This window comes from Myxocyprinus asiaticus, chromosome 21, assembly GCF_019703515.2.
Source record: "Myxocyprinus asiaticus isolate MX2 ecotype Aquarium Trade chromosome 21, UBuf_Myxa_2, whole genome shotgun sequence".
NCBI classification, from domain to species: Eukaryota; Metazoa; Chordata; class Actinopteri; order Cypriniformes; family Catostomidae; genus Myxocyprinus; species Myxocyprinus asiaticus.
Genome location: NC_059364.1, coordinates 18701739 through 18828732, shown reverse-complemented (window position 1 = coordinate 18828732; position 126994 = coordinate 18701739). Strand labels below are relative to the sequence as shown.

The 126994-nt window shown below is 36.9% G+C and overlaps 8 protein-coding genes across 13 annotated transcripts; 3 read left to right on the top strand and 5 right to left on the bottom strand.

Moving 5' to 3' along the window:
* Positions 1-1895: 1895 nt before the first annotated feature.
* Positions 1896-9172, bottom strand: LOC127412135 (protein Wnt-8b-like). The gene is made up of 6 exons (XM_051648260.1): positions 8091-9172; positions 7434-7467; positions 6581-6719; positions 5417-5542; positions 4230-4372; positions 1896-3083 (listed from the first exon to the last, which is right to left on the bottom strand). The coding sequence occupies exons 1-6, from the start codon at positions 8159-8161 to the stop codon at positions 2529-2531; spliced, it is 1068 nt and encodes a 355-aa protein (XP_051504220.1). The 5' UTR covers positions 8162-9172; the 3' UTR covers positions 1896-2528.
* A 23-nt stretch (positions 9173-9195) lies between these two features.
* LOC127412134 (tRNA (uracil-5-)-methyltransferase homolog B-like) lies at positions 9196-22079 on the bottom strand. Of its 3 annotated transcripts, XM_051648259.1 has the most exons (4): positions 20050-22079; positions 16560-16765; positions 15985-16007; positions 9196-12041 (listed from the first exon to the last, which is right to left on the bottom strand). In XM_051648259.1, exon 1 carries the CDS (start codon positions 21867-21869, stop codon positions 20439-20441), a length of 1431 nt encoding a protein of 476 aa, XP_051504219.1. In that variant the 5' UTR covers positions 21870-22079; the 3' UTR covers positions 9196-12041; positions 15985-16007; positions 16560-16765; positions 20050-20438. The 3 variants fall into 3 exon arrangements, with proteins under 3 accessions (XP_051504219.1, XP_051504216.1, XP_051504217.1); XM_051648256.1 differs by lacking the exon at positions 15985-16007; XM_051648257.1 differs by lacking the exon at positions 9196-12041 and having other exon boundaries at positions 14973-16007.
* A 497-nt stretch (positions 22080-22576) lies between these two features.
* Positions 22577-29215, top strand: LOC127412287 (dnaJ homolog subfamily B member 12-like). Its single transcript, XM_051648523.1, has 9 exons — positions 22577-22741; positions 24754-24931; positions 25064-25209; positions 25321-25494; positions 25631-25710; positions 25953-26062; positions 26359-26531; positions 28010-28145; positions 28309-29215. The coding sequence occupies exons 1-8, from the start codon at positions 22609-22611 to the stop codon at positions 28132-28134; spliced, it is 1119 nt and encodes a 372-aa protein (XP_051504483.1). The 5' UTR covers positions 22577-22608; the 3' UTR covers positions 28135-28145; positions 28309-29215.
* Positions 29216-39341: 10126 nt separating this feature from the next.
* Positions 39342-79114, top strand: LOC127412233 (testican-2-like). The gene is made up of 10 exons (XM_051648446.1): positions 39342-39620; positions 57606-57651; positions 62339-62453; positions 63112-63220; positions 67536-67650; positions 68805-68924; positions 70705-70923; positions 74400-74462; positions 76274-76411; positions 76878-79114. The coding sequence occupies exons 1-10, from the start codon at positions 39432-39434 to the stop codon at positions 77021-77023; spliced, it is 1260 nt and encodes a 419-aa protein (XP_051504406.1). The 5' UTR covers positions 39342-39431; the 3' UTR covers positions 77024-79114.
* Positions 79115-79322: 208 nt separating this feature from the next.
* tysnd1 (trypsin like peroxisomal matrix peptidase 1) lies at positions 79323-82703 on the bottom strand. The gene is made up of 4 exons (XM_051648445.1): positions 81362-82703; positions 81023-81153; positions 80715-80900; positions 79323-80162 (listed from the first exon to the last, which is right to left on the bottom strand). Exons 1-4 carry the CDS (start codon positions 82414-82416, stop codon positions 79960-79962), a joined length of 1575 nt encoding a protein of 524 aa, XP_051504405.1. The 5' UTR covers positions 82417-82703; the 3' UTR covers positions 79323-79959.
* Positions 82704-88613: 5910 nt separating this feature from the next.
* On the bottom strand, positions 88614-93081 carry LOC127412268 (GTP-binding protein SAR1b-like). Of its 4 annotated transcripts, none has more exons than XM_051648498.1 (7): positions 92941-93081; positions 92039-92187; positions 91798-91917; positions 91562-91627; positions 90381-90484; positions 90024-90155; positions 88614-89772 (listed from the first exon to the last, which is right to left on the bottom strand). In XM_051648498.1, the coding sequence occupies exons 2-7, from the start codon at positions 92094-92096 to the stop codon at positions 89656-89658; spliced, it is 597 nt and encodes a 198-aa protein (XP_051504458.1). In that variant the 5' UTR covers positions 92097-92187; positions 92941-93081; the 3' UTR covers positions 88614-89655. The 4 variants fall into 4 exon arrangements, with proteins under 4 accessions (XP_051504458.1, XP_051504459.1, XP_051504456.1 ...); XM_051648499.1 differs by having other exon boundaries at positions 92039-92190; positions 92941-93061; XM_051648496.1 differs by having other exon boundaries at positions 92039-92112; positions 92941-93008.
* Positions 93082-93375: 294 nt separating this feature from the next.
* Positions 93376-100056, bottom strand: LOC127412267 (inorganic pyrophosphatase-like). The gene is made up of 11 exons (XM_051648495.1): positions 99890-100056; positions 99154-99218; positions 98183-98236; positions 96808-96927; positions 96236-96322; positions 95998-96124; positions 95783-95910; positions 95593-95678; positions 95127-95202; positions 94874-94913; positions 93376-94690 (listed from the first exon to the last, which is right to left on the bottom strand). The coding sequence occupies exons 1-11, from the start codon at positions 99948-99950 to the stop codon at positions 94659-94661; spliced, it is 876 nt and encodes a 291-aa protein (XP_051504455.1). The 5' UTR covers positions 99951-100056; the 3' UTR covers positions 93376-94658.
* Positions 100057-102443: 2387 nt separating this feature from the next.
* LOC127412236 (eukaryotic translation initiation factor 4E-binding protein 2-like) lies at positions 102444-106613 on the top strand. Its single transcript, XM_051648453.1, has 3 exons — positions 102444-102742; positions 103769-103945; positions 104186-106613. The coding sequence occupies exons 1-3, from the start codon at positions 102610-102612 to the stop codon at positions 104215-104217; spliced, it is 342 nt and encodes a 113-aa protein (XP_051504413.1). The 5' UTR covers positions 102444-102609; the 3' UTR covers positions 104218-106613.
* Positions 106614-126994: the final 20381 nt, after the last annotated feature.

The following is a 126994-nucleotide window of genomic DNA, read 5'->3' as shown; positions in this document are numbered from 1 at the left end:
AGAAGGAAGCTGAGATGGGGAAATGCCAGACATGACAAAGTTTCATCTTGTTCTCTTCCGGTGTGTGAACTCACTCTCAGCCACCTCAAAATCATGCCCCCCTGCAAATCACTCATGGGAAGGCAAACCTTCCAGTCGTGACCCTGATTTCAGTTAAACACATGAAAAACAGAAGTTTAGCGTATAGGGTTTAGGGTTGATTTAACTGGGGCATGTGTTTTTAACTCATGAAAGATTCAACACTGCAGATTTATTACCTCTTGACAAAGCACAAAGATGGGTTTGCAGTATTTATACTTGATATCATGGCTCAGCAACATAAACAGTTGAATGATATGTATGCTATTTTGCTTATATATTTTGGAAGGAGGCAGATCTGGGCAAAGAGTTTAAAATGCAGCAGATATTTGTTTTACCACATAATAGAACAAAACGTGTATTTATAAGGACATTCAACAGTAACATTTGGTCCTGGTTAATTATATGCTGACTTTGCCTTATTAATCTGATTTGATAAAGTACAGTTAATATTGTAATATTGTAATACACAATATTCATTTAATATAGAATCTAATAGTCTCATTTTAATACTGTCTGAGAAAGCCAAGGCAGATTATGAGTTGCCTTCACCAGCTAACTTGACAGAATTCACTTAAACTCCACATGATTAGCAAGGTGTCAAGGGGAGTTTTTATTTTGATCTTGATTTCGTTAATAAGATATCAATGAGGTGCTTCATTAAAACCTAAGCAAAGAGGACTGCATCAGTACAAACTATCCCCAATAGATAGAGTTTTAATTCGTTTTTTTAGTAAACTTTTAAAGGGCCACGTTTTTGTCACTGTGTTATACTGTAGGGTTGGCACTTTCACAGATGGGATGGTAGCTGGCAAGTATTTGTTTATAAACCCTACTTGTTTGGGTACAATACTTGAACTAACTTCTATTCAGCAAACAGTGTGAATCCATGCAAAGCCTTTTCCCAAAGTCCTTTTTAAGGCGACAGGCCATTGAAGGTGGAGGAGAGGGGGATTAGCGCCTTCAGCAGCAGTGCATTTCCGAGGGAGCTGATTAGCTCGCCATTCATTGTTAAATCGAGCAAAGGAAGGCCCTAGAGGCCTGAAAAGAGGCAAATAGGTGGGCCTGGAATAAAACATCCACAGGACGCCCAATACAGGCTACATGAAGTTTTCCCAACATTTTTTTTTTCTCCCGAGATGGCGGCATGAAAAAGGAGATTAGCATACAAAATTAGACGCTTGATGATTTGTGGGGCAACTTGGTTCATGTTTTCCCTCTGTCTCAACAAAGTTAATTAAACTAGTCTTAAACAGTAAAGAAACATCCAAGCGCAAAAGCACTGGGAGTGCTTTGAGGATTACTAAAACAGAAAAGGAGGCATTAGTGAAGAAGAAATTGAGAGAGGCGTGAAGAAGGAGGACTATAATTAAATGCTTTCTCTCATTGTCTCTCTGCCCCAGGGTTATGTGACATCAAGCTGAAGAATACAAAAAGAAAAAGCCTCTATATGCTGAAGACAAAGAAATAATTAGATCTGACCAACGGTCGATAGTAAATAATTTGATTTTAGAACTGTTGTACTCGGGTTATAATACGAATTCAATGAAATTCAGTATTAGGTCTTTCATTCTTGATGAGTTTAAAATTAGTTAATGACATAAGCAAAAAGAATAGTACATTTAAAATCCATGTTCAAGGATCTAAAATTACTTGTTTTTGGATTTTGTCGTTATTGTCAAGCACATATAATAAATTGGCATGGAAAATAGAGAGGACGTTTCACTAAATAAACAGTACCTGGCTCAGATTAATTCCGATACTTTCAGCTAACCTAAAATAATGAAAGCATTAATAAGACAATACAGATAACATATGTTTAATTATGAAAGTAATGTGAAAAAAGGCAACATAGAAAGTAACTATCATAGAAAAAGAGCACTATAGTGTCTGTGCAATAAATTAACAATATACAAAGTGCTTCCTCTTATTTACAGTTCATATACAGTCTCTGATAAGACAAAACTATTATCAGAATGCTAAAACAGGCAGAAACAGACAAGAAAACATTTAGCAAGAAATTAATCCAAATGTGGCCCGATGATAAATAAAAAAAAAAAAACCTTTGTGTACGAAAATTCCAATAAATTATCTAGTGAATTACATCCCTGTTGGTGAAATCTCAAAAATGGGTTATTTACAGTCTATTGTGCTATATAATAGTTAGATGTGGTGTTCAGTGCTTAAAGTAGAAAGATGTATAGGAGTGATTTTGAAATGCTTGAGGCAAGTGTTTATAATATCAGCTCTGGAGATCTAGACTTCCATTAAAGCATTCTTTTTTTATTTTTTTTTTTATTTATTTTTTTTTATTTGCTCCAGTAATGTTCAGTTGTACCTTTAGAGTTCACAAGTTCTTTCATTCACAAGCTAAAGATGTTTTCTGAGACAAACGCATCTGCAAGCACAACTATCTGCTAGGCCACCACTGCAAACAGTTCAGGACATCTCTAGTGCTTCTTCTTTAACCGATAGCTTTTCCTGCGGCTGGCACTATCATTCTTGGTCCCCTTAACACAGTAGTACTTGGTGACAGTTTTACGGCACTGCTCACATTTGACAGCACAACACCAGTGGAACTTGCAGTTGCAGCTGGACACAGTCTCAGCCCTGCGCTCCTCTACAGCCAGGCCGCAGTCTCCGCATAGCCGCTTGCAGCTCCGCTTCTCCCATTTGCTTAGATTCTTGCCCTTCCTCAAGCACTCACGGCCCTCTGTGCCTGGCAAACCCAGAGTGCGGTTCTCCAAGCAGTAGTCAGGGGAATCCTCCAAGTGCACCAGTTCTTTACGTGAGATAGAGCTGAATGTCTCGGCAATCGCTCCACGGCTGGCAGCACTGTTACCTGCGCCACGCAGCAGGTCCACCTTCAGAGCCCTGTGATATTTCTCCTTTAGGTAGTTGCCCACCTCTCGAAACTCTGGCAACTGGAGCCAGCAGGTCTGCGTGGTGCAGCTTCCAGACACTCCATGGCACTTGCACGTCCTCTGCATGGTTCCTTTTACTGCCTGATTGAAGAGAGGATCTCACGTTAAAGAATTACCGATGCGCTTCTGTGGAGAACACATTTCATTCAATGGTTCATTCAGAATTAAGGGCTTCCATTTGTCATTCATTCATGCATTCTAGAGGCAAATGTTCATGTTTAAAAACATTCTAATTAGGATTGAACTCATCAGTCTAAACATACAATGCGCTCTTTTCTAGACAGGCTATACATCCAAAAACCTCCACTTAAAAAAAGCAGAAGGAAACTCTGAGTTAAGAGGAACCGGTTCAAGGTTCAAGTCTGGGTTTTTCTCCTTTTAGGTGCCCATACAATAATTCCTGACTTCAGCTGAAGCAAACAGCTGTCCTTTAAAAAAGAACGCCTCTTTTCTCAGGGAGGCATTTGCTCCGGATAAGATGCAGAATCAGGGTTTCACATTGAGCCAGATTGTTCAACAGGAAAGGGGTGTATTTATTTTGCATAGCCATTGTCAACATGTTTTCTGTCATGGGCAGACCCAGTGGCAAGTCCATTGAAGAGGAAGTGAAAAAGAATTCTTTCACATTTTTTATTCAGTTACAATGATGCTCCAGGTGCCAATGAATTGACAAAACCTGCAGACGGGGCACAGACTGGATAAACAAAGAGCACTTGAGCCACATGGCTGTGATCCCCGTGGCTTTCTCAAGTACAACAAAGCCCAACATAAATGTAAGATCCTTATTGCAAGAATAAAACTAAACACTTATTTGGGAAGCAACAGAATACAGAACCTTTGCAATGTGTGGACCCCTAGGTCGTCTAATTAAGCTTGCACCACTGATCCCAAGAATCTCAAGTTAAGGCCTTGTCATAAAGGACATTCACAGGCTGTAAATAGGCCCTTCTGGTACAGCGCACACTCTATTGGGAGAACGAGTGGCACCTTGCTTATAAGGCTGTGAATGAAACTCTTGGGTGGTAAGCTATCATTAGAAGCACTGAAAAATTATTCAAAAGGCACTCTATAATCTGTTGGTGGCCAACAGAGAGGCTTGAATTTTAGGCCCCATCTCATGGCGCAGTTAGGCCAACTCAATCCACTGTACTCTTGAAGGCAAAGGCTAAGAAAGAAACTCCTAAGCACTGGAGGATTTTTCCAAAGTGCAAACATTTCTTCATGTACCTTGCGTCCTACTTCATTGTTGTGCAGGTTCATGGCAGCTCGTGCATCCTGTCCGGTTTCCAGCGCATCCACAAACTGCTTGGAGATTGCCTCTCCAAATCCTACGTTATCACTGCAGCCTCCCCATAGCCATCCCTGGCCTCCTGAGACAAAACAGCATGATACAGAATAAAGTATATGACATACAGATACAATACAGTATTGCATTATATGTACAGTATAGTTTTTTCTGTGCAAGGATTTATGTTTAATGTTGTAACACCTCAAATCCTATCCTATCTTACAATCAAAAAATGATTTTTGCAGCTTGTTCAATTTACTTAATTTAACTAAAGCAACACAATTCTAGAACATTTTGCCATAAGTTGATTTCATTGTGTTCTATCTATTTAAATTTGTAAAATGAAAGTTTACTTAATCATTTGAGTTGGGACTTCATGGATACTTTTTATGGTGTTAATGAAACTGCATCCATTTCCCATCATACTTTAACTCATGGGATTCAATAGGGAGAGTAAATGTTAAAATTAAATGTTATTTAATGTGTTTTTGTGCAATATGAATATAAAAGGGTATACTTAATAATTAAGTTTAATGTTTTGTTATGAGATTTAGAAGATGTTGGAGTTTTGGGGGTCACCATTATGATGAAGAGTAGAGCTTGAGCTAACGATGAGGACAGGTGGATGATGTATATGAAATTTATTGCTCGCTTTGTTGAGCACATGCTGTGCTAACCATAGTATAGTTTCTAAACTACACTCTGTAGTGCTTCCAATCAGTATGTACAGTATTTAATGTGCTAACCTTCACTTTCACTAGTTAGTACATAAAGAAATAAAAGAGATTTATTTGAGTTACTTTGACACTAGGTTCTACCTACACAAAGTGTTTGTGTTGAGATAACATAGTAATTTTAAGTTAAGAAAACTAATTTCAAGCATGTGGAACCACTGTCCATTATTGAATCAAGTTCAGCCAAAGAGCTATTTTTTGAGTGTATGATGATTTTTGCTACACTAAATTCAGTCCAGTATAAATTTCTACTTAAATGTAGCATATACTTTTCTAGACCTATGTATAATATGTACAGTTGTACAATCTTTACATACGAATAATGTTAACTGACTTTCCATCAACTGTAATAATAAAAAAAAAAAATTCACTGTTGAGTTTCAGTTTATCACCTCGTTGGCCGTTCCTGGTGTCATCACAACCGCAGCTGTCAAAGTCACCGAGGCTGCAATTCCTGGTGAGGGTGTACATGACTCCAGCAGAGCTTATAGCATGGAAAAATGCTGTCTCTCTGTTTGCTGTGAATAGAAACAACAAAAAAATGACGTTATGACGTTTTATGATCTTGCCAAATTCTTTTGTTTTATACATGTTGTAGAGCGTGATGTCTTAAAGGGATAGTTAAAATTCTGTCATCAGAGATGTTAATGCCGATGTGCCTATTAACACCATTCACTTACATTGTATAGGAAAAAAACAGATGTAATGAAAGTAAATGGTGACTGAGACTTACATACTGCCTAACATCTTTTGTATTCCACGGAAGAAATAGTCATACAGGTTTGGAACAGCATGATGGTGAGTAAATGATAGTATAGGAGAGTCATTTACTGAAGTAGAGTAATTTAGAGTAAGTAGAGTTAATTTACTAGTAGAGTTCCATTAACTAGCATTGATGCTTCAGTCAGTTATGTATAAAATTTTTTCTCATTAGATGATTTACTCAAATCTGTCAAATACTTAATTTGCTTTTTTAATATTAGCCTTTATATATATTATTATATTTTAACTAAAATGTTTTTTATTTTTTATTTTATATTTTATAGATATTACCATCCATCTAGGGATGGCTTTTGACACTTTGCATCAAACATAGAGTAGCACTGTTGGTCTACTCTCACAGATAGTCAGTTTGGGGTCGACACTGGACTGCGACAGGTCCCCTCTTGGCACTTGAGGAATGCTTAATGAAAAGAGTCTGAGGCAAACCTTTGACCCGCACCCTTTGACTTGAGAGGGCGTCCATTTCACTCACTCACTCTTGTGCACAATATCCCCTTGGTGGCTTTTCTATTTGCCTATTAACAGACCAGGTTTAATTGACTCAAGAATGCAGTGTTTTCAGCCACATCAACATTGGGACTTAACTTTGGTTTAAACAGGATCATTGTGTTTTAGCTGCTGTTTCTGTGATTGTTACAGCTGGGCTTTGAGTCAGTATATGCACATAATAACATAACAAAGAACATAATATGAGATATGAAATCTATGCAAAACGATTTCACAGATATAGATTTAACAACTATATACTGTACATATCGGTCCATAGTTCTTACCACTTCTGAGTCCACTGTGGGTGGAGAGCTGAAGAGCCCTCTCTGGGCAGTTCCAGCGGTCCCACGCAAACTGATACTTGCACTCTTCAATACCACTCTGTGCTCCTGCGGCCACACTGCTGGAGTAGATCAAGTAGGCCTGAAACAATGCAAACCAGAACAAATAATTCTGGATGAAATATGCACTTTTAGTGAAGGGGTTACAAAAGAAAAAAATCCATGGTAAAAAATTTTTTTATCATACGTCAATTTTCAGCATGCACAATTCATATAAAAAATTTATGTTTGCTGTATGCTCATTAATGATGCAATTAAATGATAAAAAAACAAAAAAAACCTACGGTGAGAGGTTTCCCTATGGTTCCACACTGCTAAAAACTCAGACTCTGATCAGTAATTCACACAAAACATAAACAACAGGGTCTATATAGCGTGCTGAAACTGTGATTTACACAATCTAATATGTCTCAAGTGGTTTCGAAGAGACAGCACCACAAGTGCTCTCATGGGCGGCTGGGTTGCTAATGATGACCACCCACCAAAGGCCCCTTCCCTGGCCACTCAGTAAAAAGTCCTCACAACTTCACATTGTGAATGAGCTCAAGTGTGTGAAACCTATATTGTCCAGTCCACCCCAAGAAGCAAGCAATACCTAATCCACAGAAGACACATGTTTAAGAAATACAGCACCTGCATGTTGTGTGCGAATCCTTTAATTTGCCACTTGCTTGCATTAAGGTCACAGGGTCTACATTAAACATTAACTACATTAAATCCATAAATGACTTAGACTTTTTGAAGTTTCTCTCTCCTGATAAGGATCAGCAAAGCAGATCAAAAGCTGTTGGCTTACCTTTGGGCCAGTCATCAGGAAATTATTCACTGACCTGGAAGACAGAGCAACCTATTAAGTCAGTGTAAGAGTGTTAGCTCTGATCCATCACATAGAGAGACTGAACTTTTATGTTCCTTTTGAGATTACAAATAAAACACTATAATCTTATTACATTGAAAACATTGATAGCATCTCTAACATCTGAAAAAGTTAGAGCCAATTATCATTTTGTAATTACAACTGCAGATGTTAAAAGTAGATTTTCAAGTGAAAACTAGCCTACATTTAATGTCTCAAAATGAAAGTGTTGAGAAACAAAATATAAAAATATTTTAATCATTAAAAATGCACTTGTAACAAGTTTAATTCACTTTTTAATAAATAAATCAATTACAAAAAGCTTTCAAAAATTAGATCATAGCTTTTCCGCATGGTACCCAGTGAAACAAGGGTCAAAACATCTTTATCACAGAACATTAGGGAAGATTTTTAAACTCTGTCTTTTTTATTCCAGAGAAAAACACTCAATGCAAATGGTAGAAAAATTTAATATTGTTTAAACAAAGCCGAGATAAATGTATTGGCTAAACCAATCCAAGAGAAGCTACTAGATGGAGCACCACGATGTTAGCACCAAAATCGTCTGCTTAAGTGACAATAAAAAGTTGGACTTACCAACTGCAGCAAGACTTCATGTGAGCCATCAGGATGAAAGTGTAATAATAAACTTCCAAATCCATGAACATCCTGAGAGAGGACCGGCAGACTTTTCTTCACCTTGGAAAGCAGTGGGGTCTGCAAGAGCGCTATATAACCTACATCCAGAATTTAGAGGCTGGGGGTCTCATGTGTGAGCCAAGGGTTTCTGAAATGGAGCTCCTCTCATCCCAACAAGAGATTATCTGCTTAATTAAAGATTTTCCCTTTTCTTACTTGTTCAGCCAATCAGCACTATTGTACCAGAGAGAGACTGAAATGATCAAAAGGGCACCCTGGGCTCCTCCAGGACAAATAGCTGGGAAGAGCTCCCTGCGTGCTAACAGTTGGAGTGAATTAATATGAAATCAGGATGGCATCTCTAAGGTTGTGCCTTAAATTTCGATTTCAAGAGCAACATGAAAGTGCTTGATACAGTAGTGGCTGATAACACGAAGGGATTAATGGCATTATCTGGTGGATCAAACGACAAATGTTATTTCTAGTGTTAAGTTAGTGTTAAGTTATAGATTCATACATCTAATTAACCAGGATCCACAGAAAACATGCAGAACAAAAAGGCAGAAAAATGTCAATACAATTGTATGTGCATGATCAGGTACATTTTTAATTAAAGATTTTTGTTGCTATTGTATAGCCGTCTGGTATTTTAATAAAAAATGTTACAATATTTCAAAACTTCAGAACCCATCAATCACAGACCTTCGAATCCATGGGGCGAGAGACTAGGAAAGTTAGGAAAGCTGAGAGGATTAGGAAAGTTATTTGGGAGATTCCACGGGGATGTTTTTGGTTTACGGTCTGAGAGGCTTCCATGAGACCGAAGTAAAACAAATTTTACCACTAAAAAGAAAACCCTATTTTTTAATTTCTAAAGGTTATTATTACTATACTATTATTCTAAGGTAATAGTTTTACATTAGCGAATCGCTAAAGAAATCTAATAGAAATGCCCTAAATGTTAAACCTGCATCAATACTTTTAATTTAATTTTAAAAGTTTTTCTAATTTAACCAACTTTCAAAACTCAACCCCCCCATGCCCCCCCCCCCCCCCCCCCCAACTCACAGACATCGGATGACTCACATTGAGTTAAGCTGTGTGTCTTCAATTTTCTTTACATTTTTACATGCCCATGTATGGACTGTGGTCATAGCGAGGAAAAACGATTTGGTGAGATACACTTTCAGATGTGCACACACTGTATTAAATTAAGAAAAGATTAATATTGAGTTTATTTCATGGTACATATGTAAAACAACATTCCTTAAAAAGGCTCCCAGACAAAGGTCAACACAATATAAATAACTTATCTGGAAAATAGAGTACATTTTTGTTTACTTTTAAAAATTAGTGTATTTTAAATATATAAAGCTTTTTTTTAATTTGGAGAAATCACTATCCTAAAAAAAAAATAAGTGAAGGAATATTTTGAGAATGCTGCATGTGGTCATTCATTTGTCAAAAAAGAGCCAAGAAAAGAGCCCTCCTCTATTGATACATTTTATGATATGTTTGGTTTAAAACTTCTTAAGTGACCACAAGTTGAAATGTGCTTTGAGGTGTGATTTGTATTACATTACAATAACTGCAAAATATTGAATCTTTGAGTTAGTGAGATAATATGCACAGCTTTTGACGATTTACCTACACCTGGTTTACTTTCATGGTCACTTGAACTTTTTGATCCGGATGTGCACATTTTAGTGGTGTTTTGTGCTGAGATGAAATTATTAGGGATTATGAGGGCTCTGTGTCCACCTTTGTGTTTAGACTTCAACCACATCTTTTGGTTACAATTGTGCTAACCATAGGATTTATAAAGTATCAATGAAGTTCAGAAAAGTTCAACTCTTTTAAGGTAGAAAATAATGGTTCCTACCAATGGCACTGAGCAACAAACTTGTTCTCTCTGGGGTTGATGTTGTGGTCATAGGGCCTCATTCCCCACATGTGGGCTGCACTGTTGACCAGCCAGGTTGCATTAAGGGTCAGTGTGTATCTCAACAGACCAGGGATAAAGTAACCTGACCAAAGAGTCTCTTTCCAAAAGACCCAAGGAACAAACGTGGGGATGAAAAAGCACATCACCACCACCGACATCTTGTAATGCCAAGAGAAAGAGAAATTAAACATGTTCAAAACAAACATTCCAAGTCACCTTACCATACCATCTTGTGCACTTGTTTGCCATGTGTTTTTACATGGAACACAAAAGCAGATGTAAGGCAGAATGTTAGCCTCAGTCACCATTCACTTTCACTGCATCTTTTATCCATACATTGAAAGACAATGGTGACTGAGGCTCAATTCTGCCTAACATTCTACAGGGTTTTTAATTTTTTATTTTTGAGTGAACTATCCCTTTATTATTAGCAGTAAAGGCACAACTGGACAGAACACACAGTTTGAAATGTTGACTAACCAGCTGCCCTACTATCTGATTTGGCAATTTTATGAAACTGTCAGGATCCTGCTTTCTGTATAGTTTTTTGTTTCTTCTTTATTAGCAGGATCCTGGCACTTATGTTCTGTTGTTTCCTCTCTGTAATAATGTCTGTTATGTTGTCTCTCCATGTGTTTCTCTGCCCCGCTTGTTTCTGTCTTGTTCCCTGCCCCCTCGTTTCTCTTATCTTCTGTTAATTTGCTCCACCTGCCCTTCTCGTTTGCCTGCCTGATTTCTCCCTCTATATATTCTCCTTGTGTCTCCCGCAGAGTGAGTGCTCGATCCGGTGGCGCTGGAACACTGCATCAACCAGCAACTGAAAGGGATGGCTGAGGGGTCCAGTGCCATCGCCCGGCGTCGCATAATGTCAGATTTGCCAAGAAGGAGGAGATTAAATTGCGTCATAGGCCATTTACCACCATCATCAACACATCTTTTAACATGCCTCCAGTTGAAGAGTCTTATCCACTGATAATTTATACAGTTGTGCTCAAAAGTTTGCATACCCTTGGAGAATTGGTAATATATACCATTTTTACAGAAAACATGAGTGAGCAAGCAAAACACATTTATTTTTCTTATGGGATTCATATGCAACTGTAGGTTATAACAGAATGGCACAATCATAAAACAAAACATGGCAACAAAGAAAAATCTTCCATGCCTCGATGGGTCAGAGCAGTTTTGGCTGCACGAGGGGAACCTACACGATATTAGGCAGGTGGTTTTAATGTTGTGGCTGTTCGGTGTATATGAAGCCATTTATTATCACCACATACATGTGTTGGAAGTACTAGCAGAGAAGAAAAACCATGCTGCTGTGAGAGCAAGAGCCTGCCATTTTACAAAGCCACCACTCAGGTCCGATAAAGACATGTCATGAAAGGAGCGAGGATACTATGATGAAGTTGTGAACCGTGATGGGAGGGTGGTGCTGGTCAAATGGTTCGAAAATAGATCAGTCCTTATGGCTTCGAACTTTGTCGGTGCAGGCCATACGGATGAGGTGCAACGCTGGGACAAAAAGCAGAGCACGTATGTGAATGTCACTCGGCCAGAGGTGGTAAGGCTCTACAATAAAGCAATGGGGGGTGTCAACCTACTGGATCAACTCCAGAAATTCGTTCCAAAAAGTTGACCCTGAGAATGATAACACATGCCTTTGACCTCGCTGTAGTCAGTAGCTGGTCTGAGTACAGGATGGATGCTGAGAGGGCGAAGATCCCAAGAAAAGATGTCTTGGATCTCCTCCATTTCAAACTGAATGTGGCCCAATGTCTGGTGAGAGTGCAAAAGCCAGTGGCAGCAAAACGCGGAAGATCCAGCATGTCTCCTGAACCAGTCCATGGGTACAGACAACAAGTTCAGAAAGCAAGGCCCCTATCTGAAGTGCAGTTTGACATGGTGGACCACATGCCGAACTATGATGAAAAGAAAGAGGCCACCAGGTGCAAGAGGCTACACTGCACAGGAAAAACACACATCGTCTGTAACAAGTGCAACATTCATCTATGCTTTGAACCACACTGAAATTGCTTCAAGGAAACTCATCGAAAATGAAAATGAAAAACATATACTGTACAATACACAGTGATAATTTGAAGCTCCAACAAAAATCAACCAGCAAGTACACACAAGCACACTTGCACATGTGCACACACACACAGCACACAGACATATACAGTATACTCACAAGTGTGCAGAGACATATACACTAAGTCATACGCACAGACATAAATATGTACACACATACAGAGACATTTTTAAAAATTACAAAGTCTCAAAAACCGTTAAAGATTATTTCATCATATAACAAGTTTTATGAACTTTTGTGCATTCTATAATTACTGTTCATCACTATGTCCTCTTCAAAAACTTTAAGATGAATTCACATTTATGTGTACTGCAATAAAAGCATAAGGATTCCTCCTGAAGACTTCTTGACATTTTACATTTGTTTAGTCGTGGCATCCATTGTAATGGACATTAAAAAATCTAATAAAAACATGAGCTGACAAAGTTTTTTTTCAGACTAATTTCTGGAGAAGAGTAAATATCAGCTGGGTAAAAAAATTTTTACTCAGTAGAAAAAAAACAGGGCTGAAGGGGTTAACCTGTCTAATCACTTCCTTCCAATAAGTTGTCAATTTAGAGCACTGTAATGAGCCTTTTTCTCCAACAATCCCCTTTTACCATGCTATTGTATTTACTTTGAATAATGTGTTGTAAAAAAATCTCATCTGTATCTTCCAAGTGTATTCCCTCCAAACACTGGATTGAGTAGTATGGAATGTATTATATGATATTTCTTCCTAGTTATACTGACTCATTTTTATTTTTAATTCATCCTCCCACCTAATATGATTTTATTCAGAGTGTTCTGTATATCTCTTTCAAGTGCACTTTAAAATTCCTAACATTCTTATTGGATTAGTTGTATTGTATGTATCAATTTTATAGTTTATTAATGGATGCATTTCTTTTACTTCTGTTAATAAATATCATCTTACCTGTAAATAATTAAATTGTGAATTTGTAAGCTCATAATTTTTTGCTAGGTTTGAAAAGGTATACATTCCTTAATCAGTGAACAGTTGGTGATGCCTTTTCAGATCTCTATCTGCCAAAAACTTATCTATTTGGCATGAAATCAGGATCATTAGCAATTTCTTGTAAATTAAAATGTAAAAAAATCTTAATTTTACTATTTCTTTTTTTCTAACCAAATTCTAAAAGTACTATTAATACAAATATTATCTATTGATTTAAATTTGTTGCTTTGTTTGGGTAGGAAAAGGGATATACTGATAGGTTCCCCCATTTGATATATTTCCATCTTCCTCCATTTCACTTTAGATTCTTTGTTCATCCAAATCAGTATAGGTTGAATTTGGGCAGCTTTATAATCTTTTACATTTGGGAATTCTAGTCCTCCGAGCCTTTTTGGCAACTTAAGAATTTTCAGACTAATTCTAGGTTTCCTATTATCCATATATATATTTACAAAGTAATATATTCCATTGTCTAAAAACACTTTTTGATATACTAACTGGTAGATTTTGACAAAGGAAAATAAACCTGGGGAGAATATTCATCTTTATATAGTCTCTATTTGTTTTGTAATCAATAGTAACCTATATTTATTTATGACAGTTTTTAATGATATACAAAGTTTTCAGTTCATATAAATAAAGGCTTTTATATTTTAAATTTAAGCTTTTAAAATTAATAAGCCTGTGTTCTTGTTGTGGGACTACAGTTATGCTCAAAAGTGTGCATACCCTGGCAGAAATTGTGAAATTTTGGCATTGATTTTGAAAATGTGACTGATCATGCAAAAAAAAAAAAAATGTAAGGATAGTGATCATATGAAGCCATTTATTATCACATAGTTGTCTGGCTCCTTTTTAAATCATAATGGTAACAGAAATCACCCAAATGGCCCTGATCAAAAGTTTACACACCATTGAATGTTTGGCCTTGTTACAGACACACAGGGTGACACACACAGGTTTAAATGGAAATTAAAGGTTAATTTCCCACACCTGTGGCTTTTAAATTGCAATTAGTGTCTGTGTATAAATAGTCAATGAGTTTGTTAGCTCTCACGTGGACGCACTGAGCAGGCTAGATACTGAGCCATGAGGAGCAGAAAAGAACTGTCAAAAGACCTGCGTAACAAGTTAATGGAACTTTATAAAGATGGAAAAGGATATAAAAATATAAACAAAGCCTTGAAAATGCCAGTCAGTACCATTCAATCACTTATTAAGAAGTGGAAAATTCGGGGATCTCTTGATACCAAGCCAAGGTCAGGTAGACCAAGAAAGATTTCAGCCACAACTGCCAGAAGAATTGTTCGGGATACAAAGAAAAACCCACAGGTAACCTCAGGAGAAATACAGGCTCCTCTGGAAAAATACGGTGTGGTTGTTTCAAGGAGCACAATATGACGATACTTGAACAAAAATGAGCTGCATAGTCGAGTTGCCAGATAGAAGCCTTTACTGCGCCAGTGCCACAAAAAAGCCTGGTTACAATATGCCTGACAACACCTTGACACGCCTCACAGCTTCTGGCACACTGTAATTTGGAGTGACGAGACCAAAATAGAGCTTTATGGTCACAGCCATAAGCGCTATGTTTGAAGAGGGGTCAACAAGTATTGTGCTCCTTGAAACAACCACACCATGTTTTTCCAGAGCAGCCTGTATGTAAATATTTGATCAGGGCCATTTGGGTGATTTCTGTTATCATTATGATTTAAAAAGGAGCCAAACAACTATGTGATAATAAATGGCTTCATATGATCATTATTCTCAAATAAAAGACAGTTTTTTTGCATGATCAGTCATATTTTCAAAATCAATGCCAAAATTTCACAATTTCTGCCAAGGTATGCAAACTTTTGAGCACAACTGTATATGAATTCACTTACACATTGATATACCAGCTGTTTATATATTTTTTATTTTTAATCACATTAAGAATTTGTTTGCAGTAGTCCTCTTGAGCTCTCGTAGCAGCCGCTGTTTCTTGTTGTGTAAATGTCTTTAATTGCTTCATAGTTTTAGTTATCCCTTGTACTGTGTAACTCATGTGTTTTAAGTCTTTATGATTTCATGCTGAACTCTGTGTAAATGCATTTTAATTTTTTAAAAATATTTTTAAACAATGTATTGCGCACAGTTTAAATCAATTTAAATTCTTGTTTTCAGAATCATCAGCTTTCAGCAGAGAGGTAAATCCCGCTGAGTCTCTCGCGAGAAGTGAATCACATTCTCTCACATGATTGGTTGTGCGCTGCAAACGTCACTCATTCATGTGCAGGAGCGCATAATCTAATCTTAAAGTCAGGATCAAAGCCTGATTTGACAGAGAAAGTTGATGAGCTGCATCATGGTACCAATTAAGCCTAATTGGTTTGAATTTGTCAACCTGAAACCAATCCTGAAACCCTGAGTTCGTTCAGCGACCTTCATGGTACAGGCCTCAGGACACAGAGGTGTAATGGAAAGTATAAAATAATGGTTAAAGTCAGTAAACAGCATTTGTGGCGTAATGTTGATTTCCACAAAAAATAATTTCAACTCGTCCCTCATTTATTTAATAAAACATTGCGGTTACGGTTAAGTTTAATTTAACATTTTATCACACTAAAACCATGTTAACACACAATGTTTACATCTTAGCTTAGCTATACTTTCGAAACGGTGTGTTAGCATTTAAGACTGACCCGATTCACTTCAACTGTATTTTGCCACAAATGCTGTTATTCAGCTTAACTTGCTTTGAACCCAGAACATTCCTTCAACCACAAAACCCACATATTTTTGGACATAAGAAATGATGAAACATGGATAAATGCACAGTATGTTCTGTCTTCCAACAATAAATACTTATTACATTCTTCAGAAATATTGTCCATCCTAAAAAATAAAATATTAGACATTTTAATAGCCAGTATAAAGCAACATCAAAGTTATAAATGGGAAGAGCTCTAAAAAGCATGTATGCACTGAGTAATTTTTTCAGTGCAATAAGCTGCCAATGCAAAATAGTGTACTCTCTTATCTAGTAATGCATGTAGGTAAGAAGATTTATAAACTTTTATCTGAAAAATGACATTTTCTGGTAACACTTTACAATAAGGTTCCTTTTGATAACATTAGTTTATGGATTGGGTATCATGGACTAACAATGAAAAAAAAAATTGTACAGCATTTATTAATCTTTGTTAATGTTAGTTAATAAAAAATACAATTGTTCATTGTTTGTTCATAGTGCATAAACTAATGTTAACATATACAACTTTTTATTTTAGAAATGTATTACTATATGTTGAAATTAACATTAACCAAGGTTAATAAATGCTGTAAAAGTATTGTTCATTGTTAGTTCATGTTAGCTAATGTAGTTAACTAATGTTGGAAATCTAAAATGGAATCTTATTGTAAAGTGTTACCCATTTTGTTACTGACCTTCTCTGAAACATTACAATGCCATCTGCTTTAAGATCACTCAGCTCCAGCTTGCTTCCTTTCTCAGTAATGTCTGGGTGTTTACGGACCAGCAGCCAGCCAATATGAGCGAAGAAGAATCCTCTGCGGGCATTGTGTTTGTCTGCGTTAGTCGCTGAATACTTGTAGTGGACATGATAGTCTCTGGCCCATTCATAGATGTCATTCTATATGGATGAATATATTGTAATATATTAAGACTTTGGTTATATTGTTATTTCAAGGTTTGAAGTATGGTGTCATGATGACAGGAAAAAGTGAACAAGGCGTGAATGGCAGGTTGCAAAACAAATAATTAACCTATCTATTCTACCAAGTAGACACTTTTATCCAAAGTGACTTACAGTACATTTATAACAAGGACAATCCCCTTGGAGAAACCTGGGGTTAATTGCTTTGCTCAAGGGCACAACGGTGACAGCTCATGGATTACCCCAGAACTTTAACCACAATGCCACACCACCCCCCTTTTGAGCTGCATTTAAGTTTACTGCATTATTCACTTTGGAAGATTCATCTTAAACCCACCATTTGCCACACTGGAGAGATCCTCGGATGATCCTCCAGGCACCCTATTAGTTCTTTTAAAATCTTATTCTTAGATCCTGCAGGAGGATGTCAACATTTCCATCAGTAACCCCATCATAAAGGAACATTTTTAAGGCACTTGAAATATAACAAAAAAACATTTTTTATATACAAAAAAAGAAACATCCTCTTACTTTCAACTGCTTTTATTTTCAGCAAACTTAACATGTGTAAATATTTATATGAACATAAAAAGATTCAACAACTAAGGGGGGGGGGGGGGTCAAAATCAAAAGTAACAGTCAGTATCTCCACCAGCTGCATTAAGTACTGCAGTGCATCTCCTCCTCATGGACTGCACCAGATTTGCCAGTTCTTGCTGTGAGATGTTACCCCAGTCTTCCACCAAGGCACTTGCAAGTTCCCAGACATTTCTGGGGAGAACGACCCTAGCCCTCACCCTCCAATCCAACAGGTCCCAGACGTGCTCAAAGGGATTGAGATCCGGGCTCTTCGCTGGCCATGGCAGAACACTGACATTCCTATCTTGCAGGAAACAGAACAAGCAGTATGGCTGGTGGCATTGTCATGCTGGAGGGTCATGTCAGGATGAGCCTGCACGAAGGGTACCACATGAGGGAGGAGGATGTCTTCCCTGTTATGCACAGTGTTGAGATTGCCTGCAATGACAACAAGCTCAGTCCGATGATGCTGTGACACACCGCCCCGGACCATGACGGACCCTCCACCTCCAAATCAATCCCGCTCCAGAGTACAGGCCTCGGTGTAATACTCATTCCTTCGACAATAAAACTGCGTCTCGTCAGTAAAGAGCACTTTTTGCAAGTCCTGTCTGGTCCAGCGAAGGTGGGTTTGTGCCCATAGGCAACATTGTTGCCGGTGATGTCTGGTAAAGACCTGCCTTACAACAGGCCTACAAGCCCTCAGTTCAGCCTCTCTCAGCCTATTGCAGACAGTCTGAGCACTGATGGAGGGATTGTGCATTCCTGGCGTAACTCGGGCAGTTGTTGTTGCCATCCTGCACCTGTCCCGCAAGTGTGATATTCGGATGTACCGATCCTGTGCAGGTGTTGTTACACGTGGTCTGCTACTGCGAGGACAATCAGCTGTCCTTCCTGTCTCCCTGTAGCGCTGTCTTAGGCGTCTCACAGTACGGACATTGCAATTTATTGCCCTGGCCACATCTGCAGTCCTCATGCCTCCATGCAGCATGTCTAAGGCATGTTCACGCAGATGAGCAGGGACCTTGGGCATCTTTCTTTTGATGTTTTTCAGAGTCAGTAGAAAGGTCTCTTTAGTGTCCTAAGTTTTTATAACTGTGACCTTAATTGCCTACAATCTGTAAGCTGTTAGTGTCTTAATGACCGTTCCACAGGTGCATGTTCATTAATTGTTTATGATTCATTGAACAAGCATGGAAAACATTGTTTAAACCCTTTACAATAAAGATCTGTAAAGTTATTTCGATTTTTACCAAATTATCTTTAAAATACAGTGTCCTGAAAAAGGGACATTTTTTTGCTGAGTTTATATGCTTTCCTCTTCTTTTTATAACGTCCTGTAAAGCTGAAAACAACTTGCTTCATTACTAGCTTTTGGTGACCTCTCCTGGACATAAATGGAGCTCACACATGCCCATTTGCCCTACAACACTTACCGCTTTGGCCACTGGGTGGCAGCGTTTCAAAATTTCGGTCAACATATACCGATTTTGACGAAAGAAAAGTCTATCTATTCTTTCTGATTTCACTGCGAGATCAAACTGTTTTTTTTACCCAAGCCTCTGATTTCATTTATTGGACGTTTAAAATGATGCAGTTGGGCGAGGCAGAAGGGATACTATTATCTAGCTCTACCAGTTTCATTGGTTGCTTGGTTATCTGATGCTCATGTTGTGGACGTCATGTACACTATGCTTTTTGATTGCCAACACATCAGCTGCTTACCCTCGTTGAGAAATAAGCCAGTGAAACAGATCAGGTCACAATGCTACAAGGCTTGTGCCTTTTAATGCTCATGAGTTAATTAAAAAATGTAGGTCATTGCCCTTTTGCTATAGCCCCATTACCTAAATTAATTTGACAAATGATAGTGTTTGTACTATTCTGACAATAGAAAGTTGACTATCCAGGTAGTATTGCATTGCCAGAGACATTATATATATATATATATATATATATATATATATATATATATATATATATATATGTTAATAATCAGACAATAAATGTATGTGTTAAGGGGTAGCCTGTTACATTTATATTACTCTATATTGGAAATCTGTTGAAAAAGAATCTCATTTGATAACACTTGCATACATGAGTATATTTGTAAAGTGGTCACTGTAAAGATTATGAGTTCTGATAATGTGTATTACAGCCTTATAATACAATGAAATACAAACCAGTTTCATAGCCAAATACAATTCATATTCATAATATCTCTCAATATTTTCCATGATTAAGATCTAATTTTTCCACCTGGCTTAGTATTATAATAAAGCATATGCCTATTGGTGAATATATAGGAACAAACAGAAGAATACATTCTCGATACAGATCTTGTCTTCAATTTAAAAATGCACAGTTGGGAAATCATTAAGGTTATTGAATGGGCTTGTATTTATTGAAAAGTCCCAGCTTGTGCCTCCTGTCCAAAGTTTACTTAATATTTTCTAAATCTGTGCACTTGTTTTTGTTTTTAAGGACAGTATGCTATTCATTGTGAGCAGTCTTCTTCCAAATAACTACCTCAGCCTGTCTCAGTCACATGTAACTGTTTCAAATTGAAGCCCAGAACAGTGGTTAGTTGTGTTAGTTATAATTACAGTTTATTCTGTAGAGCACTGTTAGAGATTGCTGAATGTTAATTTATTGCTCTGTTGATATTTAGAGAATCTTACCTATTTCCACTGCCCACTTTATCACACTTAAACATCACATTTATAAATGAGGAAATTATGCAATACTTGCAAAACACTTCACATATCCTGAGAGAATTGGGTAAAACCCCTCTTCTTTACACATACAGGACATATAAGATGGAGGAGTAACACAATTGCACCTTCTAGTGGTAATAAAATGAACACCACTACTGGTAAATTAAAATGGGTTTACTCTACAAATGTAATACCTAATCGTTCTGTCTACAGTGAGACTCAAATAACATACTTCTGAAATTTGAATAAAAGGTAATCATACTGACAAGTCTGCTTCCAATTGAATGGCACAAAAATAGATATTTCTTTGATGTTTTGTTACAAAACAACCACATTCTTTCAGTTGCTATCTGCTATCGCTCAAAAACAAGCACCAGTTCACAGTGTGGAGTGTGTGGAAACAGGTCCACAGGAACAGCAATGGTTGGCATGAAAGCGTCTCCAGTGAGCTTCCTCTGAATATCTGAGCTACAGCAGAGGTCTCTGAAGTTTCTCATTGCCTCACCATCAGGTTTGCATGATATGTACACAAGCCTTCTGATGGCTGGATGGTTCCTCAAAGCTCTGACAACTCGAAAATGTAGGCCAGCTCTGGACGGATTCACAACAGCTGTCAGCCCTCCATCAGAATGCAAAGTGGGCATCAAACTTGGTAAAACGACCTCTGCTTTGCCTGAGAGAAATTCACATTTATTAACTCTGTTTAGTGCTGCATTATACTTGGCATCTTCAACTGCTTGCTCAATAAGCTCTATGCCAATTACTCTCTCCATCTGTGGGGATAATGAAATGCCAATTGCTCCTGTACCACAGCAGACATCCAGCAAAGTTCCCCCCACACAAGCCCGATTCAGCTCTGCCACAGTCTTATAAAGAGCTTCAGCTGCTCCCCTGTTCACCTGGAAAAACGAATCGGCAGAAATGCGAAACGTAAAGCCAAGGACCTCCTCAAAGATATGAGGCTGTCCATACAGAAGCTGATAGGGGGATTGTTCATGACTGCAATGGGTCATTGTGCTCTCCTGGAAGTAAAGAGAATCCAACTGACAAATTGCCCCAGGACCTTGTGTAAAATATTCCACCAGAGCAGCTTTATGAATGCCAATCTCCTCAGATGTAAGGCTTTGAGGATGGAAGTAAACTATAGCCATTGTATGCCCAGCGGAATTTGTTCTAATAGTGATTTCTCTCCAGTGACCACCATCATGAAACAAAATGCATGGACTCAGTCTTGAGAGACGTATAAAATCTTCATAGTTCCTTGCAACCATTTTGTGTTTTGGAGGCATGTTCAGGAGGTGGTCACCGTGGACACAGACAATGTTACCCAATTTTCCAGTGCCGATGTAAAATCCAACCGTCTTTGGATTCCCATCAACCCCTTTGTTGACAGAAAAGGTTGATTTATTGCGGTATCCATCACTCGCCGGTGAGGGTACTATGGGCAGAAGAGGGAATCTTAAGTCATTTGAAAACTTGTGGAATGAATCGTGAGCCAGTTGCTTTGTCATTTCAAGTAAGATCTTGTGTTGCTGTTCTTGTTTCCACTGGAGCTGTTCCTCATAACTCAGTCTCCATAGTGGTGTCACAGTGTCAGCCAGTCTCTCCTCCCAGGAGAGAGCATGCCAGTTAACAGGTAGTTTTGGTTTTCTTTCCTTCCTTCTCTTAACAGGCTTACTGTTGCCAGTACTGACAGAACAGTACTTGATTAAAGAATACCAAAAGCATGCTTTTGGTAGAGTTACGACTTGTTTCAACAATGGGCAAATTAGATTTAAGTGCATTGTTTCAAAGGTACACCACAATGGTGGCGATTTCTATATTAAATCAGCTATCAAGCACGTGAGGCAACGAACATATAGTGTTGTGAGAATATTGTTGTAATATTAGCACGCTAGTGTTCTGGATATATTTTATATATTAAAACGCGTACACTGTCAACACAGGCCAGTTAAAACAAACGTTCACTCTACCTTACTTGCACGTGCCTGTAACAATTCGAAACCAATGACGCAAGATCATATCCACTATATTCACTAGCTTGTCAACTCTGCTTTGACACTGCAACAGCTTCCGGAAGGAAAAATTATTTTTTTCCATCCCCCATTATTTAAACTGTAGCCACAACATATACACCTAACAAGACAGATACAATTAAAATGAGCTAATAATAAGAAAATAAGATAAGAAAGTGAGCGAGAAAAGTATCAAAATAAAAACAAAACCTAAAGAGAAACGTTTCAAGTTACCTGTTAATCGAACCTAGTAATATTAAATATTATTACAGAATCTAGTCTTTGGTTTTCTTTTATATACAAATTACTACAGTGTTGCTTAATTTTAGAATTGGTAAGTGTCGAGACAATTTCATTTATGTATGTAGAACTCAACTCAACGTTCTCCATTTCTAGAGTGGAGTGGACGTTCTATTCGCTTCTGAAACATTCTTTACTTTGTTGTGAACGTCATCAAGCCGCGCCTGCAGTGTCAGGAAAGGAATCAGTCTTCAGTTCCGCCGTCGCAATGGAATCAAACAAGGACGAAGCGGATCGCTGCATCGAAATTGCAATCGCAGCGCTGAGGGACAGTCAGCCTGACAAAGCTAGACGGTTTCTCGAGAAGGCACAGAGACTGTTTCCCACCGACAAGGCGAAAGGTGCTTCTAGTGTAAACAAATGTTGTATAGAGATCGTAAGAGGTCTGTTAAAGGGCCGCTGGAAAACCAGAAGTCCATAGTCAGATGGCAGTTAAGGCCCTTGGAACTAACGGTGTTTTTTATATATATAGATTTAAATGATAAAATGATGCTTTGTCAACGCGTATATTTTTTCTGATTGGTTATATATCACTTACTTTGGATATATAACCGATGCCAATTATTCACATATGTAAACAATATCTTTGATAATATAATGTCAGTAATCAAAACGTAATCTTTACACACACACACACGCACGCACACACGCATACACGCATATAGATCAGTGGCGTGTGGTGGACTTTTGAAATGTCACATTTATATTTTAGTTACATTTGACGCTTAAGTACTTTTCAGATTAAACCCATTCATAAATCTGATGGATCATTATATGTAAAAAAACAAAACAAACAGGCCTATAGTTTGTATGTTCATGTATGGTGTTCACTGATAAAAAATAAGAAAAAAGAGTTAACACTCTCATATGTATGCAATAACATATTTTTCAAAATACTACAAGAATGGCTGTTTTTTAACCTTTACCTACCTTTTATGTAACATATTTTCTCAAATAGTAGTGCAATTTGAATATGTAGCCTACTTATGTCCAAATATATAAACTATAGTTTCATTTTTATATTCATTACCATATATCAGGTTTTGTATGGAAAGGTTTGTGAAATACTTTAAACACTGTTTATAAGCATACTATAAAATGTGTTATGTTCCTAATGTTCATATTAACAAACAATTTAAGTCAAATCCAAGACTCATCAAGTTTTTGCATTATTTTTGACATTGCCTCAAAAATAATACCTACAGTAATACAGCAACAGGCATTTTTCACGCATCTTTTATCTGTTCGCTTATTATTTTTTATGGACACCTAATTTTTAATCAGTTATCCACTCCTCTGTAATGATGGCATGATGGCACAGAGCTGTTTCTTTAAGAGCGAGTGCTCATTAAAAACCAGCTCATTGACCCCGTTTACACCTGGTATCACATCTTGGGTGATCCGATCACATGTGGTCAGATGAGATACATGGCTGTTTACACCTGGCCACTTAAATGCATCTCCTGTGATCACTTGTGTTCGGATCTGGAGGGGAGGGTCTCTGTTCCGTGACGACATACATCAGTCACTATGTTACTGTGTTACAGCATGATATCAAAATGCAACAAAGGAAGCAGTGCACTGTTTCTCCCGGGTGCATCTGAAGTTCAATCTAAGCACTAACGCAACATGTCAAGCAGAATTATCTGTTATTTTAGATTATCTGTATTAAAGGAGCTTCAGGTGTTCGTGCTTCTTGTCTGTGTTGATATCATACACACTAAAGAAGATCTGTAAAGCTCTTGTGATTTGTGTATGTATCCGCTTTTTAAAATTTTCCAATCAGACGGTTCTTTACTTTTAAAGCTGCTCATAACCGACAGAGTTTAAATATCCCTCCGCTTCCATCAGCTTGTCACATTCATAGAGATGTGCAGAGACCTGCTGCGAGTAAGGCGGGCACTAGTGCATCGATTGATTGACAGCTTATTGAATGAATGTGTCCCCTCATGTGATTTTTCGCCTGTACTCTGCAGTTTTCGGCTCACATTCATGCCACGCCTTAGGAGTTCAATGAGATCGCAATGCGTTTAAGGGAGGCTTGAGAGATGCTGCCTCCCTCTGAAATTTTAACTGCTGGTGTCGCAGTTACACAGAGTTGCTTTGGAAATATGAATTATACACATGATGTGAGCTCACATTTCTTGATTTAATTTAATTTATCTATGTACAGTCGATTATTTTTCTCCCCCAAATTTTTTGAGGTGGCACTGCCTCTCTTGCCTTCTCAGAGAAAATGCCACTGAGATAAATATAGTTATGCAGTAGAGTAGACAGACCGACAGACCTTATCTTACTCAAAAAGGCACTGATGATTTCCCTCTTGATTAAAATGAAAGTATTCTTGTCTTAGATTTATTAGAGTCTATTGCTGAGAATGGACGACCTTCCACAAGTGAAGAACACAGTGGCGAAAATGATGCTGCTGGTTTACGAAACAGAGGGCACAACACTGAAGAACACTCCTCTGGACATGGTGCCACAGAATCAGCCAAAACATACACAGCAGAACAGATGGATGCTGTCAAAAGGTTGGATATTTATTACACACTACTTGCCTAAAAGACCATGCTATGGCTACTGTAGTATCTGTGTTCACTGTAGTTTCACCACCTAAGTACCATCTGCCTATTACACTATGATTTTGTCTTTCCTTGATGCAGAATAAAGAGGTGTAAGGACTATTATGAGATTCTTGGTGTCACTAAAGAAGCCTCGGAGGATGATCTAAAAAAAGCCTACAGAAAGTTGGCTCTGAAGTTCCATCCAGATAAAAACCATGCACCTGGTGCCACTGAGGCATTTAAAGGTAGAAAACATGACTTAAACTCATTCATTCAGCACTTCAGCAATCGGTATGGAGAAACTTTGCATGTGCTCTTCTCAGAAGTGGTTTGTTCTGTTTCCTGGTCTTAAACAGCTATAGGTAATGCTTATGCAGTTCTTAGTAACCCTGAAAAAAGGAGGCAATATGATGTCTATGGTGAAGAAAAAGCCCACCCATCTCGGCATAGGACCAATCACCAAAATTTTGAGGCAGATATTTCCCCCGAGGACCTCTTCAATATGTTCTTTGGAGGTGGATTTCCAACCAGTGAGTATTCACAATAAGTATTTCTTTACATATCATAGTGAGACCTGTTTTGAGACATGCAGTGTCTCAGTAATTGTGTTGTAGGTCGTTCAGAAGCACTGAAATCTTGTATCATTGCTGTATTTGCTGCTTCTAGATAACGTGCATGTGTACAGCAATGGCAGGATGAGGTTTGGCCATCACCACCGACATGAACGACGAGAACAGCAGAGAGAAGTAAGAATCCATTGAGCATCAAAAGTTTAAGAAGTTTTGTGCATATTTTTTTGGATGATATTGTACACTCTGAGTGTCATTATTTTGTGGGAAAATAACTTATGAAACACTGTGCATAAATTCAACTAATGTCATGAAAGTGTATAAGAATCATTTGGGCTGATGGAATAAAACAGCTCTTTGATTGTCATGGTGTATTGTTTTATGTAAATGAATGATTTTTTATTATTTTCTTTGATTAGGGTGGCCTTGCCTTGTTTGTACAGCTGATGCCCATACTCATTCTGATTATTGTCTCAGCTCTTAGCCAGATGATGGTCTCGAACCCCCCTTACAGCCTCAGCCACAGACCGTAAGACCAAACATTCACCAAAACTACAATTTAACATAATATTTTAAAAGATGATCTTCAAGTTTACTTTGTAAATTATGTAATAATGTTATTTTATGCTGGCGTGTCTTGAATAATTGTAATGAAGATTTTCACATTACTTTGTCTGTTTTTTTAAGACCTCAGTTTTAGGGGATATTCCTCAAAGTGAAAGCTAAAACATTCTTTTCTGGTTTTAGAAAGGGATCTGAATGATTTATGGTTGACTTGCAGGTGATAAATGTCTCTGACGTTATTGAACATTCCACCCATTGCAGATCCTCTGGCCATACAAACAGGCGATACACGACCACTCTGAAGGTGCCTTACTATGTGGGCGACCACTTCTTAGAGGAATATACGGGAATTAATCTCAGGGATGTTGAACAAAGTGTGGAGGATGACTACATATCAAATCTTAGAAACAACTGCTGGAAGGAGAAACAACAAAGTATGTGGAATTGGAACTGAGCATGTAATTGGTTTGTGTTTATAAGCAACAGCATATCTCTTGTGCTCTCTCACTTTTCTTTTCATAATACAGGTCTAGATATTATGTGCTTTGAAAAAAAAGACACCAAGAAAGGAAATTGTTTGTGGTCTCAATACACATCTGTCCCCACTTCAACAAGTTATTTAAATGAATGACTAGATCAAAATGCCTCATGTGTGTACAAAGATAAAAGCAGTAGTTCTGAAATAGTTTTGCTGTAGTTATGCTTAACTTCAAATCTGGGGCACTATTGGGCTGCCGCCTGCAAACCCCTGCCCCCATGATGAATAGAATAATAAAAAATAAAAAAAACATTTGTTGTCGTAAAATTTTAAGCATGTAATTATGATTCTGTTCACTCCATCTCCCTCCAAATATTCTTATTTTATTCCGCTAGATGGCAGCAAGTACTAGAAAATCTTTTTTTCCTCTATCACCTTCCATCACAAAATGCCGATCTGAAATGTAGGTGGAGTTCTAATGCATTTTAGCTCTCACAGATGTGCTCATCTGTAGACATTCAGTCTAATTTTCAGTTCATGCACTACCCCCATTGTTTCATCAAATATCTCGGCCTCTGAGTGGACTAGAAGCTCAATCTAGTTGTCATTAAAAAGCTGAGATCCTCCCCATAATATTTTATCATAAATAGTAGATAACACATATGCAGTGATTTGTTTAGCATACCTTTCCTGCTGGACTGCATATTTTGTTCTGGACATCTAAGATATAGCATTGGATTATTCACCCAAGCAAGCTCACAGACAAGTGAATAATAGGTCATTGTTTAGAGAAGTGCCTAAGGTAAAAGCAGATATAAAGTGTTTAGCTATTTGGGGTTTACAGCAGCAGTGATTGGCACATAAGAGATGTTTTTATTTGTTGTCTTAAAGAAATCATATTTCACTTTGTGATATTTTTGAAAACTTTTGAACTGTGGTATTAGGGCAGCAAAATGAACTAATTGTACAGTCACATTCCTTGTAATGAGAGCTTTCATTTGATATATTATTTGTCTGTTTACGTGCTATTTGAAAGACTTATGTTCATATTAATATTTCTACCACATGGCCTCTAGATGGCGCTGATTTGAAATGTGAATGTTTTCAGGCCTTATTTTATGTAACAAAAATGCAGAAGTGATGGTTATCTATGAAAAATTTAGATTCTACACTTTCAAACTATACCTCATATGCCTGACTTATGTGTTCGGAGACTTAAACATTTTAAGCGTAACTTTTTTCGCAACATAGCACCCCCTTTTGGACATGCTGGCAGGTCTGTAGTGTTGAAGAGATTAAGGAGTGTTTGAAAGCTCTTTAGATAAGAAAAGACACTCACTGAGCGTAATGTGTAGACTGACCATTAATGGAATTAAGACCATCTACAGTAATTGTGTGTAAAATTCTGAAAACGTATTGTGCTCTTTTTTGCAGAGGAAGGGTTGTTGTATCGGGCACGCTATTTTGGAGACTCAGACTTGTACCAGAGGGCACAAAAAATGGCAACACCCAGTTGCTCAAAACTTTCAGACGTACAGGTTCTATTACATGGACACTGAGTAGCAGAAAAGTAAGTATATACAGTAGTACATCACGGTTAACTTTCCTTATCTGATTTTTCATTTGTTTCATTTAGTCAATATATACAGAAGTAGGCACAGTGCTTGTGCACTCTTACCTAAGTACATTTACTTTTTTCATTGATTGTGTTTTATCATTTTGTTCACTTTCAGATAGTGTCCTGTTTTGATGTTGTTCGAAAATGATAATGTACAGACATGTTCTGCTCTCTTTGCTAAAATGGGATATTATATTGCATCAGTTCAAGAGAAGCAAAGATAGCCAATCCTGTTGCCACAGGAGTTCATTCTCATCTTTCCTTAAAAATTTGAAAGTTACAACTCATGGAATCTCTTAATATGCAATCTGAGAAATGGTCTAAATATTGATTACAAATGTTTAATTAAAAATAAAAGATTGGATGCTTTGTTGGTAGAGAGGAAAGTAAACAGCTGTCAAATGATGATCAATGCTGCTAGCTTACTGCTTATTCTTATTACTTACCTCTTTTCTTCTCAAACCATTTAAACACCCATATTTGGGTTTTCTGAGCCAACTCTAAGATTAGTAGTGTTTTGATCTGTTTATCTGACCACAGGAAATTAAATGATTACGCTGGTGTCATTTTGCATTTAATGAGTTATTCACTGTGGTTTTGCCTGTTGGATTTTTAGAAGAATGTTTGGGATTTATGCAAATGAGATATTCATATTTGTATTTATTAAATGGTATCAAACTATGTTTTCATTTAATTTATTTGTCAAGATGTAAAAGGACATTTAATAATAATAATTTTAACAATGTTTCTTGTAAAGTGTAGATTGAGGATTCAAGCATATTCAAGTGCCTTGCCAGCTGCAGTCTTGCTGTATACTGTAACTCTCTGCATATATGTAATATAGGAAGGTAAAAAAACATCAATGCCTGGCCTGAGTTAGTGCTTAGACCAGATAGCAACTGAACTCTTTGATTATAATTATAATTTTTTACATTCTTTGTCTTTTTTGTTGTAAAAAGCCTGTAATGTACGCAACGTAGTTACCAATAAGAAATAACAATAAAATTTCTTTTTAAAAAGTTTAGAGTCTAAACATAATTCTGCTTCCATTTCTCACTGTCAGCATATGTTTGTGTCTGTTATAACTGACTGTCTATGTGAGTCTGAGAACAAAATGTGGTTGCAGCCGTTATCTTGTAGAAAGCAACTGGTGGAACTGGGACATCTGTAAGAGGCTGAAATGTAAAATGTTAGTTTTGTATATTTTAACTAACATTTCATGCAAAGTCAAGCTGGATATTCAAATAGAATTTGAGTGCTTTAAAGGTTCACTCAGTAATTTTTTTTCCTCATTTAAAAAGTTTTACTTCTAAAGAAATAAATAGTAATTTTGAAACATATGTATGAAATCATGACCACTCATGTGAGATGAAGAGTTAAGTCATATCAGTAACCTTTTAAAAGCTCTTTTATTCTACATGGAGCAGGGGCACCTCATGAGGGCAGCCATTGTGTTAGCATCACATGACTAGCTGAATTCTACTTGCTTAATCTCAGTAACTGCTGTTATTGGACATTTTCATTCATGGATTAAATTAATACTGGTTTACTGTGCATAGTGAATTTCTACAATGAAACTGGTAACTGAAAACTGCTGTATTTGAACGATGCAGCATCCAGGCCACTAGGTGTCAGTGTAAGCCACTTCAACATACTAAATTACTGAGTGCGCCTTTAAAATAATGTTGACAGATTATGGAAGTATTATTTTTGTTGCACTATTTTGCTTTATAGAAACCACAAGAAATGTAGTAATGATAATGGTGCTTTGAAAATAGGAGATACACAATGAGGTAAGTAGACAGATATCTGAAAGTTATTTTCCTTGTGAATGTGTTCTTGGCAATTTGAGAACATTGTTTGAAAATATTTATATTTTTAGAAATGGAATCAAATGTTGGCTCACATCAGTCTTGAGCAGGGTTGGGGAATAACGGAATATATGTATCGGGACGTATTTAAAATACAAAATATGAGTAACTGTTCCACTACAGTTACAATTTAAATAATTGATCATCAGAATACATTTACATTCAAAAAGTACTTTGATTACTTAATAGATTACTTTGCATTTTATTGTCTTTTTTTTTTTTATTTATTTTTTTTATATTTAGTCTATTCAGTTAGAAAACATTTATCGGTATAAATGATGTGATCTAAAGAGCACTTTCTTAAAATGTGTTACATTCATATGAGCTGAAAGAGAAGTACACTAAGATTGAAGTATGTTTGGAGCAGCAGAAATAGAAATAATCCTCTAAATTGTCATGTGAACATTTAGCTTTATGCTAAGCTAAAAATGCTATTTCTTGCCATTTTACATGTACCTGTTACAAGGCACAATCATATTATTTATCAAGAAAATCCACATTTGATCATATTTTTTTCCCCTCTAGTAAGACCTTTGATATTAGGGCAAAAATCTTTTGATGAGAATTTTTGTAATTTTGTATTGTTATATATATATATATATATATATATATATATATATATATCCTTAAAACAAGATACATTTTCTTTATTTAGGTTTTAGGTTTTTAACATGTGTATTTTGTCTTACTGTACTGTTTCTAGTCAAAACAAGTGAAAAAAAAAAAAAAAAACAGTGCTGAAGTAATCCAAAGTATTTAGATTAAGTTACTGACTTTGAGTAATCGAACGAAATATGTTACAATTTACATTCTAAAGCATGTATTCGGTAATCTGTAGTGGAATACATTTTAAAGTAACCTAACCTAACCCAACCCTAAAATAACCCTCCCAACCCTGGTTTTGAGGACCAAAGTCCACTTGGACATTTAGGCCTAACCCCAGCAAAAGAAAACATTGAAGTTTGCATTCGACATGAAACAGTATTGTAATACTGAAATTACACACCAGGAGGCAGTGACCAGCCTTGTTACTAGAAATCAAACAAGCTGTTTGGAATGAACCTTGCACATTTGCCCCTTCAAGATCTTTGTTCTGGGTTTATTACAATTGAATAACGAATTACATATGAGTACATAACAAACATGTACATGAAAATCACTGATATTGTAGCTTTCATAAAGCTTCCAATTTACTGTTTTACTAAAAGCCAAAACCCTTTCCACATCTGAGTTTTATTGTATACTCAACAACAACATAGGCAAGGAATTTGCTCATAACAATTCTCAGAGAAGCTTGTCCTTTGAAGATCAGCTGTATTTTTATTAGAATCAAAGGTGTCACAACTGATGTAGGTCAACTCAATGTTGGTAGTCAGTTTCATGAAATCAAGGACTAAACTGAATTAATGGGCAGCACAGAGAGGGAAGGAGCAATTGAACAGTCCCTGGACTACTTTGAGTAGTCAGTAACCATAGAAACATCATGCTTTAAGGAAAGAAGACAAGCTCCAGTTTTGTCTGTGGCCATTGATGTTTAAAGTCTTGAAACCATTATTATCTCTAGAACTATGAACGGATTGTGCAGATGGCATGGCGATGCCAGTAAACTACAAAATACTAGAGCATGGAAATTATAAATTTGTAATTATTTTGATTATAGCATTGATTTCATGTATAGGTACATGAACCGAGATGCGCACTGCGAATAAGTTATGTGTCTCTGTGTGTATCTTTTTCCAAAACACTGTTCCATTTAAGATTTGATTTATTGCAGGTAAGGAGGAAAAAGGATCCCAGCTCCCAAAGGGGCAGGAGAAACTCTGATGTTGGATAATTCTTGCTGAGATGTGGTGTTCTTTCATGCTGTTCCAATACACAGCACAGCAAGTTTAGGTGTAACGTTACACTTAAGGGTAACATAGAGATCTAAGCCACTTATTGGGCCCAGCAATGTCTGGGGAGGTCAGTTTCCTTCAGCTACAGCATTGCACAGATATGTGATTTATTATAATGTCATGCCATTTAAAATGTGCCCCATTTTTGGGAGCCTAACCCTAAAATAATGCTAAAATCCTTATGTCAGCAAAATTTTGCAAAGATCATGCCTACCAGTATTGCTGTTTGTGGAGGACAGCAATAATGGGCTAAGCCATTGTTTAACGCCTTCACTAAAGATTAATTGAGCCACTTTAAAGATTATGCTGTGTGCTTCAGAGAAAGAGAACGCTGCTGCTGACATTTTGAGTACAGATTTATATTGGTGTGGAGGAAGCACAGAAAAATAACACCTTGGAACACTGAATTGAGGATTAAAGCTTAAAATGTTGAGCAAATAATCTAGAGAGGAATTTAATAAATATATTTTATCTAGTTGGAATGGATTAGCAGATCATATCATTTAGTGATGAAGCCGGTATTGCATTTTCATGACTTTACACGTTCTGAAGTTTCACTAGAATATGTTCCAGTTGTCAATAATAATCTTCTTTAAAAGTCTAGTATTACTTTAAAAGCCTATATGAAGGTCACATCCTGTAAGTTCATATGCTGCACTGCAAAATAAAACCTTGAGATATGACAGCTTTCCTATAGCTATGGTAATATTTTTACCCATATGCTGTGGCCACAAAAAAATAATTAGGCACTCAAACCACACTGTAAAATGGATGAATGTCATTGCATTAGATAGCAAAATATCAAACCAAGTGGCATTTTTTAAAGCATTATAAAACATATCATAAATAGGAGTTTGTTAGGTTTTAAATTATACAACAAAAGTTATAGTGTTTAGATAAAGTACTTGGACACTTTCTGGTCAAACTTTGTGAAACACAGTTAATATGATGAACTACACATGTTGTTCTGCTAGGACACCAGTGTGAACTTGAAGAAAACTGACTTCATTCTTGGTTTGACATTTTGTTATCTAACGTATTCACATTCATACAATGGGATGATAGGTGAAAAAAAATGGAGTGACTGTTTGCACTAGGTGTCAATAGCACTTGCCACAAAGATCAGCTATTTGAACTCCAATAGTCTGCTGGAAAAAAAATTAAAGACAAACTGCCTTCTTGAGTATCACTGCAATGGTGTAGTGTTTTAAGATGGTATGGATGTGGTTTTCCATGTGGACGACCCAGGTTCGATTCCACCTCTTGTCCCACTTTTTCACCATCCTGTTTCCTGTCTGCACTCTTAATATTTTTCTTTAATACTGCTGATAATAATAAATGAAATTAATATAAAGGTTGATTTACTTACATTGATTTGGTCACAGTGAAGTTCGTGGGGGTTAAGAGAAAGATTTGATCTGGGTAAAATTAACTTTGGTTTTACTATAGTAATATTGTAGTAACCATGTTTTTTGGCAGAAGCCATAGTTTTCATGCAATTAATAATGTTATTACTACAGTAATATGGTGTTAATATACAGTTGCAATCGAAATTATTCAACCCCCCCCCCCCCCCCACCAAGACATTAAGGATTTACAAAGGTAAGCTTTTCTGATGACCCAGAATTTTTAAACTTTACATCTATATCAGATACATTCAAAGTCATAGTGTGAATATATAACCTAATATTTCTAAATAGAAGGATTTTTAAAAAATACAGCCATGTCATAATTATTCAACCCTTATTGCATGTAGCTGTTTCTTAAATATGTAAGGCTACACAAGTAATTGTTTTAAAACAAAATTAAGTCATCAATCTGCAATGGCACTTAATTAAGTTTTAAAATTTAAGTTTAGCGTTGTAAGCAAAAATGGATTTCTATGCAAAAAAAAAAAAATGCAATTAAAAATAAGCTGTCTCAAAAGCTAATAGAGGAGATTATTTCATTACACAAGAAAGGTCATGGCTAAAAGTACATTTTCAAGGCACTTCAATTTCCAGTAGACAAAGTTGGCAGCACCATTCATAATTTTTTTTAAATATGGTACAACAGCAGCCTTCTTGGGGTGTGGAAGAAAGCAAAACTTCACCAAGGGAAATGTGGAATCCAGTTGACTGAATATTCAAGAAGTAATTAGGAAAGACCTGTGGAGTCCTGGAAGAAGGTTTTATAAGTGTATGACACTCAACTGAAAATGAGTTTTAGACCCATGGGTCAGCAGTATGTCTGGAGTAAGATGATAAGGTGATGACAAGAATGACACCATCCCCACATTCAAGCATGGAGGTGGGTCAGTCCTGTTATGGGGGTGTTTTGCTGCTGCAGGAAACAGCTATCCTGACTATGTGACTGACACCATGGATTCTTTCAGGTATCAGGCCATTTTGGCATGAAAAATGTGATGCCTTCAGTGTGTAAATTGAAGCTCGGTGATCACTTGAATTTCCAGCAAGACAATAACACCAAGGATACATCCAAGTTGTCCAAAATCTGGTTCAGGGATGTGTCGTGGAATGTCCTTAAACGGCCCATTCAGTCAATCATTAAAATCCCATTGCAAACCTTTGTTGGGATTTCAAGGAAGCAGTGGCAGCACAGAAACCAAAGAATGTCAATGATCTGGAAGCTTTTGCTCATGAGAAATGTGTAAAAATTCTAATAGAGATGTGTCCGAAGCCTGAGAACACTTACCTGAAACTATATTTGCTATTATTAAGGATAAAGGATGCTCCACAAATGATTGACTTTGGGGGTTGAATATTTTTGACATGATATTTGTGGAGAGAATTAGTTATTTTTTATTTTAGAATTTGGGTAAACTGAACTCTTTGTTCTCAAAATCACTCAAATGTGTATTAAAAACTTACTTTGACTGTTTACTGATGTTTTAGTTGATGTGTTTTAATTCACATCACCAGAATGTATTGCTGGTCAGGGGGTTGAATAATTTTGATTGCAACTGTATAGTAACCATGTTTAATTTTGTGGTTATTATGATTTTACTACAACATACCATGGTGATTCTATGGTTACTGTAGTAAAACCATGGTTAATTTTTAATTATGGGGTAGGGGTAGGGATTAGTGTAGGGTATCTGTTGGACTCTAAATAAGCACAATAAACACTATGTATATTGGTATTTTATTAGGGGTGCAAATAGTATTTACCACTATTTGCACTGGGGTGCAAATAGCATCTAAAACTATTTGCACTTAGTGCAAAGATGCTTTTTGTTGCTATTTACTCTTAGTGTAAATAGCCTCTGCAAAAAAAAAAAAAAAACACCGATCAGCCACAACATTAAAACCACCTGCCTAATATTGTGTAGGTCCCCCTCGTGCTGCAAAAACTGCGCCAACCCGGATCTCAGAATAGCATTCTGAGATGATATTCTTCTCACCACAATTGCACAGAGCGGTTATCTGAGTTACTGTAGACTTTGTCAGTTCGAACCAGTCTGGCCATTCTCTGTTGACATCTCTCATCAACAAGGCGTTTCCATCCACACAACTGCCGCTCACTGGATGTTTTTTGTTTTTGGCACCATTCGGAGTAAATTCTAGAGACTGTTGTGTGTGAAAACCACAGGAGATCAGCAGTTATAGTAATACTCAAACCAGCCTATCTGGCACCAACAATCATCCATGTGATTATCTAATCAGCCAATTGTGTGGCAGCAGTGCAGTGCATAAAATCACGTAGATTCTGGTCAGGAGCTTCAGTTAATGTTCACATCAACCATCAGAATGGGAAAAAAATGTGATCTCAGTTATTTGGACCATGGCATGATTGTTGGTGCCAGATGGGCTGGTTTGAGTATTTCTGTAACTGCTGATCTCCTGGGATTTTCACGCACAACACTCTCTAGAATTTACTCCGAATGGTGCCAAAAACAAAAAACATCCAGTGAGCGGCAGTTCTGTGGATGGAAATCCTTGTTGATGAGAGAGGTCAACCGAAAATGGCCAGACTGGTTCAAACTGACAAAGTCAATGGTAAATTAGATAATTGTAGTGAGAAGAATAGCATCTCAGGATGCTATTCTGATATGCGTGTTGGCGCTATTTTGGCGGCACAAGGGGGACCTACACAATATTAGGCAAGTGGTTTTAATATTGTGGCTGATTGGTGTATCAGTATCACTAAAAGTCACAAAGGCAAACATAGAAAAGTGTGACTAGTTATTAATATCAGGGACCTCTCAGGCCCTCATTGCATATGTAACACAGTGAAATGATGAAGGGTAAGTGTAGAACTTTCACTGTGGCATATCAGTGACAGAAGTGACACTGTGCTGCAGAGCTGGGAACTGCTGAGAGCAGGAAAAAAAACTGCACCCCTTCCTGGCCTGTGTGGTACAAAATCACCTCTAAACATTGATGTCTTTCTCAGCACATGAGAGAAGAGCAGCAGGCAGATCTAGAATCAATATTGCGCGGAAAACATAAGGCTGAGTTAATTGTAGGAGGAAGATAGGATGTTTTTATGTCAGAAAAGGAAGAGCGAATTGAAATTATGTCAGTTAAAAATGTCATTAGTTGGATAGTTTACTCAAAATATTAAATTCTGTAGTGAAAATATGTAGAGGAAAATGCATTTTTGTTGAATTTAAACTTTACGTTTGGTTGCACAAAGGCAAAACATGTTAAGATAATGGCACTATAACAGATACATGTCCTTGTCTTAAAAGAAAAAAAAAGATTTAGTTCATGTTGTGTAAGTATGTTTGCATTGCTCGCCTGGAGCATGTATTCAGGTGCCCTCAAACTCTGACATGAGATGTATGTGAAACTACAGTGAGTGACAACCATAGCAGTTGTCAGAAATGAAGACCTCTTGAAACCCCCTGGGGGGCTTTCAGGCTTGAGTTACACCATACACTGACATATTCACACACAGAAAAAACGTGTCATTTATGTTCTGTCAATTGTCCTGTCAGCCAGTGCTTTGTCTGTCACATCGTTTTGGTGTCAATATCAGGGTGCATGTTTCCATCTAACCATTTTACATTTACTAGCCCTAATCCTGTTATTATAGAGTAGTTAATTTAACTGTTTGCTTGTGCCCATAAAAATGCTTCTTATCAAACTACATTGATATCACAATGCACACTCATAAATGGTTGTCAATCCAAAAAACTATTCAAGCTCAAACAATTATTCAAGGTTGCATCAGGAAAAACAGATTACATTACTTCATCTGCTTCCATTCTGCCAGAGGGAAAAATCATCTCATTCACAATATTAGTGGTGGTACACACAGTACACCTGATGAAACTGTATCTCCTATAAAGCTCTCTGCAAATGAAGGTGTAGCAAACTATTATACACTGTAAAAAGTGGTAACCTGCAATTGTTACACTAAGAAGCTATTTCTACCTGATCTCACCCTTAAAATTAGTTTTGTGTGTGTAACCTATTCAGAGTTGCAGTGATGCAGTAATGTTGTGTCTTTAATGAAAAACAAAACCAGTTAATTTAGATGTTACCAGCACATTTTTGGGTTAATTTCTATTTTAATTTATACTTGTTGTTCAAGTGAAAACATTAACGGCTCTTCACAAATAGGTAAATGCTACAGGGCAACTTTTCAACAAAATTACATCTTCACAAGTATTTATCATATATTTATATTTGGATTCAGATTATGTAGTTAATCAGCAGGCCTTATCTGAATGTCACCAGTTTACTCCAATTACAAAGATATTTAAATTTTCAAGATAAGTCTTTAACATATTTGTAAAGGGAAGAAATGTAATTGCCTATTTGCACCATGTGTCAATAACAACGAAAAGCATCTTCTTTGCACTGAGTGCGAATAGTGTTAGATGCTATTTGCTCCTTCTAATTAAATACTAACAGTATAGAGGCATCACTGCAGTGTGTTTATTGTGTTTATTTAGAGTCCCACAGACACACTACACCAACCCCTACCCCTAAACCTCAATCTAACCTTCCCTAACAAAAATTAACCATGGTTTTACAACAGTAACTGTAGTATCACCGTGATATTTTGTAGTAAATTAATAACCAAAAATTAAACATGGTTACTTTATTAACACAACATTACTGTAGTAACACCATGGTTAATAATATTACAACTATGGTTAAAAAAAAAAAAAAAAAAAAAAAAAAAAGCATGATTACTACAATATCCCTGTAGTAAAAGCATGGTTAATTTTACCCGGATCAAACTTTTCTCTCAACTCCCCACCATGTCCAAATATAAATAAAATAAAAAAATAAATAAAAAATATCAACCTTTATGTTCATTTTAATGTATTATTATAATTAGTATTAAAGGAAATGTTAACAGTGGAGGTAGGCGGCCTCCTATCTCCACTATTAACATTTCCTTTAAAAGTAGGGAATTGAACCCGGGACATCCGCTTGATAAATACACGTACACATACAGGGTGTCTTAACACACTACGTCATTGCAGCAACACTTGGAGGTGAGGGGTGCATTTCCACAAGACTATCTGAGTGCAAATAGCCGTACTGTGTAGCAGGTGCTATTTACACCTAGTGCAAATAGTCACTCCGAATTTTTGAGTAACAAATATTTAGTTTTTTTTTTTTTTTTAAGGGTTACTCTACATGACAAAATATGCTTTTTCATAAAAATGTCAAATTATTATAACATACACACAGTCATGAGGGTCTAAAGAGGTTCTCTCTGTTTTATATATTTAATTTTATTTGATTGGTCACATGTCAAAATGGCTACCTGCATGCTGATTACACCACCTGACTTTGAGAACAAAAGTTTTTCAGATATTAAGAGTATTTTAAAACAAAATTTTCGCCTCTTATTTGATTAATAATGTAATATCAGCTTTTAATGAGACTTTTATATTATTTTATTTATTTATTTATTTATTTTTACTGTATCCGGACAGCTGAACCACTTGTCTCTGAACTCAGATGAATAAAATAAAAATAAATAAATAATAATTATAATATATATATATATATATATATATATATATAAACACGTTCATCATAGTAGAGGTGTATTCAAGTAATTGTTTTGTGCATATTAATTTAACTTTTGAATAATGTAATAGATCCGGACAAAAATATGAGCGTCGCTTCATTGACCCACATATGCATTATGTATTAAACATTGAATTGGGAAACATTAATATTTACAATGTTGTCTTATTCTTAGTGATTTTTCTCTGATTTTCTTTGCTGATCATTTTCTGATCTAATTGTTGATGTTCCCAACATGTTCCAATGTCACCTTTACTTTCGTATCATTCACTGACAGGCTGGCAGGTTTAATGGTATCATCTCTCTCTCTCTCTCTCTCTCTCTCTCTCTCTCTCTCTCTCTCTCTCTCTCTCTCTCTCTCTCTAGTAGAGGGAAGACGCATCCCGTAATCAGGTCACATTTCACTGTAGTCTCAGCATCCGTCTCTCGCCCTTTAAAGCAGAAGAACTGAGACATCAGACAAGCGGAATAATGGTGTGGATGAAGGATCTGGGATGTCTTCTCGTCCCGTTGGTGATCCTCGTGCGGTTTTCCATGCAGGTGGACGTTAAGAACGGGAAAGACGCCGAGACAACGGGGAATTTCATGGAAGATGAACAGTGGCTGTCCACCATTTCCCAGTACAGTCGCAAGATCAAGCACTGGAACCGCTTCAGAGATGTGAGTTGTCTTGACAGTATCTTGTTTAGGTCTTATAAATATACAGATACGATAAGTTCAACATTTCCTACGAAATTAATCCACTTTTTGAAAGCACAGGTGCATTTGAGATGGTAAATAGCTCTAACAGAATAGGTTGAACTGTCGAGTTCATGCCGAAAAACAGGCACATATTGCATATCGCAACTATCTATAATAAACTTTAAATACATGGAAATCTTTGATGCAGCTTGGATAATAAACACGAATGATGCTTAGATCCAATGTCAAACACTACACAGACGTGGTTCAAAACAATGTACCGTCTGTTCTTATTTGTTAAATTGACGACATAGGTTTGATTACAGAATAAAGCAGATTGCATTAGAGTCTTATTGCCCAGCTGGTTGAAGTGATGTTATAATAGGCAACTTTAATAATTGATTAGAACTTCACATGTATTCAGAGGGAGATTTATGACTTGATTTATCTCCCAAAGGACATGCTGTATTGTGCATAGGGTTATTGATATGCAAAATCATACATCATCCCAGGCATTTAAGGAAAAAGACCTTTTGTGATTGTCAATGAAATATAAATAATTATAATGAATTTGTAACACTTTTAAAAATATGTGTGATGTGCATTGACGCTAGGACATAAACATCACGTTAATTTGTAGTTTGCAGGTGACCAATACTTCTTACACCCAAAATGGCCCTCGGTTGCTCTCTGGCTGTATGAGCTATGCTGTTCAAAATGAAATAGAAATAGAAACTGTGATTTATCTCCATCAGTGTTTAGCTGGCAGCTATTTTTACCCTTCTAGAACTGGATTAAGTGTATAACTCCTTAAATGATTACGTAGAAAAACACATCCAAGAGAACCAGGAATTTATCAAAATGTGGGCATGAACAGATTAAGTGTGAATTAGACTAGGATTATAAATGAATGGGCACAGCATTATTATACCCGTGGCTTAGATTCAAACCAGGCCCTGCAGCAGGTTCTGCATTCTCTAATCAATGGCTATTGATCACAGCATCACACATATGTATAGCAAATGAGCAATTCTTGTCCAACACATATGGTATAGGCTATGAAGGCCTTCCTTGCTTTCAAGAAAACCAAAACAGCTTTAAAAAAATAAAATAATAATAAATAAATCTCAGCCTTTAGTCTCTGTGGCTCAGACATTTAATTAAAATGCAAGTTGTTCTGTTGAACTGTTTGGCAGAACTGGCCCATGACATGCTTGCAGCTATTTTGTTTGGGTTGCCCTGTCATTGAGCAGATAATGGGAAAGTCCCTTATTATTTAAGGGTTATCAAACCTGTTTCAAACCTGTGTGACTTTCTCTCTTCGTGTAATGCAATAGGATATGTTAGGTCAGGCAGAGGCGTAGCAATCATTTCAAAAGTGAGGGGGACAGAACAATTAGCGTAAGACAAACATAAATATATAAGATATATTTTTAAAGCTCTCAATCGATTGCAGTTTTTTATTGAATTAATTACATGCTTGACCAGTGAATTTTAACTTTTGCATTTACACAATTAGACATTTGCTGTATGAAAGACACAGCGTAAACACATTTGCCCTGTGAAAAATTGCGGGGGATGAACTTTGGTTTATTGTCTCCCACATCCCCCGTGTATTCTACACCCATGAGGTCAGGAATGACAGCCTCAGTCACCATTCACTTTCATTGTATGGATAAAGATGCAATAAAAATAAATGGTGAATAAGGTTGTCAGTCTCCACCATTTTGCTTTACACCTCCTTTTGTGTTTTACGAAAGAAAGATTGTTATATGTGTTTGGAACAATGAGTGTAATTTTCATTTTTGGCTGAACAACACCTTTAATGATTAATATAAAATAATGTTTATGGATTTTTAACATAAAATGTGTACTGGGGACAGAAGCGGTGCCTTTTGATGAAAAGATGCCCCAAAAGCATACTGGTTTCTTAGCAAAACACATCTTAAGCGACTGTTTTTATGATAGCTAGCTGCCTTAGCAACGAAAAGTTTGTTGTGTCAGGGGGAGCAACTCTTTTCAGATGAACAGTGTGCCCTCCTGCCTCATCAAAGTGGCAAAGAACAACAGGCACTAGTCTAAAATCATCTGAAATTAAGTCATTTACAGTTCTGGAGGGAGCAAAATTCTATATTTTTCCTTTTACTGCCAAAGGAGTAATCCCTTATCATAATATATGCCCATCCACACACTTCATAGATTGCCATAATTTACATTGTAATTGGATATTGATTTAAATGCACTCACCCAGATGGTCTCAACCCTGTCTGTCTTGCTATTTTCACTAGAGATGATATTAAAATGCATTAAGATAAATGGGTTCAGATGATGAAGGATATGCTGTTGTTTTTTGGTGCTGATAAATGTATTTATTATTCTGAGATTGCAAGGATTAGCACTGGAAAAAGCAACAGGGCCTCTGACACTGTTTGGTACCATTTTAATAGTCACCTGTTATTTTTGATCAGGGACAGAGATAGAACCACTGAAGACTCTGAAAATTAATCTCTTTCGGAACACGGCTTATTTTATCTTTAGAGTGTTGCTTGTGACAAAGGCAAGTAATCCAAATTGATGTTGGCTTTCAAAGTCCTTTGAGGTTCTCAGAGCTGAATAATGATATAACTCAAGCAAACAGCGATAAAAGCAGCAGAACATTAAAGGCTCATGAACACACACAGAGGCATATATATTCAAATAAATAATTAACATATTCTTTGCATTCCATTTTTTTGTTGATTCTATCCTGTTAATTTGTTGATTCACTTCTGTAAGTGTAATTTTTCTGAATACAGTACATGATATCATTGTAATGGGATTGATGTTGCCTCTATATTAGGCATAAGTTCTGCAAGCACTGAGATCTAATGAATCAATTTAAATCTAAACCCAAACATTTCAATTACATGCCTAATTTTCAATTAAAATGTGTATTAGCTCCTTTCCTATTATGGTAATGCAGGACATTTTTGTGTATTTTTGTATGTGATTAGTTGAAATAGCACGACAGCCTACATGGTACAAAGATTTAATATGAACTAGCAACCCACAGACAGGCCTCTTGCAATTCATGGGGCCCATTGTGGTATGCAAATAGGTTTCATTAGCTTGTATTCTCATATCTACAAATTGAAAGTGGGCACAAAGACACTCAAACAGTCTGTCTATTCCTCTTACAGATTATGAAATCAATTTTAAAAAGTCTTTGTGATTTCTTTAAAGTGAAAACATTGGTTCTGTCTATTGAGATTTGTCAGGGCATGCCTAGGCTACATTCAGTGCATTATAATTTCATCCCACCTGGGAATCTTTGTGAAGTATGATTCTCATTTTAGCATATTGAGCAAGGTCCATTTAGAAGACATTCTACTCAGTTATATTTGATGTGGTTGTATTATTTATGGAAAGTGTTTCAACTCTCAACCAGAGAATCATGTTTTCCCTAATTTATTTATGTATGGCCTACGTGGTTGACATCAGCTTAAAGGGATAGTTCACCCAAAAATGAAAATTCTCCCATCATTTACTCACCCTCTTGCCATCCAGATGTTTATGACTTTCTTCTGCTGAACAAAAAACAAAGATTCTTTGAAGAATATTTCAGCACTGTAGGTCCATACAATGAATGGTGACCAGACCTTTCAAGCTCCAAAAGCATGTAAAGGCAGCATAAAAGTAATCCACACGACTCCAGTGGTTTAATATGTCTTCTGAAGCGATGCAAATACTTTGGGTGAGGAACTGATCAATATTTAAGTCCTTTTTTAAATGTAAATCTCCACTTTCACTTACAGGATGTGTAATAATGTGAAAGTGAAAGTGGAGATTTTTAATAAAAAAAAGACTTAAATATTGATCTGTTTCTCACCCAAAGTATTTGCAAAGTCCTACACATCTGGGATGGCATGAGGGTGAGTAAATGATGGGAGAATTTTCATTTTTGGGTGATCCCTTTAAATTGTTAGTTCACCCAAAACTGAAAATTCTGTCATCATTTCCTCACCCTAATATCGTTCCCAACCTACATGACTTTCTTACTTCTGTGAAACGCAACTCATGACACTGCTAATTTTCTCCATACAATGAAAGCAAATGAGCACTGAGGCTGTTAGTCCCTAACATTCTGCATATCATCTCCTTTTGTGTTCCATGGAAGAGAAAGTTCTATGGGTTTGAAACAACATGAGGGTGAGTACATGATGACAAAATTCCAATTTTTGCATTGCTTATGGATTTCTGAATTACAGTATTTCACTTTTTGGATAGAATTAGATTTCAAGTTATAGTGATTTGTTTTTAATCACAGTGATTGTATTAGATATAATATAAGATGTAATTGCATACTGATCAACCCTGACTGCTTATATAGACCAGAATCAGGCTTAGCAGAGAAAATCACCCAGACACTCAAAACTCTCAGTGTGGGTTTGATCCACTTTTGTCATGCTTGCTTATCTATTTCCATACAAGTGGAAAATTAAATCTTATTTCATGGTGGATATTTCAGACCAAATGTACTGCAGAATGTAATAGATTGGATCGTTTAAAATGAAAAATCACTGTTGGACACAGTTACATTCACGATTGCCTTTGAAGTTTGAACTGAGCTGTACATCAGATGTTTTTTTGTTTTTTTTACAAAATATACTGTATAAAAATTAGATACAAAGATAATTGTGTATTCAAAGGAAGAAAATGGTGACGTGGAACAATTCAGTGCACATATTGTTAGATGCACTTGTAACATTTTCTCCTGATAGACATGTTATGTTGTGATATACTGTATTCACATTCATTATCTGTTAGACTTAGTCTGATTGCATCCCACACCCATGCCCAGCTGTTGAAGTGAGCTTCTCAGAAACCAGGCGTAAATCTGTTATCTATTCTGCTGAAAGTAAACAACCAACAGTGGTGGCCAATCCTCTGGTGGCTGGCAAACTCTCTCTCTCTCTTTCCCTTTCTCTTTCTATTTCCTACTCTCTCTCTCCCCCTTCATAATGTAGAAGAAGCTAATTAAAAACCAGAGCTTTTCCTCTGCTGCAGAACGCTGTGTTGGCTTGCACCTGTTATTCCGCCACTACATTTTTAATGAAGCAAACATTTTTTGTTTCAAGCCTACACTGAAAATCGTCTTCCATTTAACCATTCATTACCATTTCATTTAAAATGCACATTTCTTCATTCAGGGTGAGGTGAGTGTAGGAAGGTTGTTCCCTGTGATTACTTTATTAAAATTCCACAGTGGCCTAAATATTGAATCTATTAGTTCTTTTTTGACAACTCCATCAGGAGCTTCATTTGGCACAGCTAAAACTGTAATGTTTTCTATGTTAAAATACTTATTATACTTACTATGAACAATTCACAGTATGGGTTCCCTGAAAAGTGTAAACAGCCTGGGTGTTTCTCAATGCAAAGACCTGTATTCTTATGAAGACCAGTCTTGCCAAGCTACCTTGAAAGAACGAACTCATCTATTGCGAGCTTTGAGATATGCTGCGATCTTCCTGTTGCGTAAGTAACCATCACAGCACGTTTGTAGTCACTGAGAAAACAACTGGCATTATCACATCAGTGACAGCATTATTATCATCACACCAGTGAGGTTTTTTAGGACTAGTCACATGTTAAAAGAATAAAGTCTGTTGGGGGCCTGGGTAGCTCAGTGAGTATTGATACTGACTACCACTCCTAGAGTCGCGAGTTTGAATCCAGGACGTGCTGAGTGACTCCAGCCAGGTCTCCTAAGCAACCAAATTGGCCCAGTTGCTAGGGAGGGTAGAGTCACATGGAGTAACATCCTTGTGGGCACTGTAATGTGGTTCGTTCTCAGTGAGGTGCGTGGTGAGTTGTGCATGGATGCCGCGGAGAATAGCGTGAAGCCTCCACACGCGCTATGTCTCCACGGTAATGCGCTCAACAAGCCACGTGACAAGATGCACGGATTGACGTCTCAGATGCGGAGGAAACTGAGATTTGTCCTCCACCACCTGGATTGAGGCGAGTCACTATGCTACCATGAGGACTTAGAGTGCATTGGGAATTCCAAATATAAAGAATAAAGTCTGTTAACACTCATTTCCTCAATGCGTTTATTACTTTATTAAAATCATGACCAACAAAACAACAAATGTTGACAGAGTATAATGACTCTCATGAGCCATCAGACATTCGCGAGCTTACAGCAGGAAACTCTTGAGGGAAAACACCACGATAAATGTCATAAAAACATCTGCCACTGTAGTACCGGGTTCTTGCCCACAAGTCACCATCCGATGCATCCTCCATATTCGGTTTTGAACAAGAACAATTCCAGTTAATTTTATGCATTCTCTGTAATTGTGTTCTTGAGTATTGGAATTGAACTTTGGCAGTGGATGATGAAATTTAACGAGTTCACGAGAACGTAAGAACACAAAAGAACACACATTGAGAAACAGCCATAGTCTCTGTGGTGCTCTCAAAATATTGTTTGTTTGAGCATTCTAACACTGGCTCAACTAATGGTGGGGACTATCTGTTTGCGTACATTTTGTTTCACAAATGAAAGAAAGTCATATAGGTTTGGAACATCCCGAGGGGGAGTAAATGTTGACAGAATTTTCATTTTTGGGTGAACTATCTCTTTAACCTTCAAAGACACTGTGTAAAATAATTGTTTGTTTACAGCAATTAAACAATGCCTTTTTTATTTAAAAAATTGGACAAAACTACACATAGCAGTGGCTGACACTCTCAGCTTGCGTAAGTCACACAATATTTACCTCAAAGAAAAATGCCCTTAAAAATTAAGATTTTCCCATAGACTGACATTGTAATCTGAAGTCCCACAAAATTCACCCCAAAACAAAATATGCTTGCATTTATATTTATGTATTTATTTATTTTATAATAAGTGGCTTCCTAAAAACACGCTCAAGGAAAAAGGAAAATATATCATCTAACTATATGCTTGGGTCTCTGAGGGTTAAGCAAGTTTTTGTTCATCAATGATTGAAGTAGCTTTAAAATAACCAGTTTTTTATGGCAGCATTGGAGTATGTGAATGCATCACAGATGCAGTGTCGATGACACACAAACTGCACAATATTTGGCTGTCAAAAGAAGTGAGTGATCTCTTCTGACAAGCCTGCCGAATGTGCATACCTACTGCAGAGAACCTCAGTGCTGCCCGTCATGGCTCTGTTCCATCAGGATTTCAGTCACGTGCTCGTGTGGAGGTGGGAATGCCCTTGCAACTGCCAGAGCAGCACAGCATATGGTCCATAATTTCAGATAATGCAGTAAAAGATGATACACCCAAATACCTCATTAAGATTTCAGTCGTGATAGATCAGCATTTAAGCGTGCAAATGCAAAATATTATGCTTTTTCGAAATAGTGGAAACATCAATGCATGTTTATGCACATCTGTTTGCCAATCTCAGTCTGAATTGAGAGGCCGGTTTGTCTGGTGAAGGAGGTCGCAGGCCTGCAGGGCAGGGGAAATTGAGTGCAGTTGGATGGCTGTTGACAAAGGCGAGTGAGGGCAGTGCAGCAGTGTGCCTTGGCTATAGACCAGGAGTGTAGGTGGTTTTTAATTGAGTGGAGAGAGACTGGCCTTTCATCATTCTGCTTCTGGGTTCTGGCTCTCTCCTGCTGAATTGGACTTTTTATCTGGAGAGTGCAGGTGTAGAGCATGGCAGGACCCAGGCTAATTTTGCTGTAGGCTTTGGTTCAACTCCTGTCATGAAATGGGTCTTACATCTCTTTTAACATGCCTTTTCCTCCAATATCTGGTAGGTACGAATGCTACCTTACATTTCTGCCATTCACTTCACTGTTCTTGCCAGCCCCTGGGAGTCTTGGTACCAAACATGGTGTTCTCTGAAGATCAAGCTGACCTACCAAAACAGCCATATGAAAAGGCTCTTGTTCTGAGAATCCAATTACAAATACTCACATGACAGCGCTATTTTCTACCCCCTAAGGCTTCTCGTCCTTGATGAAGTCAGCAGCATTTATTCCTTCCAAATCTACTTGCTTGTTTGAAAATGCCTAAGTTAAGTGGCACTGGCTTGTTGCAAACTCCAATAAAGTGCATTTTGCCTCCAGCGGTAATGAGGCAGGTTGAATTAGGATTAAGCCTAAAGAGCTCCGTAAAGGTATGGAGTTGACATGAACTGTCAAGCCTGTCACATTCCAACCCCCCCCCCCTTAGAAGTTGAGAAGTTGAGTCATTCACTTCTTTCCTCCACAAGCAGAGAATGCCTTATTGACTGCCTCTAGTGTCAGATTTGCTCATTTAAAGGCAGCACTTTCTTCTGCTGTATTGCTCTCTCTCACTCTCACTTTCAGAGCTGTCACTTGGCCCAATTGAGTCGGTGGGAGTGTTATTGATGCCGAAGAGGCAGGAAGATTGAAGATTACTGACTGGAGGAGTTTTACTGAGTAGAAGAAGGCATGTTTGAGCTTATTTACCCCTGCAACAGCCATTGAGAACAATCAGGATTTTGGTTTGTTTGGTTGCACGTTCTTTGCATACAATTATTGTTCAATTTGAACTATGTAATTTCTGTGCCACTAGTATCATCAAATGGAACTGAAAAATAGTGACTGTCTTTTCCAAATACTCACCCAATCTGCCATTGGTCGACCCCAAACTCACGCTATTGATTGAGCCAATGTTTTTGTGTCAGGCTGGTTGGAATGCTCAAACAAACAGAGCAATGTTTTTTTTAATTATTTTTATTTCAGATTTTACTTTTTTTTAAATTACACACATTACTTTTAAGTTGTATGACAACATTTGAAAACTTTATTTAATTTAACTTATCCAACACACTCTCATAAAGATTCATCATTATAGTGACTTTTTGCCTGCACTACCAATACGTCCCCATTGGTCCATTTCTTGCGCCCCCAAAACTTTGCCCTTGATCCGTTTTTTTTGTTTTTGTTTGTTTTTTTACTCTGATGCTGTATTCAACTCATTTGGGAAAATTTGAATACTTTGCCTAAGGCTACATTTTCAAATTAAAAATGTTTTAATAATTTAATCATTGCTTTATCATTTAATAATTTTTTATTTTGATTGCCGTGGGACACAAAGGGAGTTTTACAAATGTCCGAGCTGCAGCTCAAATAATGAGAAAAGCATGATAAAATTATCATCAAATTAATTTGTGCACTGTATTCTGGGACTTTGGCATTGTGAAAAATCTTCCATTTCACTCTGTTCATCACATGGAGCTATCATATGGTTTTATAAAACTTAAAATGCAGCATGAGTCATTTGGAATACTTTACCAGTACTTTTTTTGTCATTTTTTAGAATACATTATTGTGACTGCACATTTATCTGCTTGTAACATTGTATATATTGTTGTAGGTTTGGGTGTAGGGGTGAGGTTAGATGTTCAAAATTATCTATGTTATAGTGTAATGTAACTACATTTATTGAAATTTATTGTGCCTGTTAAATGTTTTATATTGTTTATAAGTGGTTAGGGTTAGGGTTGGGTTAGGGAATCTAAATTTAAATGATAGTATAACATATTATTATTAGTTACATAGTATAATGTAACTAAAGTAATACATTCATAAGTATAATAAAACATATTATGATCCTTTGATAGAATCCTCCAAATAGTGGTAAGAATGAAATGACAAGGACATTTGCATGATGCAGGCAAAAAGTCGCTATGGAGATATCTTTGTCATGAGACTTCCATGATTTATCTGTCTCATTTGTTTTTATTTTTATTTTTTTATGTGAGTGAAATGGCACACAGGTGCTTAAAGTTGTTCCAAACTGTGACACAACTTGGCTATCCACTTATAGAATGGTACAGAATATGATTTAACACTATAAGTTACTTTTAATTTGTTGAAATTGTTAAGATTACAGTGTGGTCACACTGTCCATCAGTGTATTGTCCAGTAGAGCTGTGTATCTGCTGGGCATCTGTGCAAAATAGATAATTTCTTCAATCTGTTTACAATGAGTCAGGCCTCAAGGAGTCAAGCAATCTCAAATTGTTACATCTCATGGATCAAAGTGCTTGTGGTTGCCTCTTATATATCTGAGAAAAAAACTCACTGCTAAAGTTGACACAGGGATTTCACCTTCAGCTATATGTTTTCACTTAAAGTCAGTGACAAGCATTCTTAGGGCATCCTTAGTGAGAAGCACAACTCTGTTCTCTCTCCACTGCTTTTGAGGTTCATCTGATGATCTCTCTGTCTGGGTCTGAAGTTATGCCCTGGAGGAGCTGCCTACATCTCCGCTCTCTGCTCTACAAAATCCCCCACAGAATGGCAGGCCTCTGAGCTTTTCCTCCACGTGAGGAAAGCCAGGATATGTTTATAGTCAAGGGAGTGGGCTGTTAGCAGATCTTTTTGATGTACCCGTGTGCAGTTAATCTGACAAGCCCGGTCGGAAAGGCCCCATGCATAAATCAGGTAGGAGGCTTTGCATGCCTGTCAGCTATAGCTGCGGTGTGACAGCAAAAACATAGTTTGGAAGGTTCCGATAATACAGTGTAAGTTTGTCTCCTGAATTTTTGTTTTGTTTTCTTGCTTGTGTAACATGACTGATTAGATTTAGAGTCAAAGTGGGAATGGATGTGTGGGTCTTCAGCATCATGCCTGGGGCATTTATGAGCTGTGATTGCCGGCAACACTGTGGTGTGATAAATGCGTGGGTGTGAGGTCATCACCACCAGGATCCATCCGGCTTTAATCAATTATGGAAGGCTGCTTTACCCTGGGCCTCCAACAAGCAATAATTATGAGTAGAGGTGGGCGGTATGACGGTATATTTACCGTCTGATGGTAGAAATGTGTCAGCCAGTAGAGATTCAGTATGCTATATCATTTTTACAGACATATATCTGTAGTGCTATTTAAAAACATTTACAGACATCATGTAGAAGATTATAGTCTACTCTGTGTATTGTGTCACAGACAAACTCTTGCAGTTTAGACAGAGTGATATGGTTTTGACAGTTTGATTATATTTATATAATGTTAAGTCACTGTTTTTGCACTTATGCCAGACATATCATTAATTTGTTATGAATAATCTTTTCTTTTGGTTTGTGTCCAACAATTTCCAAAAAAAAAAAAAAAAAAAAAAAAAAAAAAGAAAGAAAGAAAGAAAGAAAATAATCAAGTCAGATAAAGTACCTTTAATTTGTATTTAATTTGTTATTTGTATTAAATTTACTTTATTATCAAAAATAGGTGTACTTTGTACATGGTAATACTGTATATAAGATTTTTGGTTGAAATTCTCATAGTGCTCCCACTGTGAATACGGCAACTGTAGGTTGAAAGTTTTGCTGCTAAAATCGGTCTGTGCTTACGGAAATTCAAATCACTGCCCCTAGTGGCCAAAGCTGGAAGTGTTGTTAAATGTACAGAATGTGAAATGTCCACAGAGTTGTTTTTAGTATTTTTAGTTGTAAATTATGTAATGCAGTCAACAGGAATGCATATGTTGTTAACCCTATACCCTAACCCAAACACCGACTTTTAACCTAACCGTCAGTAGAGCAAAATGTAATTTTAGAGGGAAAATGCAACTTCAGGTTCACATTCACCATTGTTTATGTGAAATGCATTTACTTCCTGGTTCCCATGGAACCAGAACCCTTGTCTCGGAGGTTGCTTGCGCAGTACATAATCAGCGGTGCTGGACGGAAATGTGTTCATACTTGAATTGATAACGTCTGATGGGGAATGGTGCTGGTCAGTAATTCGGCTGAATTGGGTTGATTTCAGTGTACATGAACTTTCAGAAGCAACATTTCCTGTCTAATCATGTTGAATTTCCAACGCACATAACTATATTGTGATAAACTATTTCCATGATGTGAAATAGCTTATACCGTGATGTATGGTTTTGGTCATATGGCCCACCCCTTAATTAAGAGCCTTGAAAAACTCTATTTTTCTAGTATATGTGGAAACAAAGAAGGCATAAGGCCAAGCCTAAATCACCCAGAGGCATGACATGAAATGAAATAGACAACACGTTGGGAGGCAACAGTCTGAAAGTGAAATTAGTCATCAAGACAAAGGACAATATGTTACAACATTTTTATTTCTTTATTTTTGGGGGGGATTTTCTCCCCTTTTCTTCCCAATTTGTTATGCCCAATCCCCAATGCACTTTAGGTCCTCGTGGTGCCATAGTGACTCACCTCAATCCAGGTGGCAGAGGACAAATCTCAGTTGCCTCCACGTCTGAGATCAATCCGTGCATCTTATCACGTGGCTTGTTGAGCACGTTACTGCAGAGACATAGTGTATGTGGAGGCTCATGCTATTCTCCGTGACATCCACGCACAACTCACCACACGCCCCACCGAGTGTGAGAACAACATTATAGTGACCACGAGGAGGTTAACCCAACTTGACTCTACCCACCCTAGCAACCGGACCAACTGGTTGCTTAGGAAGCCTGACTGGAGTCACTCAGCACGCCCTGGATTCGAATTTGTGACTCCAGGTGTGGTAGTCAGCGTCTTTACTTGCTGAGCTACCCAGGCCCCAAAATTTGTATTTCTGATTACCATAATTGGTAAGTTAGAAGTACATTTCAATTAACTTTAGCAGTCTTTTGACAGTCTTGAAGCTGTCTCTCTCAATAAATCTGTATTTCTTAGTGATGTTGTTGTCTGTCTGCTATGTCACAGATGCAGACAAGCAACACAAGCACAATGTTACATTCCCGCACTGTCTGGCTGTCTCTCTGCATTGTGGTGTACCTGTCAAATATTAGTGAAAGAGACAGATCTGGTTCCCCCTTCAACTGCTGCTTGAACACACACACACACACATATACACACACACACACACACACACACACACACATCACTTTTTTGTGCCAATCAAATGCTTATACTTCATATAAACACACACAGGTGCTATCAGGGCCTCCAAATCACAGCTGAATTTACAGAGTGCATGTTTGGCATGCTTGATTATATTGCAGAGATATGAGGGATAAAGAGGCTGTCAGTCAGCACAGGAGGAGAGATGCACTCTGGCAAGACTCTGTGGTGTTTTTGATGAGACGGGGGTCCTCTGAGGGATACTCCTGGCAGCCTTCACTCAGTGCAGGCCAAAGATGAGCTGACTGTGGATACAGAAGTGCCCATCTGTAGATGAGTGCTTCCTAGACTCTTGTCTTACACAGCCTTCTCAAGTGTTGATGACTCCAAAATATGTTTATTCTCTAAAAGACCAAAAAAACTAAACAAAAAAGTCAGGTTTTTGCATTCACATGTGCTCAGATTTTGGACTGTTCTATTAGTAAGAAACATTTGTTAGAGCTGATAGTATGTTGATTTAAAATATGAACAGGTAGTACTAATAGCATCACTAAATGTAATTACAAAAATAATGACTGTTTTCAACAACCTAGTCTCATAGAATGAATATTACTATAAATACATTTTTGCAAACTGACTTTTACGTGCCAAATTGAATGAATGAATGAATGAATGAATGAATAAATGTATTTATATAGCACTTATCTGACACTACACTCAAAGCACTTTACATACTGAACAAGGGACTGTCCTCACCCACCACCAGTGTGCAGCATCCACCTGGATGTTGCAACGGTAGCCATAGTGTGCCAGTATGCTCACCACACACCAGCTCTTAGTGGAGAGGAGAGAGTACAGTTATATAGCCAATTTAGGGATGGGGATTATTAGGAGGCCATGACTGATAAGGGCCAACGGGGGGAATTTGGCCAGGACACTGGGGTTACACCCCTACTCTTTGCGAGAAGTGCTCTGGGATTTTTAGTGACCACAGAGAGTCAGGATCTCAGTTTAACATCTCACCTGATGGACGGTGTCTTTTTACAGTATAGTGTCCCCGTCACCATACTGGGGTGTTAGGACCCACACAGACTGCAGGGTGAGCACCCCCTGCTGGCCTCATTAACACCTCTTCCAGCATCAACCTTAGTTTTCCCCAGGAGGTCTCCCATCCAGGTACTGACCAGGCTCAAATTTGCTTAGCTTCAGTGGGTAACCAGTCTAGAGCTCCAGGGTGATATGGCTGCTGGCCAATTCTACATTTCGTCGCAGTTTCCTGGTGAAACTAAGACTGCGCAAAAATAAGTGTTTACAGTATAAAGTCATAATCAGTCGTTGTAGCCGTGATTTGTGTAAGCTGTGTGTTTTATTCACTTTCACACAAATCATGGCTACAATGGCTGATTATGATTTTATAAACACGTATTTTTCGCAATAACACGGTGTTATGATATCGAAACACTTTTACTAAAATTATACATTTTAAGGCTTATATTACAGACTCACCTACATTTACACACTTATTACAATGTGATTAGCTTTTGCGGTAGCTCACTTGATAGAGTGTTGGACTTTGGACTCAGAGGAGCAAGGTTCTAGCTCAGTCAAGTACGCAAGCTGACATGTGAGACGAGTGTGTCACAGAAGCGACAACAGATGACATGGTTGCTTCAGAAAATGTGGTTTTCATTTCTCTCTCTCTTTTTTTTTTTTGGACACTGTCGGTTAGGTTAAGGGTAAGTCTGTTTTGTGTCTACCTCTCATTTGATTTAAGATCATTATTGGTTAGGTTTAGATGAAAGTTTTAGGTTAGGGAGGCACATTATACTCATTAAAACCGCCATAATATTCACCTTAAAAAACTCGTCTGATTACGGCACCATTTCACTCCCTTTTGGCGCCCCCCGCTGGACATTTTATAGGGAAACTGCAGCCAAATGTGTAATAAGGCACATCATTTCGTGTTGTAAAAATTTGGCACGACCACGTAATGTTCATGAGATCAGGCTCAGGTTTCCCAAATACCACCCTAATTGACCATTGATGGGACAGACAGTTGGTCCAGCTCCAAACTCATGCTGTTGGCCAATGTTGCTTTGTCAGGCTGGTCAAGCTCACTTTAAGTTGTCTTTGCATAGAAGAAAGCATTTTACAAAAATGACACACTTCACCTTTCATTGATCATTGATACATCCTTAAAAAAAAAAAGTAGGATCCAACCTGGTCTCATGAGAAGTTGTAATAATTTGAAAAGGGCGAAATCGTAAGAAATCATACAAGTTGGCTAAAACATGTGACTTTCATTCCTATAGAGAAAAATAAACCAACGAACAATGTTATTACAAATTTTCCTAAGTTTAACCCCTAAACAAAACCTAACCTTAAAGTATAACCCCTTATCCGAACTCTAAACCTATTAATGATTTTAATAGAAAAATAACTTTTGTGGACCACTGAAGAAAGAAAGACAGACAGGGGGAGCGTATTGCAGGTTATTGACATACATCAGTATGGAACAAGTAATCCAATGTGTTCATGGACATTTCCTTTCTTAAAATAAAGTGTTGGGTAGGTGGCTAGCTAAAATTCGATGCCTGTCTTTGATTGTATCGATTTGAAATTCTGTTTGTTGATTGGTTGTTTCTTTGGGAAGAAAAGATGTACCTTTTGTGACTATGTTGGTTGAAACAAATCTGCCCATCCAGAGTTTTGTCATCTGCTTTACTCTCTGAGTTGTCATGAAAACATCCTTGCCAGATATGGCCAAATGGGTGTTACAGGACTGCAAAGAGCGTTCCCACATTTTCTTATTTCAGACAGGCCTTAATGTATATTTTGTCTCTCATTATGAAAGCAATCTTTTCTATGTCTTAGTTTAGAATCACACCTTGATGATGATGATATGTTGTGATAATGGTGATATACAATTTGATGATGATGGTGACAAATTGTGGCAATATTTCTGTTAGTGGCGACAATATTTCAGTGCTCTGACTCATCCTAGCATCTTTTCAGAGTGGAGGAACACATTAATGTGACAACATTTCCCACATACTTCATGCTCATTGGGTGTACAACTCTCATGCAAGCCACAAAAGTGCCTGTCTAAAGACTTTAGGGTTGTTTTTGCATGGATGGTTGCTCAAATTTGCACACATTTGAAATGGTTTCACCACTCTGCTCTTATAGAACTTTAGATATTACTGATATAGACACCTAAAATGTTAGTACAGTAAACAGTACGTTCTTTGCCCAGACAGCAGTAACAGACTTAAATAATGCACATATCAGGCAATCAATAACAAGGTTGTCCACTGTCATAGATTACTGCAGTTAAGCAGTGCTGCAGTGAAGTTGTGAGCCACTGGTCTTTTATAGAATGACTTTATTTGTTCTGATAGGTTTATGTTATATAGGGGCATGTATTTTCTCAGCCAGATGGAAAGTTTCTTTTTAATTTAACCAGGAGAGGTCTTAAACAAATGTTAGGTCACTCAATTATAATGCAAATTGGAGAGTTGATTTAGTGCTAATCATCAAGATATTTGCCCCCATGAAACATACAGTATGTCAAAACCAACTACTAAAGCAGTTTTTCCTTTATGCTTATTTACCACATCATGGGATACAGAAGGTTATGTTGTAAATATTTACCATTGCATATTTAATCAAGAGCTACAAAAGTAGTAGGAGGTATACATTCCTAAAGTGGGGATATTAAAGGAATGTTCCAGATTAAATAAAAGTTAAGCTCAAACGACAGCATTTGTTGCATAATGTTGATTACCACAAAACATAATTTAGACCTGTCCCTCATTTATAAAAATAAAAGCAGTAAGACACCTAAAATGAAAGTGAATGTTGCCAGTCTATTAACATTAAAATACATACTGTTTCAAAGGTGTAACCACAAGACGTAAATATTATACTTGTGAACATTATTTTTGTGGTTTACTGTCGATACGTCATCATGACAACAAAGTTGTAATATTGGATATAACTTTACACAATAAGCAATTTTATCACACTATAATGTTACCACATATAATGTTTATGTTTTGTGGCTATAATTTTGAAGCAGTGGGTAATTTAATGTTTATGGACTGGCCCCATTCACTTCTATTGTAAGTGCCTTTATGTAACTGTGATTTTTGCTTTTTTATTTTAAATAAACCAGGGACAAGTAGAATTTTTTGTATTAATCAACATTATGCCACAAATGTTTATTGAACCTGGAACATTCCTTTAAGCCAAATAATTGTGGAACTTTTGTTTACTGAAAGTGTTGTTGCTTTCTGGTACACACTTCAGCAGTCATACAGCATATGTAATCCCACTTGACTTGTGACTTAATAATTTGCTGCAGAGATGTAATGTAATAATTTATTGCACTGTTTTAGTTGACAAAGCCAAATCAATATGCAATTTCACCTCCTGTTTACACTTACAGCTGCAAAGGGACCTCTACAATATAAATGACTGTTGATAACACTAATAAGCTTATGAATGGTCATTATTATAAATCATGAACCTGAAATATTTCAAGTGTTATGAGCACCAAGTGTACAATTATCTTAAAGCATCTGCCTGTTTTCTACAAACTCATGGGGTGATATTACGGATGTATTCAAAGTTCTGCCCAGGAGGCAAATAGATGTTTTAAGCAGTTGGAGCTTTTTGTTATTCCTGAGAGAAGCATTGCTCTACTCTAACTGTCTCCTTCTCTTTTCTCTTTGATTCATCCTTCTCACATTTCACCAGGAAGTGGAGGTCAGTAGTGCTGTCTCCTGACTTTGCTTGTGTTTGATGTCTCTTTTAAAATGCTGTGTTTAAAGTAATCTAAGTTTCTCTATAAAGGTTTTACCTCGCTTTTAATTCAGTCTAAGCTGCTTAGGCATCTCATTTTACATTTCATTCAAGCCTTCACCTTTTTTGTCTTGTTCCTCCACTACCTTTTTTTTTCTGTAAGTGTTTTTCTGCCATATTTACATCTTCATTACTTAATACATAGGTTTAAATTCAGTAAATTACACATTTACATTGAATACATAGTATTGTGAAGTTCTTGACTAAAGTTTAAAGCTCTTTTTGGGCATATTGCAGCAGCACATTGTACTAACAATGCCTTTTTCTCTGTCAGGATGATTACATCAGGTCATGGGATGAAAATCAAGGCTCAGATGAAAGTAAGTCATCTTTAATATTATTATTAATGATATAAAATTATTACATTTATTGGAGTAAATAGTTAAAGGCAAAATGTGTAATTTCTGTACCACTAGAAAATGCAAAAAATAGTTCCCCGAACTTTTCAATTGGTTGGACAAACAGATAGTCCCGCCCCAAACTCATGCCATTGGTTGAAGCAATTTTGCTGTGTTGAGCTGGTTGGGATGCTTAAACAAACAACGTTTTCATAGCGCCATCGAGTCAGCGTTTACACTTTTGAGGGGAAATCAGTCTATGAATGGCTTAGTTATAGTTGTCTCTGCATATTAATTTCGGATAGGGGTAAGTAATTTAACACTGAAATAATCACACACATCTCTTTTAGGTACCTAGATCTCCTGATTTTAAAATGTAATTGCATGTTACTTTGGGGGAAATTTTTGTATTATTATTTGATGATGTGATTGGGATATATGGCGCAGTCTGTGTACGTTTGTAATAACTGAGAGCCCTTCTTTTCTCCTTGGTTGCCAAATACTAATTGCTTACACAAGAGATGAGGTCATCTCCTCAGTGTGCTAGAGTAGAGAGCAGGCCCGGGCACATTTGAACATTTTGTCTTGATTTTCATTTCAAATAAAGTCTTCAGAATAGAGGAGTCCATTAGCAAATATCTCAGAATGTAATTAATGGGTAATTGCTAGATCCACTAAAGGCCCAGTAAGAGCCCCAGAGGCTTGATTTAGCACTGACTGACATTGGCTTTGTTCCTTTAAAGTGCAAATCCACTTATGCTTTAGATGTCTAAGAACAGAGGTCCATGAACTTGATGGTCCATTTTTGAGTGTGTATTAAAGCCTTTTGAGCAGCAATCATGACTCCCACCTCAAATCTTTTTGTTGGAAGTTCATTAATTAATCTTATTCTCTGTGAAAATTTGGGATTTGTCATCAGACCAATTTGTCAAAGGTGTTAGAAAGAGAATGGACACATACACACCAAATATGATTCCTTAAAGGGATAGTTCACCCAAAAAGGAATACTGTCATAATTTAGTCACCTTCATTTCGTTCCAAACCGTATGACTTTCTTGACTGGGGTATTCATTAAAATGTCTCCTTTTGTGTTGTGCATAAGAAAGGAAGTCATACAGGTTCACGCAAATAAAAATGAGTATTCTTATTGAGTATTTCTGTTGTTTTCCAGTAAAAATGTCTAATTCTTAAAACAAGATACATTTATTTGAGAACCATTTTGTCTTGTTTTCAGAGAACTCTAACAAAATTTTGTAACATTTATGCCTATAACAAGAAAAAACTATTTGCCAATAGGGTAAGACAAATAAAAACTTGATTCAAAGGGAAAACAGTTTTATTTTTCTTACCCTATTGGCAAATATTTTTTTCTTGTTTTAAGCATAAATCCCACTAAATTTTATCAAATTTCTCTAAACACAAGACTTAATATGTTATGCCATTTTGTTTCTCAATTAATTTTGTCTTTTCTAAAGGATGTTTAAATAATTTTTACCAGAAAATATGACAAAAATACTAACAATTTTTTTTGTTGTTGTTTTTTTTTTTTTTTTTTTGCAGTGTTTGTAATGACATGAGGGTTAGTAAATTATGATGGAATTAAAATGTTTAAGTGAACTGTTCCTTTAAGAATTCATAATTTTGCTATTGTAAATTCTAACACTGTAGTATTCTACTTGATGTGGTGTTAATAAAATGGGGAAGAGAATCACCAACCAATTAATTAATCACACAAGGAGGTCTTATTCATGCTCACAAATACTCATTATTTATAAAGAATTATTTATTATTTATAAATCATTATTACTAACAACAGTATTCCTCTTTCTGCATTGACCACATTGTGTCTCTTTTATGACTGAATTAAAAAGACAGCTTTAAATTTGTCCCAGCCCTACACACCCTTAACACTTAAAAACAACCAGTGCAGGCACCAATCTAAGGGAAACAAGGAACTCACTGATTGTATAGTCACAATCTTTTTTTTTTTTTTTAAACATTTGAAACATAGTAGAGGTTTTTCTGGCCAACAGTTTTAGGAGTACAAAACACTGCATTGTAGAAGAAATGTTGAAGAGTATCAGTTATTTTCTTTATATTTATAATTTAGGATTTTATCTATAGTCTGACATTACAAGAGCATCTGCTCTCCATTTTCCACTGTTCTTGCAGCAGACAGATAACAGATACCGATGCAACAGAAATTCCCAAAGAGCCTTATTTACAGTGACTGCTGGAGAGGTACCACTGGTCCTTACGCTTTTTAATGAGGAACAAATTTGCATTTTACAAGTTTTCAGTGCAGTGGTTGTCACACAACCTCAGGGCACATCTTCAGGATAAATCCATTGTAAAAGCAGCTTTTTTTTCCTTCAAAATAGTAATTATATAATACTTTCGTTTATCATACAGTCTTTGTACATACCTGCACATAGTATTTAGAGGATGAAAGGATAGTTTTTCACCACTAAGGAGCAGTTGTTTAATCATACAGCCTTAAAATAAGTGAAGAGTTTATGACAGAAATATATTAGTCTTGCATAATATAATGTAGTGTAATATAAGATAAGATTTCAAGGTAAATATAGATGAATTACTTAATTCAATTACTTCATCTATCTATCTATCTGTCTGTCTGTCTATCTGTCTGTCTGTCTGTCTGTCTGTCTGTCTGTATTGTGTTAGATGCACACATCCTCTAGAATGCACGGATCAAATGGATGTTAATAGGTTATTCAAGTCAATTTAATTCAAGTGTTGCTGGTATTATGTGGACAGATTTATCACAAGCATTCATTCTTTCATATTTTCCAGTGTGTGCAAAAAGAGCATATCAGCATTCTGTTGAGTCCAACTGCTAGTAAATTAAGAAGCCTTGTAAGCAGCGGGAGGATACAAGGCATCAGTTCATTAAAAGAAAAGGATGGAGACATCTTTATTAAATCAGTTTGTGTGTCTTATCACCATGATTTTATATTCTCTTTCCTGTGTACGCAGCATGTATCACATAATCTCCGAGAACCTTTTGTTATTTATCTGATCTGATATGCCGTGTCTCAGTGTTAAGTGGCTCTGGCTGCTGATTTATATTAGCAGTATTAGGTCAGGCAATGTCTGGGCTTGATATTGAGTCAGGGGCTCTTTACTTCTGCTCTGTGATTGTAATGATCACATTAAATGCTGCCCTGTGTGTAAACAAAGGATGAGAGTGATGATGTGCAGCCACTGGACAAGATTCCTCGACTCTCTAAGCCAGATCTGGCACGCTTGGACATAAAGACCTTCCTAATGTGTTTTACAGGGACAAGCTTACAGTGGCACTGCTTATATGAAATACTTCAGAGAGAAGTAAAGATCAAAAGAGTGACAATTATGGACGAAGAGAGAGATTTATTTGTTTCTTTTTTTATGAGTAGCTAATCAGTCTTTGCTGTGGAGTTGGACTGTTGCTATAGCAACATCATCATTCTTGTTATCTTTAATCTGCTTCAGCCTGTTGTGATAAAGTGAAGCTTACTGATCAACCTTGTGCCATTGTTTATAGATCACAATAATCTGTCAGTCTTAAAATAATGTTTCTCATTTGGTGAGGATTATAATGTTTTATAACTCAGATTCAGCCTTGGTTGTAATAATATATGTGAAAACAACATGTCAAGTATGAGTTTACTAATGGGCAGTTGCTGTTGAATTTGTATGATGCACATTTTTGACTTTCTCTCTCATTATTTTGGATCATGAAGGACGCTTGTTATTGTATGTATGTACAGTATGTATGTTTCCTTTTCTGTAGATCAGTTTTAACCCAAGGGAGTTTGTGAACCCTTAGTGGTTCATGATGGAACTGTGCAAAATAAAATAAAATAAAATAAGGTGGTGGAAAAGGCCGATAACCGCTTAATCGGCCGATAGTAAAACAAAATTAATAATAATAATTTTTTAGAATGATACAAAATGTCTTTCCTTAATACGAAGTGCACAGACATTGAGGCCACAAGAGTCCAAAATGAATAAAATCCTACAAACAGTTTGTGCAACCAAAATCCCAATAATAACCAGAAAAATTCAGATTTGTTGCATAATTCTGGACTTTTAACTATAATCAAGCCCAATGTACATCAGAGACACGTATTTTAAAATGACTTGGCTCTTACAATGTTATGTATTCACCAGATTAAGAGTTTTGTATGTATAGATTTCACCAGGTGAGGTTTATTGATGAGTAATAAAAAAATGAGGAATTTAAAAAAAAACTATCTGCAACTATTGGCATAGATTTTTGCAGATAACCAATAGTTCAAGAAAGCAAATATTGGTACTGATTAATCGGTAAAACCGATATACAGATCTACCTTTATAGTGTAGTGGAGATCTTTAGCTATTCAAAATGCTATTGTGTGAGACAGCAAGCCGTTTTCCATAATATTTAAAAATAACACCAATGACAAATTATTTGAATGTATAATTTTACCTGTATTCAGCCTGATTTAGATCATAGGGGTATAGCTTACAAAACCAGTTGGGAATCCCTGCTGTAGATACTTAGTTCTGCATGATATATTATAAATTGTCTGTAATTCTTGCAAAAGGCAAAGAGGTGAGAGTGAAAAGAGATAAGATGAACGGATAATACACAGTAGATTGTTGAGACACTTCTTTCCTCCTACAGATGTGGACACTACTAAAGATCCCTGCCAGAAGGTAAAGTGCAGCCGACACAAGGTGTGTGTTGCCCAGGGCTACCAGCGTGCTGTGTGCGTCAACCGCAAGAAGCTGGAACATAGGTGAGCCCTTCAGTTACAGGGCAATGCTCTCTCTTTTTCTCTCTCTCTTCCCCCATTTTGCATTCATACACACATCAATAATACATGACAGGATAGTGCTTGTTTTTGAAGATGTTTAGTGCCATGCAAAGGTCCAATCCAGCTTTATAACGCTGTCAACAGTTACATCTTAATTTCATCCTTTTTTAATCTCTTACCATTGAACACAGAGCTATCTTTTCCCTCTAGAAAGCATACATGGATATGTCAAGAAACAAATAGATGCATATTCTTAATAAGAGTACTGGTTTCTGTGTGTGTCAAAGGTAAAAAAAAAAAAAATTATGCAAACATATTTATATATCTTATTTTACAGAGATGAAATAAGAGCAATTTATTAAAGCAGCCATATGTTGTGTGGTGGCACATTGTAAGGTACACAGACTTAGTCCCTCAGCATTTGTTCTTTTTAGAGACTGAGCATGTTCCTGAGACCATCCCTAAGGGGTTGCTTCTCCTTGTACCATACAGATCACTACAGAGAACATATAACCTTCAATTAAAAACTGGCCAAGGATGGCGCTTCCTGTGCGTTTGAGTGAAAGTGCCCAGCTATGTCTCAGTTTTTACTGTATTTCATACTAATTGTTAAGATTGACACAGTTTCGATGTGTTTTAGATTGAAGCAGCAGGTCGTTAGGGAGCAGCAGGAGAACAGCTGTAAACCCTGTCCAGTGTCCTCCTCTGGTCCAGTTTGTGGCTCTGATGGACATAACTATGCCTCTCAGGTACTGCACACTGCATTCAGCTTCTTTCCACCATAGCTCTTTACCCAGCGAATTTGATCAATTTCTTTGAAGTCCAACTTTTTTTTAATACAATTGAATTTGTTGCAGTTTTGTGCACATCGTGCCGATTCTTTCAATTATTTACAGTATTTGGTTAGATGGACTCTCTTGACCAGGGGTCCACAGCAGTACTGCACGGGGTCTGCCAATAATTGTTTGATCTCAAACTAATTTTGTAAAAAAAAAAAATATATATATATATATATATACTGTATACATATACTGTATATACCTGTATATACTGATCAGCCACAACATTAAAACCACCTGCCTAATATTGTGTAGGTCCCCATCGTGCTGCCAAAACAGCACCAACCCGCATCTCAGAATAGCATTATGAGATGCTGTTCCAGGGCTCGAAAATAAGGACTGCCTGATGGCCTGGGGCCAGTGTGAGAAAGATTCGGGCCAGTTGTTAGAACTGTCACTTGCCTGATCGGGCCAGTGCTGCATTTATAACATTAGTGCAAGCAAACAACAAGCGAGAGAGCACAAAAATTACACGGAGCGAACAAAGTCTTCTAACCGAGGAGCGAGCGCGAGTATATTTATCTCGCAAAGACGTGCAAATGCATAATATACTGGATGCGCCAAGGCACGGTCGTGTGCACGCACAAGATCGTGCAGACACCGAGCGCACTCTCCTAGCACTGTCCTCGCTCTTTTCCAAGTGTCTTAGCAGCAGCTATTACCAATGTGTAGAAAACAGCAGGGAAAAAACCCACTTAATGAATTTCATAGTGGGATTTAACGTCTTGTGCAACATTTTAAGTATCCCCACACATTCCGTGTTCACAGTGCGCGAAATCCCCACATTTTTCATTTTTACATGTTGGTGAAAATTAGTAATCCACTCATTGGAACACAAGAAATCAACATTTTCTTTCTAAAGGACTGAAAATCCATGTCTCTCCATGCATATGTCTCATCATCATCTTTCTCTGTGCAACATAGACTGTTTAACATGCATGTGCTCTCGTAAAGGGACAGAGCACTAGTTTTATTCCCACTGTAAAAAAACAAACACATTTTCTCTCATTAATTCACCTTCAAAGATGAAGTGCCAAATGAGACGTAATAAACTTTTTTAAACTCCAGTTATACACGTGTCTGGAAATCACAAGCTGCCCAATATCCAAAATGTATGTATAGATTTAATTAAGTAATGTTTCAAAACGTAAACATTAATTCGACATGATAATGCCGTTTAATATGATATGAAAAGAAGCAAGATCACTATGGCTATTAGGCTATTATTATCAGAGCTGTTCAGCTGCAGGGTGAAGATGAATATTTGAAACAGTCTAGTTCATTTCATCCGCATAAAACACCTGTTACATGTCTAATTTCTGGACCGTACAGGTATTTTTGTTTTTGTTCTTTGTATATCAGTCAGTGTTGGTCTTGTTTGGGTTGTCTGATTTCATGTTATATACACATTGTTAATTCACAGATTAGGCCTAATATCTACCTAATGTATATTACACATCACAGCCGATTTAGTAGCAAGTCTGTTCTCTCAGCCAATAATCAAATCTTTAACTCAGTGAATAATCTTTGATCCTTCTTGTGAAAACATTACACATGGGCAAAAGTTGCATGACAGCATGACTAAACGGGTGACCGAAAACCCATCATCTCCTCCACAGAACTCTTGGCTTAAAAACACGTGTAAATGGCAGGACGGCTGAGGTTAATATGATGTATTTATGAATTTATATCTGTAAAGCGCATATATGGGATTACATAAGGCATAAATCATATCATATCTTATAAATGTGATTAAATTTTGGGGGACATTGTATTTTGTATTTTTTTCTCCCCAATTTGGAATGCCCAATTCCCAATGCGCTCTATGTCCTCGTGGTGGCGTAGTGACTCAATCTGGGTGGCGGAGGATGAATCTCAGTTGTCTCCGCGTCTGAGACTGTCAATCTGCGCATCTTATCACGTGGCTTGTTGAGCACATTACTGTGGAGACATAGCACGTGTGGAGACCCACGCACAACTCATCACATGCCCCATCGAGAGCGAGAACCACACATTATAGTGACCACAAGGAGGTTACCCCATGTGACTCTCCCCTCCCTAGCAACTGGGTCAATTTGGTTGCTTTGGAGACCTGGCTGGAGTCACTCAGCACGCCCTGGATTCGAACTCGCAACTCCAGGGGTGGTAGTCAGCGTCTGTGCTCGCTGAGCTACACAGGCCCCTAAGGGACATTGTATTAAAAACATAAGATATGTAAAAATATTTATCTTTGGACATATTTTTTTAAAGCCATGATGGTAAAAACAGCTATTTGTCATTTTTGTGTTTGGGCCAGTAAAAATCTGAAGCACTGGCCAACTGGGCAAGTAGAAAAAATTCTTAGCGTTGAGCCGTGTTCTTCTCACCACAATTGTACAGAGCATTTATCTGAGTTACCGTAGACTTTGTCGAATCAGTCTGGCCATTCTCTGTTGACCTTTCTCATCAAAAAGGCATTTCCACCTGCAGGACTGCCGCTCACTGGATGTTTTTTGTTTTTGTCACCATTCGGAGTAAATTCTAGAGACTGTTGTGTGTGAAAATCCCAGGAGATCAGCAGTTACAGAAATACTTAAACCAGCCCATCTGGCACCAACAATCATCCATGCGATTATCTAATCTACCAATTTTGTGGTAGCAGTGCAGTGCATAAAATCATGCAGGTATGGGTCAGGAGCTTCAGTTAATGTTCACATGAACCATCAGGATGGGGAAAAATTTGATCTCAGTGATCTGGACCATGGCATAATTGTTGGTGCCAGACGGGCTGGTTTGAGTATTTCTGTAACTGCTGATCTCCTGGGATTTTCATGCACAACAATCTCTAGAATTTACTCCGGATGGTGCCAAAAAAAAACAGTTCTGCGGATGGAAATGCCTTGTTGATGAGAGAGGTCAACAGAGAATAGCCAGACTGGTTGAGAAGAATAATTTCTCAGAATGCTATTCTGTGATGCGGGTTGGCGCTGTTTTGGTGGCAAGGGGGGGACCTACACAATATTAGGCAGGTGGTTTTAATGTTGTGGCTGATCAGTGTATATATATATATTCTCATTCATTTACTCATGCCTTCCCTGATGTGTATGACTTTCTTTCTTCTGCTGAACACAAACAAAGATTTTTAGAAGAATATCTCAGCTCTGTAGGTCCATACAATACAAGTGAATGGGTACCAAAATTGTACAGCTCCAAAATCACAAATTCAGCATAAAAGTAATCCATAAGACTCCAGTGGTTAAATCCATATCTTCAGAAGCGATATAAGTGTGGGTGAGAAACCTTTTTTACTATCAATCTCCACTTTCACTTTCACATTCCTCTTCTTTTGTTTTTTCCGATTCACATTATTTTTGCATATCACCACCTATTAGGCAGGGAGGAGAATTGACTTCAATATTGAAGGGGTGCTTGGCCTGAAAAAAAGTCCTGTTTCACACGCAGTAACTTAAAATGTGCTTAATGTTGTCACACCTAAATTACCTGTTTTTAGTTAAGTCTAAACTTATTTAATATGATTGTCGTCTACATTAGGTTACACCAATGAAGATCATTTTGAGGGTCAGATCAGTTAGGAATAGCTCCTAATATAGCAAGTACACATTTTCACTTTTTGCATTGTAGTGTAACTCCTCTGTGACAATTGTAAAATCCTTACATACTTACCCAAAGCCCAGTGTCAACAAACATAAAATTAGAAGAGAAGATACAGTATATAATCATTTCATCTTGCAACTTCTAGTTGCATGGATTTGAACAATGGATGCAATCATGACGTTCATCTTTTCCATTCTTCCTTTAAAAGATAGGAATGACTGCATAGTTTCATATTCTCTGTATGATTTTCTGTGACTCATGGATCAATCTGCTTGAACAGTATAGGTAATGGTCTCTATTATACTGTGTGCTCCAGTCCTTGAGATTCTCAGAAATCTGTCTAACGGGATTCAGGGTGCTTGCAGATGAAAGACCCATTCTGTTGAATTATGCATTCTCTCTATTATCTCTATTTCTAATCTTGTGAGGGAAGTCTACTTTTACATAAACCTTGGCTACTTTTACATAAAGATGTCTTATCTAAATTAGTTATTTTCAGTCATCTTTAGAAATAATTGTCCTGTAGGCTATAATTCATTGCACTGAACTTGGGCATGTGTAACGGTACAAGTGTAATGGCAGGGATTCTTATTCTTTGTGTTTCTTTGTGTGTGCTACACCTGTGAATCAGTGCAAACTGGAGCAGCAGGCTTGTCTCACAGGAAAGGAGTTGAAAGTCAAATGTGCTGGTCTCTGCCCCTGTACTGCCACCGCGGCTACTGCTACAGATGTGGACAGCAAACATGGTATCTACCGGCCACACATTGCCACACACTGCCAAATGCTGCAATCTGCTATTGTAAAGAAAAAACTTCTGAAATGTTTAAAGCAGTGGTTCTCAAACTGTGGTACACATAGCTTATTGATGTAACTAGTCTGTTCCAAATGCTTTTAAAGTTTGAAGATTACCTCTTATTCCAAAGTAGACTGCATTCGTCACGTATTTATGTATTTGAATTGGACTGCAAAATGTGTATAGTAACGTAAAAAAAAACATAGTAATCCTGTTTATATGTTATATTGTGGTGTGTGCATATTTTTTAGATGCTGCTCTTACATCAGGGTCTTGCAGCATGATTATTTTTGAAGGAAAGTAAAATTTTGTTTTCATTTACATGTCATTCCAAACCAGTATGACTCTCTTTGTTCCATGGAAAAAAAAGTTATTGACAGCCTCAGTCTCAGTTCATTTTCTTTGTATGGAAAAAGATGCGATGAAAGCGAGTGGTGACTGAGGCTAACATTCTGCCTAATGTCTTTTTTGTTCCATGGCAGAAAGAAAGCCAAACAGGTTTGTAACAACATGAGGGTGAGTAAATGATGACAAAATTTTCATTTTTAGGTGAGCTATCCCTTTAATATGGCATTATATGTATGTTGCTCACAGTCCTAAAGCTTACACTCAGAGCATTTGATATTTTTTTTTTAGAGGGAACATTTTTGTGACTAGTTGGTAGCCGGATGTTCTAATTTGATCATAGGTTGCATGGCCTAATACATTTGGTATAAAACACAATAGAAACAATAGCTTATTTTGGCAAGCTTTTAGGTTGACATGATCATATTTTGATTAGAAGAAATAGTTCTGTTCTGATATTCTGCTTCAGTGCATTTGTCTCTTTTCACATCCCTTGAGCAGTTTGCAGCTCTCCCTCTAACAAAGACTTTATTGATGTAATAACAGACTCTATGTTCCACTCGTTCTCTTTCTGTCTCTCTTGCTGAAGTTCTGCTGACTTTGATTATGTTTGATTTATGTCTGCAGTGTCCGTAGGCTTCACTTGTCAAATTCTGAAGGACAAAATTTAGGACACAATTGACCCTTCAGTCTTTTATACCAACATTTCCCAACACTCACTTCTCTCCTTTTTTCTCTATTTCTGTCCTTCTCTTTCCATAGAGAGTTGCACAGGGCAGGACCTGGCAGATCTGGGAGATCGCCTGCGGGACTGGTTCCAACTGCTCCAAGGCAACAGCAAGCAGAACAGCACAGGAAATCCTGCGACCAGTTCTGCATCAAGTGAGTCTCCATTTTGTCCATTTAGCCATTTTATATTCAATAATATCACATAACTGAGTTAAAGCAGCATCCTATTGTCACGGTTTGTGTCAGGAAGAACCCAACTGCAGACCGTCAGCTCTTCAAAAATACTTTATTAAAGAAAAATATAAACAAAAACTACCCATGAGAGGGTAAAAATAAAAGAAAAAAACAAACACAACAGAGAACTATCAATAAACTGAAATACAAAGACCAAACACAAGGAAGATTCCAGCACAGGACAGAGCACACAAGGGAAATATAAAGAGGGAGAAGTCAGGCAGGCAGGAGAAATCAGAGAGGGGCAGGTGAAGCAAATTAACAGAAGATCAGAGTAACAAGAGGGCGGGGCCATGACATGAGACGGAACAGAAACAAGCAGGGAAAGAGAAACACATGGAGAAAACAGAACATCCCAAAATAACAAAAACAACAAGAGTGTCAGGATCCTGCCAAAAAAGTAAAAAAAAAAACAGACTAGACCAGACTGATGACAGGATCCTGACACCTATATACATAGACTACTGTTCAGCAATATAAAATGACTCTTACTTCCTTTAATAGGAACATTCTGTACTCTGATTCATTGTAATAAAATGTATGTAACTAAACTCCAAAACATAACTTTCTTAATTAGTATTTTATCTATTGATGTTTATGAAAAAACTATTTGCCAATGTGGTAAAAAAAAAAAATCTTGTTTTCCCTTTTAATTAAGTTTATTTTTCTTACTCCTTTGACAAATTTTTAAGCAATAAACTCAATAAACAATAAACTCACAAAATTTTGTTAGATTTCTCTACAAGCAAGACTTAAAGTAATAGTTCAACCAAAAAATAAAATGCTCTCATCCTTTACTCACCCTCATGCCGTCCAGTGGTTAAATCCATATCTTCAGAAGCGTTTTGATATTTGTAAGAAACAGATCAATATTTAAGTCCATTTTTACTGTGAATCTCCTCTTTCATTTTCACATTCCTCTTTTGTTTTTGGTGGTTCGCATTCTTCGTGCACATCACCACCTACTGGGCAGGGAGGAGAATTTATAATAAAAAAGGACTTAAATATTCATCTGTTTCTCTGTTACTCAGGGTGAGTGGAAGGTGAGATCATTTTCATTATTGGGTGAACTGTCCCTTTAAGGACCAGTAGATTAGGTGTGAAAATTGTGAAATGCCACTAACTTAAGCACTCCATTTACTCCTACTTCTATTTAAAATGCACATGTAATTGCAAAAATATGTCCAGATTCACCATACGCCTCACCAGTTCTCGAACTAGCTCTGCACTAGCTATGCTTCTCTTCTTTGTAGTCTATTATTTGCCTCTGTTTTATGTGTAAAAGGATCCCAGTTTTTAGGTCATTTAACCTGTTCATAGCATTGATCCACAGTTCACAAATATGGTGAATCACTATTTATCCCTTGTAGCATTTATTTGTAGGATCAGCTTGTTGTTAAAAACTGATTTTCAAACATAACCACTCGAAAAACAAAAAACACTGTGTGTGCCCATGACTTCCATTAGAGTGATTTAGAATCTTATAAACAATATTCTAAGCCATTTTGCTTTTAAAAGGAAGTTGATTGAATTTGTACAACTGCCATTTCTGATTAGAGGCAATCAGCTGTTCTGGTAGAGATGCTGGTGGATCTCATTTGCCAACTTGGAAAGTGAGGGAGTGTCAAGACATACAACAGTTAGTATTTCTTTGTAAACAAGCACTTTGAAACGTACCTGTGTGATTGTTTCTGCACAGTTCTGGACCGGACTCTTGTTGCAACCTGTAAGGATTCTATTGGCTGGATGTTCTCTAAGCTAGACACGAACAATGACCTGTATCTGGACCATGCTGAGCTGGCTGCTATTAATCTGGATAAGTATGAAGTGTGCATACGGCCCTTCTTTAACTCCTGTGACTCTTATCACGATGGCAAAGTCTCCACAGCCGAGTGGTGCCTCTGCTTTTGGAGAGAAAGTGAGTTGTCATTATCTGTAAACAATTTAACTAGATCTCAATTATTTTTCTAATAACATAATAATTAAATAATCTTCCAAATGTTCTTTAATCCTTAAAATGATTGGCATGTAGTGGATTGTTTATTGTAAATAAAGTGCATAGCCCTGCTGAAACCAGTTTAGACCAGAAGACATTTTCATACTAGGCTGAGTTTATGCTGTTAATTGCTGGTTTGGTGTTGGTCTAGCTGGTGGACCAACATATTGTAGTCAACCCGTTCACCAGCAAAACCTAGCTCGTGAACCTGATCTACCTGCATGTTCTTTTTTGGGGAAGCTGGTTAAGCTAGTTAAGAAACCTGATGTGGACACCAGCACAGCACAAAATAATTTGCTAGGATTGCACCCAAAACACAAAATGTTGGTCTTTTCAGCAGGGAACAGGCTTAAGATTAACATCAAAGTTGAACCTAACTGTCACTTTTAACATTTCTCTTAACTTTCTTTTGGCTAATTTAAAGTCATGGAATCATTGCCTAGGCATTGCACATTTGTGCCCTGCACCCTGCTGGTCAGTGCCACGGTTCACAGTTTGCTCTGCTTGGTTATATCAGCATGACAGAAGGGGGACACATGGCCAAGCATTGGTGCCAACTCTAGTCAGTGTTTGAGTGCATTGAACACTGCTTCAGAGAGTTGAGAATTAAGACCCAGTAAAATGGCTTGATGAGTTCAGTTTTTTTTTTCCTGTATTGACATATTTCCTATTGAAACAGGAGGTTTGTGCGGGACATATCGTCACATGATCACACTGGAAATCGACATGTTGCTTCCAAATGCTCATTTACTCTGAACTCGACTCCATTCTGCTGAAATACTGACAAGCACCATCCCCCATCAGATATTTTTTTATCAACTCAAATGTTCAACTTTCCCTGTGGTGATAATGCGTTGCACGATCAATCTCTGAGACACGGTTCTGGTCCTATGGAAACCAGGAAGTAATTGCATTCTCAAACACCATTTAAGCACAATTTGGAGGTTGCATTTTTACTCTGACGGTTAGGTTTAGGGTTGGGGTGTGGGGGTAGGTTTAATAAAATATGTATTCCTGCTGACTGTATTACATAATTTAAAACTAAACATACAACTCGCTTTTGCCGCCACCGTGTGGACATTTCACCCAAAAACTGGTCAACAACACTTCCAGCATCGGCCACTAGGGTCAGTGGTTAAAATTTTGTTAAGCACAGACTGATTTCAGCAGCAAAACTTTTGACCTCCTGTCACATAATTCACAGTGTGATCAGTCTGATTGGTGAAGGGCCTGTATACCTTTTTGGTAACACTTTACAATTAGGTTCCATTTTTTTTAACATCAGTTAACAACATTAGTTAACATGAACTAACAATGAACAGTACTTTTATTGCATTTATTAATCTTGGTTAATGTTAATTCAAACATGTAGTAATACATTTTTAAAATCAAAAATTGTCTGCAGTACTCTCGTCAAAGATTAAGACACTAGTCAGTGGAGGTAGGGCTTTAGGAAAATCCATCTACCTATGTGCAGAGTTTTGTAGATTTACGCCACTCACTCATTTGGTTTGCTCTGGATTAAGCGTAATTGTTTTTTAAATATCATCAAACATTGACGAGGGGGTAATTGAACCATATGCGGGATGTTTGGATTACTATAATCCAAAGCTTTCATTTTCTTCAAACACCCTATCACACCCCCTTTGGCTATAAAATGAGAGAGGAGTGAGCAATGGAAGATCTGAGTTGAACTTTAGTTGTTTGTGGCGTGCGGGGAGAGTGATTTGGAGTATTCATTTGAAGAGATGCACAAGTTTGCTGCATAAGCTGTATGTGTGGAGGAATTGGTATTCAGTGTGTGTTGCTAGGGTGACTGACAGTAAAGCGCGTTTGTGTGTGTGTGTGTCAGCGGGAGAGTGCGTGGGTCTGTTTGCATGTGCATGTGTTTCAGCAACATGTTATACATATTAATGAGACTTGTCAGTGTGTATGTGTGTACTTCTGTCTTTGTCTGAGGAATTCCTTTGAGTTTTGATCTGTGTGTATGTGTTTACTTAACCATGGAGAATGGCAGGCTTCTTCACACAAACGGACATATGCTTCACTCTGCATCTCACTGAAGAGGCACAGAGCTGTATCTCAGCTACACACACACACACACACACACATACACTCACTTGTTTGGTTTGATTCTGCTCACGATGTGGCTGGCCACTCTCATCTCTCATGAGGGGGGCACAGTTGCTTTTGGCCTGTCACACTTTGTCTTTCCCTTGTATTTCCCCTGGTGGATAGGAAACGGCCACAGTAGAGGGAAAAACAACATCAGTGCTAGCTGATTACGGCCTGCTGAGTCTCCAACTCTCTGAAACTGTAACAAGACAGTTAGTCAGACAGATTTTTTTAGACTTGATTAGCCCAGCCCTCACTTATTGCAGTGAAACATGATAGCTTTGAAGCATTGGCTCATATTACTGTATGTGCTGCACAGGCTATTTGCTTTAATCACTTTGATTTAGTAGAGGAATAGTTCACTCACCCTCAAATCCGTATGATTATCTCACTTCCATGGAACACAAAAGGAGATGTTCGGCTGAATGTCCAAGCTGCTCCTTTCTATGCAATGAAAGTGAATGGTGATTATGGATGTCAAGCTCCAAAATGGCCAAAAAAGCATCATAAAAGTAGTTTATACAACTTGTGCACTATATTCAAAGTCTTCTGAATTCATATGAAAGCTTTGTGTGAGGACAGACTGAAATAGAAGTCATTATTCACTAAAATATATCTTGACAGCTGTGGTCCCCATTTACTTATATTGTATGTAAACAGGAGCTTTAAAAAGCACCATAGAAGTATTTCTTATGACTCGTGCACTATATTCAAAGTTGTCTGAGGCCATATGATAGCTTTTTTGAGGAACAGACCGAAATATAAGTTATCCACTGAAAATCTTACTTGACATCCATCATCGCCATACGCTTGCATTGTATGGAAAAGATCAGCTTAACATTCTCCTAAGTAGCTTCTTTTGTGTTTGACAGAAGAAAGAAAGCCACACAGGTTTGGAAAACATGAGAGTGAGTAGATTAATTATCCCTTTAATATAGTGTAGAAAAGTTTGTAAACTTCGCCTCAGGGTATTAAGGCAAAACTTAGTGTGGAAATATTCAATAATGGATGTTAATTTATAAACAAAATCCAAATTTACCCAAAGCTAGTTGAATTCCATAAAATTGTATTTACTCTTTCTATTGAGAATTATATTGGCATTATAATGATGTATTGCGCCACTTGTAAAGTGAGTGTGATTTGACTGTGCAGCTACATGGAGTGTAGCTCTAGTGTAAAACTGCCTCATCTGTGAGTTGGTGGGGGAGCTCGTGTGAAGCGTTTGTCTGGAAGAGATTAGCACTAGCTCTTCCCTGAAGGCACTGACTGTTTTTCTTCCTCAGAGCCTCCTTGCTTGGCTGAGCTAGAGAGTGTCCAACTGCAGGAGGGAGCCAAGAAGAAACCAGGTAAGAATGAACGCTCCGCTGAGACTCTTCTATCACGGGAAGAACAAGTTAAGGTGTGAAGGAGAGGAACAAAGGCAATAGAACAATAGTAAGACAGTAGAACCTGAGAAAGCAGTTATATACGAATATTGTATACAACTGGAAAAAGAAAGGTTAATAAAAGTAAAACAGTTGAAACATTTTAATGTTCACAAAATGTACTTTGACTCAACATTCCTCGGTTCAATTTTATGACCACTGTGATTTCATTTGTGTCCATCTTTGTTATCAGTATTTATAACTTTTACTGGCATCTCATGCCATATCACCATATTAACTGTTTAGTTTAATTTCATTTTAGTTTTCTGATTTTGTTAATTGTCGAAGATTTAAAGAAATATTTGTACATCAGTAGTTCTCATCTCAGTTTTAGTCTTAGTTCACGTTAATAACCCTGGAAGGGAGGTAATGTGTAAAATCAGAGACGTAGAGGATGCTCTGGCAGGATAGACTCTAGGAGTTTCATTTAACAGATGACAAGCAGGAGGCTGGGATTAGGCCCTGATCAGGTGTGGGGATTAGAGTGCAACTCCTGGCAGTGGGTAGCACTTCATGTTTGGCTGCACCACTTTCAAGACTGTCCAAGGACATGCTGCAAATGCTACAGCCTATCAGAGTCAGCCAAAAAGCAAAAGCCCTGTGGTGCCTCAGAACAAATAGTAATGTGTACAATAAAACCAAAGTTTCATCTTCATTTTGAAAGCTTGTGTTTAAATCCTGCATTTCATTGGTGATGGATGATTATGTGACCATATATCGGACATATACGTAGTTTGTTGTTAACACTTACAATAAGGTTGTTCATGAACAATGTTGGGTATCCGATTATAAAGTAATTAGTTACTATAATCTAATAACTTTAGTCAAAAGTTATGTAATACATTACATAATGTAACTGACTTTCAATGAAAGTAATTAGTTTTAAGTACATTACTTGCGCTAAAGTAATATGTAAAATACATTTAAAATATGAATTCATGTGTACACCTGTTAGCAGTTCTGTAGCAGCTATAAGGTGTGCGACAGCAAATGAGGAAATATAGACCTTTTGAATTTGAGCAGAAAACCAAAAACTTCTAGGAAAAGTAATTTTTTTAAAAGTAACTTAAAAGTAAAATAATTAGTAATGTGATTTACTTTTTGAATAAAATAATCAGTAAAGCACTCTGACTACATTTTTTAGAGAAGTAATTAGTCATTTGTAGTGGACTACTTATTCTGAGGAACATGTTAACATTAACAAAGATTTTACAGCATGGATTATTCTTGGTTAATGTTGTTTTTTTGGGGTTTTTTTACATATTAAAATTGTTAACATTAAATGTTGTCTAGGTTAATATAATAAATGCATTATTAAATTAAATGTTAACCATGATTGAATAACGCTATAAACAATGTTCATTGTTGGTTCATGATACCTAATGCATTAACTAATGTTAACATACAAAACCTTATTGTAAAGTGTTACCAATTTGCTTATTACTCTTTACATTGTTTCTTCATGTGTTGAGACACTGCAGACAGAAACCCAGCCTTCACCCCTGGCCAAGGTTACATTTTATGCATTACAATGAGAAATGTCACTTGGATCTGTCACTTGATTTACCGGGCCTAAGTGGGGGCTGGGGGGTAGAGGGAGCAACATTGTTCCCCTAGATTTTCCTTGTGCCCTCCCAAAGATTGCATCCTTGTACCAGTCCTGTTATATACTCCATTCTAGAACATAAAAATGAATGTAAAACGGTGTTTCTCATTCTCTTTTGTCAATTTAGATACATACATTCCCAGCTGTGATGAGGATGGCTTTTTCAGGAGGCTGCAGTGTGACAAGAGCAGAGGGGAGTGCTGGTGTGTGGACCAGCATGGAGGAGAGTTAATGGGCTCCAGAATCCATGGCAACCCCGACTGTGGTTAGCACGAGCACAACACACACTCAATACACACACACATGCACACAGAGAGGACAATGCTCCTTCTGTAGTTCCAGGGCTTAGGACTTAGATCCACAAAATCATCAGTCACCCATCTGACAGAAGACCAAGTGCTACATTCATTAGGCCAGGTTCATTTCCATTCCAAAAGAGCAGTTGTCTCGCTGAAATAAAGGTCCGTAAGATTAATTACTACTGGCTGCGTCGGATCTGCAGGTGATAAGAACAAATCCCCTGACTGGACATAAAATAGTAATTAAAAAGCCCAACATCAAAGTCATACCTCCTGTTTGTTTTTTGTTCCCGTGCCAAGTGTGTGTAAGAGGTTTTGTTTAGCCTTTGTCGTGCATGAATTGCTCGCTTTGCATTCTATAAGTCTAGCAGTCTATCATAATGTGATGTATGGCTTTTTTTTTAAAACCAAGTCTCTTTTTTTTTTTTTCAGATGAGGTGGCCACGTATTCGGGTGATTTTGGCAGTGGGCTCGGATGGGAGGATGAGGAGGAGAAGGAGGCGGAGGAGAACGGCGAGGAGGCTGAGGAGGAGGAAGGGGAGGTGGGAGAGGTAGATGACAGTGGATACATTTGGTAGAACGAAACAACATTTTCGCCGCCTTCAAAGTAGCTTTCTGTGGCCCATCACTACAGAGGCAGCTCTATCTTCTGAGATTACATGGACACTGGAGGGTTGGTCATCTTTATACTGAGCTCCAAACAGCATTGACTTGGGGAGGGGGGGAGGGGTGGCTGGTTAGTTTTCGCTTTAGTGAGATTACGGTATTGGGAAAGAGTTTTCATTTATTGGGCTTATCAATACTTGTGAAACATCATATTTTTGTTGTAAGTGCAAGAGTTTTCTCCTGAATTGGTCTCTAGCATCTGCAGTTCTCACAAGCTCAGAATTAGACGCTTGATAGGTGTGATGTGATACGTTCTTATGCAAGTCAAATAAATACATACCGTCATCACTATATATTTGGAAATCATACCTGTAAGTTCGAAAGGTAGGTTTCAAGGTACTGACTTTTAAAAGTATGTATATAAAGAAAGGCTTTGGGTCTTACCTATTTCAGGTCGCTTACTGCTTTGTTAGATCTTCTGTCGACCATCGATACCTTCAACGGTTATGGCAACTGCTTTCTTTGGGCATTTTTGAGAATGCTGCTACTGTATAATGTCTTTGTTCTTAGAGTTTATGTAAATTGTTTTGATGTCCTCGGTTTAGCACACATGTGCACAGCAACAATATATAACTACTACAAGGAGTCGCAAATTCCAAAAGAAAAACTCTATAGAGCTAAGACTGTTACCCTATAATCAGTCTCTATAACATTTGTTTGCATTGAAGCAACCTTTAAGTAGATGTAGTCGTAAATATCTTAAGATGAGGTAGCCTTTGTCAGTGTATTTGAAGAACTTGAATGATGTATTTCTCAAACAGATTTTAGGCTACTTGCCAGAAAGACACAAATGCACTTCTACAAGATGATCCTCTTTCTAAAGGCACTACTTTTTTTCTCTCTCTCTCTTTTGTATAATAATGCAACCAAAACCAGAGATGGCAAAGCATTGTATTTTCATATAAACTACGTCTTAATGTAGTCATGTTCTCTCTCCTTGTTTCCAGTGTCCATCATTGTTTTCTTTGAAATGGACAATAAGTCCTGAGATATATGCGCTCTGGTTTCATATTTCTATCATAATAGAATTAGCTTATACTCCACTAAGCCAGGCTGAAATACAGTACCTAAGAGGCGGCACGGCTAATATAACAACGCAGTATGCCGATGAACAGGAGAGTCGGGAATTAGCTTTTGAAAATGCAATCTGACATATTCCCTCTCATATACCCAAAGGGACCAATCTGTCTTTGCAGATGTCTCCTAATCAGATCTTCCCATCAACTGTAGTGAAACATGAGTTGGCTATAAAGATACTAGGTGTAAATCTGGTGCTGCAAGGATTTATCATCTATGTCTAAATCTTAAAATCTAAGACTGAAAGAATAAAAATACTGTACTTAAAACATATCAATTCTGTTCTCCTCCTTGTGCATCTAAAAGATAAACTATTTTAAGGTTTACAAATGCTATGGAATCAGTTAACCAGATTTATAGAATGCCTTTTTTCCATTAGGGAAACGTTTCACTTGCTTAGTACATGAATTGTAATATGTGTATGAATTATAAACACGATCTGGTATGCTATTTAGATGTGGTCTCTGAGCTCCACATAGGGAAGAGCCAGTGCATTTGGGATGGTAACATCTCTGAAGATATTCATTAATGTAATGTACTGCTGCTTCTAGAGCAGAATATACATCCTTTAAAAAAATGAGATGGGTATTGGAGATTTTTAAATTAAACCTGGATTATCATGGGACATAACATCTCTGGTCTGATTTAGTAAAAAGACAGCCTACTCATTAAAAGTACATTGTGAATGTTCTAATGTCTTACTCAGCAGTGTACAGGAGTTTGCTAACAGTGATGTTATACCACTTGGACTAGTGTATGATTGTATTGTACTGTACATGCCATTATTATTGTAAATACTTGGATTTTACGGATTCAAAAAACATTTGCGCTGAGTTGCAGTATATTTGCATTTAGTTGCATGTTTCTTTGTCTGAGTGTGTCATCTTTCTTGCCTGAATGCGATTAAAGGCACTGGGCCCAAAGCACTCTCTTTTGTTCTCCTAATTACTCCCAATACTGTGCTAATTGCTCATTTTTATGTGACTTTGGAGATACAAGAGGAAAAAAATATTTTCAGCCTATTTTAAAATACTTTTTGGCAAGCTTCATTTATAATAACTATACAAAAAATACTCAACAAAAGCTGAATGGTTCTAAAGACATATGAGGTGGGTTCAAATTCAGCAGCAAAAATTCTGAAAGACAATACACTTTTTAATAGATGGATTGAAGTACATACACATTTAAAATGTCATTAGGAAGAATGTGCATAAGAAAGCTCCTGGTCTAAACTATAATACTGCATTGTTTCTGGGTTGATGGTTGGCACACATTTTATATATTAGTGATCAAAATCAAGAAATTAAAAAGGTCTTACTTTATGGTAGGAATATTAAAGAATTTAACTGTGCCAAATGGAAAATGCATCACTGAGGCCATAAACAGTTGCAAAACAATTAGAATTACAATGCACTGTATTAGATAATAAAACATGGCAAAACCTTGGCACGATGAATTTTCTCCCTTGCCATCACTGACTACTTCATCTTGACGAGGCATTATGTTTACCTGCCTTTTTCTACATAAAATCTATTTAAATAATAATAATAATTGGGTTTTGTAATTTAAGTGGGATTTTTGTGCAAGCTGCACAAATCAATCAAGTCATTTTTCCCATCAAGGTGAGCCAAGCTGTTGTAACCTGATGCCCATCCCTGTGCCTTTTCCAACCTTATCCAGAAAGATAAGAAAGTTATATCATCATTCTCAAGTATCCAGTACATTTGCAAAAATCATAAACATTCAGAATTATATTATTGGCTCTGGACAATCAAAGCTTGCTCTGAATGCTCTGTAGTCTCCATATTTTCCTGACACCATCCTCTGCACTGTCTAAGACATTAAACACAGCAGCATCTCCAGTTTGAGCAAAACATCTCAGCAGAGGTTCCAGAACTGTCACAGGGATGCTGAAGTTGAGGTGGGGATATGTCACTTTTGCTGTGAAGTCTCTTGTGTTGCTGGAAACAATACCTAAAATAATAGAATATAAGATAAAATAAAAGATATGAAATTAAATCAGCCTACGAACACTTGATTTAGCCAGACATTGCCATTGCTGCTGAAGGGCTGGCTCTGATTTAGAAACTTTGGGATTTGCTTAATTGGTCACATTGTGCCCCCTTCTGGTCAGAGCAGACATAGCATAATAAAATCATTTTCTGTAGTTGTCAGGTAAAGATGCAGTGTGTAATTTCTGTGCAAATAGAATTGCAAAAATTAGTTTCAAATACTCCCCTCGTCTGCCCCTGTTTGGTAAAACAGGTAGTTCTTCCACTAAGACATGCCATTGGTTCAGCCAGTGTTGTTATATTATTATAATGGTGTATTGTGAAAAATATTTAATGCTTTATATTTAATATATAATGCTTTATTTAAATCGAAAGCTTTTGTAAGCACTGAACACAAGATTAATTTTGAACAACAACAGGTGTACTGATATAGTAAAGAATGACTTGCACATGCAAATAAGCACATGTTTTTTCCATTCTAAAAATTTGAAACTAAAAGTGTGAGTGATATTACCTAGTAATTCCCCAGTGCCATGGCGAACAACGGCGCCACCACTGGCTCCAGACTGCACGGCACATGTAGTTTGCAGCATCACAGGCTGTGACTTATGGGTGGAAACTCTGGATAAGATTCCTGAGGTCAAGGAAGGACCACAGTTCCTCCCTAAAGCCCCATAACCCACAACAACTACATCTTCACCTAAACAAAGACAGAACAATTATTAATGGATACAAGTTGGGGCCAAAGATAATTTTTCTAATGTTGGTGGCATCTATACAGCTATACTTGAGCTTAAATAATACAGGCTTGTAGCACATTACCTGGGTGAAAGTATGTGGCAAACTGGGGTGTTACTAAGTTTGAGAGGGACTCCTGAAGCTCCACTACAGCAATATCATAGGGAGATGATGGTGTTGACGAATACAGCACCTTTCCACTTACTGCATGAAATCTGAAAGGTGGGAAGTGGATATATTACTTTAGATTACATGGCCAGACACAACCAGCCATTACACTGATTGCGAATATACCGCTTTCGAAAAAAGTGATTATATGTAATATATTTTAACAAAGATACTTACAAAATGTGCATGCACCTTCACTACAAACAACATGATCAACCATGAATTTGCATGAATTCAAAGCATACATAAAAGTACCTTCCTCCAAAGTTGATTCTCACTGTAAGCACAGATTTTCTATTCACCACATGTCTGCAGGTCAGAACCAAATGCTGGTTTAGCAGGACACCAGAACCCCACAGCTGTCCAGTCTCGATCAGCGCCACACTGGGGTAGTGTTCAGATCTCGAACATTGGTTTGCAGATGATGGGGCTTGAAGAGAGTCAGTAATTAACTGTGATGACATTTGTTTCAGTGACTCCTGAGAGGCAACAGCCTGTAGCATGTTTTTCAGAATTAAGTGAACAGAACACACTAGTGTCAGGCCAATCCATTCATTTGATTTCCAGCATAGTGGTGAAACGATCAAACCCACAAGGTAAGGTCTATCTCCGTCACAAACAAACAGGCCACCTCCTTCAGTGCCAGGCAAGCAGCAGGCATCAGTCAGGATCAGCGCATTCTCATCTCCTGCCAGATTACTCACAATACCTTTACTGATTGTGTTCATAAAGATATCTGGACAGAGGCCACCAAATGGAGATCCACAAGCAATAACAGCAAGTCCCTTTTGAAGAGTACCACTATTCATCCATGAAACAGATTCACTATTGGTGGATAAAGTGGGCATCCGAAGAAGTGCAAACCAACTTAAAAACCTGGAGTCTTCCAGAACCTCTGTATCCTCACTAGCACTATAAAAGCCCCACTTTTCTGCCTCCTTGAAGATTTGGTGAAATGCATCTTGAAACTCCACACAATTTATCAGCATTAACAGCTGAGCCTCTTGACGGCTCATGTTGCGTCGGTCCATTACACACGGCTGGTTGGCGCAATAGTTTCCTGTGTAATCTACATAAATTTTCATATCTTTAATGAAACTGTCAGGACGCAATATCTTTAAGTCTTTCCTCGTGGATTGTCTATTATTTATAAAGCGAGAAAATACGATGCCAGTACAGAGTACAATACCAGACTGGCAATTTAGAAAAACTCCACTACAACTCATTGCTTTATTCTGAGATCCAGAACTGACGTTTAGGGGCGTCTCAGATACTGTGACAACACAACACGCCTCCTCCACTGCCCTCATTTTCAATCGTTAGATATATAAAACAGCCTTACGTTGACAAAACAACATAAGTTTACAGCTTTTGGTCTAACACGAGCTGAGTTCTTGCATCTTGCATGAGATTCAGGACAAACTATATTCCCTGATTATACAATATCACATATATTTACCTCAGTGCTAGCAGTTAAGTTATTAAATAACAAGACAAGGTTCCACAAATTATATGAACAATATCAGTATTAAAATATATTCGCAAACCAACAGCTGATCTGAAAAATTGCCATAGATTCTCCACCTGCAGCGCTTCCTGGTATGATTTCATTGGTGTAGACGTGATCACGTGATGGATTGCGTGTCGATCTCATGGAGCTATAAAATACCGGTCGATCAGTTGTTGTTGCTGTTGGACCTCTAGTACTATCAGAGATTATTTAGCAGAGACTGGCCACTTCAACTGAAATGAATGGGCGAAATTGGAACGCTCAACCAAGCCGCTCTGAGCACCCAACGGTCAACGGATGTAAGGAAGTCCCGCCTTAAAGGTAAAAGAGCCAATCACCTTTTAAATACAGATATCACCTGTCAATCAACTCTAGAACGCGCATGCGCATTAGCTATACAAGCTGGGAAAATAGCGTAATATGAGGTAAAGAATCACAATTTACGATATAAGTATTGTCAGATTTTATTGCTGATTTGAAATATGTTCTTTGAGCGTAATCTTGTCCAACCGTGTTTGAGATTTTGGTCTTTCTCCATTCAAGTAGATATGAGCTGCACTGGCATGGCTGGAAATAACCTCCCGAAAGCGTTCCAAAGATGGCTGACAGTGGACGGACTTGCTAGAGACACTTTTTTTTATTTTTTTATTTTTTTTAATTATTATTAATCAATTATAGAACAAATGTAAGAACAATACAACATAACATCAATAAATATAAAAATGAACATAGATGATAGCCAGGGCAAAGAAAATTCAATTATAATCCAAATAAAGTGATATATAAATAAAAAATATATAAAAAAATAAATAATAATAAAACAGATAACAGATAACCAAGTAAGCAAATGGATAAATAAATAAATAACTAAACAAATACATAAATATAAAGTAATAATTTTACAGGGGAATCCTGAAAAAGGCACAACAAGTTAGCGTTTTCCTCGCCTTAGTATTTTCCGATACTGAGAGCGTTTCAAAATATTGTTGCAACTCTCTAATAAACACCTTAAAATGCGGCTTATTATTGGAGAATTTACATTTGTGAATATGGTATTTGGCTAGGAGAAGTAAAAGATTTATAAGATAAAACTCTTTCTCAGTATTTTTATCTGTATCCACAAAACCAAACAAAACATCTTTCCAAAACAAAAAAAAATTGAGAGTACACAAAATCAATTACAAACTTGCAAAAACTATTCCAAAACACTTTAGTATAATTACAGTACCAAAATAAATGTACAATCGTTTCATCTTGTATATTATAAAAGTTGCATATTGTGTCAATATCGGGTTTGAATATTTTTAGGTAACTATTCACCGGGTAGAATCTGTGAATTAATTTGAAAGATACTTCTCTGACTTTGTTCACAATAAGGTATTTATGTGGCAAAAGTTAACTTTTTTCCAATTTGCAATATCTGTAAAATTACTCCAATAGGCTTGCTAGAGACACTTTAGTACTACTGACCTGTTTCATGTGACGTCACTGTATGACCACGCCGCCATGTTTTGTGACCAAAATTCATGGGCTGGAAGGTCTCGCGGCACATCAACTTTAAAAACAAATGTTTATATATGCTTGAATATGAAGCCTTGTTTGATTAAATTTATGTGAACATAACATTTTAGCAATTCAAAATTTACGTGCTGCAATATCACGTTTGGCTGCAAGTTTACAGTGAAATGTCTAGCTGAAACGGGACGCCAAAAGCAAGTAAAATGGTGTTGTATTCAGACACAGTTTTAAGGTGAATGTTAGATTACAAAAAAAACATACCTCCCAGCAGTGCTGGAATAAGTGTATATATGTAGGTGAGTCAGTAATAAAAGCATTAAAATGTATTGTTTTTCAAACAATGTGTTTGAGTAAAAGTGTGTCGATATCATAAAATAGCATGGTGTGAGTAATAGAGACTGTGTCTCGTTTGGAAGGATGCGTCCTCCGGAGGTCGCATTTGTCGGCCGCATACGTCATTGAGGCTGTCTCGTTTCATAAAAGCGAGTAGGACACTTCGAATGCGACCTGCTTTCATGGGAATTCGGAGGATGCGTGAGGTGTATCCTATATGGGCACTCATAACCCACAATACTTTGCTTCAACGGAAATGTCTAAAAAAAAATGATGCCAATTTGCCCGTAAATATGATGTTCAAACGCAAGGAATGTTAATTCCCAAGTTGCAGTACCTCAGTAGATGGGTGCAGAGTATATAATATGTATAATTATATTAATATATAATTAAAGTATTAGACTAAAAGTACACCTGTAAAATCTATTTTATTTTCTCTTTACATCATTATAACTCTCCTAAAATGTACCTCATACATTCCCTTCTAAAAGGACTCCCCCCCCCTTCTTCCTCTTCCTCTTCCTCTTCCTCTTCCTCTTCCTCCTCCTCCTCCTCTTCCTCTTCTTCTTCTTCGGTTTTATGGCGGGTGGCACCAACGTTAAGGTCCATTATCGCCACCTACTGCGTTGGAGTGTGGACCAGTGTTTACCCATTTCGTAAAATAAAACAAACAAAAAAAAAAACAATCCCTTCTCACTCAAAGCGCTGAGTTAAAGAGTGGCGTGCTGTCATAGCAACCATGTAACGTTCCGTTTCCGTTAGTCCTAGAAGGCCATCTTGTTTAAACAAGGCTTGTTTAAAGGAGGACACACGGTATACTGCAGCCTTCAAAGGACACATCCTACCTAGCATGCAGCCTTCCAAACGAGACACAGCCAGAGAGAAAAATAAGTATTTATAAAGTCATTATCAACCATTTAAGTCATGATTTGAGTGAAAGTGAATAAAACACACAGTTGCTGCAGCGCCTGTATTCATTTCTCCTGGAAACGGCAAGGAATTGTACCTGGAGACACGTTTAACAAGTTTTTTTTAAAAAAATTATATTAAGTCTCATTTTCAATATGAGACCAGGTTGTAAATATATGAGCCCCACAGCTTATTCAAGGACCCCTCAACAGGTCCCTGTGTCTATGAGGGCCCCCAACACTCTTTAAAGGACCCTTTTGCCTTTCTGTTTCTAAATAAATATTTTGGGCAACCATATAATCTTATAATGCCATGCATACCATATTTGATACATGACTTTCTAAAGCCTCTACATCATCACTATGTGATTTTTTTTTTAGATGTCTGCTGTCTCCTGGTGAAATTTTTCATGCTGTACTGGAAGTAGAAGACCTTGTTATTTAATTTTCCAAAATAGCAGCCATCATGTTTTGATGCACTCATCTTTTTTATGAGAAATCTTTGCTGATTTTGATCAAGTAAAATTAACAATAACATTTATTTTGTTACTGATATTTCAAAATATGTATTTATTGATTTCAAGCAACATGTGCTTAAAATTTCATTATTTAAATAAATAAAAAAAAAGGTTTAAACAGGTTTAGAAAATAGAATTTTCTGACTATTATTTCATATGTTAGCCTTTTTATGGTTAAGCTTTATTTTTTGTATAAAAGGGCTGTTGAACAAAAACATTTATTATTCATTGCTATAACTGCATGTTTGCCCTACATTACAAAAATTATCTTGGCTTAGCTGGTTGGGAAAAGAAAATATTGATATTTTACTTTGTGTGGTTCAAAAGTACTGATTAAACTAGATGCGTAAAGTTTGTCGAGAAAAACTATAATGTTGGTCTGACAAAACCTTGTCTGAAAGTTTTAAATAGTTTTAAATGCTTTAAGTTAGAAATGTTTACAGGTTTTACAGTAAGAAAGAAAGATGAGAGCATCTTAAAGCAAATTAAAGGGTTTGTGTGTAAGTTTTGAAATTTGAAATCACAAACATTTAAAAACAGACTCTTAACTCATTTTAACATTCTGTCAATGTAATGTAGTCTAGGGGATTTTTGGACACATTGAAAAGGCTTAAATGATGTCTTAACAGGGCTTTTCGATGGAAGAATGGTAGCCAAGCTGTAGGATCGTTCCAAACAGAATTTCCTAAAAAATGACCAAATGTCCACTATTTTTGAGCCCCACACTTTTCAGCCTTTCAAAGCACTCACAATGGAGGGTGAAGAGGGAAATAAGGTATTGGGATGATCACTCCTGAATGAAACACACCCCATCATTCAGATGAGTTGAAAAGATATAGCAGCACAAGCCAGAACTGCCTGAACACTTTGCCGAATTTCACCAAACCCATGCATAGATACTGTAGCCTACTGTATTTGTTAAATTCATCAATATTTAAAGTGTTTGAAATTAAAATATTTCATAATTTATAATGGCCCCTGTAAATATATGCATTTTGTATGCATAATTTGTAGTATTTACAATGAGTTTACATTATGTATAGCAAATGTTAAAATGGTACTGTCTCTTTAAGAACAATGGCAGTTCAGTGACCGTGTTTTGGTTAAGCGGTTTCTTTACCACATCGGTGCTGTTTGTGTGAATTAATCTGACTTTAAATAATAGAACAGGTATTAAAAGAGACTTAAATAAATTAAAATAGATTGCATAGATTTAAACTTTAAAAGATAATTGGACCGGGGAGGTCCTAAATGAAAACTGCCACTGGGGCCCTTGCAAGTCATAATCCGCCCCTAATTCATACATGTCAGTTATCTGTACACGTGTCAATTATATTTATAACACCATAGATTCAGATACAATTAAACTGGAAATGCACATAGGACAATGTTACTCATAACATCCAGATGGAGATGAATTACGGATAAAATATTTTTAAATGTCTGCAAAAGTAACATTTGGCAGTATTTGTGCTGACCTCAGACCAGTATACACATTTCCTGGGACTTGTCATGGATCAACAGCACTTTTTGAGGTTTTTCTTGATATCGTTTTATGGGTGTTTTTCCAATTACTGCCATTGTTTCCTCCCGCTGATGGTCACAAAAATGGTGGCTGTGGGGAAGATGTGACGTCACTGAGAGGTGTTCAGCCATGACGTCAATTTGTAGGCGAACATGGAAGTCACGGAAGTCTAATCTGCCATGGGTTCCATCGGGATTTTCCTATGGGTCTTTATAATGGGGTTTTTGAACTTATGAGTAAAATAAGGTCTGTGGTACACATTAGTTGACGATATGTGGACATTTTGTTCTACAAATGTGAATTTTGAAGCCGTACTGAATTATATACTTTATTTTTTTAAACGCACGGTGGCTTCAAAATTCACGTTTGAGGCATGAACGTGTGTAATTTATGTTGTAGAACAAAACGTCTATGTATCATCAAGTAATGTTTACCACAGACCTTATTTCACTCATAAGTTCATAACCCCCATTATAAAGACCCATTAGAAAATCCTGAGGGAACCCATGGCGAATTCTCTTCCGGGTTTTTGGACCACAAGCTGAACAGCTCTATTCAGACATTGGACTACATGCTCTTTGAAGGCAGACTGTGGTAGACTTGGGTAACAAAGGTAAATATTCAAGTCAACTATTTGGTCTTGTTTAAAATGTTCATTCAAAGGGCCTGGGTAGCTCAGCGAGTATTGACGCTGATTACCACCCCTGGAATCACGAGTTCGAATCCAGGGCATGCTGAGTGAATCCAGCCAGGTCTCCTAAGCAACCAAATTGGCCCGGTTGCTAGGGAGGGTAGAGTTACATGGGGTAACCTCCTCGTGGTCACGATTAGGGTTTCTCCCTCTCAATGGGGCGCGTGGTAAGTTGTGCGTGGATCGTGGCGAGTAGCATGAGCCTCCACATGCTGGGAGTCTCCGCGGTGTCATGCACAACGAGCCATGTGATAAGATGCGTGGACTGACTCTCTCAGAAGCGGAGGCAACTAAGACTTTTCCTCCACCACCTGGATTGAGGTGAGTAACCGCACCACCATGAGGACCTACTAAGTAGTGGGAATTGGGCATTCCAAATTGGGAGAAAAGGGGATAAAATAAAAATAAAATACAAATTTAGTTCAACTATTACTTTCATATATTGTTCATATAGGCCTACATGCCTGTATGAGCTCACTGGAGTATAGGACAAGGAGGAATATTTCAAAATAATTTTTATTGCCTAATTCAAAAAACATTGCACAAATGTTGTGCTACAAGTGGCATGTACACAATTAGCCATTTGAAATGATAACCAGCATTGAAAACCCCAATCCTTTCTCATAAGCCTATTTACACATAGGAGTTGAAGAGACCTAGTAATATGACACATTGTATTGCACAGGCATCTTTTCTATCAATTAAAAAAAAAAAGCCTTTGTACTCTCATGCCATTACTGCAAATAAATCACAGCTGACAGTCAAAAAGTACTTATTGCATAGATTAATTAGGTAGTCTAGTGTGGAAAACAGACCAATATAGACACATCATTGGAGCTGAAGAGTGCTAAATCAGAACAGTTTTAAAAGGTATCAAAACACTGCATTCAAATATCAAATATTTGTACTTTTAAATATTAGAAACAAATAAATATTCCATTGCAAATCTCTGGCAATTTCAATGTGCATGAATACCCTGGCAATCCACACCTTATCACTTCATGTTTTTCCTTTCAGCAGGTGGAAATTTCACAACTAGGAAAATGCCACTGAAATGTGTATCGTAAAAAAGACCACCAGCCACTAGCATTAAGGCACAGATGTAATATGTAACGTGAAGACAAAACACTAATTTAGTATCATCTGATGATTTTAACGTCATCAAAATCTATCACAGCACAAGTGATATTTACCCGATTAAAAGTGCCTAATTCAAATAAACATACCTTTGTACTTGTAAGTGTTCTGTTACAGGATGCAGTATCTTAAAATAACCCAGCTCTAGAATTTTGTACATCTAACCCTGTTTTTAGAAAAGGAAACAGCATAAATGAATGCTTAGAAAGTTTCAGGTAACATATGTAACCAATTCCTAACATGTTAAATGAATGTGTATCTCAGATCCTTATCTCTCCCCACACCGGAGGGCTCAGATGACAAAATATATAACACCCCTTATTACTACAGTTTTATTACAAGGTAGATAATAAATAAATAAGGGCACATGGGTTTTGGATTAATAACTTGTCCAGTAACATTAATTATTTTAATCAATATACTGAGAAAGCCATCGAAAACCTTCACCATATCCTTGTCTCTTCAAAACACTGCACATAAAGACTTCCATTGGCCTCAGATTGAGTTCTTTCAGCGATACATTTCCCTGTGTAGACACATAGACAGGAAATGAGACTAAATAAAAACTTTTTATACATTTAAAGTGTACAGTTCCAGGCAAGTAAACAAAATAAAATGATCAGGAATGGCAAACATTTCTCAGAGAAAAATAGCAGAGCTGTGTTAATAATGGTCCAACTGTGAGTTACTTACTGTTTTACTGACCCTTAGTAGTTCAGGTTTAGACTACAATCAGATACATCACAGTGAAGTATATGTATTTCATCAGTGGCCTACCTTTCCAGTGGTGTGTCCACAAAGACCAAACATTCCTCTAAGTGCATCCTCACTAACTGCTTCTGGACGGTCGATTTTATTCCCCAAAATAAGGATTGGCACATTGGAGATGGTTTCATCAGTTAAGAGGGCCTATAATTTAACAAACAAATTATATGTAAAATAAGGTTCCCTTATTATTCAAAAATATTAATGTGTTTTGATTGGTGGGACTGGGAAAGTGATGACAACTGGGAAAGAGGTGAGTGCCTTAAACAGCAAGTTAGTGCTGTGACATTCATCTTGAATTACAAACTGGATGTGTTCATGGTAGAACATTCGAATGTAAATGTATTATCATGTACAAAGTAGACTTACATCCAGTTCAGTTTTGGCTTCTAGTAGGCGTTCATGGTCAGCACAATCAACAAGGTAGACTATTCCATTTATTGCTGGAAGATAATTCTTCCAAACTCTTCTTGCTGAGAATGAAGAATAGACAAAATCAACTTGCTTCATTGTGTCAAAGGATGTGATTTCTAAATGACTGCTTTGATAAATCTACTTGTGTTCAAATATATCATTATTGAACATATAATTATCCCTCATTATGACAGCAATTTAAATCAGAAACAAATATCCATATTTCCCTACTATATAGTATGCCAAAAACAGTATGGCAATGGGGTAGTATGTCCGAATCCTCAATATTTATAAAACATTGTAAGAAATACCCAGATGGCCTACTATTTCCAGCGAGATTCTAAAGTGTGGATCGACTAGACACTTTACTATCCCATAATGCCTAGGGGGCTGAGGAGATGTCACAGGACGGACGTCAAACAGCTATTCTCAACTGTAAGTGCTATATACAGTATAACGTGTTTGGTGTATCTAATTACAAAGTAATTAGTTACTGTAGTCGAATTACTTTTTAGTCAAAAAGTAGTGTAACTAGCTACATTTTACATTCTTGTAATCAGATTACAGTTACTGACTTTCAATTCAAGTAATTACTTTTAAGTACATTACTTGCACTAAAGTAATATGTATAATATATGTAATATATGTATTCATATGTACGTCTGATAGCGTTTCTGTGACAGCTAATAGATGTGTGACAATGAATGAGGAAATATAGACATTTTGAATGAGCGGAAAAACAAAATCTTTTCTAGGAAAAGTGATTTAGAAAGTAAATTAAAAGTAAAATAATTAGTAATATGATTACTTTTGAGATTAAGTAATCAGTAAAATAATGATTACATTTAAGAAAAGTAATTTATAATTTGTAGTGGATTACTTATTTTGAGTAACATACCCAACACTGACAGTATACCTAGAAAGTTGTTTCTTGTGCTTAAATCATACTTGTTTCACAAAACCAGAGTAGATTATTTTCGCAGCTGCTGTTATTACATGATATATCTTTTCATACTACTCGCATGCATACATAAAGAAAGTACTGTTTTACCGGCCGAAAGGTGGGTCCTACATCAAAAACAGTACATACTCTGACAGTACATGATTTCGGAAGCAGCTTATCTCTCTATATTTACCTTGAGCGTGACCTCCCAGGTCAAATGTTGTGAAAGTCATCCCAGCAATACTCAGTTCCTCAGATGCTAGAGGACAGATCACAAACAGGGCAAGATACTTTGTATTTATTTGTGGCTCTGACAACCGTAAAGGTCATTCTGTAAGAGAATAAGATATCCTGTTTTAAAATGTTCTTACTAAATTTATCCACCACATAATAAATGGGTAAAGTATGGTGAAAGAAATGTTCACTTACTAGGGTGAAGTGTTGGAACGTGCTGCCCAAGTCGGTCATCTTTAAGCATGTGTAATAACGTTGTTTTTCCAGCATTGTCTAATCCAAGAAAAACTAGCTTTCCACTCTTTTTATATAATCCTAAGGGGAAAGCAAAATAATTTTTTTGTTACATAGAGTTCTGTAAGGTGTAAATTCAACTTTTAAAGACAAAGTTTGTGCTAAAAATCATCAGCACATCAACATCATGCTGATACTTTACCTAATATTTGTAACACACTGCTGAATCCTCTGTACAGCCAATCAAATATATAAGACATTATTGTAGCTTGTTCTCTGAAATGAAGTAGCAACAGAATGAGAGAATTGTTCCATGGAAGTATGGCAAGATCCAAGAATTCTCAAGGGGCTCTGCTAACAACAAAATAAGCTCTTTACTTAAATCTACTTTAAGCAGGTGAGAAACAGTACTATATTACCAAATGACCAGCACAATTGTTTATTTGATGTGCAAGGCTTCTGGATTTTTGTTAGAGGAGGGGAAGGTGTTGACTCCAGTGCATTCAAGAATAGAAACACAATCCCTCATAGCTATTAACCAATATTCTGCACACAACATGAGCGAGAAACTATTTCTAGTTGTGAGACCTTGTCACTTGATGCCATGGATATAGCACACAGACATGGCTGTCACTCAAATGACAGTAACTCTCTCTCAACTTCAAGCGTATTGGATCGGGTGCCTCTAAACATTTATAATATCCTATATGGTCGTACATATTTTGGAATGTTAATTGTGATAAATAGCCTATTTATGTAACTCAATGGTATTGTTCAATAAATGTATGTTTATTGTAATCATCACAGTATACATTCGGCTTTGAGTACAAATGAATAGCGCGCATTTTCCAGAAAGATTCAATACGCAGGAGGCGCGTTTTAAAATACATTGAAAACAACTGGCAAATATGCTTGCTAAATGGTAAACAAGGCAGAATGTGTGAGTGCAAACGACGCGATGTTATAGAAAATAATTTTTAGACCTGGCAATTTTGGTGTTAAAATTTGTTTCTATTTTACATAGTATCCAGTTATAGAATATTGCCTCATTTGAAACAAAGTAACACAAAACGTCATAATAAGGAACGGTACATATGTCAATACCTCAAAGAATCCGCTTCTGTAGTAGATCAGTCAGTCCGGTCAGTGTGCGCTGCTCATGAACACAAGCCCAAAATTGACGTTTAACCGGAACTGCGTAGCTGTACAGGGTGGTCGTTTTTAGGTGGATGTGTTGGGATATGGTTGCTAAATTTTCACTGTGACCCGCAGTGAACAACTAAAGGGGCCTGACAGCTTTAACATTAATATCGTAGAGTACAACAGCAGCGAAACTGCAACTGTGCGGTTAACAATGAACCTGACTATACACGACAGGTGTGTTTTGAGGCAGCAGCCCTAGAGGACTGTAGAAAGTTGGAGAATGTTTTTTTTTTTTTGTTTTTTTTTTTGTTTTTTTTGTCACTATGCATAATGAAACAGCTCACTCTTGTTTGTCAATAATATTTTTAAATATTGCATATAATAAATTATTAATATTGTTTTATAAAGGTAAAAAAAAAAAATTTACTAGTCTAATTTTTTATTAGTATAGTAGGAGGAGCTATACAAAGACATTAAAGAAATAGTTAACCCAAAAATGAAAATTCTGTCATCATTTACTCACCCTCATGTCATTCCAAACCAGTGACTTTCTTCTGTGAAACACAAAATGAGACATAATAAATGGATGTTTCGCTGATGTCAATACAAAGTTGACAGCGACTGAGAATCAGTGAGGTTTGATGTTATTGATTGTTGTCACCATATGTGATCTGTGCTGTTTACAGGAGTTGATCAATGATTTGATTTGAAACTGAATAATTACTTAAATTTTCATCTGCTTATTAGACAAAGCCTTTAGAAGACATGGTAAATGACGCACAGGTCGCATGGAGTACTTTTAGAACACTTTTGGTGCTCTTTTAGCTTTAAAGTGAAGCACTGTCAACTGCTATTATATTGAAATCAATGAACGGAACATCCTTGAAAATATCTCCCTTTGTGTTCCGCAGAAGAAACAAAGTCATATGGGTTTAAACATCACGAGGACGAGTAAATAAAGGTGCACTCATTAGCTCTTTGTTTGTGTCATCTTGGACCTACACTGACACCTAGTGTCTTGGATGCAGCATTATTCAAAATCAATGGTTTTAAGTTTCAGATGCCACTGTAGAAATGTACTATACACAGTCAGCTATGATTAATTTAATCCTTGAGTGAAAGTGTCTAATAACAGGGCGGATACTTAGATTAAGCAAGTAGTGTTGCACTGGTCATGTGATTCTAACATGGCAGCCCCCATGAGGGGACCCTCTTCATGTAAAATAAAACAGCTTTTATAGTGTTACAGATATGACTGAAGTCTTCATTTCATGTGAGTGGTCATGATTTTAAACATATATTTTACAATTACAATTCATTTCTATAGGAGTAAAACATTTTTAGTGAGGGCACCTTAAACAAAGCAGTATTTGATAACAGCAGTATCATATCAGAAAAGTTTTATTAAAGCAATTGTTCATAATTCTACAGTACCTGAGTTTGACCAGACTGTTTGCTAACATTATTATCTGTTCCACAGAATATCTAATACCTTAATCAAATACAAAACTTAACTTAGCAAGACATTAGTTAACTCCTCATAATGTTAGTGTAAGATTCATGCCCCAGGAAAAGTCTTATGTAAACATGTTTTCTAAAACATCCATTATTCTACACAGATATTGACATACATATTCTAGACATGTGACCAGACTGGTCCATCCACAGTGTTGTATTGTTCAGTTCTTCGCATAGTAGAACCATTTGTCAACTGTAAATAAAATAAATAAATAAAAAATAAAAAATTATAAAATGTAAATATCATGTCTTGTCAAAATTTTAAGTGAAAGTATACCCAACAGTACAAATATTTAAACTCAAATATTGTTGAGGCTTTTATAAAACGTCCGATATGAGATATGCTGTTTAAGTGCAAAAAAGGTCCAAATCAAACCTGAGCTAGGAATTGGACTGGCATCTCCACACGGGCATGACTGAAAAGAAAAAAAATAGATATTTTGTCATTTTATGTGGAGTGTTAATCAAATATAAGGACCACTCTGTCAAAATGTGTTTCATTTACCACACTAGTGAAGTCTTAATTGACATAAGGGACCACTATAAACACAATTTATAGTGGTGCCTTATACACGTTATCAAACAGGGAATAAAATCCTGGCAATACAAAGCAAAAAGAAAGTTCTTACTCCATCAACAACTGCTTTGGCTTCATCTGCTGAACAGTAGAACGGACTATCTCCCTCTGAGACACACGTATTCTTGCTGCACAGTGAAAGAGAAAAAAGCAATATGACTTCTTGATTAGTGAAGGAAAAAAATGCTGCTTCCACAAAAAGAGCGTAAGATACTGCCATTTGAAAAGTGACCAATACCTTTTTTTGACTTTTGAAAAAATTGAGTACAAGAATAAATGTTTGTTGCAAAACAATACTTTAAATACTCAATCCATTACTGGTTCTCTCAGGCAAACTAAATGTTTCATAGATTAGTTGTCTACACCTCTATAGGTTATCTGTATTGATTGTGAATGAAAGTGGAAATGTCAGGGCTGATATTAAATCCCTTTGCAAAATGAGCAAACAAATGTAGATTTTGCGCTACTTTCTTTAATGTTCATAATCATCATAAAGACTGCTGAAAACATTCCCTTACCAGTTTAGTTCTCCAGCATTGGTATGATGTGAGACAAGTTCTTTCCAGTAGCCATGGGTGGCTTTGATTGTCTCAATGGCAAAGTCCTGGAATAAATGTGGCAGCATATTTACAGTTATGTTAAGTTGAATATTAGAAATGTGTTCAAAAGAACTTTCATTTATTAGAAGAATTAACTGAACTTACAAACCTTGTCTTCAAACTCTCCATTGAATGCAAACTGGTTTTCAGGTTTCCCATCAGGTACCTTGTACCTCCTAAACCAATCCACTGTGGCCTCAAGGTAGCCTGGCTTGAGTCGCCTTACATCACTAATGTCTATTTGTCACATAAGAGAAATGACAGCAATCATGCATGTGTCCTTCTGAGTAAAATGGAAAGCAACGAGTTTCCTTAAATACTTACTGTTCAAGTCCTTTGCCTCAGAGTCATCGACATTGATTGCGATGACTTTCCAATCAGTTTCGCCTTCATCAATCATTGCTAAAACACCCAGGACTTTCACTTTGATAACATCACCACGAGAGCACACCTGAAAGATCAAGCATTATAGGGTTTATTCAATAAAAAATAACTGCAAGGGTCAACTTACTTATTATAAATGAGGTGCTATTTCACAGAAATAGAAACAATTTATCATTACCTTGCTACCAATTTCACAGACATCAACTGGGTCATTGTCACCACAACACCCTGTGTCATTGTCTTTGTGCCCAGGGTCTTCCCAAGTCTGTCAGAAAAGATTTCATGATGAATGGTTTACAAAGGTATGAAAAATGGCACAATGGCACCTGCAATTCACATCACATTCTCAGTTGAGATGCTAACTGTCTCCACCAATGACACTCAAGGAACTAGATTATCTTCCTTTTACTCTGTAGGAGAAATTTACTTCACATGAAATGAAAGAAAATCTGCATAATTGTATTTACAAATGAACAAGTCATTAATAAGACGTGAAGGCAAGGCCTTTATTCAGTAAAAAAAAAAAAAAAAAGTGATCGTAAAGATTGAATGCATGTATTTTCAGGGTTTTCTTTTCTAGGTTTTTAACAATACATCTGTCTACATTTCATATACAACACACTTATAACACACTTATAACTATGCTTCCAGAAACTGAAGATGACAGTCTGTACTAAAATCCTCAGTCTGTTTTAGACCTTAAGTTCAATGTACAAATATTCAAATACTATGCTGATTTATTTTGCTTACTTGAGGAATTGCTCCATAATTCCAAATGTAGCCTTTATGTGGGAAAACATTTGCCACATAGCGCAAATTGCCCTTCTTCACATCTTGCTTAATTGGGTTCAGAGGGTCTTTTGTAGCAATCTGAAAAGTAAACCATAATACACTACATTAAATACATACATAATTATACATTACGTTATATTTAGAGCTGTCAGAATTAATACGTTAACACATGCTATTAAATAAAAAGTTCAACGCGTTAAGTTTTCTTAATTGCGATTAACACATTTACCGTTTATACAGCATAAACAATTTTTTGAAGGGCGGGACCTTTGTAATGTGTCGATGTCTGCCTAGAGTCATTACACTGACGCACACTTCACATTACACACACACACACACACACACACACACACAACAGTGCTTCTGTGTCATTTATAAAACGATGGAGGAATGACCTCTTAATGCCATTTGATGTACAAAACAAGCCCAGATGGGACTTGTGATAGAAATCAAGTATTTTTCAGCCTATGTAAGGCACATTTTAATTACCACAAAAGCACGTCAAGTCTTAACTATCAGCAAAACGTAGAATGAGATATTTTTGTCTCCAAATGCTTCTCACGTGGAGTACAAAGTGGCACTGACACCCTGATGTGAATCATGAACGCTGCTTCAAAATTACTGTAGGAAAGCGGATAGTCACAGTCTACCGGAAGATTATATTTGTGGAGGATGAGAGTTTAAGAGATTAAATGCCCACTGCAATGAATATGCAACATATGGGGAGACTAGTTCTTTCAGTTAGTCAAACTCACACTTAGACTTTGGGAAACATTTAATGTTACTTGAATTGGTGATATTTTAGTGCATTTCTGTCTTAATACTGTGTAACTCTTTGTTTGGAAAATCTTGATAAAGCATTATTTTGTTATTATTTATTTATTTACTAAGATGGAAATAAATGCATTTTGACAGGAAAACAAGTATATATAGTGTCAAATTTCAACACTAAAATTTTTAGATTTATTGCGATTAACTGCAAAAACATATGTGATTAATAAAAAATTATCGATTAAAAGCACTATTTATATTATTATATACATAACCTTCCTGCAGACACCAACAGTCTGTTTAATAATTTTTTGCTTGAATGTCAATACACAGCCCATCTCAAATGTAGGTTAAATGTCTTGTATTTAAATTGGTGTACGGGTGCATTACACAGTATGGGTAGCTGTATTGTACCTATTCATGTTCAGGTGTGCAAATAAAATATACTTTGTAATCTCCCATAACAATGTCCTCCATTCTATTCAATTATATTGCAAGTAGTGTATGTATTTAAAAAACAAATGAGATTTCATGCAATCTGTTGAATCCCGGTTGCTCATACCTCCATTTTTGCATTTGTCCATCTTGGTACCTCAACAACCATGTGGAAAATGTTCTGCAGAGAAAATAAAAAGCAGAATGTGTTGCTTAAGAAAGTGTCTCAATGTGAGATTCAATTTTGCTCCTATATCATTTTAAAGGGGTCATGTCATTAGGAATCACATTTTCTTGATATTTTGACATATAAGAGGTCTTTCTAATATAAAAACTTACTGTACATTTCAGAACTCAAAACTCAATCCCTAATGCAATAAAAGCATTTATTAAAACCAAGCAGCAAAAACGCCTCGTTCTCTACTTCCACCACTACCCTACGTCACTAGGGAGCCCATTAATTCATGACCACCTCTACAGAAACAACATCAATGCCTACTTAAAATCATCACACCCTTTGCCTCTCCAGTTTTTTGTAGTTTTTTTATTGTGGTGGAGCTGGTTCATTTTCTTCCGATTGAGTTTCAAATATGGCTGTATTTGAGGGGCTGCACGATGTAAGCCAGTCATAACAGTGGTCGTTTACGTTGAAGTTTCAAGGAGGCGCTTTGGTCAAAACTGAGCATTTCAGACAGAGGCCCAGAGACAGGGTGGGAAATGATCATGTATTACTAAATTAAGACTGTTTTGGTGAAAAAATAAAATACAAAATTCTAACATTATCAGTGGACCTCAGGGAAAATATTAAAACCATAATAAACGAGCATTCATATTACCAAAAAGACTGATTAATGAGAACGTTATACACATGTAAGATAAGAGCAGTCCAAAGTATTGAATGATTTAAGATGACACTATGTTGAAAGTTTAAAGATCATTCCACTCTCAAAATTTCCTTCACCCATTAGGTAAACCCGATAAAGAACTGATAGACACTGTGCTGGATTGTGAAATGGCATTCACTGCCAAAGGTTTCCCATATCATGACTGATGACCTGGCGAAGGGAAATTAAAATACTGTAAATGGATATACTGTACCTGAGCTTCATCTGCATACATAGGTATGTCATGGAATGGTGAAATGTACTTTCCATCTGAATTCTCTGTATATATACATAAAAAAGGGAACAGGTTATGTCATGCTATTAGCCTACTAAAGTGAAATGTCTACTCACAGGTTGCAAAAACAAAAATAAAAAATTTAAAAAAAAAATATAAAAATTATTATTTTAGATAATGTGATTCAATAATAATATTAGAAATAGAGTTAAAACAGAAAATTATACTGTGAAAGCAACGTTGTCAGTACTGAACGATGCAATGGGTGACGCTGTGTTTGCATTAGCCCGTCCTTTACACGTTTCAAATGGGCTTTTGGTAATACCAGCTATGCAAAATAATATCGTTTGACCGATGTTGCACTTTTAGGTTAATAATAATACAAAAAACTATCTCTGTAGTTAACGTGCCACTTCAAGTTTGTACAGTGTAACAGGCATGACAGCTTTATTTCATTTTAAGCTAGAAGAGCATTAAATAAATGTTACCGTTTATTAGCCACATTTCTCAACAGCAGCCTGGGCCGAATAACCAAATTCTATTTACATCGTAAATCTTTCAAATGTACGGTTCCTTTGGTAAAGCTTTAGCAAATGAATGGAAAGGAAAAGTGACACTTGGGACTTGCGAGCCAACCCCTTTCATCTCGATTCAATGAACAGCCCTTATAAAACTTCTCTTCAACAAAACACTGAAGATTACAATTAATACTTACTGAAAAACACCCTGTAGCTCAAGGTGTTAGGGTTTCCTCTTTCTTCAGTGGTGAAGCTCATGTTGTGCGCTCTGTTGTGTATTGATTCCTTCTTCTTCTTCTTTGGATTTATGGCGGTTGTCAAACCAGCTTTTGGTGCATTTCCGCCACCTACTCTGATGCGTATTGATTCCGGTAGGCTGTGTAGAATTTAAGCAGCTACGTTCTGGTGGAGCTCACGCATGCGCAAAAGACACCTTGTTGCACTAAAGACTTAAATGGCCTCGGCCAAGTGTATTTACTGAGAGATTTGAAGTAAATGGGCAATGCAATAAAAATAATATTTTAATATCACTGCTTAAACTGTATTCAAAACCACCATCATTGCACAGTTTTGTGTTGTATATTGACATATCATATTACTCTAGCAATGAGTAAGCTATTATTATACAAATGTCTCTCTAAAATTATTTTAAGATGATATCAAAAGATAATTTCAGAATTTCATGTTACTCTATTTTTATGCTTATCAGTTCATTTACAATACATGGAATGTGGTGTTTCTCAATGTGGTGTTTGTGCAGCCTTATAAGTCACATATAAAAAACTATAATGTGCCATGTTAATTTATTTTGCACATTAAATACATTAAATTTATTTATTTTTATTTTTTATTTATTTTTTGACACATTTATTAAATGATTGATTAAGGAGCATTTCAGTAACAATTACCATTTCCACATGGTTCCTAACTAAATAAAATGACAGGAAATAGATCTGAAGTTAATTCAAAAGAAAAGAACATACATTATTGATAATTACACTGTAAACAGGTACATAAGACTAAAACAAGGCATGCAATTAGAGGGTTTCCAATAAAAAGCAGTCAATCGGTAATCAATATCAATATAATTTAATAAACTGTAAATTACATTTCTTTTTTTTAGCTTTCTTCAGGTATTTTATATTATTAATTTATGTTTTACCATATATAACAGAAAATATAGGCCTATAAGTATGCAAACTTACATTAAATAATGTACATTAGGAAAGGAAAGGAAGAGAAAAGCACCAAATAAACATTATGCATTAGCACTTACAAAAATAATTTAAAAGGAAGCACAGGCTTTGCATATTTATTTATTTTTATTCAGCATTGAACAAATGTAATTATAGTGTGGCAGAACACCATAAAAATCAACAGAAGAAATATCTAAAGGCACAGGGGTTGAAATAAATTAAAATATATATATAAACTAAAATAAATAAATACACATATTAGAAACAATAACAAATAGTAATAAATGAAAAATGTCAACTAAAAATCTTCAAGCACAACAAACAAGCACTTTCCCCACTTCTTTGTTTAAAGACACAGAGAGTGTTTTTAAATACTGCTCAGTTTCATGTGCATTACATTTCTTCAATTGAAAACCTCCAAAACAATTTTTTATTACTAATTATTGCATATAACACAAACAGAGAGAACAGATAGCAATACATCGAATATATATATATATATATATATATATATATATATATATATATATATATATATATATATATATATATATATATATATTTGTAACGTATTCCATTAGATTACTCAAGGTCAGTAACATTCTAAATACTTTGGATTACTTCTTCAGCACTGGTAGATTTTTTTTCACTTGTTTTGACTATACAAACTCTCTGAAAAACCTAAATATCTTATGCAGTGTTGTTTCTAAAACAAGATTAATCAAATTGATCTTGTTTTAAGGATATTTAGATATTTTTACAGGAAAACAATACAAAAATTATTATCAAGAATACGATTTTTGCTCTAATATCAAAGGTCTTGCTAGAAAAAAGAAATTATGATCAAACGTGAATTTTCTTGATAAAAAAAAATATGATCGTGCCTGGTAACGTGCATGTAAAATGGCTAGAAATAGCATTTTAGCTTAGCATAAAGCTGACAATTTACACAAGGTTTATTTCTATTTCTTCTGCTCCAAACTTACTTCTAACTTACTTCTCTGTCTGCTCGTATGAATGTAACACATCATAAGAAAGTGTTTCACTGCTGTTCAAATGCACTTTGGATTGCATCATTTATATGTATAAATGTTTTCCATCTGAAAGAACTAAATATTAAATGAAACAATTGACAATAAAATACAAAGTAATCTCTTCAGTAATCAAAATACATTTTGAATGTAACTGTATTCTAAATATCAATGATTTAAATTGTAACTGCAGTGGAATACAGTTACTTATATTTTGTATTTTAAATACGTAATTCTGTTACATGTATTCTGTTACTCCCCAACACTGTATAGAGAGAGAGAGAGAGAGAGAGAGAGAGAGAGAGATCAGTATAAACATTTAAATAAAAAAATCTCAACCAGAAATAAAAAAGGTATACTGTATATCCGTATACAAATGTCAATAAAAAAGAAAAGAAAAACAAGGTCATAATATTTTAGAAACGTGTTATTCTTGTTATTATTTATAAATTCAAGACATTTTATAATAATTGTATAATAAAGTGCGTATGACGCCATTCTACCTGATGTCACATCCTCGCAGCGCTCTTCGCTTCCTGTGCCTGGCGGAGGGAGGGGTTGGTGCTTACGGCTGGGAGCACGAGCTGAACGTCAAGAAAGCCTTGGGAAAGCAATAAGAAACGAGGGGAAAGGGCCCGAGGTTTCACCTTCCACCGCTCGACTCTAGTTAGCACCTCCGAAGAAAGTGCAATGTCGTCCAGTCGTCAGTTTAGTGAGAGCAGGGCCATCCCGACCAGGACGGTGCTGATCAACGACTCAACGCAGCTACCTCACGACTACTGCACCACTCCTGGAGGCACTTTATTTTCGACCACCCCGGGAGGTAATTCACGCCTGAGACCTGTGTTCCATGTCCCAGCTGATTTCTGCTTGTAGGAGATGGAGACAGTCTAATTGTAGAGGTTGGCCTGTTGTCGGCAGGAAGCCCTAACCATGGTTATGCTTTGTCTTTGTATCGGATCAACAGAACTACTGTTTGTATTGCTAAAAGCAGTATTTTCTTGGAAGTTGTGATCAGTCATATTAATCACATTAGTTATCTTTGTGATTTTAAAGTCATGAAAATGTCTTGAGTTTATCTCACCCATTTTTCTTCTTGAACTTTGAAGGGATGATCATAATTAAGAGCCAGATTGCTTTAGGATTTCATTAGGATTGTCTATGAAAGGGTTTTTAAACTTTACGATGCCTAGGACCACCAAATGTGATTATCACCTTGCTTGCGAGGGATCCCTGTTTAAAATATATATATAAACACCCCAGTATATTTATTTTGTAATAAGTTTAGTGTTTTTTTCCTTACTATCTTTTTTTCACTATTAATGTTTGTATAGAAGCCTTAAGGGAAACTTTTTCAATTAAATTCATATGTATTTTTATAGCACTTTTACATTAAATATTATTCCAAAGCAGCTTTACTGAGAATACGGCCTAACAACAGCCAGTGAGCAAGCTCAAGGGAACTGCTAAAGGTTCAATAAATATTTTTACCACAAACCTATATGCAGATTTTTTTTCTTTTTTTTCTAACAGTTAAAAACTAGGGCTTTCAATAGAATAAAATAATCATAATTAATCTCATGATTTCCAGCCAGTCTTTAGAAAGCAGAACGAAACATTTTCATTTCATTTTATTTTATTTAATTTATTTTTTTTACATTTTTACACTTTTATATATTCATTTTTTTTCCACAGACCCTAGCACCCTTGGAGGTCTCAGGACCCCAGTTTGAAAACCTCTGGTCTATGATCCTGTTTATGTCATAGAGATAATTATGTAATAAACTGTATTGTAACAGTATGCAGACCTGACAGACTGACTAGTTGATTATTTGTTTTGTAAATGCAGGTACCCGAATAATCTATGATCGCAAGTTCCTGTTAGACCGGCGTAACTCACCTATTGCCCAGACCCCTCCAGCACACCTGCCGGTTATCCCAGGAGTGACAAGCAGAAACATCCTGAATGAAAACAAGAGGATTGAAGCTAAAAACATCAACAACCATGATGCCAAGCCAGGGCAAGGTTAGTCTTAAAAACCTACGTAACTGGAAATGTTTCCACTGGAACCTCCCTGTTTTGCAATCTCTCTTCTTTTGTACACAAACAGTAAAACAAATAGGTCTTGTCAGAGGTTTAGACTAGTAATTGCTAGAATCATACAGTTAGCATTATGACTTTCTCTCTTAGTTTAGTAGTGATAATGCATGTTGCATATGCATTTGAAATGTTATTCCCCTCACTAGAGATTTTTTTGTGTCACAGGTGAAGACGCTCAGTTTGAGATGGACATCTAAAGAAGAGGAACCAGTGTGAAGAATGATTAATTACCTGGTACCTGTGTACCAGAGGCTTGGCTAGTAGAAACCAATGTTGTGAGCCCTCTCCTTTAACTCTCACTAGCTGCTGGGTGCTGCATAATCAAGGGGATAAATGAGTAAAGTTTGCCCAGTGGGGCTGCTGGAGCCCTGAAAGCTAACTTTTGAGTTTTGAGTCCTAACTATTTGTTTAGGTTTCAGGGCTACCATAAGCTATAATTTCTTAGTCACAGAGCAAGGGAAAAATTATGTATTGTAAGTGCCCAGACATATTGCCAATTCACTGTAATAGACTTCATAAACCGATTAGCCATCAGAGATTCACTTCTGATAGTTCTGAATTGTTTTTAGAGTACACTGTTCCAATTGATTCCTTTCAAAGGCCTTTAATGCAGTCTATTTTGTTCATGAGCAAATGTAATATTTACCTGTTCCCATCCAAAAGCTGAAAAATAGAGCAGCAGGACTATCGTAATTTTGGTTTAAAAATAAGGATAATTCTACTTTTATTCCAAGTCTTTTGTATCAGTTAAACATTCAGATATTTTCAAGATTTTCAGGTATTTGTTCAGCTCAGAAGAATAGGTTTATAGAAACGTGACCCACAGACCTTAATCAATCATTTGACTTTATACTGAATTATGATGCCAAACAAATTGTCTAGTTTTATTTAGAACTACCCTGAAATGAGCATTTAAGTCCATATACTTCTAATTTCCTTTCTCCTGAAAATGTAATGGTAAATTTTAAGTGAGCTCATAACATCTGATCCCAATTTTGAATGACCAGACTGTTACTTCAGACAGAATGTTTTAAAGGTTCAGATTCATCCTGCTAACAGTATGGTTTATTCCTACCTTTGCGTTGTGAGTTAGATCTTGTGATACTTGAAGCATCAACATCAGCCCTGTAGTCACTGTTAAATATGTCCTCTGGTCAAAGGTAGACAATACCTAATGCCGTTGGACTGGATAAAGGGTTTAATATACTTTATGAAACACGATGACAAAGAGAGCTGGTCTCAGGAAGCACTTGCGCTATATACCTAACAAGTACACCTCTTGCTGCTCCTTTCAAGGGAGAAGTAGCATGGAGAATATTTAACATTAATATCAGCTATGACATCTACTGTTACTTTCCAGTTACGACAGTTTTTACAAACCTTGATAATCAAAAATCAGAGGTAGGAAAGCACTGAAGTCTTGTTTGGTCATTTTACTATTGTCTGTCTTACAACCACACAATGTAAAGGTTTAAAGATCCTTTTCAAAGATGGATAGTTTTGTAGTGACCACACATTAATATTTTGATTCAGATCAAAAATCTTGAAAACTTGAAATGAATCTTTCCAATGCTCTTCTATGCATATTGTTCTGATCTGCTTCTTAAACTTTAGTTCACATGTCAGAATCATTATCTCATTTTTTGAGATGCCAAATCTTCTGGAAGGTGAGACGGTTTTATTAATATTAAATGAGAATGAAACAAAGATATTATCCAAACAAAGTGACTTAAAAGAGGATAAAACTTATTCTCATGACTTTAATTGTCCCTTTCTGTGCTTCAGCTATTCTTGTAATCTCAGAAAGGTTTTTGTTTTCCTCTCACGGTGATCTCTTGTGTTTAGTCTCCATATCCATGCCTTACTTTACTGAGCTGTGCAGCTGTGTCAAATACAGTTTGCTTTCATAATTTTAAACGGGATCAATTAATTTCCTTATATTATTCTTCCCCGTTATTAGGTTGAGAATAAGATCAAGATATTGCTATGTTTTACTAGAAAACATTTACATTTTTGAAAAACATTTATTATCATTTACTTTCTTACATAGATGGAAAGGTTTGGGCATATAGCAGTGTAATGTTTGTAATTAACTAATGGGTTGGTTGACTTAAAAATAATATAAATGCAGTTTAGGTTTGCCTTTAATCAGTTTCTATCAAATATTCAATACTGGTCATAAATTGAATTTAAATCTGTAAGAACACATTGCACGTTTTCATGTCCGGTTTAAATAATTGTCAGACTTAAAAGTCACATTTAGTAATGATAAAGGAAAGGGAACTTTTGATATTTTCTGTCCTTTTGTAATAGATTTTGAGTTGTCAAATCCCAGCTTGTTTCAACTCTGAAATATAAAAGTTAGATTTTTAAAATGATTGGTGCTGCTTAGATTTGATTCATACTTTTCTCAAGAATCAGAAATGCATTTAGTTCTGTTAGATGGGATTTTGGATGGAAATGTTTTATCTAATGCGGTAGAAATCTGAAACAATATTTTCTTTCTTCGAAACCCTGTTCAGTTTAATTTCAATGAAATGCCAATGGCAGTGGACAATGTTACAGCAGGATAAATAAAAGTTCCTTTATCAGCTCTCTGTCTGTTTATCTTCTCTGCCAAGTGCTTATGCATTTTAATATGCTTACAGTAAATATCATGTATACTCTATTGGATTTGAAATACTATATATTTCCACTAGATGGGGTACTGTAAAAGTGCAATGCATCAAATTCCCAAATTTATGTTGGCAAAATAGTTCTGGAACTATATACATAAAAAAAAAAAAATTATCCTCCCTACGTCGATTTGGGACAGTTAATGTCAATGATGTTTTATGGGTGAAATATAGTTCTATCTTAAGCACAAGGATTGACTATCACAAATATCAACTTTATAAAAATTATACATTTGTACTTACTGAACTTTTAAACTTTTATGAACATTGGGGAGTTCCCACAGTTTCTGAAAAGGCCTGGCCTCCCTTGTGCCTTGAGGCCCTTAGTACAGATAAAACTACAAACTATTTGAATGCCTTGTGGGAGGAGAGCTTGTTTGCTTGGAAACTCATGGCAACACTATGTGTCCACTCCACACCAGCAGAGGCTGTTTTCAGCACTAGTAAAGACATTTGTTGCAGTGACATTAAGAACTTGGCCAGTGATCAAAGTAAAGCTGTTCTTGCAAACGTTCCCCAATGCATTTTATATTTACAGAACAGGCAAAGCTAATCTCACTGTTAATTTTATATATATATATATATATATATATATATATATATATATATATATATATATATATGTATATATATACACACACACACACATAGACACACACACACTGGCGGACAAATGTTTGGAATAATGCACAGATTTTGCTCTTATGGAAAGAAATTGGTACTTTTATTCACCATAGTGGCATTCAACTGATCACAATGTATAGTCAGGACATTAATAACATGAAAAATTACTATTACAATTTGAATCCTTTTTTCAGAATTTCTACTTTAAAGAGTTCTCATCAAAAAATCCTCCATGTGCAGCAATGACAGCTTTGCAGATCCTTGGCATTCTGGCTGTCAGTTTGTCCAGATACTCAGGTGACATTTCACCCCACGCTTCCTGTAGCACTTGCCATAGATGTGGCTGCCTTGTCGGGCACTTCTCACACACCTTACAGTCTAGCTGATCCCACGAAAGCTCAATGGGGTTAAGATCCATAACACTCTTTTCCAATTATCTGTTGTCCGATGTCTGTGTTTCTTTGCCCACTCTAACCTTTTCTTTTTGTTTTTCTGTTTCAAAAGTGGCTTTTTCTTTGCAATTCTTCCCATAAGGCCTGCACCCCTGAGTCTTCTCTTTACTGCTGTACATGAAACAGGTGTTGAGCGGGTAGAATTCAATGAAGCTGTCAGCTGAGGACATGTGAGGTATCTGTTTCTCAAACTAGAGACTCTGATGTACATATCCTCTTGTTTAGTTGTACATCTGGCCTTCCACATCTCTTTCTGTCCTTGTTAGAGCCAGTTGTCCTTTGTCTTTGAAGACTGTAGTGTACACCTTTGTATGAAATCTTCATTTTTTTTTTTTTTTTTTGGCAATTTCAAGTATTGTACAGCCTTCATTCCTCAAAACAATGATTGACTGACGAGTTTCCAGAGAAAGCTGTTTCTTTTTTGCCATTTTTGACCTAAAATTGACCTTAAGACATGCCAGTCTATTGCATACGGTGGCAACTCAAAAACAAACACACAAGACAATGTTAAGTTTCATTTAACATACCAAATAGTGTTTGATATAATGGCAAGTGATATTCTAGTACCAAATTAGCAATTTAGCATGATTACTCAAGGATAAGGTGTTGGAGTGATGGCTGCTGGAAACGGTGCCTGTCTAGATTTGATCAAAAATGACTTTTTTTCAAATAGTGATGATGCTGTTTTTTACATAAATAATGTCCTGACTATACTTTGTGATCAGTTGAATGACACTTTGGTGAATTAAAGTACCAATTTCCTTCCGAAACAGCACAATCTGTACATTATTCCAAACTTTGGCCGCCAGTGTGTGCGTGTATGTTTAGTTGTGCTCAAAAGTTTGCATACCCTTGGAGAATTGGTAATATATGTACCATTTTTAAAGAAAACATGAGTGAGCAGGCAAAACACATTTCTTTTATTTCTTATAGGATTCATATTCAACTGTGGTTATAACAGAATGGCACAATCATAAAACAAAACATGGCAACAAAAAAAAATGAAATGACCCCTGTTCAAAAGTCTGCATACCCTCAGTTCTTAATACTGTGTATTGCCCCCTTTAGCATCAATGACAGCGTGCATTCTTTTGTAATAGTTGTCTATAAGGCCCAAAATTCTTGCAGGTGGTATAGCTGCACATTCGTCTTGGCAGAATGCCTCCAGGTCATGCAAAGTCTTTGGTCGTCTTGCATGAACCGCACGTTTGAGATCTCCCCAGAGTGGCTCAATGATATTAAGGTCAGGAGACTGTGATGGCCACTCCAGAACCTTCACCTTTTTCTGCTGTAACCACTGGATGGTCAACTTGGCCTTGTGCTTAGGGTCATTGTCGTGCTGGAAAGTCCAAGAGTGTCCCATGTGCTGCTTTCATGCAGAAGAATGCAAATTGTCTGCCAGTATTTTCTGATAAAATGCTGCATTCATCTTGCCATCAATTTTCACAAGATTTCCCGTGCCTTTAGAGCTCACACATCAGTGAGCCACCACCATGCTTCACAGTGGGGATGGTATTCTTTTCACTATAGGGCTTGTTGACCCCTCTCCAAACATAGCGCTTATGGTTGTGACCATAAAGCTCTATTTTGGTCTTGTCACTCCAAATTACAATGTGCCAGAGGCTGTGAGGCGTGTCAAGGTGTTGTTGGGCATATTGTAACTGGGCTTTTTTGTATTTTCTGCATTGGTGCAGTAAAGGCTTCTTTCTGGCAACTCGACCATGCAGCTCATTTTTGTTCAAGTATCATCATATTGTCCTCCTTGAAACAACCATACTGTCTTTTTCCAGAGCAGCCTGTATTTCTCCTGAGGTTACCTGTGGGTTTTTCTTTGTATCCCGAACAATTCTTCTGGCAGTTGTGGCTGAAATCTTTCTTGGTCTACCTGACCTTGGCTTGGTATCAAGAGATCCCTGAATTTCCCACTTCTTAATAAGTGATTGAACAGTACTAACTGGCATTTTCAAGGCTTTGGATATCTTTTTATATCCTTTTCCATCTTTATAAAGTTCCATTACTTTGTTACGCAGGTCTTTTGACAGTTCTTTTCTGCTCCCCATGGCTCAGTATCTAGCCTGCTCAGTGCATTCACATGAGAGCTAACAAACTCATTGACTATTTATACACAGACACTAACTGCAATTTAAAAAGCCACAGGTGTGGGAAATTAACCTTTAATTGCCATTTAAACCTGTGTGTGTCACCTTGTGTGTCTGTAACAAGGCCAAACATTCAAGGGTATGTAAACTTTTGATCAGGGCCATTTGGGTGATTTCTGTTATCATTATGATTTAAAAAGGAGCCAAACAACTTTTGAGCACAACTGTATGTATAAATATATATATATATATATATATATGATAACTTGATGATGGCACTTGCAATGGCGACATGCTGCAGCGGTTGTGTAGTGTGCTAGTTTTAACCTGTCTTGTTTTGTCGTCACTACTGATTTTCTTCAACTACTCTGCGGGTAAACAGAAGCAACAATGACTCATCTTAATTCGACAGGCTTCTTTTCTCCTTTCTTCAGTATAGCCATGAGTTCCTCCTGTTACTGCGCAACTCCGGTGTGGGTATCGTGGACCCCTCGGCAGATTTCTCGGCGGAGATCATCCAGCAGGATCCTTCTGAGGGGAATCAGAGCTGGTCATCCAAGCCGATGGGTGTGAGGCTTAAGAGACAGGTCCAACATCTGATACCCCTCCCACAGTCATCCTGGCTAATTTTCAATCACTCCGTAACAAAGTTGACGAGCTTCGGGCAAATGTCAAGTTCCTGACGGAATATAACAGCACTTGTCTTCTTGCTTGAATGGAAACATGGCTCAAAGAACAAGATCCTTATTCAGATATGGAAATTGATGTTTCGGGGTACCTTTTCGCCTGGACAGAGACTCCACAGTGACCGTGGACTCGGTGGAGGCTTGTGTCTCTATGTCAACAAAAATTGGTTTAAAACGGTGGTCGTTAGGGAGACATTATGCACACCTGACATTGAACTCTTGTTTGTATCCCGACGACCCTTTTATTTACCTAGGGAGTTTCCACAGTTATTTGTTACCCTTGTGTATATTCTAATGTTGATATGGCTACTCAGTGCAATGGCTTCAAGGGATCGCAACGGACGCACCGAACCTTGTTATGGTTGATTTTAATAACTGCAAACCAGGAAAGGCTTTTTATAACTTTTACCAGTATGTGACATGTTTGACACGACGTACTAAATGTCTGGACCTTTGTTATGGATCAGTCAAATGAGCTTATAAATCCCTTCGTAGAGCTCCACTTGGTATGTCTGACCAAAATGTCGTGTATTTCATTCCGTCCTATAAACCAGTCCTGAAGAGAAACAAGCCAGAACGATTAGTCTGTGAGTCTATTCTTCTTCTTGCTGTTTTACGGTGGTTCACAAACCCATTACCGCCACCTATCTCCCATTTGGACCATTGACACTCTATTTACAAATAAAATACCTACACCACCCTATCTTACTTCACACCTAATTTCCTAACCCCGTCGGGGCTGCAGCTTCACATGGTGCTGCGTGTTCATTTCCTCCAGCTTCCACATGCTATAAAAAAAGAAGAAAAAAAAAACTTTCACCTTATATTCAATTAACTAGCCCAGAACTTTATAGATATTTCATCACTACAGATCTTTTTATTAATTCCTATTTGTGAATTTAACAAATTCTTTAATGTAAGCTGTTCTCCCTTTCTGCTTAACTTTTCTATAACACTCTTTCCACTATATTTCCTACACTAAATAATTACATTGTCTACCGACTCACTGACTCCACACACTTCACAAAACCCTGTTGGATGTTTGCCTATTAAGTATAATGTACTGTTCAGCCCTGTATGACCCAACCTTAGCCTTGTTATTATATTCTCTTCTCTTCTTCTCCCTCCTGATAACCTACCCTTTCCTACTGCTGGTTGAATTGCATACAAAATCTGCCTTTTATTCATAATCCCATTGCTGTTGCCATATGTTATTAATATTCTGGAGGAGTCTATTGAATGTCTCCAAGACTGTTATAATTGCACAGACTGGGACGTGTTTAAAAATGTCAGTGGCAATTTGGATGAATTTACAGAGCATATATCACTTTTTGTGAGGATTTGGTCATCCCCTGGAAATCAATTTCCATTTATCCAAATAATAAACCATGGGTCTCCAAATCTGTAAAACACACAGTTATACAGATAAATATTAGTTTTAACAAAGGGGATGTGACTCAGTTCGGGGAATTACAGAAATAAATAAAAAAAGAACTTAAGCTTGCTAAGCGTAGCTATAAGGACAAAGTTGAGTATATAATAATTAATTTAATTATAATTTTCTTTATTTATCACACATTATACATTTGCACATATACGGTGAAATTCTTCTTTTTCACATATCCCAGCTAGGCTGGGGTCAGAGTGCAGGGTCAGCCATGATACGGCACCCCTGGAGCAGATAGGGTTAAGGGCCTTGCTCAAGGGCCCAACAGTGGCATCTTGGCAGTGCTGGGGCTTGAACCCCCAACCTTCTGATCAGTAACCCAGAGCCTTAACCGCTGAGCTACCACTGCCCTAACAAAGTTTTCACATATCCCAGCCAAGCTGGGGTCAGAGCGCAGGGTCAGCCATGGTACGGCGCCCCTGGAGCAGATGGGGTCAAGGGCCTTGCTCAAGGGCCCAACGGTGGCACCATGGCGGTGTTGGGGCTTGAACCCCTGACCATCTAATCATTAACCCAGAGCCTTAACCGCCAAGCCACCACTGCCCCCTGCTCAGTAATGGTATATGGTATATGCTCAGTAATGGTAATTCAAGCCCTTCATGGGAAGGTGTAAAATCAGTGATGGGGATGCAGTCTAAGAAATGTCAAATTTCCCTTGTTTGCAATCTTGACATTGACCTTTCTAATGACCTGAACCTTTTTTTATAATCTTTTTAATGTTCATGATTTCAGTGAAGAAATGACAGTTTTCAAAAATGCTGTTCCTGAACAGCATATTGTACATGTTGATAAGGGCAAGGTCCTGAAACTTTTCCGGGGCATAAAAGAAAGGAAAAGTCCTGGTCCCGATGATATTGGAGGTCGTATTCTTTTTTTCTTTTTTTTTCTCCCAATTTGGAATGCCCAATTCCCAATGCGCTTTTAAGTCCTAGTGGTTGCATAGTGATTCGCCTCAGTCCGGGTGGTGGAGGACGAATCCCAGTTGCCTCCGCAACTGAGACTGCCAACCCACGCATCTTATCACGTGGCTTGTTGAGCGCGTTGCCACGGAGCCATAGCACGTGTGGAGGCTTCACGCCATCCACCACGGCAACCACGCTCAACTCACCATGCGCCCCACCGAGAACAAACCACATTATAGCGACCACGAGGAGGTTACCCCATGTGATTCTACCCTCCCTAACAACCGGGCCAATTTGGTTGTTTAGGAGACCTGGCTGGAGTCACTCAGCACGCCCTGGGGACTAGTGAACTCCAGGGGTGGTAGCCAGCATATTTTACCACTGAGCTACCCAGGCCACGGAGGTCGTATTCTTAAAAATGTATAGTTTTATCTTTAAATTGTCACTCCACCTACATAGGGTTCCTTGTCTTTGGAAAGATTCCATCATCATACCTGTGCCAAAAAAAAATGTTCCAAAGTCACTCAATGACTACAGGCCTGCAGCGCTTCGTTTGAGAAGATTGCTCTTCTAAATACAGTGCAGGTAAATTTGGACTCATTCCAATTTGCCTACAGGTCAGGCAGGGATGTTGATGATGTGGCGGGCACCCTATTAAACATGATTCAATCACACCTTGAGGGTGCAAAGACTTTTGTACGATTAGTTTTTATAGATTGTTCCTCAGCTTTTAATTGTATCCAGCCTCATATCTTAGCAGATAGGCTAGGCAGTATCCACAGCATTGACCGTGGCCTGATATGTTTTAACTGGAAGGTCACAACATGTGAAGGTAAATGGTGTCTTATCAGATGTTATATTCTCCTCCACAGGATCGCCCAAGGGGTGCGTCCTCTTGCCTCTTTTATTTGTGCTATACACTAACGAGTGCCAAAGCAAATACATGAGGCGTTATTTCATTAAATTTGCAGATGATTCAGAGATCATGTCTCTCCTCAGTAGTGATGACCCTGATCATGGCCCTGCAATGCAAGAATTCACAGATTGGTGTAAGTTGTCCTTTTTGGAAATTAATGTATCTAAATCTAAAGAGATGACGATAGATTTTAGGAGGAACCCAATGGTTATATCCCCTATAGAGTTTAACGATCAGGCTGTTGAGTTTGTGCAGCAGTACAAATACCTTGGCACTGTCATTGATGACAAGTTGACCTTCGAGTATCAGATGGACGCTATGTGTAGAAAAACCCATCAATGTATGTACTTTTATCGTAAGCTTCAAAGTTTTAATGTTGATAATACTTTTATGAAAATGTTTTATTCCTGTTTTATTGAATCTGTCCTTATGTTTTTTTTGTCAGCTGGTACGGGTCACTTAACCTTAAAACTGGAAACAGATTGCAGGGTATCATTAAAGTGTCCAGCAAAATTGCAGGCACGACCTTGAATGGCTTAACTCATCTGTACAAGGTCAGGGTTTTAAAGAAGGCCCAGTCAATTTTGGCTGATTCTAGCCACCCCCTGTCCAAGGAGTTTAAGTTGCTTCCATCTGCCCGCAGATATAACCTGCCAGCATGTAGGACAAATAGACTTAAGAACTCATTTGTTCCAGCTGCCATTGGCTTTTTAAATAATTCAATGTGATTTTTTTTGTTTGTGTTGTATTTATTGTCCATTTATTAATGTTGTCTGATGGTTGTGTGTTTACTGCTGACTGTACAACAAATTGCCCCTCGGGGACAATAAAGATATCCTTGACCTTGATATATACTGTATATATTTTAATACTTCTTTTTCTTCAATATGGAATACCAGCTTCATGAAAGAGGTTGTGATTAATTGGTAGAAGAAAGCAAAAACAAAAAAACAGGTTTGTTTCCATTGTTATGTGTCAGGAAAAAAGTGCTAGTGACTGTTATAACTCAGACTTGCATAACTCAGAACATGTATTGTCAGAATTTGTATTGATATTGAAAAAACACTATGTGCAGTCAGCCATTATTACTTTGTTCCATAAGGAAGCCCTGAACCGCATGGTGAAAAAAAAAAAAATTCACTATGAGAATATATATATATATATATATATATATATATATATATATATATATTAGTTGCCTTAATCCGCTGCATCTGACAGACGATAAACCAGAAGTCATTAATTTCCAATGGAGAGTCGTATCGGGGTTGCGTGGACTAGCGACCATCTCCGGATGCAACATTTTCAGATCCGATTTGAGCTTCAGCTACGCTGAAATATTTCGATTTATGCGACTAGACCGTATGTGAACATCCGTTAGGATGTGATTTAAACATTCATTTAAAACTATCATCGCAAAGTGAGAAATATCAATGGATTTTAACCTATTCTGAACGCCTGCTACTTCTGTATTTTGGAAAATTATAAATGCAGAAGTGCAATATGTAACATTTTTCATGTAATATTCGCCTTTTTTTTTTTTTTTTTTGTGCCAATGTGTGAACGGCTTGTAACGCAACTTAAAAAATGAGCCCTTCCCAGACTTTCTAGGTTGCCTATTAAATCCTTGTAACACTTCTCAGTGGAAGGAGGAGGCGAGAAGCAGATTTCCTGGTTCAGGTAAGCGTTTTATTCTCCTCACTGCAACAAATACACTCGTTCAGGGCTCTTACACTGTTCAATGACTCACTCTAAAAATACACAAACTACTTAACAAAAATAAACTCTTGGTTTCACAATTGGCTCTCTGGTGCCCATGCTTGCTGCTCTCGCTTGCTCCGCTGCTCGCTGCTGCTTGCTCTTCTGCTTCTCGCCTCTCCTCGCTCTCGCTCTCTCGCTCTCTCTCTCTCTCTCCTCCTCTCCCCTCCGCTCTCCCCATCTGCGGTGTGGCTCTATTTATGCCGCTTTCCCCGTGCTCACTGAAATTAGAGACAGGTGTTAGACATAATTTAACTCAGGTGTAAGCGCCCTTACCGCTTTCTCTCTCTCCGGAGAGATGCTTGACCACGCCCCCGCTGCCACAAGCTTGTAGACTGATTTTCATGCGAAGGGAGCGGGTCGCTTTTGCCGGCAAAATCCAAAGGATGTTAGGTTTTGCGCACTCCCGAAAGCCTTGCCTCAGTGCTTCCGCTATTTAACAGTGTCATCAGACAGTCTGCAACACTAGGTAACATTATCTTAGAGATGGAATCCAGCAAACAGCCGGCTCAAACAACGCCAAATCCTACACAAACTCAGAGTAAGCCAAAAAAAAAAAAAAAAAAAATTACTGAATCCTGTCTGGCTAAGCTGGAACGTGATCGTGGTCCAGCGAAAACTAGAGTGAACATCGGCAGAACATTTATGAAATGAATGCTAGACAATGTTCAAGATAATGCAAAAAGACCCAGTCATTAGTGTAACGTAACTTGGTTATACAGAAAATATATACAATATATTATTATAAAACAATAGCGCATCGATATATCAAAATGACAGTTTCAATACTGAATTGTGTCAACATATTTATAGTGTAAAGTCTATTTTATAAAGAACTACTGTCATCATCCACCAAATTTAGCTAACAGCTATTGATATAAAGCTGGCTAGCTAGCTAACGCCGACATAGGCTATCGTATAAATGCAGTCAATGCATCAAGCAAAGAAAAGTGATTACTTCAAACTACAGTCTCGCATAGTCAGACCTATATCCACACTTTGTTTTAGCCCTGTTCCAGCACTGGAGAGTCAAATATAATATACAGTCTCAAAGTTTGTACTAAAACAATCATAACTGTCATTTGAATTATGCTACCTTATCTGTCATCATGATGCCGGTGAATCACGTTGTCTCTTTGTTTTGGTCATGCTCGCTCGCGTATGGCAAGCAGTTTTAGCTTTTATTAATTCGCAGGATATGAATTGTTATCAACAATTCAATTTTCACTAGTTAGAATTCTATTTCTTGATATCAAGAATGTAATTTTCACTAGTGGAAATGCCAATTGTTGATATCAGTAATTACATTTCCACTAGTAAAAATGTGAATTCTTGATGAAAAAATTGACGTCATCACTCGCAGAAATCACATTCTTGATATCAAAAATGGGATTTCAACTAGTAAAAACCATAATTTTTGATATCTATAATTGAATTTTCACTAGTAAAGTTTCACACCGATATGTCATTCACTCTTATTCAAAATGCAATTATTGATATCAAAAATTAGTTTCTTAATAGTTGAAAGTCCAATTTCACATATCAACAATTCTTAACTTACTAGTTAGTTTTATTTTTATGCTTCAGAAACAGAAAATGAGAATTCATGTAAATTTTACTTTTTTGTCCATTGTTAAAAAAATAAAAACAATATTAGATTTGCATATGTGGGCAGCACTGCAACGCCACTTTCATCTGACTGGCCAACCCGTGCCATCTCCTACTGCCTTAATCCTTTTAGCCAGAATAACAGTTCGTACCGCTCTGTATATTTGGCTCAATTTTAATTAAATATTGTCCCAAACTACCACTCACTGTAAACTACACATGCCATACGCAGAAAAATATTGTTGCTGGGCACAAAACTGGTGCTGTTGCAAGGTGTTGTCTCTAATGGATGACGCGTAAGAGATCACAAACCACATCATATGCTGACTGGGAGTTTAGTCTCTATAATATATTATTTTTATATTGAATAAATTGTTTGATTTTGTAATACATTTATTTTCATGGCGTTTTAATAAATGTAATGGCGAATGGGATTAAGGGAGTACAGAAGGAGCAGGTGTAAACTGTATTCATTCCAACTGCAATATACTGCTCATTATTCATAAATAAGGGTCGTTGTGCAGTCCGGGTGCCGACGGAGTTACAGTCGGGATGCCTTTTGTCCGAATAATTAGTCTTAGCTATAGTTTGATGGTTTTAAATGAGCGTTTAAAATTGACATTGCATGCTTTTTCTGACATGAGAAACCAGTAACAAAAAAATCACTCCCTGCGCTAAACGCCTCCCACATCTGCTACTGTCTGCCCAAGGAAAAAGTCTTCTTACCTGCTAAGCCAAAATCGTGGAGGAATGGGTGTTACAATAGCGCATAATAACAAATGAATCTTCTAGAATGCTAATATTGTAGGTCTGTGTGTGTTACTGTATGGTAATTAAGTGCAAGAAGACAGCGCAAAAATGTTTTTTTTTTTTTTTTTATAATAACGGGCGCACCTTTTCAACCAAAAGTATTGCATTTAATCCAAGCACAAACATTACAGAAATTCTCAGTTATTTTTATGGAAAGAATTATATGTATAATAATTACACATTTTAATTTCATAACAAAATGTAATCATATTATAGTTAGCAATCTTTAACAATATCAAATCAATAAAACTTGAATACATTTAAGTTGTATTAATATTAGTTAAAGATCACACAATTATTATATTATGAAATTGAAATGTGTAAATCTTAAATATAAGCTATATATATATATATATATATATATATATATATATATATATATATACAGTATCTCGCAGAAGTGAGTACACCCCTCACATTTTAGTAAATATTTTATTATATCTTTTCATGTGACAACACTGAAGAAATGACACTTTGCTACAATGTAAAGTAGTGAGTGTACAGCTTGTATAACAGTGTAAATTTGCTGTCCCCTCAAAAAAACTCAACACACAGCCATTAATGTCTAAACCGCTGGCAACAAAAGTGAGTACACCCCTAAGTGAAAATGTCCAAATTGGGCACAATTAGCCATTTTCCCTCCCCGGTGTCATGTAATTCGTTAGTGTTACAAGGTCTCAGGTGTGAATGGGGAGCAGGTGTGTTAAATTTGGTGTTATCGCTCTCACTCTCTCATACTGGTCACTGGAAGTTCAACATGGCACCTCATGGCAAAGAACTCTCTGAGGATTTGAAAAAAAGAATTGTTGCTCTACATAAAGATGGCCTAGGCTATAAAAAGATTGCCAAGACCCTGAAACTGAGCTGCAGCACGGTGGCCAAGACCATACAGCGGTTTAACAGGACAGGTTCCACTCAGAACAGGCCTCGCCATGGTCGAACAAAGAAGTTGAGTGCACGTGCTCAGCGTCATATCCAGAGGTTGTCTTTGAGAAATAGACGTATGAGTGCTGCCAGCATTGCTGCAGAGGTTGAAGGGGTGGGGGGTCAGCCTGTCAGTGCTCAGACCATATGCCGCACACTGCATCAAATTGGTCTGCATGGCTGTCGTCCCAGAAGGAAGCCTCTTCTAAAGATGATGCACAAGAAAGCCTGCAAACAGTTTGCTGAAGACAAGCAGACTAAGGACATGGATTACTGGAACCATGTCCTATGGTCTGATGAGACCAAGATAAACTTATTTGGTTCAGATGGTGTCAAGTGTGTGTGGCGGCAACCAGGTGAGGAGCACAAAGACAAGTGTGTCTTGCCTACAATCAAGCATGGTGGTGGGAGTGTCATGGTCTGGGGCTGCATGAGTGCTGCCGGCACTGGGGAGCTATAGTTCATTAAGGGAACCATGAATGCCAACATGTACTGTGACATACTGAAGCAGAGCATGATCCCCTCCCTTCGGAGACTGGGCCGCAGGGCAGTATTCCAACATGATAACGACCCCAAACACACCTCCAAGACGACAACTGCCTTGCTAAAGAAGCTGAGGGTAAAGGTGATGGACTGGCCAAGCATGTCTCCAGACTTAAACCCTATTGAGCATCTGTGGGGCATCCTCAAACGGAAGGTGGAAGAGTGCAAGGTCTCTAACATCCACCAGCTCCGTGATGTCATCATGGAGGAGTGGAAGAGGACTCCAGTGGCAACCTGTGAAGCTCTGGTGAACTCCATGCCCAAGAGGGTTAAGGCAGTGCTGGAAAATAATGGTGGCCACACAAAATATTGACACTTTGGGCCCAATTTACTCTTAAAGTTACAAAGTTACTCTTTGTAACTTTAAAGAAATCTTTGAACAGGAAAGAAATCAAATGATCACATATAGGCCTAATATAGTCAAATGGGTAACACCGTACAATAAAGTTTCATTTGTTAACATTTGTTAACTTGAAAAACAATGAGCAAAACATTAAAAGCATTTGTTAATCTCGGTTAATGTTAATTTCAACACTTACTAAAATATTTTTAAAATTAGAAGTTGTAAATGTTAACATTAGTTCATAAAATATAAATTAACAAAGAACAATGTTTTATCCATTAACATTAACAGAGATTAATAAATGCTGTTAAAATGTTCTTTGCTAATTCATGAATCCTACTGTAACTAATGTTAACACATGGAACCTTATTGAAAAGTGTTGAAAAGGCTACCATTAAATGTTTTAGTAATCAAATCAAAATCGATGTAAAAACAGCACATTTGAAATCTAAAAAAGCAAACAGACGTAAGAAATTATGCTCCAAACTATAGATGGCGCTAACACTGCATTGGCCCTGAGACTGCTGTGGCCGCATCTCGATACACATTACAAAATCATACAATGTTATTAAATATAAAAATAATATACACCTTGTGGTCTTGATATGAATAATTAATGTGTGGTTTATAAACAACAGAGGAAACGGATCGTGGGGATGAAGAAAGTTCTCTTTTCCGCTTGCGTATCCCCTGCGAGGTTCCACACCTTTCTTTTTAAATATTCATAGCGTACGTAAGGAACTCAGCACTCCTCATTATTATGCACATATCCAAAAAGGAATTTATGATATCTGAAATGATTATTTTAACTAGTAAAAATGACATTTCAACATGTAACAATTCCTTTTTTACATGTAAGAATTCAGTTACAGATATCAAGTATTGTAGTTTTTGAAATTCCATTTTTGATATCAAGAATCTGCGAGTGATGACGTCATTTTTTATATCAATAATTCACGTTTTTACTAGTGGAAATGTAATTATTGATATCAACAATTGGCATTCCACTAATAGAAAATATATTCCTGATATCAAGAATTAGCATTTTAACTAGTGAAAATTTAATTGTTGATATCAAAAATTAATATCCTACATGTGATTAAAAGTCAAAAGGGCACCAAAACTATGCAAAGGTAATTACAGATATCAACAATTAAATTTTCACTAGTTAAAATGATAATTCTTGATATCAAGAATGTACTTCTTACTAGTAAAAATATCATTTTTGATATCAACAATTACACTGTTACTAGTAAAAATATAAATTCCTGATATCAAGAAATTAATTTTCACTAGTTAAAATGTTAATTCTTGATATCTATAAATGCATTTCAACATGTTACAGTTGGGATTTCTGATATCTAGAAATGGATTTCAGATATCAATAATTATGGAGCGTAATTAATGATATCTAAAAATACATTTCTAGATATCAGAAGTCCCAACTGTAACATATTGAAATGCATTTACAGATATCAAGAAATTAAAATTGTCACTAGTGAAAACTGAATATCTGATATCAGAAATGAGCATTTTTATTAGTTGGAATTCAATTGTTGATATCAAAAATTATATTTTTTACTAGTAAGAAAAGAATTGTTGATATGTGAAATTGGACTTTCAACTAGTAAGAAACTATTTTTTGATATCAATAATTGCGTTTTGAATAAGAGTGAATGACATATCGGTTTGAAACTTTACTAGTAAAAATTCAATTATAGATATAGGTTTTTATTAGTTTAAATCCCATTTTTGATATTAAGAATGTGATTTTTGCGAGTGATGACGTCATTTTTGATATCAAGAATTCACATGTTTACTAGTGGAAATGTAATTATTGATATCAACAATTGGCATTTCCACTAGTAAACATGTGAATTCTTGATATCAAGAATTACAATTCTAACTAGTGAAAATTACATTTTTGATATCAACAATTCATATCCTGCGAATGAATAAAAGTGAATTCGGCTTGCCATACTCGCGTCCCTATGGAGTGTGTGCGCGCGATCACGCAACAGGCTGCAGTTCACTTAACGGCCACAGGTGTCATTAATAACAAGGGTTTCTGAATCTTACATACTGCACCTTTTAATTTGTACATGTCTCATTTATTACTGCACATGCAAAACATCTAAGAATTTCTGCTTTTTATTTGCTGAATTATGGTTGTTTTTGCTGTTATTTATATTAATAATAACCAGGGCTGGATGGGGGGAACGGAGTCCACGGAGTGAATTTCGTGGGAACGGCGTTCCCTTTCAGTCTGGCTAAATTTGTTAGGGGAATGTGGAGTATTTCTATCTTTTCTCCACTAAATAGCCTACGAAAGGTATGCAGGTTCTGCACATAAATACGTGGGATCTTCTGCGTCTGTGGTTGCGCAATGTAGACCATCTTGAGTGGCCAGAACACATGCACGCAACAGATCGACAAATGCACACAGGAATTAACTGATCCGCACATGCATGCAACAGGTCCACACACGCTCAATTCACAAATCCACGCACCAGAAGAATGCACAAATATACGGCTTTCCTTTGCTCACAATACCATCCACAAGTGCATAAGTCATGCAGTATGTGTAATTTAACGCACAAGTGAATGCTGAGCCGTTTGTATTGGTCTTCTCAGTAGCGGTTTTAACCACCATGCAATTGCGTGGGGCCCCGGACGTCGGGCCCGGTAGGAAAGCTAAGCAAAAACCGCTTGAGGGTTGACATGATGTTCTGGGAACACGCGCGAATAGGCTGTTGTCAGCGCTCTTAGAGCGGTTCACGTTAGAGGTTCGCCGGGTTCGGGTCAGTTTTTCATGTAGGACTTTGGGTTCGGATTTGTAATTTATTACAAAATATACAGGACTTCCGAACTTGTTTCACCCATGAGTTAAGGGCCGTTCACACCGAACGCGTTTTTGCGTGCGTCTGCTCTGTTTTTCCATTGTTCTCCTATGTAAAAACACACTATATGAACGTCCTTGTCTGTTGCACCGTGTCTCGCTGTTTCTTCAGTGTCTCATGCAGGACCAGCACATTTTTAGACACTATGTCAAGTTAAAAATAACTGCTGTTTCATTCATTGCGCTGCGTCTAGATTGTTTTTAGCACAGGTGTCACAAAGATTTAACGTTTTGAACAAGTTCAGGTTGCAGAGGTGAATGACAGTGTTTAACATTATTCGAGATTATTCTGCACCAAGCAAAGTTTCAGCGCTTGATAAACGGCAATGTTTTTTTCTGCTCTAGCGTGACACATCAACTAGTTTCTTCCCACTGCCAGCGATGTACAGTAGTTCAGTCACAATACTTATACTACATACACTGATGTTGATAGATTTTATACAGTTTTATTATAGGCTACACCAGTGTGCAAATAGCCACTATTTATCAAATGTAGCCTAAATATCATCTACTGGAGCCCATACCTTAATTTGGTAACTTAATTCTTTCTTATTCATTTCCACATAAATTCATTAAATATATTTATTAATTTGTGCATGTGATATGTATTTGTTTGTTTATTTGTTTTAAAAAATAATTTTCTTTTTTGTACGCTGATAAACTACAATTGATAGTTTTGCATTTTTAAGATTTATGCTTTTGAATAAATAGACCTGTTTATTTGCACAATTTAAACTTGCTTAGTTATTGATGTTGGGTGTGTTTGGAGAGGTGTTGTAGGCAGGGGGGCCCCATTTTGAAAATCTGCTTAGGGCCCCCAAAACGCTAGGGCCAGCCCTGCTCACAGGTCCTAAACTAACTAATCTTTAATGAACAGTATATGCTGAACACTTGCATTGCTGCAAGCAGAGGATTCTTGGATGAACAGACAATTTGAATACAGCATTTATTTTAAAAGAAATAGTCAACTGTAACAATATAAATAAATGCCTTTACTGTAATTTTTCGATTATTTTCAATCAATTTAATGCATCCTCAGTAAACAAACCTCCCCCCCCCACCCCCAACAACTAGAGTCCCCCCAGTAAATATTGAATAAATACTAATCATGAATTTCATTGGATTCATCCATCTGCTCAACAAAATCACACATTCTGAGGTAAGCTTTTGGTAGCTTCTCCCTCAATGAATAAAATCCATTGCGATCATATTGATAGTTCACAACTGCCACTAGGGGGAGAAAAACGATAGTCGTATGTGAATGTCGGAAACAGTGAAAAGGTGACTTTAGTGCTTCCTAACCAATGTCCTACAAAAAAAGAGAGAGAGAAAAAAAAAAAAATCATCACATTCCACATTCTGTAACCTTGTCAGCATAAGATTTTATGCTTACTGATAGTGGCACCTGGTGGCCCAGGTTGGTACCACATGATGTTAGCTAGCAAAAAAAAAAAAAAAAAAGAACATTTTCTTATGTGTTAGGTTTTTTTTTTTTTTTTTCAGAGATTGTTTTGTAGAACACAGGCTCAGGAATGCACTAAGACACCTATTAAAAACAAAACAAAACAAAAAAACTAGTGATTTTTGTTTCACCTTGCGTTTTAGGGCTTCCGTAATTCCAGGAGTGAAATTATAGTGGATTATAAAAATAAAGCAAGCTGGTAGTGTTCTGCCATTTTTAAGATCTCAACATGAATGTGCGCATATAGCATATGTACAATAAAGCAGCTTTTTCTTTAAGACTGGTGTGACTTTCATCTCATGTGAGTGCACATCACTTTAAACATATTTTCCCAAATTCTACTATCGCTATTTCTTCCATTTTAAAAGTTAGATTAGCAAAAAAATAAATAAAAATCACGGTACCTACTGGACGGATAAGTGACTCTAAATATTTTTATAATTCAAATACTCAGAAAGAAAATATTCACATAGCATGGGTTTGAATGTAACACTCCTATCTGAGAAGACTGCCTTTAAAAGGCACTTACAGTCACATAATTCTTGATGCTATTGTACCCTCTTAACAGAAGGCTTTGATGCATCCTCACTTCTTCGCACTCTCCAGATCTCTTAGTTCTATTCTGTGCTCACAAATGTTAATGTCCATTCTTGGGTAGGTGGTCTGTTGCTGGGAGATGGAGCCGCCAACTTGTGAGAAGATGAGAGATGTTGACAAACCCCATCCACCCCCCGACATATAGCTACATTTATCACCTGTGGAAGAGGCAGCTGAGGGAGGTGACTGTACATGTTCTCCTCCTCTCCTCCCTCTGTGCTACTCATCCTCACTTGCACACACTGTAAGATGTTGTGACTCATTCAGTCGGTCTGCTCAGATGGATTCACAATTGACTGTCATTAATTGAATCAACAAGGACTTTAACTGACAGGACTCAGGATGAGTTTGACATGGACTTGGACAGCTGCTACATTTAATTCTATCTCACTCAACACCAAAGTCCTGAGAGGTGTCTGAGAGCGCCAGGGAGCTAGGTAATGAATCCGCACTCTTAGAAGAAAAGGTTCTTTGGGGTTCTATAGAACCCAAGGGTTCTTTACTCAGCTCCAAAGAACACTTTTCGCAAAAAAGATTCTATTTACAAAGATTTACTGAGATCAAAGGCACCTTTACTGTGATCTACAAAGATCAAATGTGCATTTAAGCTGCTTGCGAGTGCGAGTGATCAAAATGCACGACTCCTATTTCAAATTTTTTATGGTCACGGGAAGTCAGTTGAGCTGAAAGCTTGAGGACGATGTTACCCTGGTAAGTGAGAGAAATACATTAATTGTTGATTAATTTTATGCCATTTTTATTTACTCCTTGTCATTTATGACTTTTTTATGACACATATATTTATTTTTTTAGCAAGCACCAGGAATAAATGCTGACAAAACTATTTTGTCCAGGTCCATGCCTGCGATATTCTCCGCCAAGAGGTAAATAATTTCAAATTTGAATCACTAAAATATCTGTTGTGGATTGACTAGTAATCCTGATACCAGGATATTTTATAATTACATTTTCTTTGCACCTAGAAAACATGGGGAAAAACGAAAAAAGTTTCCAGGAGCACATCACAGCATTGAATTAAGCCGACTGCACTGATATAAAGAGATTATTCAAGCTCTATTCAAGAGTGTGAATATGTCAAATGTCCAAAGTCAAAGAGAGGCACTAAGTGATGGAAATGTTTCAATTTCTCAACTTGTGAATATTTGGTGTTTTGGTAGTTTTATTGTCATTTGTCATTTGTCATTTTCTCATGCATTGCATCAAGGTTTTTATGATAATAAATAATTGTTAATTTCTGTTTACAGTGGCTCTGGAGTGCAGCATTACTAATTTAACCATCTTCATACAGATAAAACACAACAGATAAAACACAACACTCCTCTTCTTCAAGTAAGTTTTAAGATGTCATTTAGAGAGATACCAGTTTCTTAGTTTTTAATTACTCTGCATACTGACAGCAGGTCTATTAAATGTTTCACATACATGGATCAGCACATCCATCCTCAACCTGATCTTTCATATGGTGTCCAGACCCCTCAGAGCAGAGAGTTGACATCAAACTGATGACATGGAGATGGCTGAAATAAGGTGAAGTTTTGTTTGATTTGTTGTGTCCAAAAGACCTCAGTTTGTCAGACCATTGGCAACAAAATGATTTTGTATCTACCCAAGTGCTAAAATTCTTTAACAGCTTTAAGGTCATTTGTTTTTATTTATTTTTACTTTGTTTTTTACTTGTTCATTAATCTTACTTATGGTTATAATGTCAACTTATGGTTAATGTTAAATTATTTAATGTTTATGATTTGTATATAAATAATGTTACTACTAATTAACTTTTATCTTATTATTACAAACCTGTGGATTTATTAAGTCAATTCTTCATAACTATTGCATTATGAATTGTGTTAATTATTGCTTGTTGTTGTAAATACAAACTATTAAAAATGCTTTACTTAATAATACTTTCATAGTGATATAGTGCATTAACTATTCAATTTGCATATCCATTAAACGTTCTTCTGGTAATAAAACAATAAACTAAATGTAAAAATTAAGCAAAAACCAAATGTTACGGTTGCATGTTGGGAACCCCTAAAAGGTTCTATATAGAACCTTTCCACCTGGCTCAAAGAACCCTTTAGGGTTCTTTTGATAGAACCCTTTCTATCAAAGAGTTATATTAGGGGTTCCAATTATGAAGTGAGCGATAGAACCTTTTCTTCAAAGATTGTGTTGAATAATATTTACTTTCCTATCATCTTGCCT

Coding starts and splice junctions, on each gene's coding strand:
- LOC127412135 (XM_051648260.1), bottom strand. CDS start 8,161: ATGTTCATGGATTTGGAAGTTTATTATTACACTTTCATCCTGATGGCT. Junction 7,468..8,090: donor ATGAAGTCTTGCTGCAGTTG/GTAAGTCCAACT, acceptor TCTGTCTTCCAG/GTCAGTGAATAATTTCCTGA. Junction 3,084..4,229: donor ACAATGAAGTAGGACGCAAG/GTACATGAAGAA, acceptor CTCTTCAATCAG/GCAGTAAAAGGAACCATGCA.
- LOC127412134 (XM_051648259.1), bottom strand. CDS start 21,869: ATGCACTTAAATCTAATTTGCCCATTGTTGAAACAAGTCGTAACTCTA.
- LOC127412287 (XM_051648523.1), top strand. CDS start 22,609: ATGGAATCAAACAAGGACGAAGCGGATCGCTGCATCGAAATTGCAATC. Junction 24,932..25,063: donor CAGATGGATGCTGTCAAAAG/GTTGGATATTTA, acceptor TCCTTGATGCAG/AATAAAGAGGTGTAAGGACT. Junction 26,532..28,009: donor CTGGAAGGAGAAACAACAAA/GTATGTGGAATT, acceptor TCTTTTTTGCAG/AGGAAGGGTTGTTGTATCGG.
- LOC127412233 (XM_051648446.1), top strand. CDS start 39,432: ATGGTGTGGATGAAGGATCTGGGATGTCTTCTCGTCCCGTTGGTGATC. Junction 63,221..67,535: donor GACATAACTATGCCTCTCAG/GTACTGCACACT, acceptor CCTGTGAATCAG/TGCAAACTGGAGCAGCAGGC. Junction 67,651..68,804: donor AGATGTGGACAGCAAACATG/GTATCTACCGGC, acceptor CTCTTTCCATAG/AGAGTTGCACAGGGCAGGAC.
- tysnd1 (XM_051648445.1), bottom strand. CDS start 82,416: ATGAGGGCAGTGGAGGAGGCGTGTTGTGTTGTCACAGTATCTGAGACG. Junction 81,154..81,361: donor AGAATCAACTTTGGAGGAAG/GTACTTTTATGT, acceptor CCCACCTTTCAG/ATTTCATGCAGTAAGTGGAA. Junction 80,901..81,022: donor TGCCACATACTTTCACCCAG/GTAATGTGCTAC, acceptor GTCTTTGTTTAG/GTGAAGATGTAGTTGTTGTG.
- LOC127412268 (XM_051648498.1), bottom strand. CDS start 92,096: ATGTCTTATATATTTGATTGGCTGTACAGAGGATTCAGCAGTGTGTTA. Junction 91,918..92,038: donor CAGTGTGTTACAAATATTAG/GTAAAGTATCAG, acceptor CTTTCCCCTTAG/GATTATATAAAAAGAGTGGA. Junction 91,628..91,797: donor CGTTCCAACACTTCACCCTA/GTAAGTGAACAT, acceptor TCTGTCCTCTAG/CATCTGAGGAACTGAGTATT.
- LOC127412267 (XM_051648495.1), bottom strand. CDS start 99,950: ATGAGCTTCACCACTGAAGAAAGAGGAAACCCTAACACCTTGAGCTAC. Junction 96,323..96,807: donor ATTATGGAGCAATTCCTCAA/GTAAGCAAAATA, acceptor CTTTTCTGACAG/ACTTGGGAAGACCCTGGGCA. Junction 95,679..95,782: donor ATGGAGAGTTTGAAGACAAG/GTTTGTAAGTTC, acceptor CATTTATTCCAG/GACTTTGCCATTGAGACAAT.
- LOC127412236 (XM_051648453.1), top strand. CDS start 102,610: ATGTCGTCCAGTCGTCAGTTTAGTGAGAGCAGGGCCATCCCGACCAGG. Junction 102,743..103,768: donor ATTTTCGACCACCCCGGGAG/GTAATTCACGCC, acceptor TTGTAAATGCAG/GTACCCGAATAATCTATGAT. Junction 103,946..104,185: donor TGATGCCAAGCCAGGGCAAG/GTTAGTCTTAAA, acceptor TTTGTGTCACAG/GTGAAGACGCTCAGTTTGAG.